Raw genomic sequence first — 137,342 nt, 5'->3', positions numbered from 1 at the left:
TTTTTTTTTCCTAGGAGGCATTTATAGGACCCTTACACCAATAAACATAATCATTACATCTTTTTGGGAGGAGCCCATGAAAATGACAGATAAATAGAACTTTTTCTAGTGGAGATTCTAGTTCAAAAAAAATTAGAATCATTTTTAAAGTAAAAGATACGACTGCAATTATTAAAAAATCTAAAAGATCATGTTAGTTTTTTAGAGGTAAAGATTTTATCCCCCAGTAAATTATACATGCCTCGAAAAATTATATATACATAAAAATCTTGAGTTTGGGATTTGGAAGTAATTTGAAAATTGGACAGATTGAAATGCTTCTAGTGGTTACGAAGCAAATACCACTAGATGATGATGAATGTTTCAAACAATTAAGTGGAAATAAATATATTTTGAGTGTTCAAAACACTTAATGCATCTTGTTTGATTTGTAAACAGCAAATCTTTGTATGAAAATAATATATGTTTATAGTCATTTTGCTCAAAACATTCAGTTTAACAAATTATCTCTTTTTTTTCTACCTACATATCACTCAGACATGTAATAAAATGGTAGCTATTGGACAAGCCACTGTGCTAGGCATTGAGGTAAAAAAAAAAAAAAAAGCTTTTGCCTATTTGGAGTTTACAATCTAGTAAGAAATTTGAGACAAACACAAATAAATACATAGGGTACAAAATAAAATCTAGGTGCATCAAAAAGACAAAGGTCTTGAACATTGTGGTTGGAAAATTCTGCCTCTACTACTTCTTTATGGCTTTGACAAATCACCTTGTCTCTTGGGAGTTTCCATTCCCAGTTTTATTGCCTTACCATCTATCTAATAAAAGTGCTAGGGGAAATTTCAAGGCTTAAGAGAGCACTTTTTTTTTTTTTTTTTTTTTTTTTTAAAGATATGTATAGAGGGAATGGAGATGGTGATTGTGATTCTTTAGTCCTTTGTGATTCAATGCAAGGGGTTTGTCTATGAAGTCAACAGTCTGCTGAATGCTGCTGCTTTGACAGCATCCGTTTATTAAATTGTTAGCATTTTGAGGTAAACACAAGCAATAAAGGGTTTTTGAAATATTTTACTATATGTATGTATATGCCTATTCACATATATGTATTATATAACATATGCTTATGGGTAATATTTTTCATAAAATTACAGAATCTGATTTGAAGGGGAGCAAAAAGACCATCTCATCAAGCCAATACCTGAAGAAGATTTATGTATCATTATCAAATAGTCATCCAATCTTTTCTTAAAGGCTTCCATTAGAAGTGTGAGGTAAAGATCATGGTGCTCCCTTAGGCATTCCATTCCACTTTTGGCTAGCTTTTATTGTTAAGAAGGGTTTTTTCTTACATTCACAAATTTGCTTCTTTGTAGTGCACATATTGCTCCTAGTTTTGCCTTTGGAAGCCATTTAGAACAAGTATAAATTTCACATGAGAGTTGTTCAAGACCTTGAAGATAGATATGTATTTTTTCTTTTCTTTTTTTTTTTTTTTTTGGTCAAACTTTTTTTTTTCTTTTTGTCAAGTTGAACATCTCCAATTTCTTCATTCCTTTTAAACCCTGAGTCAATAGCCCTTCACCCTTCTGGTTGTTATTCTGTGAATGTTCTCCAATTTATTAGTATTCTTCCTAAAATTGTCCCCAGAAGTAAATACAGCACTCTTAGATGTAGTCTCATTAGGGTAGGCTACAGTGGGGACTGTTATTCACTTAAGTCATGTCCAACTCGTTGTCACCCTATTTGGGGATTTCTTGGTCAAGATATTGAAGTGTGTCTGGCCATTTCCTTCTCCAGTTCATTTTCCATATGAGGAAATTGAAGTAAACAGGATTAAATTACATTTCCGAGATCCCACAGCTCGTAAATTTCTTTTTCTTTTTTTTTTTTTTAAATAGGTAAGCACTATTTTTTTTCTTTTTTTTTATTATATATATATATTTTTTTTATAATATTATCCCTTGTATTCATTTTTCCAAATTACCCCCCCTCCCTCTATTCCCTCCCCCCGACGACAGGCAATACCATACATTTTACATGTGTTACAATATAGTCTAGGTACAATACATGTGTGCGAATATCATTTTCTTGTTGCACAATAAACATTAGAATCCGAAGGTACATGCAACCTGGGCAGACAGATATTAGTGCTAACAATTTTCATTCCCCTCCCAGTGTTTCTTCTCTGGGTGTAGCTACCTCTGTCCATCATTGATCAACTGGAAGTGAGTTGGATCTTCTTTATGTTGAAGATTTCCACTTCCATCAGAATACATCCTCATACAGTATTGTTGTTGAAGTGTACAGTGATCTTCTGGTTCTGCTCATTTCACTCAGCATCAGTTGATTTAAGTCTCTCCAGGCCTCTCTATATTCCTCCTGCTGGTCATTTCTTACCGAGCAATAATATTCCATAACCTTCATATACCACAATTTACCCAACCATTCTCCAACTGATGGACATCCATTCATCTTCCAGCTCGTAAATTTCTGAGGCCACATTTGAATTTGGGAAGATGAGTCTTCCTAATTCCAAGAGCATGCTCTATCCAGAACTGCTCCACCTAGCTGTCACATTGGGACCATTAATCCCTTATTCTTAGAAGTCATGTCTCAATATAGCCCCAAACTGCAATAGATTGTGTGGCTACTATATCACACTGTACCTCATTTTGATCTTGAAGGTTAATCAAGTTGTCAAGATCTATTAAACATTTGCTATGCTAGTCACTGTCCTGGGCATAAAGTATGCAAAAAAAAAAAAAAAAAAAAAAAAGCAATCCTTAATCAAAAGGAACTTTCTGGTGAAGGAAACAACTAAAACTACACTTATCAGATCACTAATCTCCATTGCTTGTTTCTTCACCAGGTTCAGGCTAACTCACTAACAACTAAGTACTGGATTGTCTCCTCATCTCCCTCTCCATTACTTCACTTGTACGGTGAAGTACTGCTTCTATAGATTTATTTATCACTTCTGTGCTGGTGATTTCAAATTTACTAATCTAGTCCTTACTTCTTTGCATACCTTCTTTGCTTAAAACTGTTGTTAAAGCTTTAGTTTTATTTTGTTTTAGAATTAACTATGGCTTTGAAAAATTGTGTGAGCTCTTTGGGATTTTGTTTTGTTTTGTTTTGTTTGAGTTAATAGCAGTTTCACACTGCTGTAGCTCTTTGGTCTTTTGGCCTGGGGACTTTCTTCTTATGCATAATTCTAATTTGTTTTCTAAAATCGTTGTACCAATTCACAGCTCAACCAATAACATATATTAGTGTTCCTATCATCCCATAACCTTTCAACATTGACTATTGCCATTTTTTTTATCTTTGCCAATTTGAAGGATGTGAAATCTGTTTTTTTCCTTCAATTATCAGCCTTTCCCTATCTTATATATGGATTGACAAATTCAATTTCAAAATTGTAAGACATTTTCTACATTAAAGATCATTTTATTAGATTCACTCCAAAGTGTCGACCTGTCAAAATCATTTTAGCTCTGGAGCCTGTCATTCATTGGATTAGCTTATTATTTCCATCTTTGTGTGAAAGAAAGCTAACCAGGCCGAAGGAAAGGAGACAATAAAGGCTTTGGACTTTAATCCCTAGCTGCACTGGTGAATACTGAACTGAAAGGAAGGTTGCCCCCAGAAGCCCCCCAAGAAACCTGCTCCCAGAGAACATTATATTTTAGAGAAGAATATTACATATACAGGATACATTCAGGGTCATCTTGGAGAGAAGGCAGTAGTGGGTTTAAAAAATATATATATTTTAAAGCTTTTTATTTTCAAAACAAATGCAGATAGTTTTAAACATTCACCCTTGCAAAACCTTGTGTTCCAAATGTTTTCTCCCTCCCTTTCTGTCCACTCCCTCCTTAGACAATAAGTAATCCAATTTTTGCCAAACGTGCAAATTTTCTATGCATATCTCCACATTATCAAGTTGCACAAGAAAAATCAGATAAAAAAGTTAAAAAAAAAGTGAGAAAGAAAACAAAAAGCAAGCAAAAAACAACCAAAAAAACAATGAAAATGCTATGTTGTAGTCTACACTCAGTCCCCATAGTCCTCTCTTTGAGTGTAACTGGCTCTCTCTCCATCACAAGACCAGGTGAAACTACCCTGAATCACTTTGTTGTTGAAAAAAGTCAAGTCCACCACAGTTGATCATCACATAATTTTGTTGTATTGTTTCTGCTCACTTCACTCAGCAAGAAGGTATTTAAGTCTTCCCAGGTCTCACTGGAATCATCCTGCTGATTGTTTCTTATAGAACAATAATATTTCATAACATTCATAATCTATAATTTATTCAGCCATTTCCCATCTGATGGGAATCCACTGTTTCCAGTTCCTTGTCATTACAAAAAGGGATGCTACAAATGTTTCTGCACATGTGGGTCCTTTTCCCTTTTTTATGACCTGGACAGCAGTGATGTTAAGAAGGGACCAGAAAAGCTTGTAATAGATGAAATTGTAAAAGGGATTTGAAGGTGAGGTGCAGAGAAAACTGGAAAGGTATTAGGGGTGTATGGGGAAGCTGGCTATGATAGGCTTCAAATGACAAAAGGGCCAAGTACAAATCCCCAGGGTAGTTCTACTGGAGAACTCCTTTCCAGGTAACCTCAGAGCATTGATAACCCTGAGTGTACTACTTAATCTAACCATACTACTATCTTTCCCTCTTCTTGATCTTTTCCATAATAATAGCATGGATGACTGACTCTTTCAAACTCTGCTAAAATTAACTTGCCAGCATTCCCTGATCTACCTGGTTCTTTCTTTTCCAGATGTTCACCAGCCATCTCTTCCACTAATCAAAAAGCATTATTCAGCACTAGCTTTCATCAGAGGCTTACATTCTACCAGGGAATGCATTATTTCTTTAATAATTGCAGGATATACAAAACAAAGTGATGGGGGCAGAATATTAAGAAAGGGGAGCCAGGAAGGGGGAATTGAATGAGATGGCATTTGAGAGGAGGCTGGAAAGGAGGAAGAGAATTCTAAGTATGGGAGACTTTATGTGCAAAGGAACAGAGGTATAAGTGGAAACAGCAAAAAAGGCAGTTTGGCTGGAACATTAAGTACGTGACAAGCAATGTGTATCTTCTGCAGAGATAGGCTGTAGCCAGATTGTGAAGGACTTTAGATGCCAACTTGAAGAGTTTGTATTTTATCCTGGAAGAAATAGAGACATTGAAGTTTTTTGATTAAGGGAGTTTTGATAGGTCTGTGCTTTAGGAATATCAGTTTGGTGGCTGTGTGGAAGATTGTGTGTGTGTGTGTGTGTGTGTGTGTGTGTGTGTGTGTTATAAAAAGTGGGGTGGAGGATAAGGTACCCAGGATGGAGGCATGTGAAAGTCCTGTAGCCAGGTGCTGCCTCGAGCTCCTCTTTAAATGGAGGACCTGGGAGGGCCGATTTCCACTTTTCTCTTTCTACACTTAGGAGCAAAAGGCTTCAGGTGCAGGGAGTACTGAGAGGATGTTTCAGAGTTGATTCCATCTTTCACAAAGATGAGTTTCTGGAGATGATGAAGTCGAGGAGTGCTGTCAGGAAGTGAATAGGAATGCATTGAGTATACTTTTTAAGTAAATTTCTTTTGGCATTTCATTTATATCCACTTATGAATCAGTGGAAGTGGGTTGTGATTACCTGCTCTGAGAAATATGTCTTGGATTTGTGTCCCTGGATAGCAACAGACCACTAAGGTAGTCGATAAAAATCCAGCACCCTTTACCTGAGTTACTAGCCACTCATTCTTTTTCCTTTGACGTTTCTTGGATGATGTTTGCTGATACTCCTGGGTATCTTTATTATTCCTTACATGATAAATAGCTTCATCCTCTTCATAATATCTGGCTTTCCTTCCCCCCCAACACTTAAATTTGCTTTTTCAAAACTCCAAGTGAGCAGTAATTTTTCCCCTTCCCCTTCAATGCTACATTCTTCCACAGGTCATGTCTGTCACCTTTTTACCTCTTTACATTGTCTCTACTCTTTTACTCCCAACTTTTACCCCTTCCCTTCCATCAACTTAAACCTATTTTCCTTATTTTTGTCTTTTAGGAAAATTTCATTGTTTTTGATAACCAGAAATGTGGAGAGATATTTTTTGAGGACGTTTACCTTTTCTTCTAGTATATACTACCTTGAATTAGACGACAAATCATTTAGCAATGATAAATACACAAAATTTAGTCATTATTTGTCCTGCCCTCCATTCTTAATGCTTGTCCATATTTATATCTCACTTCTTTAGCACCTTAACACTTTATATCCTAAACAGCCCTAATATCCACACTCTAATTAGTGCCTCTTCCTTCTTTGATCTTTTCCATACATAAACCTTGCCTTCAGCTACCTTCTTCAATTCTTCTTCTAAATTGTTCCCTATCAGATTGTTATCATTCAACTTTTTCTCAAGTTTTCCCAAATGTCTTCTCTTCAAATTCAATGCCTGCCTTTCTTCACAAGTCCAAAGTTCTCCAAATCACTTTTAGTTTTCTTCTTATTTAACTCAAGTCCTTCTCTTCACCCTTCACATTCTTTCCATTTAGAAGCCAGGAGTAGAATTCAATAGAACACAGAACAGAGATGAAGAGACCTATGACTCCAAAAACCCCATTTAACTGGAAAGTTCAAAAGAACTTTTGGTAATTTAACATAGCCACCTATTTAACATTTTTTTTTTTTTCAGTAGGCAGATGACAACATAAATATCCTAGATTAAAAGATGCTCATAAGGTGATTCTTGCTGGTCAGTGTAAGGGAGTTATCTCCTTTTCTCCTAAGTCTTCATAAGAATATATTTGAAGAAAATATAAAATTCTTCTTGGGAGTTAATCTTCAAATGAAGGCTTATTATGGATAAGAAGTCTATATTATATAATTATATGGTGCTTGAGGTATCAATGACTAATAAATACTTCAAAAGAGATTTGCTGTAATATGAGGCTACTTGAGGAAAGTTTCCCTCAAATGGGAGAGAATATGTAGATAAACTGAAGATACATGAGACTACTCTCATGGGCAAAAATGTGTGCCAAAACACTGGCGAAAAGCCATGGCTCATGATGTCTTGTGAAAAATGCTAAACAAACGTCCAAATTCAGTGGAAAGTGTTCTTATTTGGGAAATAAGCTGGGGGAGGGGGGCGGGGAGAGAGGAATCCAGCTAAGTGACCACCAATCACTAATTTGATAGTATCTCCCACTTACCTATTCTCCTCTCAACAAATAGGTAAAGAATGATTATGATGATTAAATCAAAGTCTTTTACCTAGTTTTGTTTTCTACTTTTTTGTATACAGGTGCTTTTAAAAAATGAAGTTAGATATGTTTATATACAAATATGTATGTATTAATATGTACACATGATGATATAATATGTAACATACACATTGCATTCCTCTATCACAATGCTATAGGTTGGGACCCCAACCCCCACCCATAAACATAAAAATACAATAAACCCCCAATGTGTACATATACATTTTTGTTTTCATCCTGTAGTAGAGAAGAATATTGGATTTAGATTCAAGAGGACCTGGGCTGAAACTCCAGCGTTGTTACTTGCTATCTCTGTGATCATGGGCAAATCACTTTACCTTCTCTTGCTCTCAGTTTACCCATTTGTAAAACAAAAAAATTTGAACTATTTAACTTCTAATAACCTAAAACCACTAAAGTAGTGGGGATGGAGAAAGTATAAAGCACTATGTGCTAAGTAAGTATTGTTTTTTTAATTGTTTCATTTGATCTTTACAATTATCTTTTGAAATGGGGACTATCATCCCACATTACAGATGAGGAAACGGAGATTCAGTGAATTGTTCAGGGTCATATTGCTAGAATCTAAATTTGAATTTGAACTCAGATCTTTCTGACTACAGATCCAGTACTTAATCCATTTTGCCACAAGCTGCCTATAGCTATGATCCTGATTGCAATGGTGTTGGTAACTTCCAGTCTTGACATTCCTTCTCCCTTGTCCAAGGTCTCATAATCAAGAATGCCTGAGGGAAGGATTTGAACTTGGGGTTACTACTTCAAGAATGATGCTTCTCAATCTATTTGGACTTAAATATGGTTCAGGTAATCTCTGATATCTTTGCTGTCTTTATGGGAATTAGTACATGGGCGATTTTATTTTTTACTCTTACAGGGTAAATTAACACTTTGTATTTTTGTTTGAATTGTTCCAAAGAGAAACAATAAATTGTATTAATTTCCCTGGGCCTGTTTCAGCATCTGTAAAATTAGTCCCATTAGATGATTTCTAAGGGATTTATCTTTTTTAAATCTTATGATCCTGCTACTTCCTGTTAAATAAATCTCCTTTAAAAAAACCCAAACCCAAGCAATTTGATATTGCTTCACCCTTCAAGCAAAACAAACTTGGGTTTTGTGCCAAAAGTAGCCATGACAAGGAGAAAAGCCGACAATTTCTATAATTTGTTTTTTTTGAGGAGCTAAGAAAGGGGGTAAAGACATAAGAAAATCCAGGTTCCCCCTACTACTTAAATGAGCTAATCAATTGACTGGGGTATGTTTGCTTGAAATGAATTTGAGTAATTGGGGTGCTTTAATAATATATTCAAGATGATATTTTTTTCCTTCTCATGAGTCTTTTATGTCAACAAACATTTAAAGAAAATGTTTACTACGTGTCGGGCACTATCAGATTTGTAACCCACAAATTGTCTTTTACTCTGTAAAGAACAGAGTCTCTTTTCCTAGCACTTAGCACACAATATTTAACATGCTTATATATAGACCCTTCTGATTCAGATCAGTGTTTTTTTTCTCCCTCCTGATTCTGAATGCTCTGAAATCTTAAATCCATAGATAATTTACTTTAGATGCATTAGTGTATTTTTGATGTTGCCATTTAGGATTCTTACAACGTGCTAAGTCACTGGAATGGATATAATTATCTAATGGATTAGTATGATTGATCTGATCCTACAAGGAGATGTTGTGGGCCAGAACTTGAAACAAGGTACTTATGTAATTAGTACATGCTTTTAAAGGAGTTCAGTTTACTCATTGGTTCACACATTAGACTTCACATCTTTAGAGAGCATATAAAAGGACAAGCCCACTAGGAGGAGATTCAGAACTTCAGAGAACTTCAGGAAAAGACTTTTGGGAGATTCACAAGGCAGAGACCTACAGTCCCACACTCTTGGAGATTCAGGGTCAAGATCCATTCTAACTTCCACCGTTGTGCTGGCTAGAGACACTGGGAGGACAAGAGGCTGAAGCTGGCTGTAGAGATTTGGAAAGAGCTCTCGGGGAACCAAGGAGAGAGATAGGGTTCTAAGAAAGCTAATCAGGCCCAGGAACAGATTCAGGATTTTGAAGGACACAATAAAGGATCTGGACTTTAACTTCTGGCTGCATTTTGGGATTATTGAGATAAACTGAAACTAAGGCTGCCTCCAGAAGCTCCCCAAGAAATCTGCTCCAAGAGAATGATTACATTTCAGAGAAACAGAACATTACATGCCATTCTCTAAAACCTGCTTCTCAATGTAACACATACTTTGTATATTAAGTTAGCACTTCAAAATTTTTCTTAAAATACACACATATATTTCTTGACTCCATAAGTTAACTAAAGGGATTTTATTGGGGGGAATCATGCAGTGGAAACACATATTTGAAGTTCTTCTGAATGCTTCAAAATTTCTCATCTTCACATTCTTGAAATTATTTGTATTGCCATGTCTTCTTTCTCATTTATTGTCTTGTATCTATAACTTTCAGATACTAACAATCAATCTTTATTCAACCTCTCAACATATTTAACATTGAGTTATGCTCATGAAAAGTGACTAATAGGTATCCCACTTTAAGAAGGAAATAAAAACATCACACCTTTTTCTGTTAAAACACACATTATGGGAAATAAAAAAATTATTTTTCATTTGAAATACAATTTTGGGATTCTCCTTCAGACATATGCTTTATAATACATAATCAAAGTAAATTTGAACGACCACTTTCCCATTTGAGATGACTAATCTAATGACTTTAAAATATCTCGAGTTTTATGTTTATTTAAAAAAAGATTAGAACACTAAGGATACCTATTTTGTTGTAAAGAATTTCACTACACAACATATTAACTAATATGCTTCATCAGTAAAATCTGATAAGCTATTTTGCACAGCAAAAAATTGAAAATTAATTTAAAAAATAATGGTGGTCTTAGTCACTTTGATTTTATATGGTCCTACCACACCCACCTCAGAGGACTTCAATTTAATAGAGCAAAGCCATTGTGAAATATGCCTTTGATCTTGCTTTAGAAGCAGCTATAATTATAAATTATCCCTATTTTTTTCACCAAGGTGGTTATTTCAGGTAACAAAATTGTAGACTAGCCTCCTCTTTGATAGTAGTAACTCAAAGTTTGTTAAAGATTAAGAAATTTTAGTGAGACTGAAAACTTAATTATCACAGGATCATTAGCAATTGGACTTGAGATGAACATAAACTTCATGATAAAATAAAATCATTATTTAATAACATTAATAATAAATTTTTCTGGTTGACAGTTATCAAATATTTGTACACAGTTTGAACTTTTATCTTGGAGGCTTTCCATTGATTTAAAAATCCAAGATGTTTTAAGTGAACCATTCCTAAATAGCATGACATAAAATCTACCCAACAAAATTAAAAATGTCTCATTGAATGATTATCTTATAAGATTTAGTCAGTAAGATTCGGCATTTTCTTGGCAGGTTATATAATCAAAATCTGGAAATCCAATTCCACAGATAGGAGTTAATGAGACAGAACCTTGATTTGAGATGACATGCTGTTATCCAATTGGCATACAGTAATTAAAAGTATGTGGAAAAAGATGGCATATATATATGTGTGTGTGTACATATCTATTTGAAAGTTTATTCATTGTATAAATTTTCATTTCTTTTAAAGATTACAAAACCTGACGACTTGTGCCAGGAATACAAGCAATATCTTTCCAGGATTGTTCATGTATACAATTGAAATACTTAGATTACACATTAACAATATGATTGGAAAATTTCCTAGATCAAACTTGGGAATAATTTATTCTTTTAAATTGTTCAGTAATATTTGATCTTTTATGAGTATTTCATAATCACGGCAGTAGTGCCAAGCATCTGATGCTACTTTAATTGCCTAATAAAAGGTAAAATACACTATTAACTTATGATATAGTACCCTGGGCTTCCTGGCATGCCATACTAGAGAAACTAATATAAAGTACAATCATATAATAGTAGAAAAATATTTATCTTATTTTTCTCTTTTTTAAAAACCATTTAAGTATTTATCTACCCAAACTTCTCCTTTTCCAGCAAACTGCAAAATAATTACATCCCTCATGTATACACCTACCTTTTTGATTAGGATAAAAGCTAAAACTAATAAATTTACATCACTTTTGAGTTAAAAAAAACTCATCATCCAATAATTTTTAAACTTACCAAGGAATGGCATATCATGAAGCTTATTTTTTTTTTCTTCCAAATAAAGAAGCAAAGCTTTAGAGGTACTGTAAACTACATTTACTAAGATAAAACAAAACAAGCTATATTCTTATGTCCTTGTTTTGTATTTAAAATTTTGTTTTAAATACATCAATTGGAAATGTTCAATATGTGTTTTGTTCAATACTATAATGATTATAATAGAAGTAGAAATCTTCAACCCACTAGATTACAGAATTAAATCTACATAGTATTATAGCCAGCCTCTGTATTTTCTCTCATACACTTACATAAATAACTGGCAACTTAGCTTGGAAGTTTTGTTTCAGATTCCTCTGTGAATGATACCAATTTTTTTCCTTGTCCAATTACATCTACTTGCACTGTGCTAGGACACCTGGTAGTGATCACCAGGACAAAAATCTAAACTGCTGATCACAAACTTCAAGGTTATGTAGCAGTCATGAAAAAAGAGCCTTAAGAGGTAGGAGGTAGGCACTCATCCAAATCCTTAGTATTCTTTTTAAACAAACAAACAAAAAAAGACTAGTCAAGACAAAGTAAAGCACATGAGATTGAGATCCCAGGTTTAAGAAAACAAAGTTACTCAGTTCTTTGAGATGCACTGTGTCACATAGGAACCAAATTTAAAAACTACTTTTTCAAAGCACACTACACAAAATTCCACAGATATAGAAATAACACTAAGTTGTTTCTGAGTGCTTTGTTTGTTTAGTATGGCTATGCAGGTCCATCAACTGGAAAAAAGAGTGGTTTATATGTTTATCCACAGAGTACCACAGGTATTAATTACCTCATTTTATTCCTTCATTAAAAAATCTCCACAAATTCTCACTTAAGTTTAGCAAAATATAAGCACCCTGGAGATAAAGACGGTTATTCTTATTAACTGCAGTCACAATACTGATTTAAGTCATCTGTTAATATATCTAACCTTGCCTGATTTTAAAATTACAAGGATCAAAGCCTGTTTGTTAGTCCAAAGAAACTCCATCTAGCACAGTAATAAACCTGGTAGGACTGAGACTTTCTGGGACAAGCACAAAATCAATCCTGGAAATAGTCACAATACAATTATATATAAAGAGAAAATATCTGGATGTGATGCCTAATGTTTCTAATAAACCAGAAAAAGTAAAAGTGATTTGTAAAAAAACAAAAACAAAAATACTTAATTTTAATACAATTGCTTAAAAAAGAAAACAAAATGAATGGTGTATGTGCTCCAAGTACTCTTTAGAATGCAGGGGACATTGTTAAATTAGCAGCATTTTGATTAACCAATGCTTTCTAATAACTAATACTTGCTTCCCATTCATTACTGGCAATGCAAGAAGACAAAAGAGGAAGCTTTTTGAAAATAGAATATTATCTTGTAGATTCTAAAAGATAGCTTAATGGTGAGGAAGAGAAGATTAAATGTCCATGTTAATACAGTGACTAGAGAAATGTGAAGAACTGAATTCAAAGCAATTAATAAAAAAAGTAAAGTCAGATGAAAAAAGGGGCCCTGAATTATTTTCATAACCTTCTTTCTAACCAACTGTGCTAGCTCTGTGATTATGTGAATTGCTATTTAAGAGTAAGACAATTTACCTAAATCTAGCAGGTAAGATCACACTTTTTTGATAATACTAAAATCAGAGTATCCAATAACATAGAGTGTATAATTTTTATTATAGTTATTTGTATCCATAGTCTTCCTTACCAGCTATAGCTCCCTGAGGGCAGGCACTTTTATTAATTTGTGCCTCAGAAGATAATATAAGTTTTCAATAAATACCTGGTGAATGGATGCTAATTCTAAAAAATGTAACTCAATTTATTTATCGAGTATCAATATACAGGGAAGATAGCATGATATGGTAGAATATTTAATATAATTTGAAGTCCTACGATTCTAGGATTTGGAATGAACTCCTAGGAGATCATCTAATTCATCTCTCATTTTACACATAAGGTATACAAGGCCCAGAAGTGATAAAAGGCAGAGCCTTCTGACTTCAAATTCAGGGTTCTTTTCATTATACCACAGTTTCCCTGGATTTGAATTTTTGTTCAGCTACCAAAGAGTTCTGTGAACTTGACACATCATTTCAAATCATAGAATTTTAGAGCTTAGAGGACCTAATCCTCTTTTTACTGTGAGGGAAACTGAAGTTTTAACTTTTCTGGACCTGTTTTCTCTTCTGTAAAATGAAATGGTTGGAATGGAGAATTTCTAATGCGCTTTTTTCCTGCTTTAAATGGACAATTTTATGGTTGACAACTGCTTTTTCAATTTTCCTCAGCTTAAAGTAACTTTAATTAAAATATAATCTGCCTGAATTATATCTTGTCCTGCCCCAAATCATGATCATAATTTAAAAGAAACAATGTTACAGGATGCCAATGTGAATGAAGTTTAGTTCAATTAAGACCAAAGAAAACTAATTCTTTCCAGATAATGGAGAGAACATGAACACTTTTCTAGATAACAACATTACCTATGTTAAATACTTCGGAAACTTCCAAAATTTCTTTCTGGTGCCCCATCTATGCAATATTATTAGGTCTTATTTCATTTGATTTCTGATAATCATTCGTTTTAATGGGGTGCAGATATTTAATTTAGCAACCATCTTTCTTAATTAGTTTTAATCCTTCTTATCATTTAACTGATTTCTAATCTATGAGTTGTAACAGAAATGATTATTTGTTATTCATTCAAAATCATCAAGAATTATAAAATTTAAACAGAACCTAGTCTTGTTTCTGTTCTCGATATTCCTAACCACAAAACTATAGGACATCAATTAATAGGCTAGCTCACCAATTTAAGGCATGATAACCAATTGCCATAAATTGTTAAGATAAACCAAACCAAAGCCGCCTTGTTTTATATGCTTATATAGAAATAATTAAAGCTTTTGGACAGAAAAAAGTTTCTGATTTTATATGGCTTAGTGTATGAGATTTAACTAAGCACATTCAGAATGAGGTAAACTAGCTTATTTTTTCCTTGCACAAATATATTTTAAGATGATTGATTAGCTAACAGCAGAAAAGGAACTGAGTTAATTACGCATTCTCATAGTTTGTAAAAGTGACATTTGCAAAACAAGCAAATAAGACACCTAGTATTCTGGCAAAAATCTGCTTCAGACACCTCATTTGGGCAATCATGTTTGCATACATTTCAATGATGAAACAAAATAGTGATACCCACCAAATTTATATCTCTTTGATGAATGCTGAAACTCTAGGTTAAATATGAAGACCAACTAGTCAGAAGTATCCTGACTCCAGGTATTCAGAAGTACACAAAATCATTCATAAAGGTGAACTAATTACTATTTTATCTTTCCAATTCAACACTAGATAGTCAAGAATACTTTCTGCTATAGGACAAGATTTAAGTTCAATTTCAAATGAAGAGCAGTGATTTGTGAATTAATTTCAAACAAGCACCCAATACCATAGCTATAATGGACACTTGAATTTTTGACAATCTTTTCTTATCTAATTGTCTCACTAAATAACTCCCAAATAAAATTTAAAACAAAAAGTAAAGCATAAACAACTAATATTAAGCCAAAACCACTCAAAATTTAAAAGTGCAAGGGAAAGATTCCTTACTTAAGAAAAACCAGATCAAAGCAATAAGTTTACAAAGTGGATAGGCTTGCTTTTTGGCATATTCTTGATACCATGCCATACACGTATAATAATGCACTATTTCACTTGCCCTAGCACAATAGCTCCCTATATTTGCATGACAGTGCACCTCACTTTAAGAACAAAATCAGTGACATAGACATGAGGAAGGGTTTGTAAAAGAGCATAGTATTACATTCAATGGCTGTTGAGCAATCAGGCAATTTCCGAGCTGTCCAACAATACTGATTAATTCAGGTGAACTGCTTAACCAGATTTAATAGTCAAATTGATTCATAATAAGGTCCAAGTTAAACAAGGCATGTATACATTAAAGAAAGCAGTACAGAAATGTACTGTGTATGAATTGTTTACAAAAACATACAAAATGTTGGATGGCACAAAGGATACAGTGCTAATATAAACGGATTGTTTAAGTTAAGTGCTTAACAGAAATTGTCCATCCTTATAAGTAACAAAGAATATTTTTGGGGACAAGAAATATTCCCTATAAAAATAATGCTATATGGTAGAGTACTTTATTATTCAGTGTATGTATATATATATATATATGTATATATATATGTATATATATATGTGTGTGTGTGGAGGTATGTGTGTGTGTGTGTATACACATACACACACACACATACCTCCACACACATATGAACATATGTGTGTATACATTTGTTTAATGACAGAGGTGGTGTTCATGATTCTTCTGGTTGATTCAGTGAACATATCTTCATTATTTTATTTTTTAATCCATCTGAAGCTCCAGGAAAGTCTAACTTGCCAACAATCATTTAAAGCGAGAACAGATGAAAGCAGGAGCAGCAGGAGCAGCAGCATTATGGGTACCAGCTGGGACAGTGTGTGCTTGCAGGTATCTCTCAGGTATGTGCTACCTGTTGCCATGATTTGTGCTATCATCTTCTACCATGATACCAAATAAATGGTTGAGGTCACTTCAGAGGGCTGTTGAGGTAATTTTTTTAATACCTCTCCGCTGAGCAAGTGTAGAACGGCCTACTGGTTCCAAAACTGGTGACTGGTTGCGATTTAAAGCAGAGTATGTAGCTGCCATGGCACCCTAAAGATGTTAAAAAAATCAATATATGAATTGCAGAACAATCAGTTGTAAACCAAATGTGATATAATCAAATCTTTTCACATGTTACATTTAGTTGAATTACATTAGGTGTATGACTAAAATAAACCACAAGGCTAAAATCTTTTGACTAAAACAAATACAATGAAGGATAAAGTTTAGAGTGGGAAATGGAGCACAGATTTTGCCTGATATTAGGAGTTATCTTGTTGCAGTCATATTGAACAATCCTGATTCCTGTTAAAAATTAATTAAGGTGGGGCGGCTAGGTGGAGCAGTGGATAGAGCATCAGCCTTGATGTCGGGAGGACCTGAGTTCAAATCTGGTCTCAGACACTTAACACTTCCTAGCTGTGTGACTCTGGGCAAGTCACTTACCCCCAACTGCCTCAGCAAAAAAATTAATTAAGGGCATGCCTTTTTGTTGTGGCAAGGAACAGGAAATTAAGTGGATGCCCATTAGCTGGAGAATGGCTGAAGAAATTATGGTATGTGAATGTTAAGGAATATTATTATTATGTAAGAAATGAGAAGGCAGCTGATTTCAGAGCGGCCTGGAGAGACTTACATGAACTGATGTTAAGTGAAGTAAGTAAAACCAAGAGAAGATTGTATGCAATAACAAAAATATGTGATGATCAACTGTGATGGACTTGGTTCTTTTTAACAGTGAAGTGATTCAAGGTATTCCAATAGACTTGTGAGGGAAAGAGTTATCTGCATCCAGAGAGAGAACTATGGAAACTGAATATGGAGTGAAGCATACAGTATTTTCATTTTATTGTTATTTGTTTGCTTTTTTTTCCCCTTGTAGTTCTTTCCCTTTGATCTGATTTTTCTTGTGTAGCATGATGAATATGAAAATATGTTTAGAAGAAATGCACAAGTTTAATTTACATTGGATTGCTTGCTGTTTTGGGGATGGGGGGAGTGGAAAGGGAGAGAGGGAGAAAAATTTGGAACACAAGGTTTTGCAAAGATAAATGTTGAAAACTCTTTGTGTATATTTGGAAAAGTAAAATACTATTAAATTTTTTTTCTAAATTAAGAGCATGCTCTACAATGACATAATTTGAGAAGCAGCAGTACTTTGTGGCTTTTTTTTTTTTTTAGGGGAGAACCTATATCACACTACTGTTATGTGAAGAAAATTAAGGTTTCTTCAGAGAGCCTTGCACTGAATAGTGCACTTTAGATATCTGAATAGGTAGATGGAGGAACTAGGTAGGATCCTAGTAGTTGCCAAGAGTAAAGTTAATGATTTTGCTCCGAAAGAGCAAGCTTACCAAATTAAGCAATCTTGCGTTCTTTCATTTACTATAACTAGTAAATCAACCATAAACTGCTTTTTTAAAAAAGTAACTATCCACTGAGAAAAGCTTAAATATGACATATTAAATTCAAATTTAATTAATTTATAAAACTAGAGCTAGGACTATTTCATTTCACAAGACTTAGATTTAAGTACAAGAAGCATTAGGAATTTCAAAAATATCCATGACTTATGTTAAAATTAAAATATAGCTACACAGGATTTATAACGGTTCAGAAGTAAGTTTCCCTTTTTGGGGTTTTTGTGAATTTTTAAAAATTCTGAGCTTAAAAAACATCTACATATAAAAGATAGTTCCAAATTCATAGAAAGAGGCTTGTACAAGAAACAATCTATTATATTCAGCTTACTTTTCTTTTACAATAAATAATAAATGTGACTTCAAAATTGTTCTGCTTGCCTTTGATTCTTTATGACCTGCTTCTGAATTAAATTTTTTAAGTTAAATGCTTCTACTGATTTCTCTTTATCCTTATCCATTCATTATAATTTATCAAGACAGCTCCCACCAGAATTCTTCAACAGAGGGCAGATACTATAGAAGAGTGGAAAGAGAATAGCAAGAATCTCTAGAAATCTTTATTTTGTCACCAGTGTCTCCTGGACCAAGTCTAAATAATAGTTAATTATAATAGCAAATTTACCTTTACTAGATGTGGAGCATCTTGTCTGTTTAGCTGGTATTGGGGCAACTGGTCCCAGTGAACTATCCAAGGATGTCTAAGTACAAGGGCAGCAGTTAATCTTTGATGTGGATCTACATGAAGCATCTTTGAAACAAGATCCTGTAATCATAATAAGGGAAAATTTAAATGTCTTTTAAGAATTTAAAAAAGAAGGGTCCAGGACAGAACCTTGGGGAACACATATATGGTTAGGGGATGTAACAGAGATGATTACCTGAAGGAGATTGACAAGAAACAGTCAGATAAAAGAAAAACAGAGTAATAAGTCCTCCATAAATCCAGAGAGGAGAAAGTATCAAAGGAGTAAGGTGGTCAGTACTATCTCATTTAAAATAAAGGTTAAAAAAAAAAAAAAAGATTGGGATTAAAAAAACTCATTATTTGTATTCGTTGAAAGATCATCAGTAACTGGGAAGAGCAGTTTCAGTTGAATGGTGAGATCAGAAAAGTTAGGTTAAAGATGATACATGAGAAGAAAGGAAGAGAAGACAATCTTTGTAGTCAACTTTTCTAGAAGTTTAAGAAAAGAAGGAGAAAGGAGCAGGTTAGTTTGCCAAGCACTTCAGAAGGATAAGGAGATTTAAACCACAAGAATAAAAAAGAATCAGGAGACAGGAAAAGATTGTTGAATATATTTGGGTGATAGAGGGAATTACTTTCATGAATGAGTCAGATTTGACTTCTATGGAAGTACCTTGTACTCTCAAATTCTATAATACTTTTGATTGAAAAGTAGCAAGACAGAAAGGGGATGATTGTATTAGTAATCTTTTGAGTGATAGGACCAAAGGAAAATGTGTAAATGCTGGCCTTGTTTGTCAGAGATTAGAGCAAAGGAACAAATACTAAATATCAAGGGGTTCAACACATAGAGAAGAGAAGATAGAATTCATGATGAATGACTTCTATTTTGTTGGTTAAGTATGAGGACAGTCCTCTATAGATAACTGGGGACAGAGATAAGATAGGAGGGATGAAGAGAAAAGACAAAGAGTAGAATAGTCACTTTGGGGAGTGGGATAGAGTATCAATTAGAGAGAAATAAAAGAAACAGTGATTCCTAGTTAATATTAGGTAAGATGAAATTTTCTAAAGAAATGTGCACCATTATGTAATTAGCTTCATTTGCCAACATTAACAACAGCAAAGTAGGCAAAGGATGGCAATAATATAAGGATAACAACAGAGTTGCAAACAGGAAATGTTTGTGAAATCGGGCAAAGATCTGGATATATTTTATAGCTGTCATTCTTTAGTGTACACTTATAATTTCTAAACAAGATTCAATCAACAAGTACTAATTAAGAACCTACTCTATGCCAGAATCTGAAACTACCGTACAAAGAGTGCAATAATCCATATGTGTAAGGAGGAAAAAAATCAAGGACTTATATACAATGTAGCAGATATAGAATTAATTAAAGTGCTTTCCAGGTGTGGAAATGGCTAATCTAAAGGCACATAAATGGGAGACTGAGTGTCAGAGAGAGAGAGAGATTGAGAGAAGATGCCATGGTAGAATGGTTCAGAAAGTGAAGGGGTAGAAATGACTAATGAAGCTGGAATGAGAGGTCCAGGGCCTTCAGGGCTTTGTAAGGAGGAGTTTATATTTTATTCTAGAGGAGGTCACTAGAATTGAGATGGGGAGTCAAATGGCTGTGTCTATGTTAAAATTATTTTGGCAGCAGTGTGTAGGACTGGGTGGTAAGATTCTTAAGGATGGAATAAAATTAGGATAATGTTATAACAATGCCAAGTGAGAAATGAGAAGCCCTGAATTAGGGGGATCACTGTGTGAAAAGAGAGAAAACATTGAAAGTCTGAGGGGAAGGGTTGTTTTGATGACTATTCAGGTGTGGTATGCTTGGAGTAAACCTAAGAAGCCAGTAGAACTTAAGCCTTAGTTTTGGTTGCTTGGAAAACATCAACATAAAATTATGACAGTTTAGTAGTAATACAGTATCTTCATACACCTTCTTTGTTAAATTGGTTGTAATGGCAATGCCCTTTCATAAGTGGTGATGTTGGGTATTTAGGAGATTTAATGATTAATTTGAAGACAAATTATCCATGCTATAGACTCTAATGGAACAATGGAACTTAATACTACAAAGATTATGGACCAAAAAGCCAAATATCAAAAAGATGAATTCCTCAAAAAGGAGAATTCTAAATTGGGTATTGCTGGTAAAATAGTGACTGTTTTCAATAATACTTAACTCAGGGAATTATCAGGGATCTTACTGTTTTTAGGAAGAAAAATCAAGAAATCAGGTTGATATATGAAACAGGATCAAATTATGTGAATAGGATAGAAGATCAAATAGGTTGGTATAAATCCTAAGTCTGGCATCTTTTAAAGCCCTCCATGAGATAAAGATGGATTTCAGAATAGAGATGATGGGACAAAAGGCTTTTTAGTCACTTGTGTAGAGGAGATAGCTACAGGAATTTAAAACTGAAATGGAGGAGTAGCAATGATAGAAGTGAGTCAAGGACAAAACTTCGAATGATCTTCTCAATGGACATGGAAACATTAAAAGAGAAGAACCAGGAATGTATAGTTCCTCCAGAAATCAAGTAAAGAAAGAAAATTCAGAAATAGGTTATCAACAGCATTAAACACTTTAGTAAGATTAAGATAAAAAAATTCCATTGCATGTGAAGGCCACTAGCAACCTTTGATAGAGAAAGTTGAATAGAGTTCTATGATGGGGGAGGAGTGGTGGTAGAAGTTGGACTTCAAGAATCTAACTACATTCTTGACGTTCTTTTCATATGTTTATATAAACATATAACATGTAAAATTATATAAATATAAAATTACCTTTGCTGTGTCTGAAACGGAATTCCAGTAACCACCACTGAGTGAGAACTTTCCACTGCCTATTCGTGCCAGTATCTCTTCTGGTGTATCATCAGGACCATTTGCAAATGGAGTGTAGCTAATTTACAATAAAATTGAAATGCGACAACATTTTTAAAATGTGGTTTGCTTGTAAATGTAATTTTTTTTTTGTACTGCACCAATATAATCAACGTTGGAAATTACTCAAATGAGAATTACGGGCAGCACCTTTGTCTTTCTAACTAAAATACTTCTCTCCTCTCAAATGTATACATGGATCTGTGTGTCTGTTGGTAGCTAGATGGAGTAATAAGAGGATCATGCCAGAACTCAGAAGACTCATCTCCCTGAATTTAAATCTGACCTTAAATACTTAACTAGCTGTCACTGTGGGCAAGTCATTTAACTCTCTCTCAGTTTTCTTATTTGTAAAACAAATTGGAGAAGGAAATGGCAAACTACTTTAGCATCTTTGCCAAGAAAACCTTAAGTGGCGTGATGAAAAGAGTTGGATGTGACTGAAAAATCATTGAACAACTATATATACTTCTACATGTGTGACTTGGGAAAAAATTACCTAATCTCTCTGTGACTCAATTTTCTCACTTGAAAAATGAGAGATTTAGACTTGTGTTCTCTGAGGTTCCTGCAATTCTAATCACTGACCTAAAACTTAAGCTTCATAAGTAAGAAGTAAAGATTAAGTTGAAAAGAAAGTTAATTATCTTTCAATAAAAATAAACTTTTATTTTTTTTTTACATTAATAAAAAACTTATAAAGGTACTTCGATTAAGTTTACCATTCTTGAATTTTCAAAGATATCTTCATTGCTAACTGCTCAATAAACAAAAAAATGCTTTAAAAACTGTACCCAATTGGCTAGATGGTAGTGTTGATGGGATATGAAGCTTGTTACCATTAATTAGTATATAAAAGTGAAGCTAGGTGGCTGTCTTCACAATGTAAAACCAGTTTACAGTGTAACTAGCATCTGGGACATTTAGCAGAATATCCTTGGTAATAAGAGAATCACAGCATTAGATCTTAGATGATTTTATCTAACTTTTCATTTAACAGGTAAGACTCCAAGGTATAGAGAAGCAAAGTGATTTGCCCCAAAGACTTATATAATCAATAACTAATAAAGCCTTGACTCCATGTCATCTGGCTCCAAATTCAATATTATTTGTATTATACAACATTACCTGACAAAATTGGGAATAGAAATTAACATTAAAAAAAAAATCTATTCCAAATTTTCTCAGTCTTGTCATAAATAAATGATGTGACATGATCAATTCAAGGACTTTTAGACATTTGCAAAAAAAAAAAAAAAAAAAAAAAAGCCTACTTTTTGGATATGAAAAACATTGTAGATTAAAATACTGAAATAGTATATTTTTAAAATACCAAACTCAAAAAGTTTATTTAAGGAAGATCCAACATGCAGTATATTTTTATAATTAACATAAGGGAAATTAGCATAAGACAATAAGTCATTCCATAGAAAAATGATCAATGATAACTTGATAACAGATGTGGTACCAAAAAAGCTTTAGATCTGATAGATTTCATTACATAATTAATTCTTCCAGAGGAAGAAAAAATCCAAGGTCAAAATAAAAAGGCTTATATCAAACTTACAATGCATAGAAAGCACAAAAGGCAAAGAAACATTTATGACAGACACAGGAACTCACCCAGTAAGCATTGTATAAAGCAGAACACCAAGGCTCCATATATCACAAGCAGCATCATATCCCTGTCTTTTTAAAACCTGTAAAAACAAAGATAATATCAATAAACTGGAAAACTCTATTAGATTTAGATAATATATTTTTGTTAAAATTAGATTTGCATGCTGAAAGAAAGCTACACAGAAAAAACACCTGATATGACTAATCAAGCTATTTGTCATGGATTAGTGTGGTCTTTCACTAGTATTAGAAGGTTTGATTTAAAGTAATTTTGATTGTAATATTCAACACTAAGTTTCACTGTATACAGTAGAGATCAAAATAGCAAGTGCTATGGAAACTGAGGAGTGAATATATGTATACAGATACATATATATGAATGACAATCTTCTTTCTCCCAGAGGCTTTCTTCTTTCTTGGAGATATAGATAATTAAAATTTAGCTAATGTTTGTAAATGGAAGATATTCTAGAAGGTGTGAATTTAGGGTTGGGTTTTGAAGAAAGGGAGAGTGATATAGAAAGTCAGAAAAGTATTACTAAAAAGAAATACAAAACTCAAGGCTAGAGATGTGATACAATTGGAAGGGAGACCATGATTCACTATATTTCTAAAAACAAAAGAGAAAGGGATGTCATTCTAATTAAATTATTCATTAAAATATTCTAGTTATATTACTAAAAAAAAAAAAAAAAAGAGGACTCTTGTTAGGTTTACAAGGTGAGAACTCAGGTTGTCTGGACAAAACAAAGGAGAAAATCTAAGAAACATCTGACACTGAAAGAGCATGGTTAATAAGAAGACTGTTAAAGAACTCTTTAAAACCAGCAGGAATCATTGGATTTCCTAACACAAGATGAAACTAATGGACAATGGACTTATGGACATTTATAAATTCTCAATTTATGATTATTTGATCATGTTATTTGTTACATACTTCTAGCATGTATTATGTTATTATGTTACTATGTGTTTACGTAATCTATGTAATTATGTGTAATGCCTCCCATATTGATGGATTTATCTTTCAAGGTCATGACCATCCTATGTTCTAAATCAAAAGAAAGGGGGAGATGTTAGGTTTACAAGGTGAGAACTCAGGTTGACTTGACAGTTCTCTGGCTCAGATCTTTGGTTCTGGCCTTTAAAAAGAGTTTACACCTTAGGAATTCTAAGAGGAGCAAGTTCATTGGTGGAAGTATTTCCCCATGCCCCATTGAGTTCTTACACGCCCATTCTCTGGAAGGATAAAAGAAGGGCAGCATTGGGCCTGAGAAAATCGACTCTAGGAAAGAGTTGCCACGCCAGGCAGGCTGAAAGGAGACCAGTCTGATTTGGGGAAGGACAAGAGCTGGAGGAGATTCAGAGCTCCCAAGAAACCTGTGCACAGAGGAAAAGATTTTACAGATCTCCTCCCAGAGAAGGATTATAATTGAGCAGATGACCAGACCCTCACAATTCAAGAACTTTACAGACTCTTTTTGCAACAAATACTGAAAAATCTTTGTTAAATTTAAATTATATAAGGCATTAATAAATATCATAATCACCTCTGGAGCAACAAAATTTGCAGTATAACATGGAGTCATCAGAAGACCATTTTCTGCCCTTAGCTGTTTCGCAAAGCCAAAATCACAAATTCGAATAGATTCTGGGTTACCCGATTCATCTACATAAAGAATGTTGCTAGGTTTCAGGTCTCTGTGAACCACCTAATTGAAATACAAATCAAATTTAAAGTTTTCATTATTATTTTATAAATTAATTTGCAAACAAAAAGGAAATTAAAGGGAGTGATTAAAAAAAAAAGATTTGTTAATTAAATGGAGCATAGTAGTTAAGGAAGACCATAAGCCACTGAACCCTACAGCCTGGTGTCTGATAAACTCCAGGATATCTACTACTGGATTAAGAACTCTCTATTTAATAAAACTTGCAAGGAAATTTTGTCAGAAATTAGGTGTTAAACAGGAACATGAATTATATGCCATAATAAGCTTCACAATAAATATATGATCAAATAGAAAAAAGTTATATAATTTTTTTTTAAATGTAGATTTGAAGAAGGTAACTAAAGGAAGGGTAAGATTTCTTAAGTAAAGGGATTGAGAGAATATTTTAAAAGATTAAATGGACAATTATGATTACCAAAAAATTGGAACACTTTTAAATAAACAAAATAATTGCACCTAAAGTTAAAAGAGAAACAGGACCCCTGTTCTATTCCAAGTCTTTTTTGTGTTTCACCAGTTTATATATGCCCTGTGGCACAAATGTGTTCTGTTTGTGGAAGAAATCTGGAAAACTAGAAATTTACTGATCTACTCTTGCCATCTTCCAAGAATCCTGCCTGTATATATCTTTTTGTACTTATTTTTGTAATGTCTTCTTCATCAGACCAAACTCCTTGAGAACAGGGATTGTATTTTATTACCAATTTCTTTGTACCCATAATACTTAGCACAGTGTCTGACAAATAACAAAAAACACTTAATAAAATGTTTATCAACTGATTTCAGAACTCTATTCAGCGCTTAATGTTTTCTGTTCTTTTGCATAGATTGGTAAAGAACAGGTTTGGAGTAAGGCACACATTTTCAGAAAAAGTTAAAAGTGAAATGAGTTTTGGTTGGTGGTACTTATTTTTGCATATTAAAGAGATACCTATTTAATCACCAGGGCTAAACAAATGATATTACTGATCTTGCACTGGTCATATATTCAACATTCATTAATTAAGAGCCTATTATATTATGCCTCTAGGTAGTCTCACACTTTTAACTGAATTATTATTATTATAAGTCTAAGGACAAACATTCAAACCCTTTCCTATTTGCTTTTCCTACTTTTAAAAAATTATTATAGCTTTTTATATACAAAACAAATGCATGGGTAATTTGGCTGTACTTTATTTTCAAAGGAAGGTTTTATTGGGACGTGATGTTAAAAAAAAAAAGCCAAACAAAATAAAATCAAAACCCAACCCCCCCCAAGACCCCTAATCAAAACAACGAAAAAAACCAAGCCACCCTAAACACTAAGTAAAAGATGTTTTGGACTTTTATTTCTCTAATATTGATAAAATATTTTTTCCTTATAGATGAAAGATTTTTTTTCTCTTAGCATAAAATGATCTAGAAAAACTAAAAATTTAAAAAGGCCAGCACTTCCCTTTTAATTTTGTTAAAAAAAAATACACAATTCTTTAAGGATTATATTAAATGTTTTCCATATTCTCAATCTAATTCAAAAGAAAAAAAATCCACTCCATCCTTAGTATATTTTTAAAAAAATAGCAAAAATAGCTACTATTTTACTTTGTAGCGTGTTCAACTCTTAAAATTTAGTGTGAAATTCCTTTGCTTGTTTAAAAGAAAAGGAATACACTGTATTGTAGTCTTGGGTTTCAAAACCGAAATGATGATTCAATATTAGTTTGTTTATTGCTTTCAGATTAATGACATATACAAGAAAAAGAGTAGGACAATCAGGTGAGTAGCAGAGTTTATATAGTCTCTTTACAATCACAGAATAGTTTTATCTTCTTAATTCTAAACTTAAATAGTAAAACAAAGTCAATAAAGAATGCAGATATTAGAAACACACATACAATGCTTAAAATACTTACCCCTTGTGCATGAAGATATTCTACAGTTTTGGTTATTGTAAATAGGACAGCACTGGCTTCTCGTTCAGAGAAAAATTTCTGTCTAAGAATTTTATCCAGCAGTTCACCTCCTTTCATAAGTTCTGTTACTACATAGACATATTTTCCATCATCATAGACCTACAAAACACAAGTATTACAATTAATTTTCACAATGTTACTTGAGACTCCTCCTGTCTGAGAAAAATAAAAGCAGGTCCATTCTAGATCAGCTCTGATCTACCAGACTCCTCCTATGTTGGGCTCTTCTCTTTGGTGCTCTTTTTCATCTACTGTTGATGGCAGGGTTTTACTCGACTTTCTCAAAACTCCTGTAATTGCAGATATGGAGCTATATTATAGAATACAAAATTCCTGGTTCCTACCCGAGTTATTTCAATCTGCATGGTGGAGTCAGGGGGAAAAGTGGCAATAATAAACTTCTGCCACAAATAAAGTGAGTAAAAACATGATCTTAAGTCTTGAATTACAATCTGTTCTGTGGACAAGTAAGTATTCTTTGACTAAAATTACTTTAAACTGTTAGAAAATAAGAATTGGAAGGGGCCTTCAGCAGCCCCTGTATGTATGAGTAGTACAACTCATACATGAAAAACAATCCTCTGTACAACAACATCGACAAATGGCCATTTGGCTTTTGATTTGAGACTTCTCACAGATTCTATATTCTGGCCATACTACCCTATCAGTAACATTCTGCCTCCTGCTTCTAGATTTGAACATAAGAATCCCAGGTGTTCAAGGCTCTCTTGTATCACTTCTGCTTTGTAGAACCCCTAGATTTCCTCAAAGCACTACTCAGACACCACTTTCCACAGGATAACTTTCCTAGGCTCACTAAGTGTTGCTGTTTTCCTCTCTCTTCGATAAACTAGTTTGAATACATTTATCTGTGTATATGTTGTTTTCCTCCAAAAGAAGAGAGCTTAATTCCATTTTCTATTTGTATTACTAATTTCTGGCAAATAAATAAGGACCAGTATAAGTTTGCTAAACTGAATCTTGAGCCTTTAACAAATGTGGCTGCCTTCCTCTGGACTCTGTCCAGCTTGTCAATGTCCTTCCTAAAATGTGGCATCCACAACTGAAAATGTGTTTTTCAATTGTCTGACCAGAGCAGAGGATAGCAGGATAATTGCCTTCTTCATTTTGCACATGAGTCACTAATACTGAATTTATGAAAAACAAACAAACAAAAAAATCCCACCTCCACAACAAACCCAAATCTCTCTAAGTCATTATGATACAGCTATTTCCTCTCAATCTTGAATTTGTAAAGATGATTTTTAATCCAAGTATAAGCCTTTATATTTAACCTTATTAAATTTCAGCTTATTAGAACAAATTATCTTGAACAGTTATTTTCTTAGTCTTCCAAAGCATTAACGATACTGCCAAACTTGCTGTCATGTGAAAATTTGATAAACATGTTATTTATGACTAATTCATTGATAAAAAATGCTAAACAGGGACATTCACAGATCTCAAAGGCATGGCATTACAGACATTTGTTGATGTTGAAATCAAATCATGGACTACTCTTAGTTTGACTATTCAATTTAGTCCCTAAATCCACTTAAAAATAGTGTCATCAAGCCTGTAATACATATTTTGGTCCAGATTCATGGTTTCATTGCTGTGGGGAGTTCAAAATGTGGAAACTCCTTTCATTAATCCAGATTAGCAATTGATTTATTGCTAGTTTTAGTTGCCAAATGACTTGAGAAGTTAATTACTCACGATCTCATAGCTAACTAGCATGTTCCCAGAAGTAGGACCTGAACTCAGATCATCTTCCTGACTCTAAGGCTTTTATTAATTTAATTTTATTTTATTTATGTATTAATTTTATTAATAAAATTCTAGCATTTTGTCAAGAATTTAAGTGAAGCTCACTGGCTTATATCATAGTTTGCAGATATTCTACTCTCGTTTTTAAAACTTGAGATGTATTTCACAGTCTTGTGAGAACCAGGCGTTCTCTGGTTTTTCTTGTTCTTTTAGTATACTGGACCTTGTGACTGAACTCATCAAGATTTCTTGGTGATAAGACATTTGTTTTATTAATTTATGATAATTTTTCATTCCCAATTAGCTAAATAATACCAAATTGTTTTTTGTTTTTTTTCAGCTAAAAAAGCCTAATTCTTGGCAGAGAAAACAGAAGAGTTGAATAGATCTGCTTTTTTACACCTTTATTTAGTATGATCCCATCTATCCCATGAAACTCTCCCCTTCTTTGACTTATCTTTTAAAAATATGATATAACTAAAATATTCCTTTGGTTTTCTTAAGTGAACTTAATTCAACAACCATTTATTCAGCACCTACTATGCATCAAACAAGATAGTTGGGATACTAAAAAAGTGTTCCTGCCCTCAAAGAGTTTATGTCCTATTATAATAAAACATTTATACAGGTACAGAAATCTATATCTATCCATCTGCATACACTAAATAAATGGAAAGTAATTTCAAGGGTTAGAAGCAAAGGCTTTCGAGAAGCAGGGATGAACATTCTAGTCTCAAAAATAGCTCATGTAAAGGTATGGAGACAGGAGACACAGGGTCATACAGGGAGAACGGAAAGTAGGCAGTTTGAAAGGAAGTAAATTAAAGCTGCTGCTATATTTCTATACTTACATAATCTGGGGAAAACTGTAAATGTTATTAAGGTAAATCAAGCAATTTATCTTACAAGAATCAACTTACATCTTTTAGAGTAATAATATTTGGATGCTGTCCATAACGAAGGAGGATTTCAATTTCTTCTGTTGGGTCTCTTTTACTTTTATCAATAATCTAGAAAGAAAGCATTATATGTAAGAGTAACCAAAGACTTCAAAATAATTATATTTCAGGATTATTCTTATGAATACTATAAACATGAGTTTTTGACAATATATTTTACTAGGGCAAGAGTACAATTAGTAGAGATTTTTCTATAACCAATTTTTTAACACTTGACACTGTAACCATATTGACTAGAATGTTTTGCTTTTTCTGTGTGTGTTTGCTATGTCAAAGATTTTTTAAGTCTCCAAATAGAGAAAAAAAATGTAAGAAGTACAATTCTAGACTAATTTTATTATTACTAGGTTCAGAATGGAACATGCAATAATTTTAGATATACAGAAATAAGAGTTTCATAGCCTAAAGAAAAACTGTACAAAACAGATGAAATATCATTTCACTCCTTCTTCTGATTTTCTTAAAATTTGCATTTGATTTCCTTCACCAGTTAATTGTATGCTATTTCAAAGTCTGATTCTTTTATACAGTAAAATAACTGTATGGACATGTATACATATATTGTATTTAATTTATACTTTAACATACTTAACATGCATTGGTCAACCTGCCATCTGGGGGAGGAGGTGGGAGGGAAGGAGGGGAAAAATTGGAACAAAAGGTATTTCAATTGTCAATGCTAAAAAATTACCCATGCATATATTTTGTAAATAAAAAAACTATTAAAAAAGGTGTTCGTGAAAAGAAAAAGAAAAAGTTAAAAAAATAAATTTGTCAGTTTTTCTATTTATCATTAGTTCTTTTAAGAGATTGGGCCAGGTTATGATGGAACTTTTAGGTGATCTATGAAAGTCACTTACACATGCTATTCCCATCCTTTATTAATAATTAATTTGTAGTTGGCTGTATTGAGCCAGCTCCACATAAGCACTGACAACTATGTTCACTGAATTTGTTATTATCTTAAAGTCATGATTAGTTTTATCCAGGTAAAACTAAAGTTAACCAAAGCTATCCTATTAAAATCCTAATGGGACTGTTCAAATCAAATCTGTGTTTCAGATTCTTCACCATTTTCCTTAATGTTTTAACTATGTTTCAGAAATATATTTAAAGATATTTGAGAAAATAGAATTCTCTGATAATTTTCATATTATTTAGAAATTAAAATTTTTTATCTGTTTTGTTCAAATGCTTTATTTTTTTCCCTTTTGTGGTTCTTATGTCTTAATAGTAAAATAGTTCACCAATTAAGAACTCAAAATAAAGGCAAAACACATATAAACTCTAATCGCATAAAACAAACAAAACTACCACGTAATTTCCCACATAAACACATTACTACTTGATATATATTTAGTAGCAGTGGAATTCTGTATTTAAAAACTAAGGAAGGTAAATATATATTAGAGGTGTCTTTATTGTTATTTAAATGTTTATACAAGCACTATGGCAATTTTAAAATAGATCCTTACACTGATCAGACAAATGGTCTAGGGCTCTGTGAAAACTAGAAATTATCTAAGGTGTATCCTTCTGTCAGTATTCCTATTGATATGAGTACAGCTGGAGCCTAACTGAGCTGGGATTACTATTTTCTACAACTTGTTATCTATTTAAAGTCGCATGCTACCTTCAGACAGTCTCAAGAAAAATTAAAACTTTACAATTTAATAAAAAAATTAAAAATAAAAACATTTTTGATGTCTATAATTCCTGAAAAGGTTTTGATCATTTTAGTCATTTCTGATTCAGCCATACTGGTTGGGTATATCCTAGCTCCTCCAACTTGAGACCTATTCCTCTTATTTTCACAACACACAAAATTTAGAGTCATAGGGTAGATGGGAAATTAAAATCCATTATTACGAAGGCTTACCAACTCAGCATAAATATGTTATAAACAAAGTACATAATTATAAAAATGTAGAAGAGTATTACACTATCCCCTCTGGAAATAAATAATTGGATCATAAGTATAGAGCTATAAGAGACCTTGGAGACCATCTAGTTTATAGCTCTCCTGCCAAGGCAGGTTAGATTGTACTTTTAACCTTAAAAGTCTTAAGGCAGACACTAAGAAGTTAAGCAACTTACTGGAATTACAGAACTGTGTGTGTCAGAGGCACATATATCTATGTCTTCCTGGACTTAAGGTCAGCTTCCTCATATTATGCCATTTGCCTCTATATAACACCTTTTAAAAACAAATGCAGTGAAAATGAAGATCATTTCTAGTCATGTAAGAATTAGGTTTTGGTCACCAAAATCTCTGAAATACAAGTGGAATTAAAGGCTTTAAATTTTTAATAACTATTTCCACTTAAAATGTTCCAGATGGAGAGTAAAAGCGTACTAATCTAAAGTGGGAAAAGGGAATAAGCTTGACTCTAGCTTCTTATCTGCTGATTTCAAGCTAAAGGTTCAAACTTCAGAGCTCTATGAAACTTCCTTTAATGTATTAGAAATACTAAACTATTAGTAGTGATGGGGTTAAAATTCTCAGTGATAATATGTTGTTTGTTGATACAGATTTATAATTGTCACTGGATATTCAATTTGACCTTACCCTGCTACAACAAATGTTTAAGATAGCCTTTTCCAAAGAGGATTACAATTTTTAATTACTACTGATGATGGATGAACTGTAAAGATGAAATTAATTATTATTAATAAATAAACTAAATACATACCTTAACTGCATATTCCATATTTGTGACTTTATTTATACATCTTTTGCAAATAGAGTAAGAGCCAACTCCAATATCTTCTTTTACTTCATATCCATCAGTAAACTGAATACTGTTCCTGTGCAACTGCTACCAAAATAATATTATCAACTGATGAATGCTTCAACAAATATTATAATGAATTTTACAAGTAGGAAATTTATTTTTAAAAAACCTAATTACAGTTACTCAAAAACTTCAAAAGGCTTCATCTTCTGTTGGGATATTGACGTTAGGAACTATATTATGCAGGAGTAAAGTAGTTCAATAGCTAGTGTTCATATAGCATTTAAGATTCCAAAGTACTTTACAGATATTTCATTTTGTCTTCACAACCATCCTGGGAGGTAGGTGTTTTTTACCCTAGGATATTTTAATTTCCAGTGCTTAAGGATATAAGTCAGTTTGTTTGTAGTACAGCTTTACATTGAAGGCTCAAAGCCGCCAGTAAATATTATACAAAAGGTGCAATTTTCAAACTTGTTTTTTAAGCACCTGCTACATGACATGCAGTATTCTAGGCTCTGGTGATACAAAAAAAGAGAGAAAGAGAAAGTCTCATATTCTATAAACACATGCATACATAAAAACTCACACACTCACATAGTTTATATATAGATATTTAAAATAAATAAAAATTTGATGCAAGTAGTAAGGGAAAGGGGAGAAAAAGAATACCATAAGTTGGGGCAAGTCAAAAAAAGGCTTCATGTATATGATGTTATTTGAGATAGGTCTTAAAGGAAGTGAGAAACTCTCAGGCAGAAGGCTAGAGAAGTCTATCCATAGTCTAATCTCTGAGAATAAGGATTTACTTATACATCAAAAACATATAAAAAACAAACACCCCCCCCAAATCAAGGTATGCTAGCTGAGATGGCTTATGGATCTAACAGTTTTTGAAAACTATTCACAAACCTTAATTATAATTCCAAAGATCAACTAAAGAAGCTGTAAAAAAGTAAATAATATATATGGTTCTTTAAGTAAGAACTCAGTTGGATTTTAAATTGTAAAATTAATTGTAAAAGCAAGTATCAATTTAAACAAAGCTCATTTATACTTCAAAAAATTTTAATAAGTTCAATTAACATGACAACCTAGGTGAATTATTGAAATTCTCACTTTTAAAAGTCTATCAGTTCAATTTATGGCTTTTGGTTTTAAACAACTGATAAATACTAACTTCTTTAGAATTTCAACTTTCATAATGAAATTTACCAAAATACTTGAGAATGTCAATGGAAAAGTAACAATTCTAGTTATGTGCCCAATTAAGGACATTTCAATTTAAAACTGAATAAATCTATTTGTATAAGTAAATAAAAAAGTAGAAACCATAAAGCATTAGGAAAAGGATTTTTATACAAATTCTTCTGTTCTTGTTTACTCATCTATGTAATATGTAAGTACTATTAAGTTTTACTAATACCAAAGGCTAAGGATACAATAAAACAATGAACTCTTAGAACCTAGACTTAGAGGGGGCTTTATTGATATTCTAGCCTGACCCTATTATTCTACATATGAGAAAATCAGGGTCAGAGAGGTTAAGTAACATGTCTTAGATTACAGGGCAATATGTGATAGAGTTAAAATTTGAAACCATACTAAAACCATACTAAACAATCACTGAAAATAAACCAAAATTATAACTACATAATATTTTAAGAAAATCTTAACATACTTTATACTAAGTAATCAACAGTAAACAACTTTTAAATAAGATTGATTATAAAGATAAATTAAGTGTTTACTACTATAAAATCTAAAAAAGTAATATAGGTGAGTTTTCTTGACTGAGTTTGAGGAACATGTAATAGCTTGTGTCTACAGAGACTTATATAACTACCATCAGGACAACTCAAAAAAAAAAAAAAAAAAAAAAAAGTCAATGTTTTGGGATGGAAAATGCCATCCACATTTTGAGAACTATGGAAGCTGAATGAAGATTTAAGAATACCATGTTCACTTTGTTTGCTTGCTTTTTCTTTCTTGTGTTTTTTTTTCCTTTTTGGTCATATCTTTCTTTCACAACATGACAAATATGGAAACAGGTTTAAAATTATTTTATATGTATAACATATTAAATGGTGTGCTGTTTTGGTGAGGGGGAAAATTTTTGAAACTTAAAATCTTGTAAAAATGAATGTCAAAAACTATCTTCACATGTAATTAGAAAAAATAAAATACTATTGGGAAAAAGTAGAACCAGAATTTGAAGTCCCCTAAAAGGTCAGTGTTTCATGAAAAATTACAAGTTCATGCTGAACTGAGTATGCCAATCCAATTCCTAGATGCTTTGCCTTCTTGTACATAAATGTAAGTTTTAAAATTTTCTTTTATGCACAAATCACATGTTGACTGATAAGAACCTTTCTTGATAAGAATCTTTTGTCTTAAAAAACTTGCCTAGAAAGAAGCACTCTAGAATGAGATTAAAAATAAAATACAGGGCAGAGCTATGGGGTCTAAAAGTTAGTGGATGAATTTAAGGTAAAACTAGCAAAAATAGCATTAATTCTATGAGAATTTACAGAATAAACAGAAAGGCACAGCCAAAATTCAATAATAACTCTGTGGTATAAATACAGTTTTTATTATGAAATATTTAAATTAATTACTAAATAGCATATTCCCAGGCTTTAGAACCTTCAGACTAAACAAAATTATATGTCCAATATATTCTTATTCATTATCAAATGGAAAGAGTTATTTCAAACCCCTTAGGGAAATAGAATAAAGTACTTATACACAATCTCTTGCTTTGTATGGATGGAGTAGCTGAGTTAAGTAGGATTAAGGAAAAGTGACTGGTACTAAAATGATAAAAGATGAACCTCTTTAGGTCAGAAGGTATTCAATGTGGTACTAAAGAAGGGTGGAAGAAAACTACTTGTAGTTCCAATAGTCATTAGAACAAATCCAAAAGGAAGCTCACCTGAGTATGGATCTGATATCAAAAGGAAAGTCTGCTGCTTTATAAAAATCAATACTGCACTGGAATCTGGAATGTAATCTATGAACTAAGAAATGAAAAGATTAAATATTGACATCTTGGGTTTCAGTGAACTTAAATGGATGAGAATGGCTGAATCAACAACATATATAACTAAATGGAGTAGCCCCTCACTGTCAATAAAAGATGAAAAAAGGAGTACTGGGATATACTTTCAAAAATGAGGATGCTGTTCAAATCCAAGGCAAACTGTTCAACATCACAGACATATAAGTGTATGGTCTAACCACGGATACCAAAAAGGCCAAAGCTAATCAATTCTATGAAGAACTTCAATATCTTCTGAAAATAACATCCCCAAAAGATATCATGCTCATCACAAGGAAGTGGAATGCTAATATAGGAAATCAAAAGATAACTAGAATAACAAGAAGTTTGACCTTGGACTATAAAATGAAGCTGGGCAGAGGCTAGTAAGAGTTTTACCAAGACAACTTACTAGTCACAGGAAGCACTCTTTTTCAACAGCCTAAAAGGTAACTCCTAATATGGGCATCACCAGATGGTCAATATGGAAAGGACTAATATACTTTGCAGCCAAAGGTGGAAAGGCTCTATATAATCAGTTAAAACAAGACTTGGAACTGACTGTGACTCAGATCATGAACTTCTTACTGCAAAATTCAGGCTTCAACGGAACAAAGTAGGGAAAACCATCAGACCATATAGGTATGACTTAAAAATAACATTTCTTAAAAATATGAAGTGCAAGTGACAAATAGATTATGTCTTGTAGATAGAGAGCCTGAAGAACTATAGACAGATTTGCAACATTTGTACAGAAGGCAGCAACAAAAAATGACCCAAAGAAAAAAAGAAGAGTAAGGAAGCCAAATGGCTGTCTGATGAGGCATTACAAGTAGCTGAAGAAAAAAGGAAAATGAAAAAAGGAGAAAAGGAAAGGCATATTCAAATAAATGCAGAATTCCAGAGAATATCAAGAAGAGTCAATGAGTTTTCTTAAATGAACAATGCAAAGAAATAGAAGAAAATAACTGATAGATTTCTTCCAGAAAATTAGAGATGTTTCATGTAAAAAGGGGTACAAATAATAGGATTCTTAACAGTAACAAGAGAGATTAAGAGTTAACAAGAATAAACAAAATAAGATCTTAACATCATCAATATGGTATGATTACTAATCTAGAGCTAGACATCCTGAAAAATGAAGCCAAGTGCTTGGGCCTCAGAAAACATAGCCAAGTATAAGGCTAATAATGAAGGTAATGGAATTCACAGCTGAGTTATTTAAAATTCTAAAATTATGCTGTTAAATGCTATATACTCAATATGCCAACAAACTCAACAGTAGCCAGTGGATTGGAAAAGATCAATTTATAGTCCGATCCTAAAGAAAGAAAACACCAAAGTTGCAATCAACTTTGCAACATACCAGCAAAATTATGCTTAAGATCCTACAAATTAGACTTCAGCAATATGTGAACTGAGAATTACCAGAAGAACAAGATAGTTTTTGAAGAGGCAGAGGAACTAGAGACTAAGTTGCAAACAGTCATTAGATTATGGAGAAAGCAAGGGAGTTCCAAAAAACAAAACAAAACAAAACATCTACTTCTGTTTCATTGACTTTACATTGACTGCGTGACTCAAGCCCTTAAAGAGGGCTTGTCTGTGCACCGTGAATCTGTATGTGGGCTAAGAAACAATAGTTAGAATCAAACTGGAACAACTGATTGGTTTAAGATTGGAAAAGAAGTATGACAAGGCTGTATATTGTTATTTTAGTTAAGTTATATGCAGAATACATCATACAAAATTGCAAGGCTGGATGAATCAAAAGCTGGAATTAAGGTTACCAGGAAAAATACCAACAATTTTCAGTTACACAAGATACCACTATGATGGCAAAAAATAAAGAGGAAATAAGAAGCTTCTTGGTGAAGGTGAAGGAGAATATTAAAGCTAGCTAGAAATCCTGCCATCAAAAAACTAAGATCTTGGCAAATGATCCCATCACTTCCTGGCAAAGAAAGGGAGAAAAAAATGGAAGTAGTGTCAAATTTTATATTCTTAGGCTCAAAGATCACTGAAGGTGATGACTGTAGCCATGAAATTAAAGATGTTTGCTCTTTGAAAGGAAAGCTATAGCAAATCTGGATAGCATACTAAAAAAGCAGAGATAACACCTTGCCAACAAAAGTCCACATGGTAAAGGACAAGACTAACATTTTAGGATAGGGATGTTGTAGATAATTTTTATTTATATAGTGGTGAAAATGACAACAATACTGGCTAAATTTTATATAGTGATTTGAGTGACTTTACAAGTCTTTTCTCATTTGACTCTCTTGATGAGCTTGTGTTTTTTATTCTTAATTGATTCAGTCATGTTTGACTCTTTGTGAACCCATCTGAAGTTTGCTTGGCAAAGATACTGTGGTCATTTCTTTCTTTAGTTTACTTTGGAGATGAGGAGTTGAAGTAAACAGGGTTAACTATTTTCCCAGAGTCATATGCTAGGAAGTTTTTGAAGCTGTATTGAACTCATGGAAATAAATCTTCTTGATTTCAAGGCCTAGTACTCTACCTATTGTACTACCTAGCAGCCTGTGATATAAATCCATTTTATAGAAAGTAGGACGAAGAGAAGTCTACTCTCATATGGCTAGAAATGTTTAAGACAGGATTTTGAGTCTTCCTCATTTTAAGTTCAGGATTAGTACCAAATATGCCAAGCCATCTCTAGTTATACTTTTAAGACTACTAAAGTGATGATTTAAATCCATGTAATAAATTGGATTTTAACAACAACAACAAAAGATATAATAAAATTCATTTCACTGAGCATTATTTATCCTATGAGGACAAATTTTTAATTTATTGAACAGTTTTCTATTTTTTAAAAAACAAAACAACCACTTGTTGTTTTTTTTTAATATGATTTCTACTTTTCCAATATATAAGTGGATAGAAAAATAATAATTATAGATATTGCCCTTAAGTATATGGCACTGGGGGTAGGAGTCTTCACAGTTCAAGCTAACTTATTCCTTTTAAGGGAATGGGTTCTAGTGAACTTGGTGGCAATGTAATATACCGAATATTACTTACTTTTGGTTTCTGTATCATTTATAAAGAACAAAGGGATCAGGAGATTTTAATTCACCAGACCTTTTTTGGTATGTCAGTGGTAAAATAAGTAGAAGTCAATCTAGTCCTGAAAAAAAAAACCCTTCAGGATAGTGGTAGTAATGCTTGCTGCAATTTTCAAGAAATTCTACTCTACAATCAAATATGTTTCACATTTTAGTTAGTGTAGGTCCCTGCAGGTCTCTCCTATATTAAATGAAGTACTTCCTGGATGAAGTCAAATTTTTGCACTATTGAATAAATCTAATTTTAAGCAGCTAATCTTTATCATAAAAGACAAAAATCTAATTTATTATTATTATTTGCATAATAAATTTCATTTTATTCAAGATTGAATTTGTTATTTAAAAATGCATTTACCTGGACAATTGAATGTACCCCCACGGTTTGCATTGCTTGGCTTTCATCATCTGATGTGATAGCAACAAAACTGAAACCTCGAAAAAGCTGATGTGCATTAGCACTAGGTGGAATACCAGGTGAATCTGAAAAGAATGAGAAAATGGTTATGAGGAGCAGCCTTTAAAAAATTTAAAATTAAGAAAGAATCATCCTAGATTTTAATATTCTATGACTAGGACAGGCTTATTTAAAATGTCACATAAGAACCAAAAAAATCTCAATTGTTGGTTTGGATCAAATTGTTACATACACATATCCCAAACCCTCTCCTCTTCTGTACCAACTTACATTCACAAATATATAACTCACATGTCCTACCAAGCTGAGAACGATCAGCACTATAGCTAAATTTGGAAATTACTAAAGTTGGGTAGCAGAATGATGAATGTTTTGGCCATCATCAATATCAAGAAAATAGGCAGAGATGGACAGGATCTGCACTAGCACAAGGATTGCATCAACAACTCATGAAAGAATATTCACCAAATATTTAAATAAATCAATTAACATTTATTAAATACCTATATGCCAGTTACTGTGCTAAATGTTAGATGCAAAAAAAAGTCTTTGACCTCATTTTAAAATTTCTAACACTTGTTTTTAAAATTTTTTGAGTTTCAAATTCTCAAATGTAAGAAATAATTTCTACATATAATTGGGGGAAAATAAAATAGCAAAATAAATAAAATACATAATTGTTTTATGTGTAATTGAAGAAAATAAAAATTGTGAGTTCCAAATTCTCTCCCTTTTCCCCCTCATTGAGAAAATAAGCAATTTTATATAGTTTATACATGTGCAGTCATATGAGACATATTTCCATGTTAGTCATATTGTGAAACTATACAAAAATAAAAATAAAGAAGAAAAATATGCTTCAATTTGCATTCAGATTTCATCAGCTTTTTCTCTGAGATGGACATTTTTCATTATAAGTTATCTGGGATCATTGTATTGCTAAGAATAGCCAAGTCATTCACAGCTGATCATATATAATATTGCTGTTACTATATACAATGTTCTCCTGGTTCAGCTCATTTCACTTTTCAATTTATATAACTTTTTCCAGGTTTTCCTTAAGAGTATCCTGCTTATCATTTCTTATAGCAATTATTATGTTATTTAATCACAATCATATACAACCACTTGTTCATCCATTTCCCAAATGATGGACAATTCTAATTCTTTGCTACCACTAAATGGCTGAAAATATTTTGTACCTATAGGTTCTTTTCCTTTTCTTTTTTTTTTATCTCTTTGTGATACAGACCTATTAGCGGTATTACTTGGTTCAAAGGCTATACACAATTTTAAAGCCCTCTCTGGACATGGTTCCAGATTGCTCTACAGAATGGTTGGACTCCACCAACAATACATTAACGTCTCAAGTTTCCCATATGCCCTCCAGTATTTGTCATTTTCTTTTCCTGTCATACTAGCCAATTTGATAGGTAAGTGGTGGTAGTGTGGACATTTTTCTAAATAGTAATGATTTCAGATAATTTTTTCATTATGACTATAGATAGCTTTGATTATTTCAGCTGAAAACTGCCTGTTTATATCTTTTGACTATAAATTGAGGAATGGCTTATTTCTATAAATTTACTCAGTTCTTTATATATTTGAGAAATGATGTGTTTATCAGAGAATCTTTCTGTAAATTATTTTTTTCAGTTATAATTACTATATATTTTTCTCCATCCTATTTTCCTTGTTTATCCTACTCTCTTTCACTTGTCCACTCTAAAAAGGAATTAAAAAAAAAAAGTTAAAAATTGCATTTATATTTAATAAGGGGAAAATATTTAAAAATTAGTTTGTTTACATTCTTCTAGGATAGGGATAGTTTAGACAAGGTAAAGCACATGAAGAAAGGTAAAGAAAATTCTGGACCTAGGTAATGAAAGGTTTCAAATTGTTAAAGAGTAAAACATATATTTTATGCTGTAAGAGAGAGCCACTGAAACCTTCTGAATAGGGCAAAGAAAATTTTGGACCTAGACAATGAAGGGCTTCAATTGATAGAGATTAAAACATGTATTTTATGCTGTAAGAAGGGAGAGCCACTGAAATCTTCTGAATAGGATAGCAACAATAAAACTTGGATTTAAGAATTATGACTTTGGCAGCTATTGGAAGGAGAGCCTGCAGGGGGAGAGACTATATAGAGAGAAATCAATTAGAAATTAATGCAATAGTCCACATGAGAAATAAAAGGCTTGAATTAAGACAACAGCCTATGAGCTGAGAGGAAAGGAACAGATACAAAAAGTGTAAGAGGTAAAATGTGAAAAATTTAGCAGTTGATTAGACATTAGGGATGAGGTGGATTGAAAAGTCAAGGATGATTCCTAGGTTTTGAACCTTGAAAGGATGATGGTACCCCTGAAAGAAATAGTGAAGCTAGAAAGAGAAATGGGTTTAGGGAGAATGATAATACCTTCTGTTTTAGATGTACTGAATCTAAGATACTCATGGGACACAAAGAAATATGAAGAAGGCAGTAATAAACTTATGAGAGAAAGTACTGGTAGATAAATAGAACTTGGAATCATTTATACAAATTATAATTGAACCCATAGGAATTGATAAGAGGCTTCAGGACAGACCTTTGTTGGAGGGAGGGACAATTAGAAAATAGGTCATGGATGATGATCCAACAGAGAAAACTGGAGGAAAAGTGCCTATTATGTACTATTGTGTTATAAATTAGTGAACACACAGAGCTACTACTCTTTTCTTTAATTTCCACTTATTTTCACTCTCTCCTTGACAAAAACTATGGGTCAGTTTAATGCTTTTTGATTGTTGTTCAAAATATTCTAGAGGATCTTGTAGTTTAAAACCAATTGGTGAAGCAGTATAGCACAGTAGATAAAGCACCAGCAAGAGCTATGAAGCTATGGGTTCAAATCCTACATTTGGCACACACTGACTCTTTTTAAACTTCTCAATGCTCTGGGTAATTTCCTAAGATTAAGTAGAAGAGAGGTTGATGACCTACCTTCATAGAGAGTTTTCCACCCTCAGAGTTTCCATTGCCAATAAAATTCAAGTTTGGTCCCTATTACCTAAAATTATATTACTGGAACAAATTCTGAAATAATCTCTTTCTAAGAAGTTTGTACATACTAGGGACAATATCAGGTAGGTTTTACTATGCAAACCCAAAACAATTATGAAATGCAGTTCATCTTTTAATTTTTTACTTCTCAAGAAATAAATGAAGCATTTGTACAAGCATTTGAGAAAATACTGAGAAGTGTATTATGTGATTCATCTTGAAATTATTTCTTCTTATATAAAATTCAAGTGGTGTTTGAATCTTGAACTCAACAACTGCTTCTAATTTTTTTTTTTTTTTAATTTGACCCATGCTTTTATTAGTAAAAGGAATTCCTGAAGAAACCATTATTGTCCTTTGGTACTTGTTCAGTAATTTAGAGGCTTGGGGGGGATTGAGAGGGTCACAGAGTCAGTGTGTCAGAGATGAGACCTGAACCCTGTATCATTCACAGACCTGAATCTGTATCACTGGATTACAGAGTTTGCAGAATTTACTAGGGCAAAGTTGTTTTCCAGAATGGTTGGGCCAGTTAACAACTCCACTTATAGTATCACCTGTAATTATAAAGGACACTGCTACATGCTGCAAATTCTTTTGTTAGTGGCTAGAGGTAATTAAAAGCTTTGTATCAAACAGAAAACTTGGCCTTTATTTATGACCAAGCTTTCTATTTAATAGTGCAAAAGTTTTGGTAATTGGAGTACTATAGATAATAACACAAAGCCTATGCTCCAATGAGATATTTATATATAATCAGATAAATAAGGACTAAAGTAAGTCTTCAATCAAGCACAGTACATCTGGATAAAAGATTTTAAAAATTTGAAACTTCAATACTCATCAAATTTATACATTTGCCTGGGAGACTATTTAATTGCAAATTAATTTTCAAAAAAAGGATAAAATAAAAAAGAGGGGTAGGTTTATAATTTATACTCTGTCTGCTCTTTCCCTTCCCACCTTTTACCTTTTGGAGTTTTTGCAGTAAATTCAGGATCAAAATAAAATGTGTCTTCAGGTCTACCAGTTGCAGGCTTAAAGGGTGGAAGAATTTCTCTTCTATATAATTTCTAGAGTAGAAGAAATAAGAATTATACTCATATATGTAGTTAACTACAAAAATTATTTAGAATCATAGGGTATTAAGAGATAGAAAGTATAGTGTTCTATTTTAATTATGTAAAAGGTAAGGCAAAAGAAGCCCAGGTGAAGTAAACAAAACAAAAACATTAAAGAGTCAATTAGCCTAGTAACAACAAATGACAAAGAAGATTTCATGGTATTAAAAAAAAAAAAAAAAAAAGACAAAACCCCACTGGATTTGGAGTCAGGACAGCTGGATTTCAATCTTAATTCTAGTACTTATTAACCTTGTGACTTTCAGTCACTTGTATTTATCAGGGCTGCTTCTATAAAATGAGGAGGCTGAACAAGATGATTTATAAAATCTCTTTTTAGGTTTAAATGTTATGAAAAATTATTTTGTGAGGACAGTGAATCAGGGAAGTCAAAGTTAAAACAGGAAGGATAGTCTGAACCAAGGATAGAGAATAGATGAACAGGCATGGAATACAGAGCTAGGAAGCTAAAATACTCCAAAAATCAAGTGATTCAACCAGTATTTTGCAAAGGTTTTTACTTTTAAGTACTGTATACTTAGTCCAACAAGCAATAATATCCCTATTACGTGTCAGATCCAAATCTCTAGGCAAGAGATACAAAGAAAAAAAATATGACAACAACAAAGATCAGATTGCATGGAAACAGAGGAGTTGCCCTGAAGAGGAAATAGGCATAGTTAGACTGGAAAAACAGTTGGATATGGCAAAGAGTTACAGGAGCCAGAGAGCCTTGTATTATATGCCAGAGGCAATAATTTATTATGGAAAATTCTTTAGAAGAATATTGACATGAGACCCACAATTTAGGAGTATGACTGTGAGAAGGATGAATAGAGAGAAAAGTGATTGCTGGATACAAGGAGACCAATTAGAAGGTTATTTAATTACTCTACACAAGAAATGAAGAGGATTCAAATTCAGGGAATTATTGGAATAATAAAAAGAGGATAGAGATAGGATAGATAAAAGAGCCTATAGTGTCAGAATAATAAGATGGCATCTGGATAGATATGCTGTACATATTATTCTTAATTTATACTAATTATTCTAGTATAATGAGTTTTTTTTGGTGCTAGCAGCATATGCTTTAATAAGTGCTTGTTGATTATGTCCAAAGGGATGAATGAGAATGAAGAGCAGATATGACCCCTGGGGTGTAAACTTGAGTGAATGGAAGCACTGAATGAATGGAAATGAGTGACACAGATATGGAAGTTAGGAGGAAGGCTGAGACTAAATGGAAAGATACTAAGTTCTGTCTTGCACATATTGGTTTTATGAGCTAATGAGGCATGTACATGGTAATGTCTAGGAGACATGTGGAGATGTGGGACTGGAGCTCAAGAAAATATGAAAAACAACTGTGATGGACTTGACTCTTCTCAACAATGAGGTGGTTCAGGGCAATTCCAAGTAATTTGTGATGGAAAGGGCCATTCGAATCCAGAGAGAATTATGGAAATTGAAAATGGATCAAAGTATAGTATTTTCACCTGTTTTTTTGTTGTTTTCTTTCTTGTATTTTTTTCCCTTTTTGATCTGATTTTTCTTGAGCAATATGATGAATATGGAAATTTGTTTAGAAGAATTGCACATGTTTAACCTATATTGGATTGCTTATTGTCTTGGGGAGGGGGAGAAAAATTTGCAACAAAGGGTTTTGCAAAAGTAAATGTTGAAAACTATCTTTGCATGTATTTGGAAAAATATAATAATATATTTTTAAAAAGAAAAAATATATACGTATACCTATATAAATTTCTATTCTTTCTCTACCTCCTTTTTTAAAGAGCACCAACCCTGGAGTCAGGAGGACCTGAGTTCAAATCTAGTCTCAGACACTTAACATCTACTACTAGCAGTATGATCTGGGCAAGTCACTTAACCCCAATTACCTCTCAAAAAAAAAAAAAAAAAAAAAGACCTAAAAGTCACCAAACTGTATGTCCTATGTATATATTCCAATAATAATAATAATGATAAAATGAAAATTAAAAAAAAAAAAAAAAAAAGAGAATGGATTTATAAAATTGGAAGTCATCTACTTAACTATCATATTTTAAAATATGAATGCTAATAAGATCATCAATAAAGAGAGCACAAGGGAAAAAAAAGTCCAAGATATACCTTTGTGGTACACAGACAAATTTGGGGAAGTACATGGATAATAGTACTGACATCATTCTAATTGATGTAGGGGAAATGTTCTGCACTGAGTCTTGTGTATGAGTTAGAAACACTGTATTTCAAATCCCTCATTTTAGAGATGCAGAAACTAAATCTTGGAAACTAAAGTCCCTTGCCCAAGATCATAGCAAGTAATAGTACACAATCAAGTCTACACCCCCTGACAATTATGTCAGCATTTTTTTTCATTTCAGAGTTACAGTATACTACACTTTCATATTAAGCAAAGTTTTATTAAATACTTACATTCCAGTCTATTGTGGAGAAAAATGAATGCCTTTTAATTTCTTCAACTCCATCTGGCCCTGCTCCTATCAAAAGTCACCAAGATTAGTTGCTTTTTCATTAAGCAAGAAAAATTATTTATTATTTACTTACTCAAATGGCTGGCTTAAAACCATAAAATAATAGTTTCAAAAAGTAAAAAAAGTTTACCTAATCTGTTTGCAGGATTTCGTTTGAAAAGCATACGTAAAAGACTTTGTGCTTCAGGGCTTAAAAACTGTGGCATTCCAAGTTTGGCTCTAAAGATTAAACAACAATATAAAATTTTAGTAAATAATCAACTATTGTATCACTCCCAGAGTTTCTTCAAAAGCTACAAATTAGGGAAATTGTTTTGAATATTTATTTGGGATTATGAAAAGTCTTTTAAGAAAATAATCGCATGAAACTTTTAATATCAACATCTAGAAAACAGATACAATTAAATACAATTCTTTCATTTATGTAAAATACTCAGTTCAAGTTACATGTTTTGAAAATGTAATTTTATAAAAACTAAGTCACACACAGATGTTTCTACTTTCAAGAAAAAAAGATAGGATGTAAGAGTTTCTGTGTGAATCATCACAGAATTTGTATTTCCTTGAGCAAATTAATATAATACTTCTGATGTTAGTGTGTTTGAATTTCAGAATAAAATGGTGAAAAGGTTTTTAGAAAATGGGACATTTGTTTTTGGATGGGACCTATGAATTCATGGATGTATGATGTATGTAAATTCAAGGATTTGGTAAGAAAATCCTATTACTACCGCAGAACAACCACTGCTCTGTATTTCATAGTTACCTGGGTTGAGTAATTTGATAAGTGTTAAGCAAAGGTGAGCCTTGAACATAGTTCTTCTTGACCCCAGGGTCAGCTCTCTATATATTACATTGCCTCTTAACAAAATAGAATAAGATAGGACTATTTTAGCTGTCATTAATAGTACTATAAAGCTATGGACATTTTTCTTTTTAAAACAACAACAAAACACACAATAAATGTAATATTTATTTTTCTGCTAATTTTATATACCAATTAGAATTTTTCACAATATTTCAAATGTTCCAGCCTGGGTCATTTATTAAAGTAAAAATACTTCCATGAAGTCTTATAAAGCAGACCGGGAGCTTACATTGAAAAGGCCCTTGGATTGACTATGTCTATTTCACGATGAATATGGTAGCTCAAATCAGAGCTTTAACTCAGCAAGTTGGTTGCAGTGTGATGTATTTTTGGGTCACAGCAAGTCCTGAAGATTAATCCACAAACTGTAGAGGAGTTTCAATTAGCATTAAAGGAAGGAACACCAATAACAATGAAATCATGGATTTTTGAAGTATAAAATAAACATTTTAAGTTTATAGTACAGTATAAATAAGAATACTTACTTGAGGATCATAGTCATAGTTTCTTTTCGGTCTTTCCCTTGAAATGGTAGAGTACCAGTAAGCATCTCAAACTGTAAAAATAAAATATTTAGCTGCATCAAGTAAATGGATGATTGCCAAACAAGGAATCTAAAAAATGCCACAATATAAAGAACCAGGAAATTAGTAATACGATTTATGTATATGTATTACTAGTAAACATTTGCCAGTTATCTTAAAGAAATGTTTAACCCACAATCTATTAGCTGAAAGTTTTCAAATTTAAAAATTTTTAAAAGTATTTTTGAAGAATTGGCAAAAAAATTCACATCAAAATTCATATATTCAATGTTTGAGGAATGGCTTGTGATTATGGCCAATGTATGACTTTGTTTTGCTTTACTATATATATTTATAACAAGGGTTTTATTTTTCCCTTTTTTCAAAAAAAAAGTTACAAAAGTATTCAGGAGAAAAAATGTAGAATAAAAAATACAAATGTATAATCACTTCTGTTGTTTAAGTAAAATGCTTTTTAAAAAGTGCTTTGTACATCACTTTTATGGAAAAGGAATAGCTTATAGTAGGAGAATTCTACTCTAAAGAAATAGAACTAAACTATTTAAAAAATGAAAAAACTTAAATAAGAAAAAAAATCTAACAAAAGGAAGCATCATGACAGGAAAATTAGGAAAATAAAAACATTATGAATGCATTGACAATATTAGGTAGTTAATGAATTAGTCATAAAACAAAGTACTTATTATGTGAGAAGGCAGAAGGCCTTTACTGAATGGGGGTGATTCAAGACAGGCTTTAGGAAGAAAGGAGCACTTGGATGAAACAAGTAAGACTGAGGACAACACTCCAGGCACAAGAAGCAATAGCAGCAGGCAAAGGGGAAAGAGGAAGAAAGAGATGGAGAGAAGAGAACAGACTGATTTGACTAGAATTTAGGGTATGGGAGGGGGAAACTATCTATAAGATATGACTGGAAAGGTAGTAACAGATTATGAAGAGTCTTACATGTCAGGCAAAGGAATATGAACTTTATTCAGAAGGAAACAGAAAATCTCCCTAGCCTTTTAAGTAGAAAAATGACATCATTTCTATACATAAGAAAGATGATTCTGGCGGCAAGAGGAATACAGGATCATAAATTTAAGAGTTGGAAGACACTTTAAAAGACACTATCTAAATCCCTCTTTTACAGATGAGCACACAGAATGGATTAAAAAAAAAGTAAATCAGCAGGAATTTTTGTCTACTGAAATGAGGGCAATGGGTAACATAGAAGAGGAAAGAATGGGGTCAATTTTGTTCAGATGTAATCAACAGGCCCTGGTAATTGATTGTAGAGATGAGGAAAAAGGCTGAAGCAAATATAACCCAAAATAAGAAACCTGGGAGTTTAGGTAAATAGTGGTAACAAAGAAATAGCAAAATTAAAGGGAAGCATGGTTTTAGGCATACTGAGCGTCAGATGCTAGATAATTAGTAGAGATGTTCTAAAGGTAGTTGGAAATTGAAATCTGTAGCTCAGAAGAGGGTTCATTAGCGAGTCATTAACTTCCATAGTAATAGTAACCCTGGAAATGGAATGAAATAAGGCAAAGAATAGAAGACGACCAAAACAGACTCTGAGGAAAATTCATGTCAAAAGGCTAAAGAGAATGAGACAAAGAAAGAGTTATAAACATAAGAAAAGAACTAGGAAAGTATAATTTTGATGGAATTCAGCAAAGGAATATCCAGTAAAGAGTAGCAGTCAATACTGTCAAAAGACACAGAGATATCAAGAAGATACATCCCTGTGGATTTTGAGGATTCATTTCTTTCTTATTATGTTTTTATAGAAACATCTGGCTATTAATTTAAAATACAAGAAAATGCTTCCTTTGCCTCTCCTCAAAAGAAACAAGTATTTTTCATCTAGGTTCTCACAATGTAAAAGCAGTGGAAAAAGCTACTGATACATTAGCCAGTTTTCATTTCCTGACAGCCTAAGTAGAAAACTTGGGATTATATACATTTCTTCCCTCCTGATAGAGAGTTCTTCTATCTGTGTAACAAATATTGCTGAAAATATTCACACTGTGTAACATAATAGACTGTTCTTACCTTAGTTATTAAAATAAGAAAGGCTTTTATGAAGGGATTGACTTGTTTCAATCTACTATAAAAGTAAACTTACTATTAAATCTACATACTGGAAATCAAAATATAAAATAAATGGCTTTTAACATAGTCTTATTCTCCTCCCTAGCAACTAATACCATGTTTGCTCTTATTTAATAAACAAAACCTTACCATCAAAACACCAAAAGACCACCAATCTGCACTCTGTGTATGACCTCGTCGATTAACTACTTCTGGAGCCATATATTCTACTGTTCCACAAAAAGAATATGCCTTCTTCTCATGATCAATAGATTCTTTACTTAGGCCAAAATCTGTTTAAAAAGATCAACTTTATTACTTTCCTGAACTTAACACTTAAAACAATCTCCAATTTATATTATTTTATTTTTAGATATATAATTATTATTTATTTCAGGAATTTTCTCTAAAAAGGAAATGCAAATTATAATAAATAGGAAATAATACTTTAATAAAATTAAGATTTATATTTACCTGTTAACTTGATGTGGCCTTCTTCATCAAGTAGTATACTGGAAGAGAACACAAAAGTCTAAAAATCTTTTATCTCATGTTTGTAGAACATTCAATATATTAAACTAACTTCACAGATGAATTTGTCACAGAGTAGCTAAAATGAAACTATCTTTACCTCCAAAAATAAATGATAATACTAGGGGAGGGAGAAAGGAAACAACATTTTAAATTGTACCTGGAAGGCAATTACAAGATTGGGGGAGCTGAATGGCATTGTGAAAAATATCAGTAGATGTCAACTTTTTTTACCCACAAGGTGATATAGCCATCATGATATTATTTTGTGAAAAGCCAAGGTGTTATACTAATACATGCTATTATTATTCTAATATGATTTTTCGATAAAATAATTCCAAATGTCAAAGATAAAGATATTATGTGAATGATCCAGAAAAACTTAAAAATAGCTACCACTAAATACAAAAGCAGCTCTGGAAATGCCATTGGCTATATATTCAACATATCATTTACAGTTAGATTCCAAAACTTTAAATCACAAAGCAAATTTCTCTAATCACGTGTTATTGCCTCATTTGTAATATATTGGTCGCCAAATTTGTATAAACAGAACTCTGCAGAAAGGGGAGAGAGAATAGGAAACTTTTATTAAAGTGAAGAAGACCTGGTACCTTCATTAGCAAGCCCAATCCATGGCAGCAGTGGGAATTTCACCTCCTGCTACCAATGAGCCACTGTGTGATAAGTAATTATTAGCTTCCAGAGGCTGACTCTACTCTTTGGAGGTGGAAGTAAGAGTAAAGGAAGTAAATGGTTTGAATGCTTTGTACTATGTCACTATTACATATAAATTTCATTTAAAAAAAGCATATTGTTCACCTGTAGTTTCAGGTTTATCAGTTTTTATTACTATATACTTTAGGGTCTTGGAGTAAAAATGTTTGAAGCTAATTCTCATGAAGATGTGTAGAACCTCTTGATTTTATATAAAAAGTTGTATATAAATGTCAGCCAATTGGCAATTAACTGTGTGGCAAGTAATAGGCCAAGCGTTAGAGATACAAAAGCAAAAAAATAATTGTTCCCCTGAAGTACTATACATTCTAATGAAGAAGAAAGGAGAAAGGTGGAGGATCTAAAGTTAAGGATTCTATCTTAGTAGAGATTTTCTAACATTTAATTAAAAATTTTATAACCCCAAATAGCTCTCAGTGCTAACAATTTATATCTTTTGAACAAAATTTATAATTATAAGTAATCTGGAAGAAGTGTTTTTGCTCTATTTAAATAACAGTTGGTTTTTTTTTTTTTTTTGTGAGAAAAAAAAAATCCATCAACTGACTGTGTGGTATTTACTGACTAGTCACAGTAGATTATCTTCTAGGTCTAAAAAAAAAAATTATAAAAATTTAGCAAAACAAACCTACAAAAATAAACAAACAAACAAAAAAAGCTCTAACCCTATGACCCCAAAATTTGGCATTCACTTTCTAGATATATAATTGCGCTATATAATGAAAGGAAAATGAAAGTTAAAAGTCAGAAAACTAGGTTTGAGTCATAGATGTACCATTTACAGCAACACTCTGATCTGAAGTATTTAATTTCTTGATCTGTTCACTTGGAGCTATAATACTTCTGCCTTAATATATTTTATTGCAGTCTTACTACAGGGTTGTTATTTTAAGTTACAACAGTGAGTAGGACTAAGTAAATAAATGCAAATTTTAGTACTAGTAAAATTCTAGCACTGTAAGCAGCAAAAAACTGATTATGATGAAGCATGTAATCTAAAACTTGTGTTAGTAATCTGCTGTTGAACTGTGCCCTAGATGGGAATGTTAACTTTGGTACTGCTTTGTAGAAGACAGTATACCTAGTTTATACTGCTTAACAATTGGCTAACAACAGAGTGGCATTTTATATGCAGTACTTTTTTGTTTTGTATAGTCCTTTTTTTGGATTTAAGTTTATGCATATCAATGGAAGTTAGAACAAAATATATCATTAAGTCATTCTGGGAAAAATAAATCTAGAATGAGAATGTGAACCATTTTCAGCAACTGGACTCAACATTGCAGAAAATGCTAACAAGGGCTAGACTGCTACTCTGAAGTACCCCTGGGAAGGATTTCAATTATATCAATGTTCAGTTCTATCTCCCTGGGAAGAAAAGCAAAACAAATTTCTGTTTGAAAAATTGTGAGGAAAAGAAAAAGAACTTGTAACAGTTCCCATAATCTGTACTGATGTGCAAAAACATGATCCCAAATGTTATCCTGGGTTTTCAGTCCATGAAGAGGTCTCTTCAGCCCACTTGCTCATCAAAGATATTTTTCAAAATAATGGATAACTTTGCACAAAACAGAAACTTTCTGGATGAGAAATAGATCTGGAGGGTGTATAAGGCCTGGAGCTTATTTACCTTTTCATTTTAATTACCTTATCCCCAAAATAAGTTGATTCCTTAAGGAAATGACATTATTGCTCTCACTTAACAAATCATAATAGTTTTTTAAAAAAGTATCAGAAAATGTTTGGATGGTATTTATGGTTTTGAAAAAGGTATAGGTCGAAGCTGATGACTAAAGGAAAAAAGCTGTCAAATGCTGAAGGAATCCTAAGGACTTGGCATTTATTCATATTATAATGAAATACATTTGGTCATTTGGGGATTCAAAAATCTACTGCCATCCTGACAGATTATATTTTATTTTAATATGTGAAGAAAAAAGTGACACATACATGAATGTACTCACAATAATTAACCAACCAATAGTATTTATTAAGGGCTTATTACTATTTGCCAGGCATTGAGGTGGGTATTAGGGATTCAAAGTAAAAGTAAAACAATTCCTGCCTTTGATAAATGCAGGATCTAGCAAAGGGAGAAAATGTAAACATACAGACATATGCAAAACATCATTGTGGGAGGAAGTATTGCCAGCTAAATAGGATGTAGGGAAAGTTCATATATAAAGTTGCAGTTAATCCAAGTCATGAAGGAAAAAAGGGATTCTGCTAACGAGATGAAGAAGGAGTGAATTCTAGACATGAAGGACAGAAAATCAGGGTAAAATTACAGACACAAGAGATGGATTGCTATGTATATGGAACAATAAATAAGGTCATTTTGTAAGACCAGAATATTTATGAAAGGAAATAATGTGGCATATGTTTGGAAAAGATAGGATAGTACAACTAGAAATGACTATATGAATCTAATGGCCTCTAAATTCTTTAAAACAATTTTAGCTGTGGTCTCCCATTGTTGGCATAAACTATGGTAGTGAATCAAATAGGGATTATTTTATTTACACTATTATTAGTATTAACTTATGATTGGCAACATTTGTTAAAAGGAAATTCTAATATAAAATCTGGACATTCTAAGCATGAAAAACATCTGAATGGCACAATGAAAATGTTCTGATTTAACAACTTATTTTGGAAAAACATTCAATTATATATATAATTTTAGTTCAGACTTCTAATTTATTTGATGAGGAAATTCACTCTACTAATGCAGTCTTAGAACTGTTTGGCTATTTAGTCTTAGAGAGTAGGAGTGCTAACAAATTAAATGATTTGCATCAGGGCAATGAAGCCAGCACGGATAAAAGGCAGAATAATAAAGCCAGTATGAGAGTCTCTTACTTACTACATCAATGAATTTTAGTTGAAAAAAAACAAAAAAAAAACCAAACAAAAAAAACCAATACATGAATATTTGCATACAAAAATACATATATCTATATCTACATATCATACATGCACAAATACAAAGCACATACACAAATTCCCTTCTCTCTTCATATAGCCAGCACTATAATTTAGATATTTATTACCCTTTTCCTGATCTATACTGCTACCTTCTAACTGTTCTTCCAAAGCCAAGTATCTTCCTACTGTATATCATCCTCCAATCAGCTACCAAGGTATTTTTCTTAAGTGTAGAACTGACCCCTAAATGGGATAATAGAGTTACAATAAGAGGATTCTTGAACTCTTATCAAATTTTCCTTTCAATTCCATGACACAAGATCTGTGTTTATATAGTTCTACAAACATAGTGGTTTACACAAATACTTCAGAGATATGAACATCACAGATATAAATATTTCTTTTATTCAATAATAGTCTTCTCTTCTTGAATGTTTTTTCCTATTGAATAAATTACTTTTCCTAGGACGTCATATGACCTTGTTTATTTTTACCAGAAACCAAATTTTGTGCCACTGCAATTAGATATTATGAAAATGATAACAAAACAAAGCAAACAAAAAAACACACCAAACCAAAAATCAACTACAAAGATGTCTTTGGAAGTAAATAGAAATAAGTGAAATTCACCTAGTAATAACACACCTAGTAAAAACACAAAAAATATATAAAACAATTAAACAGCACCTTCAGAAGATAAGCACTGAAATAGGATTCAGACATCAAACTTTTCATTTTAAAGATGAGGAATGTTAAATGGTAAATACCTTGGCCAAAGTCAAATATTTCATTAAGGACAGCAACTCAGATTTTCTACTTTCCAATTCATGATCTTTCTATTACCAAATACTGCCTTCAAGAAACTTTTGCTCTAAGTCAATACTTCTCAAAGTATGGTTCAGAGAATCTTGAGAGTCCTTGAAACCCTTTCAGAGAGTCTACAAATTCAAAATTAGTTTTTATTTCTAATAAGGTAAGTATCTATAAATACAACCCCCACATAAACAAAAACTCTTTGGACAACTTCAATGATTCTTAATTGCATAAAGATAGTGAGAACAAAAGTTTGAGAACCACTGTTCTGTTATGTCTTATCTTGCTGAAATTTTTTTAAAAATTACTTTTTGCTTTTAATTTATTTCTCAAGATAAAGTAAATAAAAAATTAAACAGGTGAATGACCTCTCTTACATTTCCAGTCACTTTATTTCTCTACTATCCTTAGACACTGACCTCTTTTCTGTTTCTCAAATAAGATATTCCATCTCCCAACTCTGTATATTTTTACTGGTTGTTTGTTCTTCATCCATGGAAATCTTTTCAGGGATGAAAGAATCTGCCTTGCCATTTCTACCTCCTGGCTCCTCCAGTTCCTTCAATCTTAGTTACAGTCCTACTTTCTACATGAAGATTTCCCTGGTCTGGACAGCTTGGTGGTGTAGTGGATAGAGCACCAGGCCCGAAGTCAGGAGGACCTGAGTTCATATGTGGTCTCAGACACTTAACACTTCCTAGCTGTATAACCCTGGGCAAGTCACTTAACCCCAATTGCCTCAGAAAAAAAAAAAAAAAAAAAAAAAAAAAAAAAAAAAGAAAAAGAAAATTTTTTTTAAAAAAGATGATGATTTCCCTGGTCTTCATCAATGCTAGTGTTTTTGGCCTGAGATTATTTCCATTTAATCCTGTACATATCATGTGTGTGCATATTTTCCTCTATATGATTATTGTTTTTGCATTTCTTTGTATCCCTTAGCACAATACTTAGCACATAAGATGCTTAATAAATGTTGACTTTCAAACAAAATACTTTATACCAAAGCAAAATGACATTGATCTGGAGTAAGAAGACTTACTTTAAAATCTGAATTCTTGTTGCTTGTGTAACTTCAGCCAAATCACTCCGAGTCATAATTTTAGATCTTTTTGTCACCATCTAGCATTTCATTTCTTTGTTCTGGTACTCTGAAATTCTTGTATCTGACTGTAATCTTTTACAACTCCATCTTTCCCTCTGCATTATGATGCCTAACTTTATCTTTTATCATCACTATGATCTCTATTATTTCCACACCTCAATTCTCTCCTAAACTATTTTGGTATATTCCCAAACTATGATACTAACAATAATCTTCCCTTCACATAGAAGGTGAGCCAGCTCTACTTGATATTATCCTCCAGCCTTCGTTCCCTTATTCTACTCTGCTCCAGGTCATGCCTAACCAAACCCCATCTCCTAGTTTACTGCCAGCATTTACTTCCTTTTCTTCTATTTATGTACTCCTGAATGAAAATGGAGAAAATCACAGAACTGCTGATTGGGCCCACTATAAATGTATACTATCAAATCTCAGCTGGGTTCTCCAAGGAACAGAGTAAAAATTCTAGTTTTTAATAGATTTTCTGCCCTATTCTCCAAAGTAGTTTATATTAGATGAGCTGCAAAATTTGCTTCCAGACAACTTTCTTTAATGCTTTTTGGGAAGGTGCTGTTTGAACAATTTCAAAGCCATTAAGCATAATGATACATTTTTCCATTTCTTCTCCTATCTATAGAATTTCTGGGTTTGTTTTACTTTTCCTTATTGACTTTTCAAAACACCTTAAAAAATTCCCTTAATATTTATTTGAAAGCTTGTATTATTTAACTCAGTAATCTTATCAGCACCAAGGAGTTCAATGATTTCCAGACCTATTGAACCAGACTCTCTCTTCTGAGCTATAGTCACAAATGTCCAATAGTAACTCAGAAATCTAGACTTGGAAGTCTTAAAAGGCATCTCAAATACAAGTATGTCCAAAAAATACTTATCATTTTTCTACTTTAAACTTTTCCCACTAAACTGGGACACTGATACATTGTTGGTGGAGTTGTGAAAGAATCCAGCCATTCTGGAGAGCAATTTGGAACTATGCCCAAAAAGTTGTCAAACTGTGCATACCCTTTGACCCAGCATTGCTGTTATTGGGATTATATCCCAAAGAAATACTAAAGAGTGGAAAGGGACCTGTATGTGCCAAAATGTTTGTGGCAGCTCTTTTTGTTGTAGCTAGAAACTGGAAGTTAAATGGATGTCTATCAATTGGAGAATGGTTGGGTAAATTGTGGTATATGAAGGTTATGGAATATTATTGCTCTGTAAGAAATTAGCAGCAGGAGGAATACAGAGAGGCTTGGAGAGACTTACATCAACTGTTGCTGAGTGAAATGAGCAGAACCAGAAGATTGCTGGACACTTCAACAACAATACTGTATGAGGATGTATTCTGATGGAAGTGGAAATCTTCAATATAAAGAAGATCCAACTCACTTCCAGTTGATCAATGATGGACAGAAATAACTACACCCAGAGAAGTAACACTGGGAAGTGAATGTAAATTGTTAGCACTACTGTCTATCTACCCAGGTTACTTATACCTTCGGAAGCTAATAATTAATGTGCAACAAGAAAATGGTATTTACACACATATATTGTATCTAGGTTATATTGTAATACATGTAAAATGTATGGGATTGCCTGCCATCGGGGGGAGGGAGTGGAGGGAGGGAGGGGATAATTGGAAAAATGAATTAAAAAAAAAATTAAAAAAAAAACTTTTCCCACTTCTAAACTTTGTATCATTATCGAAGACACGATTATCCTCCCTGGCAGCCCAAGCTTACAATCTTAATGTCATCCTCAACCAACTATTCTCATATTTCCCATATTTCCAACTGGTTGCAGAAATTGTTTTTACTTTTACAACATTTCTCTTATATTTTCTCTTCTTTCTGTTCATATAGATACCACCACATATCATCATCTTCCATGACTAATGTTGCCTTCTAACTGTTTTTCTTAAGTTAAGTGTTTTGCTACTCCAATCTATCATTTAATCAGCTTCCAAGGTGATTTTCCTATGGTGTAGATCTGGCCATGATTCCTACTCCCTCAATAAGCACTATTGGCTCCCTATTACTCACTGTCAAACTCAAAGAGAAATGGGCCACTTCATACATAATTCATATATGAAGATCTCTGTGGGTTACATATTAATATTGTTTTAATGTATTTTTAATTTATTGTATTAAATATTTCCTAAATTCAATTTGGCTGCATGTGGTCTATGGACTGCATGATCTAAAGGATTGACAGTATTCTTTTGCATTTAAAGATCTTCATAACCTAGTTACTTTTTGCTTTTTAAGTCTTATTACACTTTATGTCCTTCCTTGAACTCTGTAATAATGTGACACTCCTATTTACAGTTCATTGAACATGACACTTCTTATCCTATGTCTGGGCCTCATGTTTGGAATGCTTGCTCTCCCACTACTGTTTTCTTTAAAAGTTTTCCTACCTAGTTTCTTTTTGCTTTTCTAAATTTATGAGTTACATATATCAAAATTTTATATAAAACTAGAACTGGTCATGTCAGTTATCATCTTGCTGACAATCATGCTTTAAAATTTTAAGCTTAAAACATTGTCTATCAATTGAAATTTTTGTTCCTGTTTTAAAGATTAAGGAGAATTAATGCATTTAATAAAATCAATTCTTACTTTTCTGGTTTTAGGTCTCTATAGATTATTCCAAGACTATGTAAATGATCTAAAGCAAGTGCAAGTTCAGCCAAGTAGAATTTGACATCTTCTTCTGTGAACATCACCTAAAGAGAGAAATGAAATTCTACTTAGTGCTCATTTTTGTGCATTAAAAACAAAAAACAAGTGTTTTTCATCCTGTGGTTCTGGTACCAAAAAACAATTTGCAAATATGATTACATCTACTTTAATCAGTTATCAGAACTTTATTATTATGCACTAATTCAAACAACCAAATATTTCAGTTTCTAGGGCTATGTGAAATATACAAAAGATTATTATATTACATAAAATTTAATTCTACGATGACTTTACTGCTGTCTAGTCATTCAATACACATTGTTAAATGCCTATTATATGCACAGCACCTTTTAAAATAAGAGAATCATGTTTGGATTCCTGAAATTGTACTATCATTCAAGGATGTCTTTGCAATACATCTTTGCACCTACAACTACTTTTTTATCTGACATAACTGAAAGAAATGCCAGCAGATTGCTTTAGTCATTTACCTTTCTAGAGTTAAGATCCTTATTCTCATGACAAAAACCAAAAATTAAGAAAATAATTCTAGATCACTGATTCTTTAATGAGAATTTTGTATCAGAGATAGGTTATAGCACATTGGAGGAATAAATACAGAATTACTTACTTCTTTGGATAAGCGTGTAAACAAATCACCTCCCCTGAGAAAATCCAAAATAAGATATAGTTTCCCTTCAGTTTGAAAAGCTGAAATATTAATTTAAAGAGAAAATATTAATAAGCACCAATCAATATAGCTTATTCTTCTCTGTGTTTATTTGGGAAATTTAATCAAATTTTTTGAATTAAAAAATAAAAGGCTAATAATCTGCAGCTTTAAAAATTGGGGTCAGTCCTAGTCACTAATTTTTCTTGATATAGAAATATAAAATTCAGTATTAAATGGAAGCAATAAGAGCTTGTTAGTTTTTCTTGACTGCAGTTCATATATTAACTTTTCTAACTAGTTATGAACTATCAATTTATGAAATATTATTTTCTTCTGTTTTAGAAAAAAAATATTCTTGAAATGAAGAAAAACATCCATTTATTTAAAATGAAGCATGGCACACACCAAAAGAGCCACTATTCTTTATAATAAGAAGGCAAGACAGTCTGGAGAGCTTACTACTATCTCGACATTTATCTCTGGCATTCCTATTTTTAAGACTGTACCAAGTTACAGCTATTATTCAAACATTAATCTATATTTTAGAATATTTGCCATCAAGATCAACTTAAATTTTAATCCAAAATAAATTCAAACACTAAGGTTAGTGTAAAGCAAAACAAACAAACAAACAAAAAAACCCAGAAACAAAAACACAACAAATTTCTCTATATTAAACTATTCCTTTTATTACAAACACTACCTAGTAATTGGAGTAGGAAATAGCAAACAATATATTAAATCTAACATAATTAAATATAGAGGAGAAAGCAATAAGAGCTCAAACTCCAGGGAAAATGGTAGAAGTTGAACTATAAGAATAATTTAAAACAAGTATTTCTATAGGAAAAATGGTAGCATAAGTTTTAAAATTTAAAACATGTATGCACGCACAAGCACATATGCATACCTCTTACTGCCTACTATTTAGGTATTGTATTTTAATTTTTATCAAGTTTTCTGTACTAAACATAGATATTAGCAAATACAATTCTGCATATATTTAATTTTTGACATATTATTGGCTGCATCAAGCAATTGTACAATAATTTTCTATTTGTAACTCTAAGACAATTGTGAATTATTTAGTAAATATTTTAATTTCAGGAAGGATAAAAATGAATGACCAATCTAAGTTTAAGCAACTATAGTTGTAGGACAGGTAAATGAAACTACTTATAAATCCAGCCTATCTTTATTGATATGTAATATATATAGTAACCTCTCCCATTCTCCAGTAACTTACTTACCATAATGCAACTTAACAATAAATGGATGGTTAACTTCTACCAGAATATCACGCTCCATTTTCGTCCGAACACGATCTCGAACTGTAAGATACAGCCCATATAACTGAATCAGAATAGTTCTGAAATCTTTAAAGCCATGTTTGTGTGTATATATGTGTATGTAAATATAAATATAAAATTTCTTGCCATCTGAATTACTAGAAAGTAACAAAATACTAATAAGTTAAATATATTAAAGAAGAATTCCTTGAAGCTTCAAATATGGCTCAAAAATGTTTTTCCCCTTCTTTTTAAAAAGAAAAAAGCACATTAGAAACTGGCTTTAAAATTGGTTGATAAATTTCTGGGAGGAATTGCTAACACAGTGAATGACAGAGTTAGGAATTAAAAAGCTTTTGTATGATAGGCTGTGCTATCTAGACAAATCTATTAAGATGAAATTTAAAAGAGTTAAATGAAGGCCTTATATATTTAGGATATGAGGAATGAAAATGAACAGTCTCATTCACTGAAATATTCTTTTTCTATTTTATATAGAACAAGAGGGTTGAACTATTAAGTTTTGAGTCTTAATGACTAGAAAAAATTATGCTACTGACAGAAATTTATAAAATCTGGACAACAGGAGTACTGTTTTGTGGTGGAAAGGTGTAGAGCTGGTAGTAGTTCTGTTATTTTTCAGTTATTTTCAATCATGTTCAATTCTTCATGTCCCCATTTGAGATTTAAGAAAAGACAAGAGAGGTTTGCTATTTCCTTCTCTAGCTCATTCTGCAGATAAGGAAACTGAGGCAAATAGGGTTAGAGACTTGTCCAGTTCATCCAGCTAGGAAGTGTTTGAAGCCAGATTTGAACTCAGAAAGATGAGTTTTCTGTATCCACTGCACTACCAGACTGCTCTTTTCACATCCTCTCATTATTCCCTTTGAGTAAGGCTTCTACATAGGCTTCTACTCTAAATTACATGTTTTAGTCACTTGGTTAAAGAGGTAATTTGGAAACAAAAATACAGACAGAGATGAATTAGATTGAAGAGGTAAAAGTCTGATCTTTTTATTCTGCAATCACTGCCCTCATAGCTAGAACAATGAAATAGTGCTGGGCAAACAGGGAAAGGAAATTAATGTTTTTTTTTCTTCCTAGACAGCATTGCCATTCATGTGGAAGTCCTGCTTATATTTAAAACTCACTGCATTTAAGCCAAGATTTTTTTTATCTTTTCCATTACTGTGTAACCAATCTTTCCTATTACCACTTTTCCAATAACTTTTATTGAGGTTTTTTCTCTTTCATTTCCATCACATTGACAACAAATCTAGTTGATATAATATATATATATATTTGTTTATATAAATATATTTTATATTATTTATATTCAGCTCTACTTGTTAACCAATGTAACCTATATAAATCTACACCTAGGCCTTTATTATTTTATATTTAGCAAGTGCAACAGTTTCACAACAGTTTCAGACACAGCAGGAGTCCATTTTTACCTCTTCTGATCTAGTTATCAAAACAATAAGTTGTTTTTTCCTTAACATTTAATATCACTTCAGTTGTCAGGAGGTAAGTCTTGCTTTTACTGCTAATTAACTATAAAACTGAGAAAGTTATTTAATCTCTCTCAACCTCAATTTTTCATTTCAAAAAGATAGGGAAGGGGCTTATCTAGTATTCCTATTCTTTCAGGATAAAACTACTATCTTAAATAGTCTTATTTTCCACATTTCCTTATATGTAATACTGAGGAGACCTTGTTTAAACAGAGTTGAAAATTAGCAGAGTCTCATTCACTTAAGTCTTCATTTCTTCTGATGTAAGATTGTATAAAAATTCTTTGACCTAGTTTCTTTTGCTTATGTAAAAGTACTAGGAGCAAATATAAATCACCCTATGTTCAAGAATTTTAATTAGTATACTGGTTCAGAATAGAATGAGAGTTCTCTTTTGCTCTGGTAAACTACAAACCCTAAAATGGAATTTGTTATACTGATCTATGCTGGCAAAGTCGCTACATTCCTTTGAATAAGTTTTTCTTATGTAGTAGTGCATTACTAAATCTAAACCTTGCCTGAAACAAGAAAACAGATTTAAGGGCTTTATGATATTCTCTTAAGGTCTCTATGGTTCAAAAACAGTTCAAATAAATGATTTTTAATCTGTTTATGACTACACTTCACTGAGGAAAAAAAAATTATCAGAGATCTTTTATTTCTACCAAAAGTAATGAGAAAACTTTTTAATACAACTTTTGATAAAACTTCAAAGAGAAACGTAATTTATGACAGAAACAAAAGTAAAGAAACCACTAAATTGTAAACATTAATACAAGAGAATAGCTTATAGATCAGAAGTTTGAAAATCACTGTTTTAGTCAAAGACTATAGTTATCATAGATTGAGTATAGACTTGGGAGTTAGGAAGTATTGAAATGCTAGTTTGTAGATGTTTCTACTTCCTCTTATTAAGTTCTTTGAGTGAAGTTACTTTCTCCTTTATTATAAATGTTCAAAGACGAATGCTGTCGTTTTCTTTTTAATGTTTTACTAAAGTTTTTTTTTCAAAATACATTTAAAGATAGTTTTTCAACATTCACCCCTATACAATCCAGTGTTCAAAATTTTTCTCCCTTCTTTCTCCCCACTCCTTTCCTTAAATAGCAAGTAATCCAATATATATTAAACATGTTCAATTCTTCTAAACATATTTCCACATTTATCATGCTGCATAAGAAAAATCAGATCAAAAAGGGAAAAAAAACAGAAGCAAACAATAATAAAAAAGATGAAAATAATATTCATAGTCAGTCCCCATAATCCTCTTTCTATATGCATATGGCTTTCTCCTTCACAAGTCTAGACCAATCCTGTCTTTATTGTCAAGGTCAAAAGTCTTTAAATTTTCTCATTCTGCAAGATCTTTCTGACTTTGGATATACTTTCCTCTTGGTTATTTTCTCCTCTATTTGTTTCTGAAATGTCAGTCTCCCAACTTCTTAGCACTTCTCTATTTCTTTTACCTGAGACCTCATCTGAATTTCAGATTCATATTTCTAACTGTCTTCAAGACACTCCCACCTGGATCTCTCACTGGCAACTAAAACTCAATAAGTTCAAAAGTGAGTTTCTTATCTTTCTCTTAAAACCTTCTCTTCTTTCTGACATTCCTATTTCTGGTTCTGGTACTTCTCCTACTTACCTGTCTCCTTCCTATCTGACTCTTTCCTTTTCCCTAAGTTTTTATATCAGATCCTATAAATTCCATTTCCATAACATTTCTGTATTCTATTCTCTCTACTCCTCCATGCAATTCTCCAGTCTAAAAAGTTCCTAACCAGACCTTACAACTTAAACCAAATGCCACTTCCTTTCCTGAAGCCTTCTCTGACTCCTGACTACCTTAATCCCCAATTTAACTGATGATGACCCTTTACCATTATTTTTTTTAATTAATTATACTTTTTATTTATCAGATATATGCATGTGTAATTTTACAGCATTGACAATTGCCAAACCTTTTGTTTCAATTTTCCCTCTCCTTCCCCCTACCACCTCCCCCAGATGCCATTATTTTTGTGAAATGGATCTGAAATATGAATTCCACTTAAGATCTGTCAAAAGCTAAAAATGAAAAAAAATTAGGCACTGCTTCTCCAAATCTCTATTGCCTCTCAAGGAATATTCCTGACAATATTCTCATTAATAAAAAAGATTCTTTTAAAATAGAATTTTTCTTTCTATGGATTAAAAACTGTTTTGAGACAAGGCAAAAGTCTATGAGGTTTGAGAGATAGAAGACAAAGGTCACAGAGGAGGAATCCAAGGTCCTAACCACCCTACAAGTCTTCCTTTCACTTTACAGAAGGATACATTAAAAAGTCACTAATGCACTGTTGGTGTTATTGTGAAATTATCCAACCATTCTGGAAAGCAATTTGGAACTATGCCCAAAGAGCTATAATACTGTGCCTTCCTTTGATCCAGCAGTGTCTCTACTGGGTCTGTATCCCAAAAAGATCTTAAAGGAGAGAAAGGGACCCACATGTGCAAAAATGTTTGTGGTAGCCCTTTTTGTAGTAACAAGAAAAAGTGAATATCCACAAATTGGGGAATGGCTGAATATGTTATTATATATGAATGTAATGGAATCATTATTGTTCTATAAGAAATGATCAGGAAGATGATTTTAGAAAGGCCTGGAGAGACTTACATGAACTGATGCTAAATGAAATGTATATGGCTCCAACAAGATTATGTGATGATCAACTGTGATGGAGTTGGCTTTTCTCAACAATTCTGTGATTCAAGGTAAATTCAATAGATTTCAGATGGAAAATGCCCTTCACATCCAGAGAGAGAAGTATGGATACTGAATATGGACCAAAGCAGTTTTTTCATTTTTGGTTATTTTTCTTTCTTATGGCTTAATTTTTCCCTTTTAGTCTTGTTCTTGCACAACATGACAAATATGGAAATGTGATGTTTTGTTTTTTTGTGTTTTTTTGAGTGGGGAGAGTGAGGCAATTGGGGTTAAGTAACAAGGTCATACAACTAGGTCCTCCTGACTCCAGGGCCGGTGTTCTATCCACTGCACCATCTAGCTGCTCCCTAAGAAATATATTTAAAAGAACCACACATAATTAATCTTTATCAGATTGCTTCCTGTCTCAGGGAAGAGTGAGAAAAAGAGAAATATTTGGAACATGAAAGTCTTCCAAAAATAAATGTTGGGCAGTGAGATGGTACAGTGGACAGAGTACCAGCTTTGGAGTCAAGAGATCAGACCTGAGTTCAAATCTGATCATCAGACACTTAACATTAATTAGTTACTTAACACTAACAAGTCACTTAATCCCAATTGTCTCCCAAAAAAACCCAAACAAACAAAACCAAAGGAATGTTGAAAACTATCTTTATGTATATGTGGAAAATAAAATTTTGTAATTTTTAAAAAAAGTTAAACTTTTTTTTTTTGCCTCTCTCCCCTGTAGTTGATAAATTACTATTATCTGTTTTAAGAGAAATGTCTATAAACTTATCGTCTACATTTTGAGAAGTGAGGGGGTCAAACTTATTTTAAAATTAGCTCAATTTTTAGCTAAGATGACACAAATCTATCATGTTACTCTTTTGAAATCAACTATCACACATTAATTGTTCCTTTCTCCCTATGTTCATTTATCTGACAAATTTTATTTTCCTTCCCTATGATACTGTTCAGTTCTGCTTTCTGGTACACCCATAACTATAACCTCACCTTGAATTTACATAATAGCTGGACTATTTCAACTTGTCCCAACTTTCCGCCTCCAAAAATCAAGTTTAAGAATAATAGTAATCACAGAATTCTATTTTTAGAGCTAAAATATAGTTCAGATACAGGAAATTGAAGGTAAAAGATGAAGAGAACTAATCAAGGTTCTAGTTAATTTGTGATAGAAATCAGGTTTCTTGAGTTTCACTGTAAGTCTTTTTCCATTATATGGCACTATTTTCCAATTTTCCAATTTCCATTATCATTATAGCATCTAGCCAGAACCTTTAGATATGAGACCAAAATCCCTCAAAATGAAATCTTTAGATTTCATACTATATTTACTTGGATTATAAAAACTATACCTTACCAAAAGTCCCTGGGTGCACAAAGAAATCTAAACAATTTAAAACAAAGCAGAAAATCAAACCCATAGGTGTAGTCCTGTAGGCTGCCAGGTCTACATCTGGGAGTAAGGATACAACTTATGAGTAAGCTAGAACTTCTAAAGCCAGCCATCTGCATTCTTACTTTTCATATGCTTCCAGATCATTTTGATAAAGATTTACCAAAAAAATCTTATACTTAAGAAGGAAAATAAAAACAGATTATGAAAAGTTGGTATAACTTTTTTTAAAGTTATTAAGTAGGAATCCATGCTAAATAAAATTCAGAACTTCAAAAAGCACTTACCTTTCAGTGTGGCCTTTTTCAATACTTTCATTGCATAAAGTTGTCTAGCATCAGATCCTGAGATTTTTTTTACTAGAAATACCTAGTTGATATTAAAAAAAAATCCACAAAATTTTAAAAATATAAGCGTTATAAAACTGTTCTTTTATATAGTAAGTCAAAATATAATATAACCTAAATACATTATACTGTAGTATATTATTAGATGGATGCACATAAATTATGGATAGAATTGTATCTTTTCAAATTTAACAATTACACACAGTAAACCTTATAGTTTTAGTCTACAAGGCAATTTGATAAAAGTTATAATTATGAGGTTTCCACTTGTTAAAGATAACCTGTACAATTGTATGATGTACAGTTTTCATTTATAATTTCTTACGGCAAAAATCATTTTGTATATAAATAATTTTCAAATATTTAATTAGGATTAAACCATCTTATTGTTTTAACAAAATAAACAATCTGCTCTGGCTTAACATAAACTAACTATTCTACAGACTTTTCCCTCTGTGCCACCCTTTACCCCTATCCCACCTGGGGTTTGAGGTCTTGTAGTCAGAGGTCCTGCCTAGGAGTCAAATGTGTATAAAATGATAAATGTCCATTTAATTCATGAAAGAAATAGAAAGCTTTAGATATGGTGAATATATTTATTAATAGTTTGGTTGTTTTCAAAATACTGTGTGGTATTAAGTCAACCAATTTATATGTGGATAAAGCCTACTCTGCATGATTCATGGTAATAAGATAGCCCAGATAACTGAAATCCTTGGTGAGGATTTGAGGGATAACCTTCCTAATAGTAGTAGAAAAGTTATTGTATGGAATTAAGTTTTATAGGAACAATGTTACAAATAAGCAAATGGTAGATTTTAGCAAATTTAAAAAATAAGATATTGATATTATCATGAAATAACAATGCTCAAGGCAGTACTCTGTGAGACATTTCTGTCTGATGTTTCTTTATTCTTTCTTTTTTTTTTTTTTTTTAATAAACTGTATCCAGAACTGAAAACTTAATTTTTAACTTTTCTTCTTATTAGGCAACCAGAAAGGTAGAAAAGGAGAAGCAAAAGGCCAATATTTCATTAGTCCTTGAAAAACAGGAATGAATTTTATTACTTCTCAAAGGTCTACCAAAAGGTCAACACAAAGAATACAAATAAGCTATTTAGGAATAAGGCTTTAAAATGGAGGGTACAGCCCTGAACAGGTAGAATGGCATAACCTTAGAAACACTCCTCAGCTTCCCCAGTTTCTTTTAGTCAATTTGCAGGAATCATATAACTAAGAAACAGGTTTTTTATCTCTAGATTTATAGAGACAGGCAAATCATCTAGTGAGACTAATCAAGAACAGATAATATTTACAAATCCAAAGAAACAAATCTATGTAAATTAAATAAGCCAAAGAGAAAATTAGGATATTTATCTGATAGCTCTCTTAAGTCTTCTATGTAGTTCTGCTCTGGTCTATAAATAAGAAATCCATCTTCCCCATTTTAAACCAAATTTCTCCGCATCTTTTAGTAGTATTATATCTAGACTTACTGGGGCTATTGCCATAGTCCTAAGTGCCTGACAAACAAAAGCTTGGCTTAATTTTTGAGGGGAGTGAGAAGAGGTGGCAATGAGGATTAAATGACTCGCCCAAGGTCACAAAACTAAAATATGTCTGAGTCCTGGATTTGAACTCAGTCCTTTTGACCCCAAGGGCTGGTGCTCTATCTGCTTCACCACCTAGCTGCTCTGGCTTAACTCTTCAACAGTACAAAGTCTCTCCTTGCCAGGCTGCTAGGTGATACAGTAGACAGATCACTGAACCTCAGTTTCCCTATTTGTAAAGTTATTCATAATATTTATCTTCCAAGGTTATTGTCAAGATGAAATGATTAAAACTCTATTTGCAAATTTTAAAGTATTAGGTAAAAGCTACCTATTATTTGACTTGTTTAAGCCCTTTCATGGTTGTTTTCAATATAAAATATTTGACCTAGATTGGTTAATGGAATGTATTTGTAATAGAATATTCAAATTTTAATCTAGGGAGAAAAAAATCTGGCAACTCCTAGGGTCTTGGATGTTATTTCCTGAAATATATATTAAACTCATTTTATAGTTTAAAATACTAAAGTGACAAAACAAACAGACACAACTCAAGGAGATTTGTCAACCAGTGTCTTTAGACTTTTATTCAGGGGAGATAGTTCTGCACTGTGCAAGCTGATATGCTCCCTCAGAGTTATGGCCCGAAGAAATTAATTATTACATTATAATTATTACAGATGTAACATACATCTACAATTCTGCGTGAAAGAAGTTGGACTAGAAGAAATGGGAAATTCCCTCTAGTTCTAAAATGCAGTAATCTGTACATCACTTTAAAGAAATAAAGATTACAAAAATATCAATGCCTATCATTCAAGATGGTGTCTTTGTCATTTATTTTCTTTTTAAAATTTTTTTTAGAGAAGTTCTCTAGAGATCATGCTTTCTGAAGGTAAAATGTAAGGCTTGGACTTATGCTATTGTGAGGTCCTCAAAAAAGTTCCAATGTATTTGTGGATGACAGTCGCTTTCTCTCATTTGATAACTACTTAATATTATCAGATAAGTAATTGATAAATATATACATTGCTTTTCTTTTAAATAAATTGTTTCTTAAATCCCATTGTATGTGTTACTAATTTTCATTAATATAATGTACCTTTCCAAATGATCCTTGCCCTAGTACTTTTAGAAGTTCAAACTGGGAGGGATCTGCTTTTTCATGTCCTTCCTTTACATGATGTGTGATTGCAATTTCTTTGATACTGCCTTCTTCCTGTTGAAATAAATAAAAGATCTATATTAAAGCCACCAGAAAATAACACTTCAAAGTAAAATTTCATTAGGTAAGTAGACTTTTTAAGAAATAAACTCTCAAACAAAATCACCTCTTATATAAGAAAACTTGGTTATAAGTGACAAGTCAACTGACTGGCAAGAAAATATGTAATGATATCAATACTGGAATTTCATATGCAAAAGATAGTGGAAAAATGAGTAATGCTTACACTAGGTAGGGTCATGAATAGAGCACTGAGTTTGAAGTCAAAAAGAATTGAGTTTAAATTCAGCCTCTGACACTTATATTTATAAAGGGATTAGCAAAGTACTTGACATATAGTAGGTATTATGTAAATATTATATTATTATTATTAAGTTTAAATTTTTTTTGACAAATGGAATAAGTGACAATTTAGAAAAACTACAAGAAAATGTATATATACTGCTCCATAATAGATATATTAAACTAAAATAATCTTTTGATTCATGCAGATATTTAAAATATTTCTGTAAAGTAGAAATGCTACTATAGAGAACTATTTCTATAATGAAGCTAAAAAATATTTATGTACAACTTTTACCTGAGGTTCTAATCCTATACAGTCTTACATCTGGTAGAAGTTCAATAAATAACACTTTGATTAAAGATACTTCTATTCTTACTCCAATCATAAGCAGAATATTAAAAAAAATAACAAATTAAATTAAATTTTAAAAGCAATTTAAGATAAAAGCTAAACCTATTTAAAAAATAATTTTGGGGGCAGCTAGGTGGCACAGTGGATAGAACACCAGCCCTTAAGTCAGGAGGACCTGAGTTCAAATTTGACCTCACACTTCATACTTCCTAGTTGTGTGACCCTGGGCAAATCATTTAACACCAATTGCCTCAGGGGAAAAAGAGAGAGAGAGACAGAGAGAGAGAGAGAGCGGGCTTTATCTAAGAAAGTGTCTATACCATTCCCCATCCTTTTCTGCATTCCTTTCAATCTTGGCTACAATGATTTTATTTGTACAAAAATTTTAAAAATTAATGTAATAAAAATTATACATACATATCATAATATAATCTCTTGTTGATCTATAAATTATACTTCTACCCATGAGTTTGACAGGAAATATGTTCAATGTTCTAATTTACTTTATGAAAGATATTATATAGTTTGACAAGAAACTGGTCACTAATGTAGAAATAATTTCAGAATCAGTACTCTATAGAATATTACATCCAGTCACAATTAGCTAGAGGGATAAAAATCAACATCAAATTAGTGGAAATGATAAAGATGAAACAATAGTGCATGTAATTACAACTGCTTCAATCTCATCTATTTGAAAAAAGAAAGGAAAAAGAAAAAAAAGCAAAAATATTGACCTTCATTATCATCACTTCCTGCAAGAGTTTAAGCATGCAAAGCAGTTCCCACAGTGAAACTAAGGGTACTCAAAAACCTTTTAAACTGCAACAAGATATCTTGACCAAGCAGAGAGACTTAGTAGACAAAAGCAATATCATTTTAGAAGACACAAATTTGTAAAACACTCCGGAGGAAGACAGTGTAAAATTAAGAAAAGTATCACTCTATTAAACAGTGAAAAGAAGTAGAGATTAGATTAAGAAAGCTTTAGAACCAAATAAGCCATATCATCTCAAAAGCATTCCTACATGACACTGACAGGAAAACAAGAAATAGGTAGAAAAATGGAACCAATCTATAATGATTTATTTTTAAGATCAATGACAATAGAACTATCTTGGATTCTTAGTAGCTGAGTTTCCAACATCTTTAAATTAGAAAGTTGAAAGAGCAGTCAAGAAAAAGTTGGGGAAGATAAGATGAACCAAATAAATCACAAAATGAGAAAATCTATGCTAAAAGTAAGCCAGTGTTTATATATAAACTATTTGAAGACCAATTTATAATTTGTTGAAGAAACTGAAGATACCAAAACAGTGGAAAAATTACAAATGGCATTAGTAATGTCCTCTCCCCAGGCAAATGGGAGGTCATTAATACCAAATTATATGGTGACTTTTTCATCTTTAAAATTTTTCTTTATGAAAATCATATGTGGAGGGGAAGATTATGGAAAGATGGCAGAGTAGGTTGGTAAATTTCAGACTTTGGATTCCTCTTACAAATTTGTGCCTCAGGGAGAACATAGACATGGGGAAAAATCAAGAAGGTTTAGAGATTTGGGGCAGAACAGAGGTCCCTGGTACAACCCAACAAGATCTGAAGACCCCAGCCTAGGATTACACATGAAGTGCAAATACCTCTAGGCTAGTTCCACAGGAATACCAAGAAGGCATCCCTTGGGCTAGCTGGGTGTGGCTGGAGTCTCAGCAGGAACTGAAGAGACTTTCATCTTCTAGACTGTTTTGTGGAATTGGGGTTCTAGTCTGGGAAGACTAAGGGAACTGTGGCTAGAACACTGGACCCAGGTGGGCTGCAGCTCTTGGTTTGGGGGTTCCTAGTCAGAAGGGAGGGCTGAAATGAATCTCAGAAACCATCCCCCCACTCCACAATTGGAGGTACTTACTATAAAACCTCTTATTTAAAAAAAAAAAAAATGGAACTAGCAAAGAAAGAACCACACCATAGAAACTTACTATGGAATAGGGAAGTTGGGGTTCATCTTTAGAGGACAAAATTGAAGGAAAAAAAAAAACCTTTTACACCAAAGAGTAACATAAAATCTCTCTCAGCCCAGAATTTATAGAATTCTTTTAAAAAGCATTTAAAAATCAAATAAATGAGAGACATTGAGGAAAAACAAAAAATAAATAAATACCAACCAAGAAAAACAAGATTATGGACCAAGTAATAACAAAACAGAGAATAAAGAATGAGAAAATAGAACAGAATGTGAAACATCTTTATAAGGAAAACGACAGACCTGGAAAACAAATCAAGAAGAGAAATTACAAAAATAATTGGATTGCCTGAAAGTTATGACCAAAAGGAGAACTTTGAAACAATAATATAGGAAATAATCCAAGAAAATTGTCCTGGAGTGATAGAATATGAGAGGAAAATTGAAATAGAAAAAAATCCACTGATCACCACCTCAATGAAATCCTTTGTGGAAAACACACAGGAATATTGTTGCCAAATTTCAAAAACCCCAGATCAAGGAGAATTATATTTACTGACAATCAAAGAATTAGGCCTGCAGCCAAAAATATATTCAGCAAAATTATAATACTGAATTTGAAAAATTGGATATTCAATGAACTTGCAGATTTTCAAGCCTTTCTATTAACCAAACTTGATCTTAACAGAAAATTTAACATATAAAAGCCAATATCAAAGATCAATTTCAAGGAATTCAACATGGACAAACTGTTTAAGCATGGACCAATTTTTTTTTTTTAAACATGGGAAATATATATGTTCAAAATTCTCATCAACAACAGGGTAAAGCTCAAAAGAAAGATTGGCAGGGTTAAGGTAAAAACTAGTCATGTTATACAATCATTTTCTAACCTTTATTTTTAAAGGGGGAGAGTGGGAGATCCAAGGGCGAGCCCCAAGAATTTGGACCTTCCAAAATTTATAAGGAAATAAGAAATAAGGAGCAGCCAGGTGGTGCAGTGGATAGAGTACTAGCTCAGGAGGACCTGAGTTCAAACCTGATCTCAGACACTTAATACTTCCTAGCTATGTGACCCTGAGCAAGTCACTTAACTCCAATTGCCTCAGCCAAAGTAATAATAATAATAAAGGGAAATAAGAAATAAGAGATGAGGAATGGGTGGATGGGAAAGCAAAGGGTGAGGGAAGAAAAGGGAGGGGCTCTTACGTGGGGGGAGGTTAAGTAATAGCAAGACAAATTAAAGAGCAGAATCATAAGAGAGTTAGCAGGGATAGGAACAATATGTGTGTATATGTGGGGAGTGTATAAGGGTGTGTGTGTGTATATAAATATAACTTTTCTTAACTATAGCTTTTTTGGGGTAGTGGGAGGGAAGAAAGAGGGAAAAAGAATAAAGTAAATAAGGTGTATAGCAGAGAACAAAAGATCAATTTATAAGAAAGTGAAGTAAAATAGGCATCTATGAATATAATTTCTTCTATTAATATACATACTTTCTTGATTTGGTAATTTGCTGTTATATATTTTGAATCCTCCCTGATGCTCTTCTGGATACATGGCAATGTTCTTTTTTGTTTTGCTTTATTTTGTTTTGTATTCCTTCTCTGTTTTTCTTTTCTTTTTTTTTTTCCTTATTCTGTTTTTTTTCAAATAAATTATTTTGAAAAAGAAAAAGTATCAAAGATATCACTGATGAAAATATGAGAAGAGAACAGGCAGGCTCTAATAAACATTTTTTAATCACAGATATATCTTCAGAGTCAGAAAATTAACTAAAAGGAACTGAGAATTTTAGATCCTTATGCACAGAGTTAAAGCAAAAAACTAAAGCCCAACTTTAACTTAATAGAGCATCAACCTAAAGCATTATCTTCCAACAAATTTTTCATGTTAACAGAATATAAAATTTCTTGACAGTGGAATGTATTGCTAGATAAATGCTCAGTGACTTCCTGAATATTAACATCAAATGAGCCACCTTGCTTCCTCCCTCCCCACAAAGAGAATATGCATATTTGCTAACCTTATCAATTATAGTCTCACAGGGTATATCCTCCATAAGGCCCCAAACCAACAAGAGCACATATGTAATAATGCATGGATTGTAATCTTAAACCTCTCTCAAGACAATAAAAAATACTGTTAGTTTCAAACAACTTTAAAGTAACATGAAATTATGTTCTACTTTTATATTATTTCATTATCTTTTATTGCCACATGAACACAAAAATCATTGATTTATTCATTTACTAAATAAGCTTACAATATGCAAAACTCTTTGCCTGGTACCAAAAAAATATTAAAAAGCAAGATGGGAGGAACAGTTTGGTATAGTGGAAAACACACTGGATTTTTAAGAATATCTGCATCAGTTATTTTGGGCTTTTCCAAATCTAGAGCATACATCATTCAAGAGTAAAATCAGAAACTCTAGAGGATATGTTTTAAGGTTATTCCCACCATTTTACTGATAAATGGCTTAAGTCTACCTTGTTAAATATTTTACTTAAAACAACAACTGCAACAAACCACCTAGATTAGAACCTCAACTTTGTCACTTAAATAACTGTTTGACTTTGGACACGTCTACCTGTATGGGTTCAATTTCATCTGTTAAAGAATAATGATCATCCTTACAAATCATGCTATATTATAAAGCATCACATCAATAAGCTTTATTAAGCAAGGATGAATGATATGGTGACTGATAAACAAAGCAAAACAAAACAAAAAACACCACATAATACAACATTCCCATTTGAGCTTTCTGAAAAATAGGGAAAAATTTTTTTTTTAAATTGAGAGTCATACCTCTCTTCTTGTCATTTTTATGTCAAAACTATTCTAAATTAACCCATCACCAAAATTTTATTAAATGCCTGCTACATTTCAGTGTGCAGAGGTTATAAAGACAAAAATCAAAACATTTCCTTCTGCTTTTAGCGAACTTTCATTCTAATGGAGTAAACAGCATACACACAAGCATAAACAACATATCAAAACTTAGTTTTTGAGAAAGAGTACAATAGAACTAGGGGGAATCATCATCCCTCACTGATTCAATTCAATTTTATTCTCATCCTCTTGCATTATGGTCAATAACACCTAGTCAAACTTCAACCTTGGATTATTCCCATTGTCTTATCTTCTTTGTTCTTACTCAAGTGCTGCCAAAGAGGACTGGAGAAAACTGTGCTGAATAGTCTAACTCTTAAATTTATGCTACATATTCACAACTGAAACCTCACTGATGAAAAGCAAGCCTTTCATGACTTTCTGAATTTCATTCACTATTCCACTCAATGCAATAGCTATTCCATATCTGTTTAAAGCCTCCTCAGGGCTCCTACAGCAGCCCTGCTCTCTCCTGCCAATTAAGGACTTTCCGATTTCATTTACATAATTGAGGACATTTCTTACCTGATCCTTTTCTGGTCCCCCACTCTTTTCACATTACTCAGATACCTCCTGTCTCTATCTCCCCTATCTTCTCATATACAGAGGTGGTGTTCTTGCCAAGAAAAACTCCTCTATATCCTTGATCTAATCCCCTGTATCTTTTCTAGAAGACTGCCTTCACTATCACCCTGGCTCCTCTTCTAATCTTAAAACCGTTACTAGATCCATCTAACCGCTACTAGTCAAACATACACTAATATTCTTTCTCTTTGTGGTTAAGATTTTTGAGAAAGCCACTTCTCAACAGGTACTTTTTAAAGATGACTAGCCAACTGAGACGTGATGTTCCTTTAAAATCTTATGATTTACTGTCACTTTTAAACTTCTCTGTTTCCTTCTCTTGCTCTTCCTCAATTCTTCCTTTTTATTGGATTCGCTAGAAACCTATTCTATCATTAAACTTTTCTATTCACTATTTTCTTGAGTTTATGGTAAGTTCTTTTCAGAAGAAACATTATCTTTCCTTATCTCTCTCTCTGTTGATTGGGTCTCAGCATACTCCTTGCTTTTCCACTGTCATTTCCAGACCCTCTTCCTCTGCTGTGATCATGTCATGATTTCTCTTACTTTTAACACTAATTTCATCCAGGTATAGCACCTAGTCTTGCTCCTGGTAGCACTCTGCTTTAGAATCATTAGCTTTTCAAAAACAACAACAACAACAACAAAACAAACAAACAAACAAAAAAAAAAAACACCTGAGTTTAGATGTCACCTCTTCACTTATTCTCTTCATTGTGGACTTGCCTACCCTAATTGACTTAATCTGCCCTCCCCATCCTCTGTCAATAAGATTTAAGTTCCTTGAGATTTGGGATCATTTTCCTTTTGTGTTTAAATCTCACTCAACATTTATCATGGTAGACATTTAATGTGCATGTATGTCACTGAGGTAGCATATTTATTAAGCATTGGACTTAAAATTATGAATCATGATGTGCTATATATAAATGCTTTAAATATCATAGTTAACTATATATTGTTCTACAGAGCACATACATATTCCTCTGAAGTGTTTTATCTCATCCTAGGCAAAACTGAAGTTGGCAAATCCTACCATATCCCTATTTTGTTTTGATGTTTCCAACTTCCCAAACCTGAGTTCTTGGGACTTGCAAAGTGCTTTTGTGACATTTTACTGAAACTTGAGTGGCAACAATGTTTCAGACCTTTCCCAAATATACAGTTCTGCCAATAATTATATGCTTGTGTGTCATTCTATTTTATAAGGTAAAATAGTCCATGATGTTGGTCTTCCTAGGGAAGTGTCCTAATTATTTAAAATGCACAATATTAGGAGATCACAAAGAGATCACTAAGAATTTTATGTACAATGATGAGGGAAAGGACTATTTGGATGTCTATGTGTCTCAAAGCAAGGATAACAAGAATAAAAGCAGTCATATACCCAGCCAAGCCACAGAAATGGTTTTGTAAACATATTTTTCCTTCTAATGAAAAATCTACAGCCATAGAAGTATAACCAAAATGTTCATTTTTCAGAATTATAAGAAAAGGAAATGTACTTTTCTGATTTTAAAAGCTATTAAAGAAGAAAAAAAACTTAAAAGTATATATTTAAAAATGAGCAGCTAAATCCTGATTATTTGAATTACATAAGACTAATTCTGGTATATGGATATTAAGGGCAACAAACTTAGCAAGGGTGATATTAACTGATTTTAAAAGAATGACTCAACATTTGGAATTGTTCACTGCCTTGTATACATAATTTCCTTTTTCTTCCTCTGCCTAGAGTCAGGAAATGTTCTAGATGCATTCTATAACCTGCTTTATATTTCTTTAAACAGCATCATTAAAGTTCCAAGCAAAACATTACCAATGTAATATAAAACATTCTAAGCAAAAAAGTATTAACTAATAAAGGGTTATAACTACATGCAAATAAAAAACTTTTTTAAAAACTCATTTTCTAGAATACAATAACATGCAAAAAATCTCCCACATAAACAGATTTCACTACAACATGCAATTTTTACTCATATTCAAACATAATGATAATACCTGTTTCTATAGACAAAATATCTAATTTCAGAATTGACCTATCTTAGGTTTATAACACTCCGGAGGGAAATTTAATATTAACTTCATAAAAACAAACAAAAAAAACCTCCCCTCTCCAAAGCACTCAAAATGATTTGGTTATAAAATATATATGAAATTTAATCTGGCTGGTTACTTACAAAATAGTGAGAAAGGAAAACAAGTTACCTTAACTAATTCTACAATGAGTTCAAACTACCTAATTTGTTTAAATTTATGCTTGGCTTTTTCCTTCAAATGGACATTTTGAAATATTGTAAACTTAATTACTGAGGTCTTGTCTAAAGATGAAAAAAAAAAAGGCTATGGAATAGTGATGATTCTACTAACTGCTATATTGTGCAAAATATTTATATCTAAAAGTTATACCTTTTAAAAAAGCACTGTTCTCTTCAAAATAACGGTTCTCTTATAAAAAATACTATCTGAAAACAGATATTGAAGAGGCTCTTGAATAAATACAATTTAATGTTAAATATCTTTAAAGCTATTTTCTACACTGCAAATTAGATGGAATTATGTTTAGAAAGTATTAAAAAATCTAGTTTGCTTTCAAATTATTATTTTTTGTAATCAATTCTAGAAAAAGTAGTGTTTGAATTTACTCATTAAGTTTAGAACTATGTTGATAGATCATTCTCTTCAAGAAAAACTTGAACTGCATTTTCATATTCTATGCTGAGAATTAATATTTGTCCATGTTTACTGTTTAATGTCAATTTTGGATAAAACAATTTAAAGGTAAATGGAACTGTATTATATGATTTATTATAGAACATTACAAATTATACAACACTGTAAATAGGTATAATAAAACATTCACATTCTGGCACTATAACTGATGTCTAAAACATATTACAAAATTACTTTCAGTAAAAGAAAAATCAGCACACTTTAAAAAACTTTACTGTTTAAGCAATATTTAAAAAAACAACACTTTTCTTATGAAAAACAATGGCTTTATGCTTTCATTATTTGGATTATGGTTAGTCCTAAGCAAAATATTTTCCTTTAAAATACCAAACTTACCCGAATAGAACGAATTCGAAAGGCCCAAAATTTAAACATGACTATGAAACCATGATGTTAAATTCTGACTGTAAGGTTCACAAGCTAAAAAGGGAAACCAAGCCCCTAGAAGTTTTCTATCCTACCAACTATTCCGGCAATTAGAAAATTTCCTGTCAGGCGGGTCTGAAAATACTTGAAAAGGACCCAACAGTTTTCCTGTGGTAAAGCAAAGGGAAACCTAAAGGCAGGGGTACATTGATAGCTGATAACTGCAGGGAACTACTGCAGGAAACCAAAACAAATTTGTTGATAGCAAAACCCTGTCACAAATATTCTTTTAGTCCATGTTCCCAGAAAAGTCAGAAAACTTTTAAAATGGCAAATTACTAATGTCAACAAATACAGTATTTTATTTAAAAATGTTCACAAATGGCAATACTTTAATAGTATTTAACACTTTTGCATAAGGCTATTAATAATGCAAATCAGCTTTATAAAATCAATTGTATTTTCTTTCTAATAATAAATTACATTTTTGAAACAATACATTCAAAACAAGCTTTTAAAACTCACAGCATGAAAAAACTAAATTGTTTCTTATTTCTGCTCCTACTTGAACAACATTTTAAAAATAGGGATATGTTAAAACTAGTTTAAGATTTTATGTTTAATGAAGAATATGGAAATATGTTTAGAAGAATTGCATATTTAATCCTATGTCAGACTGCTTGGGAAGGGGGGCAGAGGGAGAAAAATTTGAAACACAAGGTTTTATAAAGGTGAGTGTTGAAAATTATCTTTGCATATTATTTGGAAAAAATAAAATAGTATTAATTTTTAAAAAATATTTTAGTTTATTTTAGTAACAAGTCCAAAGTTAGAAAGCCTTATTTCAACTATAACTAAAGATCATAGCCAAAAAGTTATATGAATTGATATCTTAAATAAAAATGAAGCATTATTTAAATCTATAATAGTGCTCATTTACAAAGTACTTTCCTCAAAGTAATTTTTTGACATAAAATAAATAAAGAATTGCTAAGTTCATTTTATAGAAAAGGACACAATCTTGAATAGTGAAAAGTATATTTAATTTAAAATACTATGCCTCCCATAACTATTTTCTTACCTTCTTTAAGTCTCAATTTCCCCATATGTAAAATGAGTGGTTGAGTTTTAAAGTCTTTTCCAGAACTAAATTTTATGAAAATCAGTAGCTTTAGTAATGGCAACACAAATGGTTAGGTTTTGTAATCGAGAGTTGACTCATTTTATTTGACTTCAATACTAATGCTTTTCCTAGCCATTACACATATTGAATCACTGAAAGTGAGGTATTATTATTTCCATTTCACAAAGAGGAAATAGAGGCTGAAGTTGTAGTGATAGTGACAGAATGCCATAAGACTGGGACCACCCAGGTCCAAGGTCGCTAGCATTGCGTCCTGAAAGAATCCAGTGCTATATCTTCAAAGAACTAGAGGCAAAGGTTGGGGGGGGGGGGGGGGGAGTGAGTGCATAGGGTTCCTAATCCTGGGAGGTGGAGTTCAGGACAAGAACTCAAGGGATCCAGGGCAAGATCAAACAAGGCTGAACACTCCAGCCGAAAAGTACAGCTAGGGGCAAAACTCAGCTCTGCCACAACAACCCAATTCAGGAACTAAAGTTGGAGAGGTGAGTAAATCAAAGAAAATACTTACAAATGCAAAAATTATTGCAAATCTAGTTCCATAACAATCAAAAATTGAGATTCAAAAGAAAAAATGGATTTACAAAAAAAACTACATTAAATACCTAGAAGAAATGAAGGGAGATTAAAAATTAAAGTAAGAACCAAAGAACTACAATTGAATCACCAGAGACCTGGTAAACTCTACTAAAAAGCAGAGACCTTGGACTAGGCAAAAGATATATATAACCAAGAATAATTTACCCTGAAAAGCTAAGTAAAATTGATGAAAAGGGGAGAAAATGGACCCTTAATGAGATAGATGACTTCCAAGTAGGTTTTTTTTTTTTTTTTTTAACCAGATATATGCATGGGTAATTTTACAACATTGACAATTGCCAAACCTTTTGTTCTAATTTTTTTCCTCCTCCCCCCCACCCCCAGATGGCAGGTTGATCAATACATGTAAAATATGTATACATGTCCAAACAGTTGTTTTTTCCAAGTATTTTTAAAAGAAAAAATTATTTTAAACTGAAATACAAAATAAGAAAAGCAACAACAAACATTGCCACAAAACAGTTCTGATGAAAAGTCTACAGCTGAGGAGAAACTCAATACAATAAATCTATTTGAGCAAGTAAAAGGAACTATATGATAATGTAATATTTTAATGGAAGGGGTTAGTGACAAAAACAACAAAAAACACATATGCTAATGTCTTCAAAGGGTATAATGAAGGAATCAATAAAGAAAACAGATCCTGAGAGTGTACTAACTTGAGGGTTGGAAGAGGGAAAAGAGAAATGAGGCTAAAAGGAAGAGCATACTGGCATAGAAGAGATTAGAACTTATATTATTTTTTAGAAAAACTTTGAGAACATATAAACAAAAGGTGAAGGGAATGGACATCATCAGAGGGAACCATATTCTTACTTGAAATGAACAAAGATGGGTTCACACACACACACACACACACACACACACGGTTTGGTATAGAAATATATCAAACTCAAGAGGGAAATAAGTGGAGAGGAGGGGGAATTAAGAGGAAGGACAATATTAGTGACAGAATAATCCCAAACAAAACAAACTTTATGAGACTGAAGAGGGACTTGGGGACAGAAAAGAACTGACATTTAAGGAGATGCCAGAGATTTCTTAGAAATTTGGGAGTGATTGAACAAACTGTAATATGTGAATGTACCGGAATATTACAGTGTTATAATTTTAAGGAATCCTGGGTAGGAAATGATGCAGAGGGAAATGAGCAGAACCAGGAGAACAATTCTATAAGAACAATATTGTAATAAAAAAAAATTTAAGGCTTAAAAACTCTGATCAATGCAGTTACCAACTTTCTCCAGTTATAGAGTTATCAATCCATGTTCAAAGGACTCCATGATGATGCATTTTACCTATTTCTTGACAGATAATAAACATAAGGTACAGAGACATACTATTATATGAATTTATTTTGCTTGACTATGTTTATTAGTTACAAGGGTCTTTTTTTCCTTTCCTTTGTTCAGTTATTTGGATAGGAGATTAAAAAGCCAGTGGCATGAAATGGAAATTGTTTCATATATAATCCTCTTTGGAGGTTTGGTCATGTGTATTAAATACTCTTTCTTTCTACTGAGTTAAGTACTCAAGTAGAATTCTCCTTCCTTTCCTCCCCTTCAGTTTGTTGTGCTAGTTTAAAATTTAAATTTTTGTACTTTTTTTCTGAAAAGGATTTTCTTCTTCATTCTCATTATTATTTTCCCTTTTTGTCTTTTCTAAACTTTGATTGTTTGATCCACGGCCCTGCTCTAGCTAAAGGGGCCAATCAGAGGTGAAGAGACTACAGATGAGATAGATGTCAGTACCAGTAGGATTTACTCTTGCAACACAAGGAGATTTCCCAACAGTTTCCTGGGGAAGCAGAATGGAGAGTTCCAAAGAGGTTCAAAAGCAATGTAATTGGTGGGAATTGGTTTTGTGTAGCCCTGCCAAGAGTCTGGTGGGGGAGGAGACTACCTCTCCTCAGTCTTGTTTGATTCATGTTTTGTCATCATAGGTGTCCTCTAAGGGAATAATCCTGGACTCTTCAATTTCTCCTCTCCTCCCTCCCTCTGCCATATCTAATCTGCCTACTGATTTCATCACTGAAACGTCTTTCAAATTATGGCACTTTCTCTCCTGTGACACTGATGCCAGTTTAGTGCAGGCTCTCATTACTTCATTCCTGGACTAATACAAGAGCCTGCTGTTGAGTCTGCAGCCCCAAGTCTTTCCTTACACTATTACAATGTCCATTTGGACCCCAAAGTGTTTCTCCCAAAGCACAGATCTATGTCATTCCTCTACTCAGTTAATATCAATTTATCTCCTTTGACTCAATGGTATCTCTACTAGATCTTTACCCTAAAGAATCAAAGAAAGAGGAAAATGTCCCTCAGATACAAAATTATTTATAACAGCTAAAAGCAAATAATAATAAAGCCCAGGAAACTAAAGGGGTACTTTTCAATTGAGGAATGATGGAACAAAATAGTATGCAATAATAAATTATGGTGAATATAATGGAATACTGTAAGAAATGATGACAGGAATGGGCTCAGAAAAATCTGGGAAAACTTGTGTAAACTGATACTGAATGAAGTAAGCAGAATCAGAACAATTTATATAGTATCAACAACACTAACACAAGCAAGATTTTGAAAGACTTAAAAACTCTGAACAAAACAATGTATAACCATGATTTCAGAGACCTAGTGAATTATTATTCTTCCTAACAGAGGTAATAGATTCAAGGTGCTGAATGAGGCAGATTTTTGGGCATGGGAATATGTTTTGCTTGACTGTGTTACATGAGTTCTTTATTTTCCTTAAGGAGAAAAGAGGGAGAGATGAGGGAGAAGGCAGAAAATAAAAAACCAAAAACCAAAACACCCCAGTGTTTATTTACTGACCCCCACCTCCAAAATAAAGCAAACCAACCCTTCTTCGGGGTTCCTTATTTGTATTGCTAACTGAAGTAAAACTACTCAATTTTCTTTAGTGACAAAACTTGAAAAAACAAAGTCAAAAACACCAAAACTCAAGACATTAACTATTGTCAAAAATCACAGTAAAATTGTTCACAAGTATATACATGAATGTAACTATCAACACAACCTTGCTTTCTAAAATGTATCAGTTCCTGAAAGGAGGAAGGAACTGGCAGTGCTCAGTCATAACTCTACTTTCCCTCCTGATTAATTACAGAAATTGATGGGGGAAAAAAAACGCTGTTTGATGGGTAAGTATCAAAGAAAGTACCTATTTTTCATTGAAGTTTTTTATTTATATATTTTATTTATTAATTCATTTATTTATTTATACATTAAGATTATATATGTATATATATAATGTTATATAACTATAAAATATTTATATTATTAAACATAGTCAAGGATAATTTTTCAACATTAACCCTTGCAAAACCTTGTGTTCCAATTTCTCACCCCCTTCTCCCCACTTCCTCCCCTAGAGGGAGGCAATTAATCTAATATATGTTAAACATGGTAAAAATATATGTTAAATCCAATATAAGCATACATATTTATACAATTATCTTGCTGCACAAGAAAAATCAGATCAAAAAGAAAAAAAAAAGAGAAAGAAAATAAAATTCAAGCAAACCACAACAACAAAAAAAAAAATAAAAATTCTATGTTGTGATCCACACTCAGTCCCCACAGTCTCTCTCTGGGTGTAGATGGCTCTCATCATCACAAGATCAATGGAACTGGCCTGAATCATCTCATTGTTGAAAAGAGCCAAGTCCATTAGAATTGATCATTGTATAATCTTATTGTTGCCATGTACAATGATTTCCTGGTTCTGCTCATTTCACTTAGCATCAGTTCATGTAAGTCTCTTCAAGGCCTCTCTGAAATCATCCTGCTGACTGTTTCTTATAATAATATTCATAACATTCATATAAGAAGGTACTTATTTATAGGATTATTTGTTGTAAGCAATTTACTGTAATGTCTTAAAAGTACTTATAATAAAAATAACAGTAGAGACAGAAATTGCTTTATAATACATGCATGACATATCAATTGCTGAAATGCCTTATCTCTATACCAGAAAGGCCCCAAATTATATAATTTCATCAAGTAGAACACATTTCCTTATAGAAATTGTTTCCAAAAAGTGATTAGGTTCCCAAATTCTCATTCAAAAAAACTGTTCAACCCATAAATTTGCTATGAAAAGGTGAAATGTAATGCCAATAGTCAAATAAAATAGACACAGTATTGAATAAAAACCAAAAAAAAATTTAAATGCTGGTAATTCATGAGAATTAAGCAGATGTATCATTCAGTAATCAGTTTCATTTACCTTACTATGCGGAAATTTTAACACTTGACACAGAATGGCCACATCTATGTTGAATTTGCTGGTTAGTAGAGTTTAATAACTGAGGGTCAAAATAAGGCTAATGACAAGTTAATATAATGGGCCAGAATTCTAGAGAAATGTGCTTGAAACAAGGATTCTTACAACAAGGTGCTAACTCAAGTGGAATTGATAAGACAATAGTTATCTAGTTTAGCATGGTCCATTTTGGACCAGCCTCTGGTGGCTGCCTGCCTTCTGCATTTCCTCTACTGAAACCAAAACCCATTCTAGAGGGCCTCCAGAAAGCTAGCCAGGCCCCAGGTGAAAGAGACAGACTGTGAAGGAGATAATAAAGACTTTGGAATGATTTGTAATGATTATTCTGCTGAGACCGAGGCTGGGACCAAGATCTCCAGAAAGCTAAACCAGAACATTACAAGTTAGGAAATAGGCAAAAGGTAAAACAGGGTGATATTAAAGAAACAGAATAGGAATGAACTTATAAATTGAATATGACAGGTAAGAGAGGGGAAAAAAAATCAAAATACTAAAGGCAAGTTGATATTTATGTGTATTCTTTCATACTCAATTTTCTTAAAAGTAGTTACCAGCTACTACAATTTAATTTTCTTACTGTTAGCTAATTATTGATGATTTATGACCCAGATAGAAAAGTAAGAGAGAATTCCAAATAGTTTGTAGCATCTAACAAAATGAAGTACAGATGCAGCTTCTTCTCACTAGAGATTCAGAATGAAGTGAAAATAATGTACTGGAATTCCTCTCTTCAGTCTCATTCCATATATTTTTCATTTTCCTCTTATTCTCTTGATGGTACCCTGAAGTACTGATGGTATGGCAGAATGAGCCCTAAACTTTTAAGTCAAGCTTGAATACTAATTCCTATACTTATAAGCCATGTGTCTCTTTTGTCAAATCACTTAAACTCTAAGTCTTAGTTTCTTAAACTGTAAAATGGAAGTAATACATCCAGACCTACTTTACAGGGATGTTATGAAGAATATGTGAGACTATGTGAAATGACCAATAAACATTAAAACTGAATTTGATAGCTATTATAAGTTAGTTGACCTTAATGACTAGTAATCTCAGTTTCCTCTTGACACATAATTAATTCACTTAATTTCTCATTTGTTAAAAAGGGGGGGGAGGAAGCAAGAGCAGCACTTTCAATATAACATTAATTATGAATTCACAAATTCAGGCCTTTAAGAAGGAAATTAAAGCCATGTGTAGTCATCAAAGGTCACTTCCACCAAGTAATAAATGTCAACTGGGGGGATTTATCAGAGTAAGATAATGATGATGATGATGATGATGATGATACTACTAATTATGATTACTGAGTGGCCAGAATTATGTACCATGAACATCACTATTCACCATAAACTAACAACAAATGCAGACTCTTTGAAGTATCTTTTTGAATTCAAAAGACACCCTTGCTTGAATTGAAGCATTTTACCAACAAAACTTCTCAATAATTGCTTAAACATAACATCAATTCATAAAAATTTAAGAACATTTTAATTGATGTCTTCATTCCAAATATCCAGTCTCTACACTATATGAAATGAAAAGCTTTTAAAAATTAAAGATCGAGAACAAAATAAGTTAAAAATAGGAGGCAACAGGATGCAGTTCACATATCCTCATTACCCTGGCTGCTAGTGGAATTATTCTATAGGTTTTCAATGAACCTATAGAATGTGAGCCTATAAAATATGAACTTACATTTAAATATTTTTTTAATTACAAAAAAAGCAATCAAACTTATCTAGATGTACAATAGTTTGCTAAACTTTAGAGTAACAGTATAATAATGATTCGTCCCAGTTCTATTTTAATCTAAACTATAGATTGCTCATCATCAGCTATAAGATGAGATTAATGATAATTTTAATAGATGGCATTTATATAGTACCTTAGCTACATTATATTTATTTTTCACAACAGTTCTGTGAGGTAGGTACTGCAGTTACTACTATCCATACTTTATAAATAGTTAAGATTATCAATATTAGTTTGGACTTAATATCTAGTTTGTCTTCCTTCTGTGGAGAAAGTAATCAAAAGGAAAGAAAAGAGAAATGGATACAAAAATATTATCTTCTGTTACTTTCTTAAGTAGTGCAAGTTTTGCGGGGTTAGGAAGGTATTTTTTGAGGAGAAGATGTCCTATTTCCCTTCATCTTTCTAATGTAGCTACCATAAGGAAACTGAAGATTTTACTGGAAAGAGAAAGGAGAAAAAGTAAACAGAATGGTCAGAGCTAGTTGGTATTGTGGGGTAAGAAGTGGACTGGTTTTTTAAAGTGCCAAGATGAAGATATTAGATTGCATTGTGGAAATAGAATAGGAAAAAATAGGGAGATGACAAAGTGTTGCTTAGGGCTGATTCTCTTTTTCCAGGAGTCAAGCTAGTATCATAACTACTAAGACCATTATGTTGTTTTCTGCCTGATATTTTGCTAATCAAGTTTCTTTTGCAACTAGATGGTGCAGTGGGTTAAGACCTGAGTTCATATTTAGTCTTAGTCACAAGTTGTGTGACAGTCACTTAAGTCCCATTGTTTAAACTGTACACTTTTTTGGGGGAATTGATGTGTGGAGTACATGTTGGTTTATATTACCATTATCAAAGTTTTCAAATGCCTATGGCAATGAATGAATTTAAATTATTTTTGATATTTTGCTTTATGATGATCAGTTTAATTAACCAAGTATTATTCACCAGATTTATTTTATCTTGGAGAAGACTTTGTTAGGAAATGATTTACTTATACTATATTAGACATTTTTATCACTCACAACATTCTCATTTAATTTCTTTATTGTCCAAAAATGAAGAACAACTACATAAATTTCATCCTTAAACTGCAATGTAGGTTATGGATCATGATAAATAAAGTATTTGCTGCACATCAGGTTAAGAAAAATAATACCACCAACTCATTTATATAAGTCTTTATAGACTGGTCAAGTGAATAGCAAAAGTATCATTCCTATTTTGCTGCTACTGGATATGAAGTGTAAGAAGTTGGAGGTGGCATGGCTATCACACACCTAGTAAATGTCTGAGATGGGATCTGAGTCTCCATCGGAAGTATAACGTACTAAAGTACAATACTGCCTTATAAGAAATGATGCAAATCTCTACAAAACATTCACCAACTTAAATCAAAGCAGTACTCTGAAGAAAAATATCCTCCCACAAATGCAAGTTATTTGAGTAATTTTGTTCAGTCTGCTCTAAAAAGGTTAAATAAATTTAGTTGCCCTTTCCAGTCTACTTTCTAACACCAGTTAAATTAAGCCATATTTCAGATTTATAATCTGTCCGATCATGTTTAAGAATGAAAAAAAGGAAACAAAAGCTGGAATTAGGTGAATCTTTAAAAAGCTTTGAAAAGTATTCTATCTAAAAAAAAAAACAAAAAAACTTATTTGAACTGAGACATATATTATGTAAAGCTTTTTTTCTTATTTAATTTTTTTGAATAAAGAGTAAGCCATAATAAGTTCAATAAGTTCGACAATTTGGACAAATTAGAAGTCTTAATCAAAGACAAGCATATTTTTTGAAAAGTTAGAAACACAACGTCATTGTCAATATGTCACCAAGCTGACTACTTATCTGAAGACAAAGTGAAGGTTTGGATTATCAAAAGTTTCCATTTCTGCTATACAATTCTAGAACAGTAAGTCACAGAATTGGAATTGGAAGGAACTTTAGATTCATCTATGAAGCCTTCAGGGCAGCTAGATGGCATATTAAACAGAGTGCTGGGCCTAGAGTTAAGATTCCTCTTCTTTATAGTTCAACTCTGGTGTCAGATACTTCCTAGCTGTGTGATTTAGAGCAAGCCATTTAACCCTGTTTGCCTCATCTTGTAAAATGAGCTGAAGGGAAAAAAAAAAAAGGGCAAACTATTTTAATATCTTTGCCAAGAAAACCCTAAATGGAGTCAAGAGTCAGATAGAACTAAGAACAAGAACAAAATAAAACTCACAATTTATACATGAGTCAATTGAGGAATTGAGTCCTACAGAGACAAACTAGTTAACCCAATGTCACACAGCAAGTTTACATGTGTAAACTGGACTGGAACCAAAGTCTCTTGATATTTATCCTAGAACTTTTTCCATTGAATTACAAGATGGCATAATCAACATGACAGTTTTATTAGAAACACCTGTAAACTAAATGTAACATTAAATGGCAAATGAGGGATCCTATGACAACTTGGAAAATTGCCTATAACAAATGAAAAAGACTCCATAAAATAACTACATTGAGCTGGACAGAAATAGGATCTGAATGATTAGGGTTAGAGTGGATGACCTCTAGGATTTCATCTAACTTTAAATCTATGATCTTATGACAAGCTGTTGTTATTCAGGAAAACAGGATTAAGTAACATTGCTGATCAATGTCAGAGCTGGATTTGAACTCTTTCTTGACTCAGGCATGCATTCTATATATTATGCCACCTAGCTGCCAACAAGTCAGAAAAGCAATTATTAGCTAAACCAAGAAATGTCGAATATAAAATCTAACAGTATGGTATAGAGCTAGAGAAAGCTCAGAAATTCATGTAATGATCATGATTGCAAATGAAGATTTTTTTTCTTTTTGCAAAGGCATAAAAAAAAAAAATTAAGCCTAAGAAGTGGTTACTACTGTCAATTAAAGAATACTATTTATAATACAGAAAGAGATGGTCACAAATCTTTTTTTTAGCTATATCTGGATAGTATTCATTGGTAATAAATCACTTATAAAACAATAGGCAGGTTCATTCATATTTGCTTTAAGGTAACTTTTCCCCCACCCCCCAATACAATTACAATGGCTTTAGAATATAATAAACTTTTTCCAGGCTGAGTTAATCACAAAATTTATCCTTTCTCCTATTTTGGCTACTGAATATTAATTATTTAATTAGTTCAAAAGCAGACTATATGAAACACACACACAAATATCACCAATAAATTTAATTTTCTTTTCTTTTTCTTTCTTTCTTTCTTTTTCTTTCTTTTTTTTTGCTGAGGCAATTGGGGTTAAAGTGACTTGCCCAGGGTCACACAGCTAGAAAGTGTTAAGTGTCTGACACCACATTTGAACTCAGGACCTCCTGACTTCAGAGCTGGTGCTAAATTTAATTTTCAATTAAAGTTAGTTTTTAATAATTTTTCTTTCTTCCCCACCTTTATCTCTACCTCTGAAATAAAAAGAAAAACATATCTTGTAACAAATATATATAATCAAGCAAAACAAATTCTCACATTAGCTATGACCAAAAAATATATGTCTCATTCTACAATAAGTCCATTACCTATCTGTTGGAAGGAAGAAATTACAATAGTTTAATCAACAGTTCCCTGGAATTTATTATTATTCTTTTTTGGATTTTATTTTTTATGATTTTAAGTATTAAAAACATTTTTAGGAAACATTCTTATATTCATCAAATTCCCCTTTAAATCTTTAGTTAATTTACAATTTTCTTTTCTTTTCTCTTTTACACCTTTGAACTCTTTCAAGATATCTTGGGGTTTAGTGGCTTGATTTTTTTTTTTTTTTTTAAGGACCAGGATTTAAACCAAATCCAATCTGATTCTAGTTGGCCACCAATAGGTCCTAGGCCAAGCCCCATTTGGTCATTATTGGGTCCCAAATGACTCAGATTGACTGTAAATAGCAGTCATTTCTCTTTGGCCAGGACTGATGAGAGTCTTCCCCTCCTAGATTCATTCATTTACTTATTTAGATTTTTTTTTTTTCAACTAGGTGAAAGAGGAGATTCTCAGTTTCAAATGCTACCTTGCCTCAATCACTGAATGGGTTCCCTTTTAGTCAAACAGACATGTTAAAGATCTAAACTTAAAAAGGCCAAGGACTCCTTGTATCTTGCCACTGGACCCAGATGGTCTGGAGGGAAAAGTGAGGAAGGTGACCTTCACATCCCTCTCTCACTTAAATCCAATTCACTTGCACATTATGGCATCATCTCCCTGACATGATGGTCTTCTTCCAGAAGAAAAGAATAAAGCAACAACCACCACCTACAGATTTGTTAGTTATGAATATGTGCGATTGCTTTTTTCTATTAAACTTCATATTAGACTAAGCACCCAGACATCTTTCAGAGAAAAGGCCAACAAGATTTTGACCCCTATTCTTCTAGTGTTTATGGGAAGTTGAAGATCGAAAAGGCAAATGTATCAAAGCAGGTAATTAGAATGGAAAGAGTACTACTCTGACAGAGAAACAGGTTAAAATTTGGGAGCTGTTAGCCCAGGAGGCATACTTTAATAATTTACAATTTGATTACCTATCCCAAATTATTTCCTTTACACTATCTAGTGGTCTTCATTTTACTTAACTGAAATCTGACTAATTTGGAAAAAAAAAAAAAAGTCATCATTCTACTGGGCACATTCTATAATTCTTCGTAGTATTTTAAAAAGTTTAACTATGACATAAAGAAAACTTTTCCTGCAATAACAAAAAATTTTCAGTACCACAGCCAGTGAAAGATTAAACAATCATTTTCTTCATTTTAAATAATTCTATTTTACACTCCTATGTTTAACGATATATGAATCCTTTCAGGCAATAATGATTTAGACATGAAAGGAATAGATTTAGAGCCAAAAGAGAGCTTGGAGGTCACTTAATTCAACTCTGTAATTGTATTAATGATGATTGAGGTTCAGAGACACTATGACTCATTCAAAGTCATAGATACTTCAGTTTTTTAATCTAATCCCCCTATAGCCAAACCTTGAATACATTCCACTAAAGTGCAGAAGATATACCATGGCTCAACTGTAAGAGGCTCCAAGTATTAATTTCTTTATCTACTCAAAAATAATTCTGGTACATTTGTAATGGATGCAATAAGAAAAATGTGTAAGCAGAAGCCTACCAACAAAAAGATGGGAAAAATTCATTTTTATATTAAGAACCACAGAAAATTTAGCAGCTTATTCTCTAAAAAAATTCGAGTAAAAAATCAGATCTACTTTTTTGAAGTAAAGATTCCATATTTTATATCCCTCTATCCCTCTGTCACCATCTATCATCTCTTTCTTCACTTCAGTTCCTAATGAAGAGGCATCCCTTCTTGTTCAGATCAATTCTTCAAAAGATCCTTGATTCCATTCTCTTTTCCCCCAATGGATTGATTATAAGCCTGGGCCCAGTATGGTAGTCTATTTCTTTTGATGTAGTTAAGCTTTTAAGAGAACATGTGGGTTTTCCATAATTTATTTTTCTTGTCTCCAGCTCACCTTTTTTCCCCCAGTCACACATCTCTTTGATGACATTCCTTATCATTCCTCTTGATCAAATCTTGATAAAATAATATAGATTACTCATGCTCACTAGGAACCATGATTGTAAGCTTTAGGTGACCCTCAAATTTAATTCTTTGGAGAATATAGGTTTCCATGATTACTGCCATGTAGTAATCTTAAGAACAATATTACTGTTAAAAGAAGTTATCTTTATTTCAGGGAAAATACTGGGGTCACATTAAAAGCAATGCAACATTTTTCAAAACAATTCAGCTTATTCTTCTTGGAATACTTCAACTTAATACTAGGTTTAGCTATATTTTAACTGAAATATATACAGACAATTACAATTGTCTGTAAATGAGATATATACTGGCAATGAGACATATAAGCTGTCCACCAAGCAGTTTTGGACAAGAAGTATTCTTTATTCACATAGCTTTTTCTGTATGAAGAGTTAGGCCAAACTCTTGATTGAACATAAATCTCATTTTGAAGGCTCTGCAAATATTACAATGTCATCAGTACAATGCCATCTGCAAACAGAAACATTAGCTAGTGTCATCCTTCTTTTAAAAACACCTTTTATTTTAGGATAAAGCATTGACCATTTTCCATGATAATGGCAAACACTCCCAGCAAGCCTTTGTGGGGCAGCTAGGTGGCTCAGTAGATAGGGTACTAGGCTTGGAATTAGGAAGATCTAAGTACAAACTTGGCCTTAGCACTTAATAGGTGTGTGACCCTAGACACATCACAAACTTATTTGTCTCAGTTTCCTCAGATGTAAAATGAGTTGGGTTCATGAAGAATCAGACATGACTGAAAAATGACTAAACAAGCATATATGTCCCCTTGTTTATGCCTCGATTATAATCAGGATATCAAATAAAATTCTGTTGTTATGTCTTTCAAGATAATGTCTATGATTCTGAAATATGTATAAGAGACATTCTTTACCATTCTTATAAAGAAAGCATACTAACAGCACTTTAGGTTTACAGAGCACATTACTCACAATCCCATTATAGGTTACTAATGACATTGTACAGATGGAGAAGCCAATGCACAAAGAAGTGAAATAATTTTCTGGCAGTCATCTACTTTTGTCAATCCAGAACTGGGCCTCAGGATTTTTGACCTGAGTTTTGTGTTTAGTTTATCATACCATAATAATGTTTATTCGATGAGAAAAAAAATTTACCAGTATATCAGACATTTATTTATTTTTTTACAAATCTATGATCAGTTTGAACTTTTTAAACACTGAATTTTAAGTCAGTAATGAATAACATGAAACAAATAATTTAATTTTTATATCAAAATCAGCTAGATAATTTCACAAAACATTTTTTAAAAACTTATGAGACATGGATTTTTAAAAAGAAACTCCAAACCTGGAGACAAAAGCTTCTGTTTTAAACTCAAGTTTCTATTCTGCAGCTAATGAGCGGTAAACTCATACCTGTACAGGGCGGAAAAATGTTTGAACAATATCATCTCCTCCTCCTCCTCTTCCTTCTCCTCCTACCACTACCACCACCACCACTACCACCATTATATAATATATCACCAATATTACTTGTAATTTTGAATCCTGGAATTTCCTTCTTTCAAATTAAAACTAACTAAAGCTAGTGATGATTTATTAATTACCTATGCTAAATTTTAATAAGGTGAGTTTTACTTACAGTCTGTGGATTAATTTCCTCTTCTCCCATAGGCTCATCCATAATTTGCTGCCCATTCTGTGAAAAGGGGACCAAATATAATGTTACTAAAACAGTTCTCAATTCAGTTAAAATATATGTGGGAATATATGGTAAGTTTTTTTTTTCTCCCCAAAAGTTTACAGCTTAAATGACAAAAAACTATATTATGTGGTGGTTCCAGTGAATTCATTGGCTATGTTACACAAATTTGTTTTGAAATTATTGTTGGGAATTCGAAATGCATTTTCCTACAGAAGCATTATTATAAATGACGGCAATTAGCCAAATATCGAGCATTTATCAAATACCAACTATGCTAAATGATTGGGATTCAAAGACAAAAATAAAAGTTTCTACTTTTAAAGAGCTTACAATCTATCAAGAGGAAACAATATGTATATAAAAGCACATATAACTTTATAAAACAAAATAAATATATGTTAATGAGATTAGGACACCAATAACTGGAGAGAAGTGGAAATCAATTAAAACTTCTTGTAGAAGAAGGTGGCTCCTGTTTGAGGCTTGAAAGAAACAAAGGTTTCTAAGGGACAGAACTGACAAGGATACTTTTAAGGAATGAGGAATAGCCAATGAAAAGACTCTAATGAGGGAAAGTACAATGTCTGAAAAAAACATATAAGATTCTTTGCAAGTCATAAAGTACTATATAAATGCTATTATCATGTGTGAGAAAGAGCAAAAATGGACAGTCTGACTAGACTTTTGAATACATGATAAGGAATAATATAAAACAAGTCTAGAAAGATAGGTTGGAATTAGGTTGTGAAGGATTTAAATGACAAGTTGTATTGATATGCAAGGAGCAATATGGTAAAGGCATGTACTTTGGAAAAATCAATTTGGTAGATGGGTAGAATACAGATTGAAGAAGAAAAAGGCTTGAGAGAGGGAAATCAATTAAAAGGCTATTACAATAGTCCAGGAGAGATGTGATTAATCTTTACTAAGGTGGGTGGTATCTCTGAATAGAGAGAGGGGACAAATGTGGCAGATATTACAAAAGCAGAATCAGTAAGATTTGGTGACTGATGGATATATGGGATTAGGGAGGGTGTAATGTCAGAGATAACTTGAGACTGAAAACCTAGATGACTAAAAGAATGATAGCACCTTTTTAATAGATATCAAGAAGCTCAAAAGTAAGGGTAGATTGAAAGGACTAGGGAATGGGGAGTGGAGATGAGTTCTCTTTTGGATATATTGAGTGAGATATCTAAGGGACATTCAATTTGAGATGTCCAATAGGCAATAGGTGATGTGAGGATGGAGCTGAGAAGAAAAAATGAGATCTGGGAATCAAGTGCCTAGAGATGTTAATTAAAACCATAATAGCTGATGAGGTCACCAAGCAGATTTGAGAACTCAACACTTTAACTGAATGATATTTCAGCAATTAACCAATTATAAAAATTTTCCTATGGGAAAATGCACTTGAACTGGAATTTTCAAGAATAAAAACAATTTAATTAAACAAGCAATAATTAAGTACCTACTATGTTTAAGATACACTAGGCAATTGGGGAATACAAAACCAAAATGAAATAGCTCAGTCCATATGAAGCTTTCACTGGGAAAGGGGAAGAAAGGAATAATAAAATAAATAGATTTAAATAGAGAAAGGAAAAAGCAATAGCATCTTGAGATGGGGGGACAAAATCAGGCAAAGGATGATATGTCTGACTAATACTGAATGTTGAACAAAGTCAACAACTTAGGGGTACAGGTGTATTTTTATTATTTGCTGCTGATTAAAGGTAAGAGTTTCAGAAGAAAAAGAGATATAGGAAATACACAGTTAATTAAAAGGATATCTGAAAAGTGAAGTTTAATTTATGGGTTATAATATGAAATACAGGAATGGTAAAAATTTGGTCAAGGATGGAATAAACGAAATAAGATTTATAAAAAAATGCATTTGTCTAGAGACACGCAAACCTGATCAATAGTCTTTTAAATAAAAACGAAGAAGAGAAAAAAACTTTCCACACATATCAGTCAAGTAATATTCATTAAGAACCTACAATATGCCAGGCAATATGGTATGAGCACATTCAAAAGAGAAACATCTTTTAAGCCATCAATCACAAAGAATGGTAAATATAACATAGGAAAAATAGCTAAGTGAACAAATATTTATTAAGTGCTTAAGAGCTAGGGATACAAAGAAAGGCAAAAAAAAAAAAAAAAAAAAAAAAAAAAAGTTGATTTCTGCTCTAAAGAGAGCTAGCTCCCAGTCTAATAAAGTAAACAAACTAGATGGAGCTAGGTGATACAGTGGATAGAATGCTGGATCTAAAGTGAGATTCCTGAATTAAAATTCTGCTTCAAACATTAATCTGTCTCCTTAGTTTCCTAACCTCATGATAATAACAGCACCTGCCACTAATGTTGTTGTGAAGCTAAAATGAGATTATTTGTAAAGAGCTTTGTAAACATTAAAGCACTAGCAATTAATATTAGTACAAATAAGATACATTCAGAATACATTAAGAGATAATCTCAGGTGCAGACACTAGCATTAAGGAAGTCTGGAAAAGGGTTCCTGAAGAAGATAGGATTTTTAATTGAGACTTGAATGAATTGAGGGAATAATACTGAATGCTGAACAATTTAAGGGCACAAGGCATGCTAGGAAATGGAGATGAGGAAGAAATTCACAGGCATAAGAAACAACTAGTGAAAATGTGGATTCAGGAGATGGGAATGACATAAAAAGTGAGGGGGAGCAAAGTCAGTGAAATCTCAATTTGAGATTTGCACTGGTAGATGTAAGTTTCCTCAACTAACCTGGGAGCCTTCTAAACTAACGAAAACCACACTAACAAAACAAAGCAAAAACTACTGAGATCTAGGCAGGAGGAGAAAATGATGAGTTTTAGGGGGGAAAAAGATAAGCTGAAAGGAGGTAACAAAGAACAGTGATGTGAAAGAAACAACTCAGGTATCTGCTGGAACATTCCATTAAAAGCAAAGCAGCTGATAAATTCTTGACTTCTCTTAATGATGAAAATGTACTTCTTCCAACAGCAGAGGAAATGATGGAGTGGAACCTTTAGATAAGATTCTGATTAATTAAAAAGAACAGTCTGATAAAGAAAATTTTTTACAAAACCCCGGAAGGAAGTGACCATAAATCTCACAGAACATATTCTGACTCTATCTACCTGCCTCCAAGAGTCTTTAAAGAACCTATGGATATGATTGCTGAACAATTACTGTCAGAAATCTTTGAAGAAACATGGATAAAAGGAGAAATGCTGCTCATCTGAAGATACACAAAACCATATGTAACACTTGTCTAAAAAACAGAGGAAGAGGGTAGGACATTTTAATTACAGGTCAGTAAAATTGACTTTGCTTTTTGGCATATGTTTAGAGCATATTTAAAGGGATGGTTTGAAAATACTTCGAAAGGTCAGTAGTATTCATTTAGAGCTGGAACAGACCATATAGGGAGTTGAATGAGATGGCTTCTACAATGCCTTCCAGCTTAATTTTTTTTTTTAATTTTAATTTTTTGTGAGGCAATTGGGACTAAGTGACTTGATCAAAGCCACACAGACAGTAAAATCAATTTGATTTGAACTCAGGTCCTCCTGACTTGAGGGCTGATGCACTCTCCACTCAGCTATCTAAGCTATGCTCCTCTCCCCTCTTCCACCCCCCTCCAGCTTTAAATGTACACGTTCCATAGGACTCTATAAAACTCACAATGTATTTGTAAACAAGGTGGAGGGATGAGAGCTACTTAATACATAGGAATCTAAGAATGGTAATTAATGAAGCACAATATCTGAGTTAGGAATCTCAGCAGCCATATGGTTCAACATATTAACATACCCAACAAGTAGCCTTTTGGCATCCATCTAAAGACCTCCAAGGCTGAGAAATTCACCACCTCTAAACACAATTCATTCCACTTTTGGATAGCTTTGGATAAACTTCCTGACAGCAAGCTTAAATTTGCTTCTTTGCAGCTTTTCTTTATGGCTCCTTGTTTAGCCTTCTGGGCTAAACAACAGGGCTAATCCTTCCTTAAAATTAAAGACCTTCAAATACTTACTAACAAGTAACATCTTTGCTTCTCCACACTTCTCCAATTCCTTCAACCTATACTGTATGTCATGGATTCAAATGTTCAGCCAATTCCCAATTGATGTGTACTCTCTTAGTTCTATTTAATGTATGTTAAAATTAGGATATGATAGTAATTTTCTGAGAATAATTCCAAAATATTTTTTAAATGACTATAACAATTCACAGCTCTCCATGAACAATTTATTATTATTATTGATGTACCTGTTTTTCCAATGCTTATTTTCTTCCCTCCCCCAACTTTGCCAATCCAATAGAAACAAAATACAACCTCAGTTGCTTTATTTCCCTACTTATTAGTGATTTGGAGCATTTCCCCCTTATAATTATAGACAGATTGGATTTCTTCTGAAAACTGCCTATTCATATTCTTTAATCAATTATTATTTAGAATGGTATGACTTATTCTTGATTGTCCATGGCATTTCTTTATAATCACTACTTTCTTTTTGAGATGTTCGCCAATCATCTTTTTAAAGATTTGTTCTAAAAATTTTTCAGGAATGGAAATCACACTCAATGGCTTATAGTTTACAGATTTGTTCATCTTCCCTCTTTTTTTTTTTTTAAGTGGGGTATTTGCCCTTTTCCAATCTTGCGTTACCAACCTCATTTTCCATGATCTTTAAATATTACTGTAGCTCAGAAATCATATCCACTAATTTCTTCAGCACCTAAGAATGTAGTTTATTCAGGTGACCTGAATTCATGAAGGGCAGCTAATTTCCTTATTTATCTTGGGTATCAATTTCATGTTACTCATTTTTGTTCTGTCATTTCCAGTGCAAAGGTCATTCTAAACAGAGAAAACAAGCAAAACAAGCACTGGACATTTCTGACTTCTCTATTGTCAGTTACCATTATCCCATCCAGACCAAGCAAGGGTTGGAATCCCCTTTTTTCTTCTGCCATGACTAACTCTTTTCTTTCCCCCTATTTGTTGTTGTTAGGTTTCTGTAAGAAACCTTAGTTCATTCTGAACTTCGGTATTCCTCATACTATTTTTATTGCTAGTTACTTGACCTTGCTTCCATCTTTTATATATTTCTTCTTAAAAATCTAAATAAACTGGTGAATTGGCTATTTATCCATATAGATCTTGAGATAAATCTTATTCTTTTCTTCTCATAGAAATAGTTTTCCTTTGCCTTGAGAATTTTATTTTTTTCAGCATCAGAAGACAACCAGAAAGGCAGAAAGTGGCCATGTTATAAGGATTTTCCAGAGGGCTATTGCTATAGTCCAGGCATGACATGATGAAATTATACACTGCATAGTGGTAGTGTCAGAGGAGAGAAAGGGAATATATGTGGGAGATATTACAAAGATCAAATTGATAGATAGAACTTGACAAGAGAGAGGTTGGGGAGAGGAAAGAATAAGGAACATATAACACCTAATCTTTAAGCCTAGATGACTGGAAAAAGTGGTATCTTGGACAAACAAGGTAGGTTTTTTTTGGGGGGGGGAGGGAAGAGGTGGAAGAAATCAAGTTCAGTTTTGAACATATAGAGTTAAGATATTTACAAGACACTTAGTTTGAGATGTCCAACAGTCAATGGGATGTGCAAGACTAGAGTTAGGGGAAAAGGTTAGAAACTGGACAAATAATCTGGATGTTATCTATATGGAGATGATAACTGAATTCATGGAAGGCTGTTGAGATCACCAAATGAAACAGCATATTGAAAGAAAAGAATGCGGGACAAAGCCTTAAAGAATATTTAGTTTATGGGGGTAACCTACAAGAAGATCCAGAAAGGGTGGCTGAGGAAAGAGCAGTCAGACAGGTAAGAGAACCAGGAAAAAGTAATGTCACAAAAACCTAGAGAATAAAATATCAAGAAGGAGATGGTGATCGACAATGTCACGACTTCAGAGAGGTCAAAAAGGATAAAGATTAATGCCATTAGCAATTAAGAGACCACTGGTAACTTTGGAAAGAACAATTCAGAGAGAACAATGTGAATGGAAGGCTGAAATCTAGATTGTGGAGTTAGAGTGAGAAGAAAGAAGTGGAGGCACTGATGATAGGGTTTTTTGGGGGGCTTTTGGTGTTGTTGTTTTTTTTTTTTTTGAATTTATGAGGAATGAAATGAGGAAAAGATGTAAAATAACAGTTTGTATGAGGATTTTTGGAGAATGAGGGGGAGACAAATATTTTTATATATGGCACGGAAGCAGTCAGTAGAAAAAGAGTGGGAATGAGAGGAGCAACCTGCCAGAAAAGGCAGGATTAAATGGAATTTCTTGGGGATGCAGAAAGATTTGCTACAGCAAGAATTACCCCTTCTTGTGACATAGAGGTAAAAGAGATACTGAATGATACAAGATGAAAAGGGAAGAAGAGGGAGTTCTTGATGAATGGACTTAAATTTTTCAGTGAAATATGAGTTAAGGTCTCAAATAAGAGAGAGGGAAGAAGAGCTATCAGAGAATTTAGGAATGATAGGTTTCAAAAGGTACTGTGCTAAGTAGGAAAGTGAGTTAATTAGGGAGGTATGAAAGGATTGCCATGCTGCATTGAGGACTCAGCCAATCATATAACAAATCTGTAGTGGATTTAGTCAACATAGGCTCATGATTTTTTTCTTCCTTGAGTGGAGAAGTGCTTTATACATTAGCACTTGAGTAGGAGTGAAGGCAGCAGACACATTGGGGGCAAGGGATTTGAGATAAGAGATGAGTATAATTGAAATGGTTCACCAAAAGGTCAGAAGGGGGAATGGAGGAGAGTGTGTAGCCTGTCTAGGAGAAATGGCCTGGAAAAGAATTGAGGATTAGATATGGTCTGGCATAAAGATGAAATGACAAAAGATTATGACAATAAAAGGAATTCCTGAGATAACAAAATTAATTAAAAATTATTGGAGAGGTGTGAATTATATGCATTGAATTTCAGACAAGTAGAGAGGTTGTCTATTAATCACAATTTCAATTTTACACTGATTTTACAAAATTATCTGTTATAAAAATCAAATATATAAACAGACTATCCTAAACATATTTTCTATAGAAAATGAAAACCTTACATTTATAATCTGTTGTGTAGTCGAAGGCAAATCTCTTCAATTATCCAGAGCTTAGCTTTATCATATGTAAAATAAAGTGACTAATCTACATTAGGGGTTTCCATCTGGAGGACACCAAACTTGTCAAAGGTATATAAGTAATATTTAGGTTTTTTTCCCTAATAAAAATATTCCAAAAATAGTAGTGCTTCTGAAAACATCTTTAGAGAGAATAATGAAGGAAAAAGATTGAAAAAGGAAAATTAATCCATTGATTTGAAAAATTTGAGATAGGTGAATGAATAACTCATGACGAAAATAAAATAAATTAGGTTCGAAAAATAAATCAATGACAATAATCAATGAAAGATGCACCATTAATCTCCACAAAAACCAGAAACTCAAAACTAATTTTCAATCAACTAAGTTGCAAAATTTTTGATATACTGCTGAAGAAGCATTTACTATTTTCATTTACAGACTTTAATCCTTTTTTAAAATCACAATTCATTTCTATGAACCAGAATCCTCAATCCCATTCTCAATCAAATCCAAAGCAAGAAACTGAATTTGATATATGGGTTATCTCTTTCAAAAACTTGAGGACAGAGACAGAGAAACTGAGCCAGTGATTTCATTAAAGTTCTAAATTAGGAATTTCCTCTACCAATTAAGTTGCACCTGGCCTAGGGTCATAAGAGAGGTTAAAGGATATGCCCAGAGTCATAATACTAATACGTCTCCAAAGTAAGATTTAAACTTTATTTTCCTGGCTTCAAGGTCATTTCTCTATACTTTATACCATACTCTTCAAAACTGCAACTCAGAAGTAGTTGACAAAAAAACAGAAACAAAGACCTCACTAATTAGAATACTCTGATAAACATTAAACAATTTATTACAAAGAAATTTTGTATCTAATAAAAATTCTTTGTGAAAAATCAATTTTTTACATTATATGTAAATATGCATGGTAAACTCAAGAATTAATTTCCTTTCATACTAAGCAAAGGGTAAAGCAAAGAGATATGGAGCCCAAAAAATTGTTGGAGAGAGTGTGAGGTCCTTCAGATCTTTCTGTTTGCAAATGACATTGTGTTGATTGCATTAAGCCCCAGGTCATCACAGGGCCTCCTTCAGAAAGTCAAAATAATTCAAAACTGGCAAGATCAACAACCCAAACAAACAAAAAAACTAAAGAGATGAAAATTGCTTACAAGTACACTTGGAAGATCAGTTCTTTGAGTTAGCATATCAAAACACACATCTTAGGCAAACACTGCCAAAGGTCAGTAAATTTGACCCAGAAATTAATAGGATGAGATTGGATTACCTTTAGGAAATTTAGTTCTAATAAACCCAAATTTATCTCAATTGCAAATATTTTTCATGCTTTAAACATATTCTCCATATGATTCATCTTAGAATACTACAACCTCCAAAAATCATTACCTTCCAAAATCCACTATTTTTCCTAAACTTTACTGTTTCTGTTTAGGGGACCACCTTCTTTCAAATTACTTAGATTTACAATCTAGAAATTATCTTCAATTTTTTTTCTCTCCTTCAGTACTCATCCAATCAGTTGCCAAAAATTGTTAAATTTCTCTTCCAGGTTCTGTTCTTAAAGTCTAGATTTCAAAACTATGCTTATGCAGCTGTCTTATCCAGAAACTTCCCTGGGCTATTGGCATCTATTTTTCTTGGAACATCCAACAAACGTGGGGTCTTTCTTTAAGACCTGCTCCATTCTCTCACAAGTGAATTCCTACCAGGGTACTTCATTTTGTGCAATGGTCCAGGTAAACCTTTATTCCCTTCCTGGAACTACTGCAAACTTTTAGATATCAAATCCCAGCCCTTCACCCTTTTAGTTCCCCCTTTTGTGGACTGACTTCCCCAATTAGAACATAAGTTTCCTGGGGGAAAGAACAATCTTTCTTTTTGTTTGTATTTTTGTTCACAGAACTTAGTGTAGTAATTTTAAGCACTTAATACTTTTTTTCCCCTTCCCCCTCTACCTCCATAATATATTTCACATTTATCTTCTCTGTACTCACAAAACCATTACTCTAGTTCAGACCCTCATCTCCTCTTCTGGATTACAGTAACAGTCACCTCTAACTGGTCTCACCAGTGCACCCTCAGCTGAGAAATTGATATTCTTAAAGCATATTTGAACATAAACTTTCTTGCTTAAAAACAAAACAAAACAAAAAAACCCTCCAGTAGGTCCTTTTTATCTCTAGGATAAAAATATAAACTCTTTTGTTATATGGTTTAAGCCTACTTTTCCAGGTTAAATTCAGGTGCTACTTCTCCCAGTAGGTATATAATGATCCTCAAGTACCTAAGACCAAAAAGCTATTTTGAATATTTTTATATTTCATTTTCTGAGTTTACACTGTTTCACAAAATAGGGCAAATTTAGTTCATTTTTTGCCTTTGAATAACCAGTGCCTCGTGCTAAATAAATAGGTGATGTTTGTTTGCTTGTTTGAGGCAAAGAATATATCACTGAAGAGGTATATAGTGGTTGCAAAGAGGTTGCAACATATTTCCAAATGATGATTTAAACGAAAGAAGTGGACTTAACGGATATTAGGGAGGAAATGCATCTATCAAGAAAAAACAGGGCAGTCATGTATTGAAAATGAAACATAACAAATGAATAGTCTGGATACCATTCTGGAACTTATGGAATATAAAGGCTTAGAAGAAGGGTTTCAGGACACTGGAGAAATCTCCTGTCATATTTACCTTTGGAAGAATATGATTATTCTTAAATCCTCAAAGAGATGTTCATTTTATATAATAATTCAATGAATTTGTCACCTCTAATCATTATAAACCATTTTGGAAGTAATTTTTTCCAGTATGTACTAAATAATCTTATTTTCTATTTATTAATGCTAAATAGTACTTTCTTTACTTCCCATGTTTGACTTGTGAAAGTTTTAACAATAAACATACTTTGTCTCCAGCACAAATACCACTGGGTGTCTCAGGTAGGAATTAATATATGCTGGGCTGAATAATAAAACCTTTCTCTTGGTTTAAAAAAACCACTGCATTTTGTTATTGTATCTTCACTATATAAAGTGTGTGTGTGTGTGTGTGTGTGTGTGTGTGTGTGTGTGTGTGTGTGTGTGTGTGTGTGTGTGTGTGTGTGTGTGTGTGTGTGTGTGTAATAGGTTGCTAACATTTGGTCCTTTATTTTCCAAAATGAATGTACAGAGTATATGGAGGAGAAAAGTATTACAACTGAATGAAAATCCTTGTACCCATGAGTCCAACTCTGCATCAGAATAAATATACCTGAAAATCACTGGATGTCCAGATGAAAACCATAATGAAAAACCTAATGATAAATCAAGCACTAAACACTGGCTTTATCATAAAGAAAGCCATCACACTGTAATAATAAGAGCTAATATTTATATGGTGGTTTATGGTTACAAATTTTTGAGTTAGGTAAAATGGTTTATTATACATATTTTTTTAAAGGAAAAAACTCAAACTTAAAGAGCTCAAGTGGCAAGGATGGGAGGTTTTTTCTAAAGGTTTATCACTCTCTCTCCTATATATCATGCTCTAATCTAAATAGTGAGTGGCTGACCTAGTTTTTAACTTCTGAGAATTTATGAGATTAAATATTTAAAGCCCAACCTCTAATATTAAAAACTTGTGGAAGAATTTCAAGAAAAAATTATTTTTAAAGCAATACGGAATGATCCTATGTGCCTACTTTTAGAAAACATGACAATAACTAAATTAAACCAAGTGTTTAACTTTTCAATAGATTTTTCGCATAAATCCTTCAGGAAAAGTCAAGATTTCTGAAAAATTCCAAATCTCTATCAAGAGTTTACTAGAAATAAGATAAAATTAGCATTTAACACATATTTGAAAATTTTAAATGAAGCTTTTATGACTGAAATCATCATATCTAGATCACACAGGGATTGAGTTTGTTAATGTTAGTTTACATACACCTAAAAACAAAGTTCTATATAATTTTTTTTTCAAAAACTGACATTGCAGCTAAGCAGATTGCCTGTCCTTGAACAATTTAATGACACACAATTCTGTAAAAACCAGGCAAATAGTAAAAGGTCTTCTTGAAAATATATTTTTTGTATGGGATTGCCTGTCATCAAGGGGAGGGAGTAGAGGGAGGGAGGGGATAATTTGGAAAAAATGAATACAAGAGATAATCTTATAAAAAAATTACTAATGCATATATACTGTGAAAAATTATAAATAAAAATTTTAAAAAATAAAATAAATTTTTCATAATACTTGTTAAGAGATAAGGATATCAGATTTAAAATGGCTTAAGTGATCATGTATTTTTAAAACACTGCCAAAATTACTCATACTTTATAAATTCTATTTAAGATTAATACTGTAGCCAATCCTTAAGACCTCTCTTTTCTAGGTGAAAGTGTGATTCAAGTCATAAAATGTGCTCAAAGTCAGTATTATTAAAACAAGACTTGTTTTTGAGCAAACAAGTGTGCAATGAATATTTTATAGCAATGGAAATAACTGGGGGGGAAACCAGACACGGAAATTATGCTAGTATCTATTCCCTTCCCCCCTTCACAAACCGAAGAATACAAATGTCCCATTCGGGATTAAATTCAACTACGGTTGGTCACCCTGACGTAACCTGTAACCCAACACGTCCCTCTTACTGCGGAGATCGGCATTGACCAAAACTGCTGCTACACCAAGCACATCACTTACACATCCCCCCGCATTTCAGTCATGCTTTCTAGAAATGGGGTCAGTCAGTAACTACTACACATGCACAATCCCATAATCTCCCAAAGTCAGCAGCACGTATAAAAGACCAGAGAAGCAGCAGCAGCAAAGAGCGGATGAGCAGTGACGCCTCGCTATCCGGAACTAGGAACCCGCTCACTCATAAGTGATAATATAATGGCTCAGAACTCTCCTCGTTCCCACTATTCTAGCTACTGCAGAGCTGATCCCGGGACAGCGACAGCAAACGGGCGAGAAACGTAAGTAGTAGGCTGCAGACAAGGACACGGACCAAAAAGTGCATGCACAGGAAAACTGAATGACGGTCACTTGATCCCATGGTGGGAAAGCAGAATTTACTTCATCGCAGATGCAGTTTCTATACAAATATCATTCATATCTCCACCACTACCCAGCACTTTCCACCCGAAAGCGACAGGAAACTGGTTAAACTCAAAAGGGCCAGGGAACTCCAGGTCAAAGATCTGAGAAACTGATGCAAGGAGTGGGGGCGGGGTAGCCCAAAAAGAATACAAGAGCCCTTAAGAGTCAACTTTCTCCTTTGCAGCACAAGTCACCAATGCGGCAAGAGGCGAAAATCTTCTCAGCAGCTTTCTCCGGCACCTGGCCAGAGGAAACCCTGCGGGGCACAAAGCCGAGGGGCAATCGGAACAAAAGCCTTTCCCCTGCAAATAGCCCTCTTTTCTACGCTGCCACCAGTCCCCTACCCGCAACTACTCCCCACCAAAAAACCCAACTCCGGCAAAAAGCTCAGACGTCCCGGGGAATCCAGTGCACCCAGCCAGGGTCAAACTTCCCAACTCCAGGTCGGAGCTCCGCTCACCCACTCTTCCCCATTCTTAAGACTAGATGAATTTAAATGCACCCCTACTCCGGTACCTTTAAACCATCGGATGGAAAGAAACATCCCCCCAAAATTCCAATCCTGCATAGCTACCTCAAACAAAAATAACTATCCCATCCTGAAATGAGGTGAGGAGGCGGGAGGGGGGGGAGAGGAGAAATTAACACACACACACTCACACGTACAATACACATACACACCCACAAAACAAGTAACCCAACCCGGAATCTCGGACGGGAGAGGAAGGAAGAGCGACTTTGCGGACACTCGGGGGAGGGAGCTAAGGGAAAGGAGCCGGAGGCGCCGGCAAGAGGAGAGGGAAAAGGGAAGGGGCTGGAAGCGGAGGGGCTTCCCCGCCCCCCGCCCGGGGGCAGCCCCCTACTCACTTCAGCGCTGTCGCTCGCGTTCTCCACAGCCATCTTCTGCCACGGGTCCGCCAGCTGCGCCAGCGGCATCTTCCCCCCGGACCCGCAGCCGCCGGCACCTTCTCCTCCTCCTCCTCTCCCGCCTCCTCCTTCTCGGGGAATCCTGCTCCGGCGCCTGAGCCCCACAGCCCCGGCGCGCGGCGGCCGCGGGACCCCAGGGGGGAGGCACGGGGGCCGACACCCCCTCCAAACGCCGCACTCTCCCGGCAAGGCGCCCGCACAGGCGGGCGGCGAGACAGTGGCCGCAGCCGCTGTCTGTGCGGATCGCTCCTTCTTCTTTTCCTCCTCCTCCTTCTAACGCTACCGCCGCCGACTATGCTGCTGCTGCTCCTCCTTCTCCTCCTCCTCCACCTCCTTCTCCTCCTCCTCCCGGCCCCGATCCCTTTCCCTGCGCCGCCGCCGCCGCCGCCGCCGCCACCGCCGCCGCCGCCGCCGCCGCCACTCGCTCCCCCACTTCCGCTCACAACATGGCGCCTAAACGATACCTGTCCCTCAGAGCGAGGCTCGGGCCGCCGTGCGCAGCCCCCTGAAAAGGCGGGGCCTTGGAGGCCACGCCCTCTGGTTCCGCCTCTTTGCCCCTTTCCCTCCCCCTCCCCCCCGTCTTCCTCCTTCCCCTTCTCTTCTTGGCCTCTCCCAACCCTAGGGCGGGGTGAGACTAAGGGAAACCAAGTGGGTGTTGCGCGAGTGGGATGGATAGGAAAAGGAGGAAGGGGCAAATGCTTCTAAACCGGAAGGTGTGGGAGACCGGGAAACCCTCTTACTGTAAGAGCAGGGTGTAGCGTACGGGAGAATGACATTATCCCGGAGGTTTTGGTCGCCCCTCTAAGGCGGGAGGAAATCCCGGGGCAGTTTGTCACTTTTGTCCGTCTGCCTCCTCCGGGACCGCGTCTCGCAGAAGAGGCGCTGTACAGGCTGACCAACCCTGTGCAAGTGACCTTGACCCCACAGCATAAGAAAAACCTCTGGCTACGTTTTTCATGATAAAACAAACTATTACTGTGTGTGGTGTACACAGCACGGAAGAATAATCAGAGCATCCCATTCTCCGTACAGTTCCAAATGCCGAGCATCTGCCCCATCCCCTGGTTTCTAGAGAGGCCTCCGAGAAGGATGTTTTGGGGGTCTCTTGAGGTCCTAGCTTTTTCAGGTTTTTCTTAAAAGAATTTACTCTTCCCAAAGCGAAATTTCCGAAATTCGAAATTTAGACAGCCAGCCTGAACCCTTCTGGTCCACAAGGACTCAGGTTTGAGCCCCCGTCTCTCATAACCCCCACAGCATCCTCCCCAACCCGACATTCCTCCGATTTTTTGCAGCCCAAGGCTTACTACTTTGGTCGGCGTTACAGAAGAGGGTGATATTCTTCCACGAAGGCGGAAAGCACGAGATGAATTGATCCTGCCACCCTCCAAAGAAGTCGGCATAGGGAGTTATTAAAAATATCTTGTAGGCAGAAAGAATGGGGCTCCTATCATTCCGCTGATTTAAAATAAAAGATGAGATTAGAAAGTAGGTCTGGTTGGGGGCGGAGTAAATGGGAGTGAGTGATACTGGAGAGGACAGAGAGGGTCTGACTCCCCCTTCTGCCATAAAGAGGAAGGACCACATTGTAACTAATCGAATACTACTAGAAATGTTCTCTCAAAAGCATTCAAAATAATAATAAAAAAATCTGAAATGCCAGGGTTGGAAGAAGTCCTATCACATATAAATGAATCACGTGTAATTACCTAGTTCAGTTCAGGGTATAGAAACTTTCAAATTTTTCCCACAGATGTGTATAAAGGTAACACTACCTATACAATGAAAGGCAACGGAAGTTACAAACTATCCTTTAAGGAGGAAAAAATGTTTGAAAGAACAAGCCACAGTTGCAGTCTATCCATTTATTTCTCTGGTGCCATTGTTTTCAATAAAATCACCTCAGTTCCTTCCCAAGCAAAACTCCCTTTTTCCCCACCCACGCACTATGCCAGAAGCCATTTCATATATTAGGTTAGTCCTTTGTCGGCTTGGGGGGTAGGGGGATGTTCCCTTTCACTTAACACAAAAGAATCAATCTGCTTTTTGGCTTCGAATACCAGACAAGCTAAAACTTTCTTTCTAAAGCAGGTAAGAGTTTAATTAGAGTTTGCTAACAGGTGTCGAGCATTACTAAGATGGTTTCAGAATAAACGAAGAGAAGCACCATTTTCAGCGTTCCTAGGAAAACTGGCTCCTAACTGGTTAGTCTCGAGGATATAAAGCAAACCAGTACTCGAGGTACTTCATGAACTACGGATTTTCTTTTTCTTCCTTCATCCTTAATCGGTATTAGATGTTTATTATCTTCTTTCCATTCTCTCCACCACCCTCCCCCAACTTCATCAGTCCTCAGCTCACGCTATAATTATGTGGTCACAACTGCAAGATCGAGATAAGCAAGCCCTTTGGCCACCAGCCTGTAGCTGACCCGACTACAAAGCAACCACTCAACTTTTGGAAGCTTTAAAAGTTTTTTATTTGCTCTTTCCTTGACAACACTGCAAAATTGACTAGAGGCAGATAGTGGCCTATACCTGTATCTTACCTTAATATCTAAAAGATATAATTAGTACAAGTAGTTTTGTGTATATTAGTACCACCGTCCTCCCTTGTCTTTTTCCTTTTCCATCCATACTGATCTGGATAGTTGGGGCAGAGTAAAGATGAATGTTAAATAGAAGTGCTGGACTGGAGTTAGAAAGACCAAGGTCAAAGACTTTCTCAGATACTTATTAACTGGATAAATGATGCTGAACAAATCACTTAGCTTTTTGGTGGTCTCAGTTTCCTTCTCTGCAAAATGAAGGGGAGGACTGGACTCTGCCCTCTAAGGTCCCCTCTGACCCCATGATCTCTGAATTTCATATGCTTAGTACATCTTTATTTATTCTAAACAAGATCCTTTCCACAGATCAACCAGTTCTTCTTGTATCCACCAAATAAATAAATAAAGGGAAGTGTGGGACAGAAAAATATTGGATATAATATCTAATATAGAAGGCAGCATATTATAGTGGGTAGAAATCCCACCTTAGGCAAAGTGAAGAAGATTTGGGTTTAAGTATCACTTCTGACACATACTGGCTGGGTTATTCTCTGCAGCTCATTTATTCTCTCAGTGATCCTCTAAGATTTCTGTAAGACTATAAATTGCAGAGCAGTTGTTCTTCTCTATTAGTAGGGAGGGATTCCTCACTGGAAACTCCCCCTTACATCTATCAAATCACAGGTGTGATTCTCTCCCATCTCCCTCAATCTGTTCATGTATTGTATCTTTGGGTAAATTATTCCACTTTTCTAGTTGTTTCCTCAAGTGTAAAAAAAAAAAAAAAGCTATTGGACTAGACAATCTCTAAGTCTACACTGAATTCTATGTTTTTATAATGCTATGATTACAGTGGCTTATAGAATAAATGAAAGAAAGCAATTTGAATTTATTTGTTATAGTAAATCATCCTTGTGTGATAATTAAGTCATGCAGAAGGTTGAGGACAAACAGATTGAGATGACATGTTATTATTTTGCATTTAAGCATGAAGTTTTTTGTGTGTTTCCTCCAAACATATTGTAAAACATTACTATTCTACATAACAAATGAAAACACAGTAAGCATGCTATCTTATGCTTCATGACAACTGGCAAATTAATAGCAAACCTGTGAGTAATGTTCCAGTGCACTATCCTTAGTTGACTAAAATAGTACTACATGGCTAATAAAACTGATGAATATATAATATCATGGACATTAGCTTCTTAAAGTTTACCTTAAAAAAAAACAACAAATACAATTTCAAGCTTTTATTTATTTTGAAATGAAAAATGCTAGAATTTTTTGACAGAAAAGTATTTGATAAACTTGTATGAGATCAATGGATGAGTCATTTCTTGTACCTAGCATTAAATATTAAATAAGTTGCTAATAATAGCTTGCTACCTGTACACTCAATAAATATTTGTTAGTCTGATTTACTTGATATTAAAAAAAAACCAAGAAGGCTATATTAGAGGATAAAGTCATCTCTAAGGTCTGATCCTACCTTCAATAACTTACATTTCTTATTGACAGGTGTAAAATATTTTATTCATTTGAATTTTAGCACAGATTATGATCAAATGAGATAACATGTAAAGTGCTTTACACAATTTAAAACACTAAATGTTAACTCTTATAGCAGTACCTTCTTTAGTTGGGTAAATTTAAGCAAAAAAAAAATGTAAGGATTGAGAAAAATTTCTTTGGAGGGTCATCAAAAAGAGCTGTTATTTTAAATGACAGCTGACAATTTTGCTCTAAGCAGGGTTAACTTATACTGATTGGTAGAAAATGGTTCTGAATGTAGTGTTGGCAAAGAAAAATTGGCAAGGAATACACTCCAAGCTTCTACTTCTTTCATTGAATAAAACACACTCTATCCTTCTGCGGTTTAATGATCTTACATTCCACCAATATTCTGGTCCTTTTTTAAAAAGTTCTTTTCAAAGTGAAAATAAGAACTGAATCAATTGCTTCACCTCCCCCCACCTTAATATTGCCCCCATTAGTTGCCTTCCCTCAATTTCTCCCACCTACTCATGCATAATATTGGAAAGTTATTGCTTGAAATTGCAGCTTAGAATAACTGCAAACATCACTAGAAATTATGGAATAGGTTTCCAAGAAATCATTCCCAATGCATGACAGCACAACCAGACTTAACCTCCCTCACCCCCACTAGTTTCCTGCTATAATTATAACCTTTGTACATAGTTTAAATGTGCATTTATTTAACATTGTTCAAAAGTAGAATTACGTCAGTCTGGACAAGTTCAAGATGACTAACTATGGCTCATAGCTCAATCTCTACTTCATATAAATCCAAATTCACAGCTGTACAATGTACAGATTTGTCACAATTTAGAAAGTTAAGAAATAATCATCTCATCTCTCACAAGTTTTCTGTTTCTTTATATAATTTGAAACATCTTTTATTCTTCACAAAAGAAAACTGTAATCACTACTACTAACTGTTCCTCTGAAAAAGGGGGAAAAGATTTAATAGTATCAGATTTTGAGCTAGAAGAGACATTAATGGTTAACAAATTCAGTCACTCATTTCACAGATGAAGAAACTGAGGCAGCCAGAGATTAAGTGACTTGTTCAGGGTTGAATGAAAGAATTCAAATTCAATCAACCCAGATTTCAGGTCCAACACACTTAGTTACTATATTAGAGACAGGTAAGTGGTGTAGTGGGTAGAGCACTGAATCTGGAGTCAGGAAGATATGGCTTTAAATCCAGCTAATTGTGATAAACTGTGTAATCTTGGTCAACTCACTTAACTCCTATATGCCTTGGTTTCCTCATTTGTTGAAGACAATAATACTTACCTCTCAGGTTTGTTGTAAGGATGAAATGAGATAATATTGTAAAACATTTTCCTAACCTTACAATCTTAAATAAAGATTAGCCATTACCATCATTATTATATCATCCTGCTTGAAATTTTGTCCTTAATTTGTAAGTACATACTAGCTTAAAATGCATGGAAACATAATCTTATCAGAAATTTAATTTTTCCTTTGAACCTCTTCAATATTACTTAAGAAAGAAAATGGTAAAGTATACATTTGGACTATTCTTTGAAAGTTTTAAAATGTTTCTTATTTAAATGAATAAAGTTCATAAGTATTATCTTTGCATCTGCATTTTTAGATGGTTTATTAAAAAATCCATACTTTTTCAGAAATAAAGAAAATGATTATTTTTTAAGTTCTTTCGAATTCTAAAAGTCTATGATTCTATGTGTTGGAACCTGGAAGAATGTAAATAACATGTATTTTTAAAAAAAACTAAATGTAATGGCAAATTTAAGAAGTTCTATTTACATTTGGAATATTTCCTTTTGCTTTCTTCAGAAATTTAAAAATTCTACGTTTAAAATGGAATTCAAGTACTTATTCACTACAACGTATTATTTTTTCATTAAATATAGTTTCCCTTTCTTAAGGCATAGTACTATGGTAAAAAATCAAAAAGAAAACATGCCATAGGTGATGTACATTGTCCTTTTTTTTTCATTCATTTATCTAATAAATGTGCACTAATTAAAAGTATAAGTGAGCTTCTTGGGTGGGCATACATCCAAATGTTTTTTAAAATTGATATTTGGTGTCTTGTTATTAAAGTATAATTTTAAAAATAAGTTTATCTAAGTTTTGGCTTCTTTAGTTTGATGAATAAAACTGTCCTTTATTTTTGAGTACTTAATAAATGTATGCCTAGAATAAAATTTCCTTGGATTACACACCCTAATGAAATGTCTGGTTTTACCTATGAGTGCTTACTATAAGCCATGTATCTGTGTCTAATACTAAATAATTTTGTGAGTGATGCCTGAAGATGATTTCACCTGATAGACTACAAAAGCTCAAATTAAAATAGCATGCCATATGACCTACTATTCTGTTTTTATTGCAACATCTGTTGAAATGTAAATGATTATGGACTATGACCAAAATTTTGTTTACATAGCCATCCAAATAAGCTCACCTAAGTATAATTCAAAGTAAGCAACTTTACCTGAGACTGACTTGCTTAGGAAGAAGAGAAAGGATAGGAAATTTGAAAAATAAAATATTTTCTTCTTGAGATTGCTTTCTAAAAAGTTCTAAGAGATATTATTTTATTTCAGAGTGACATGGTAGAAAAGAATTATGGGACTTTAAGATTTGACAAGGAATGGTGAAATCATTTTGGAAGTTTTAATAATCCAATATTTTTCCTCTAGCATTCATTTTAGTAGAGTAGAAAGTTCTCACTAAATGTTCTTGTTAGTAAATGTTAATTCATGTGAGGGAAATAATACATAGGAAAAATATTTCCCATTTCAAATTGAAATTAAACACAGCTGTAATAACATTAAGCGAGTAGACAATACAATGTGTTCCTTGTGTGGGTAATTCATCTGATCAACAATTCATTTCTCCACCTATCAATTTAACTCTGCTTGTAAAACTCTCTGTCTCTGTCTCTCTGTCTCTCTCTCTGTTTCTCTCTCTTCTCTCTCTTTCTTCTCTCTGTCTCTCTTTCTCTCTCTCTCTCTCTCTCTCTCTCTCTCTCTCTCTCTCTCTCTCTCTCTCTGTCTCTCTCTCTCTCTCTCTCTCTCTCTCTCTCTCTCTCTCTCTCTCTCTCTCTCTGTCTTTCTGTATGTTTCTTTGTCTCTGTCTCTCTCTGTGTGTCTCTCTGTCTCTCTCTCTGTCTCTCTCTCTTTCTCTTTTTCATTCCACAAACGACTTTGGTGGTGGGACAAAAGGCCCCATGAGCCACCCTTTCTCTTGCTACTTTAAGAGAAAAAAACAAAACCAAACAAACCACTTACAGAAATTGTACCTAGGAAATCTTTTTTAATGTTTGTTTTTGTGGGTTTTTTAATGTTGATTAGAATTTGCAGTGGGAAAATATGATTTTAAAAATCCAAATGTGTTTTCCCTCCCTTTTGCTTTTAAAATCATCCTGCAACCATATCTCAATGAAAGGCCCTTGAGAACCACCATAAGATCACATTATGTTCTACTGCATGGCTGCAGACTGAATCCCAAACCTCAATTGTCTCCATAAAAATATGAGCCTTCTGTCCTAAGGAAGACAGCAAAAAAGTGTGTATATGGAGCAATATAAAACCATCATCACTAGGAGGAACAAATTGCAATAGTATCATAATGGTAAATGTAGCATTTTTAAAAAAATATCAATCACATTTTTAAAAAAACATCTCATTTCCAAGTGATTTTTAAAAAATCATATAAAGTGGTATTTTGTTAAAATGTTGGGAGATTTCTTACTTGCAATTATTCTTTTTCTTATAAAATCTAAAGCAAATAATTGTATTTGCAGCTAATTGTAAATGTAGCCATCTCCATACACTTTTAAATTGAAGGATGAAGGATTAATTTTGCAGGACCCAAGATAAAGAAGCCCTTAGAGAATTCTGAGAAACATACTTCATAAAATATATTGAAATTAGAAGCAGGAAATGTCATGAACCAGTTGTAACAAGTAAAAGAAGTTTGTGTTTATAATTTATTTATGTCATCCTTGTAGTCAAGTAGAGGTAAGTATTTCATTTCTCTCTCCCCTCTCTTGTGATCTCATCTGTATGGGGAACTCCTTCTGAGTAAAATTCTTCTTAGAAAGTTTCCTGGGGCATTGAGGAGTTAAGTGACTTCTCAGGGTCATCCAACCAGTGTCTTCACATGCTGGGCAGATGAGAGCAATTTGTTCCAGTAGCCACAAAGGCAGCTAAAGCAGCACAGAGCTAAGAACTTGTTCAGGCATTGAAAATGCCAAGGTCATCCACTGCATCATCTTCCATTACCACTCATTCTGACTTTTGTTTTGCCACTGGACTTTTAGTCTGGTAGACAGGTTGAGACTGATGAATTTGTACAACTCTGCTTCATTTAAATCCAATTCATAAGCAAGTCAAGACATCACCCTGTGCTTTCATTAGATTTCCTTAAAAAAACAGATGAACAACAACTAGTGTGGGTCAGAGACAGGATTTGAACCTCTCTTTCTGATTCTTAGCTAGTTCTCTAATTACCATGCTGTTTCTCAGTTAATCTCTGAAATGATGAAAGAATTTTAAAAAATTATTTCTTAAATAAAAATGTCTTTTAAGATTATCAGAAAAAAAATTCTCAGTGAAAAGTTTGTTCTTACTCAATTGTGTCATACCCTTCATGACCCCATTTATTTTCACCCCCCCTCCAAGATACTGGAATGTTTGCCATTTCCTTTTCTAGCTCATTTTATAGATGGAGAAGTTGAGGCAAACAGAATTAAGTGATTTGCTCAGGATCAAACAAGATGAGTCTTTTTGTCGCTCTAACTACTGTGCCACCAGTGAGGCAAAGGTTTCAATGACAAGTGTTATTCAGATATTATTGAAAACTTTATTTAGCCAATAGATGTCTAATTTCACAGATATTCACTATTATAGATCATCATCCATCTCTTTTCATCCTCAGCTTTTTTTGTGTGTATATGTGATTTCTCATAATTATCCAGGCAGGATGTACCCATTGTCCTCTATTTAAAAAAATATCATGAGAGCAAAACTCAATTATTTATCTGTTGTTATCTCACAAATTTCCTATATAACTAGCCCAAGTCTTTTTTTTTTTTGATCATGCATTTCCTTGACACTATCTTTGAGAAAATATCACTTAGCAACATATGAAACAAAATGACTAATTTAGTTAAAAAAAAAACACCAAAATTTTTTTTTAAATCCCCTTCTCTATATCTGTCTTCTTGCAAAATCTATAAGGACTAAAACAAAAAGTATTTTGTTTTTCAATGATTGATAACCTATCTGAGTAGGTCAACTTGTTATTTACAATTATAATAATGGTCTATATCTCTGTAAGTGCTTCATAGTCTCCAAAGCAATATCCTCATAACAACTTGATAGGTTACCCAAATATGATTAGTTCTATTTTACAATAAGTAAACATAGGCCCCAGGAATTTCAACAACTTGTCCTAGACTACAAAACTAGTAATGGCAGAGTTAGAATTCAAACTTAACAATGTCTCCTAACTCAAAATCTAGTGCTCTCCCTATTATACTCATGTCAAAATATAGGGGTAGCTCATATCAAGGAATTTTGATGGAATTTTAAAAGCATAGCTTATGAAATCAGTTTTGTAAGAATTACAATAGACAAATGAGAAATAAGTAATAATATTCATCTTTTCATATAGTATCCTCTTAGAATATGATGAAGAATCATTTCATTTATTGTACTTACAACCTAGTACTTGTTACAAAGTGAATGATTGAGAAATCAATCGATAAACATTTAAGTAGCTACTATTTGCTAAACACTAAGGATACCAAAAAAAAAAAAAAAAAAAAAAAAAAGCAAAAAATAATCCTTGCCTTAAAGGACCTCACAATTTAATGGGGAAGATAATAGGAAAAGAAGCAACAGCTAGATACAGGACATATCAGAAGAAAATGTGAACTGATCCAACCATTTTGAAGAGAAACTTGGAATTAGCCCAGAGAGATTTTAAACTACCCTTTGGTTCAATAATATCACTACTTGGTCTGTTTCCCTTTCTTTTTTAAATTTTATAATTATAACTTTTTTTGACACACATATGCGTGTAATTTTTTTTTTCAACATTATCCCTTGCACTCACTTCTGTTCCGATTTTTCCTTTCCTTCCCTCCACCCCTTCCCCTAGATGGCAGGCAGTCTTATACATGTTAAATATGTTATAGTATATCCTAGATACAATATATGTGTGCAGAACTGAATTTCTTGTTGCACAAGAAGAATTGGATTCAGAAGGTAAAAATAACCTGGGAAGGAAAAAAATGCAAACAGTATACACTTATTTCCCAATGTTCCTTCTCTGGGTGTAGATGATTCTGTACATCATTGATCAATTGGAACTGAATTAGATCTTTCTCTTTGTTGAAGATATTCATTTCATCAGAATACATCCTCATAAAGTATTGTTGAAGTGTATAATGATCTCCTGTTTCTGCTCATTTCACTCAGCATCAGTTCATGTAAGTCTCTCCAAGCCTCTCTGTATTCATCGTGCTGGTCATTTCTTACAGAACAATAATATTCCATAATACTCATATATCACAATTTATTCAGTCATTCTCCAATTAATGGGTATCCATTCACGTTTCAGTTTCTAGTCACTACAAAAAGGGCTGCCACAAACATTTTGGCACAGACAGGTCCTTTTCCCTTCTTTAACATTTCTTTGGGATATAAGCTACTTGGTCTATTTCCAAAGATGAATCAAGAAAAAGAAAAAGAACTTAGATTCACACCAGTTCCAATGGTCTTGTGATGAAGAAACTCATTTGCACCCAGAGAGATGACAGTAGGAACTGAATGTGGACCACAACATAGTATTTTCATTCTTTTTTGTTGTTGTTTGCTTGCATTTTGTTTTCTTTCTCATTTTTTTCCTTTTTGATCTGATTTTTCTTGTGTAGCATGATATTTGTGGAAATATGTATAGAGGTATTGCACATTTTAACATATATTAGACCACTTGCCAATGGGGGGAGGGATGGGAGGAAAAGAGGGAAAAAATCAGAACACAGGATTTTGTAGGAGTGAATGTCAAAAATAATTCATGTATATATTTTGAAAATAAAAAAAACCCCTTTAATTAAAAGAAGTAAAAGAACCTATATGTTCTAAAATGTTTATAGCACCTCTCTTTGTGATGACAAAGAATTAGAAATTGCAGGAATGCCTATCAATTAGGGAATGGCTGAAAAAGTTATAATATATGATTGTGATGGAATACCATTGTAGTATAAGAAATGATGAGCTCAGTGGTTTTAGAAAAACATGGAAAGATTTGCATGATTAATGAAGAGCAGAACCAAGAGAACATTATATACAATAACAATATTTTTTAAGAATGACTTTAAATGAATAAATTATTTTATTTACTATGAGTACACAAATTAATTAAAAAAGGACATTTGAACAAAGATGTTATCTGCATCCAAAGAAAGAACTGATAAATAGAAGTATATATAGAATAATTTTATATGTACATATACCTTTTTGTGTGTAATGGTAGCATATCTAACACAGGGTGGGGGAAGAGAAGGAAAAAAAAAGTAATTTATATAATGATTTTATTGTATATTTGGGAGGAATAAGAAATTATACAAAATAGATTTTCAATTTTATGTGCAATCATCTTTTTATTGTACTTATATTATGGAAATGCTTGTTTTATTCTATAGATTTAAAAAATTAAGTATGGGAGATAATAAATATTTATTGATTGATTTCATTTCATTTATGTACTACCATTTGTGATAGCCATTTCTTAATCTATAGTCATTGATCTTTGTTTCCAGATCTTTGTTATTAGAAAAGGGGCTGTTACAAATGTTCTTGTGTATATGAGAACTTTATTTTTGTCATTGCCCTTCTTGGGATATATGCCTTACAGTAGAACTTCTGGGTCAAAAATTTGGCATTTTAGTCACTTTATTTTTCCCCCTTTTTTTTCCCTCAATACTATTTTATTTTTCCAAATACACATATAGTTTTCAACATTCACTACTGTAAGGCTTTTATAAATTTTCTCCCTCTATCCCTTATTGCCCTTCTTCCCAAGACAGCAAGCTATCTGATATAGATTAAATATGTACAATCTATTTAAATATATTTCCATATTTGTCATATTTTACAAGAAAAAAAATGGACCAAAAGGGAGAAAACTAGAAGAAAGAAAAAAATGAACAAAAAGTGAAAATATTATGCTTTGATCCATATTCAGTTTCCATAGTTCCCTCTCTGGATGTAGATGACATTTTTCATCCCCTGTCTATTGGAATTGCCTTGAATCACAACATTGTTGAGAAGGTCCAGGTTCATCACTGTTGATCATCACATAATCTTATTACTGTGTTCTTCTGGTTCTGCTCATTTCACTCAGCATCAGGTCATAATAAGTCATTCCAGGCTTTTTTGGAATCACCTTGCTCATTATTTCTTATATTCTTATAGAATATTCAATTACCTTTATAAAACATAACCTATTCATTCATTCTCCAACTGATGGGTATCCAGTGAATTTCCAGTTCCTTGCCACTATAAAAAGAACTACTACAAATTTTTTGCATATGTGGGTCTTTTTCCCTCTTTTATGATCTCTTTGGGATACGGACCTAGTAGTGACACTCCTGAATTAAAGAATATGCTCAGTTTTATAGCCCTTTGGACATAGCTCCAAATTGCTCTCCAGAATGGTTGGATCATTTCACAGCTCCACCAAGAATACATTAGTATCCTAATTTTCCCACATCCCCTTCCAACATTTATCATTATCTTTTCATGTCATCCTGTCATCCTGTCACTTCTGAGAGATGTGAAATGAAAACTCAGTTGTCTTAATTTGAATTTTTCTAAAATTTAATTAATCTAAAATTAAAATTCACATAAAATTCTTTAGCATCATTATGCTTTAGAATATTTTTTTCATGTGAATTTTAATCACTTTCTTAGCACAAATACAAAATACTTTCCAAAAGAGTTGAACTAATTCACAACTCCATATTGATTATTCTCTCTTTTGTCATCTTTTGTAATTTTTTTAAATTATGTGAAACTTCAGAGTTGTTTTAATTTTTATTCCAAGAAATCATTAGTGATTTTGAATAATCTTTCGTGTGGTTAATAGTTTGCAGTTCTTTTGAGAGCTGTTTATTCAACTCCTTTGACTTCTTAGCCTTTGGATCCTGACCTTTGTTCATATATTTATACAAGTCCTCTATCTTGGACATCATATTTGATATCAAGATTTTCCTCCAATTGATCACTTCCCTTCTTATTATAGTTGCATTCATTTTGTTAGTGCAGGAGCTTTTCAATTTAATGTGATTGAAATTGTCTATTTTATTTTTTAGTTATCCTTTGTTCATCTTTTGTTTGGAAAAATTTTTATCTCAGTCACTGATGTGGAAGATATATGATCTGTTGTAGCGAGCTGTCGTCTCTAGAAGCTGCCGGATCGCTCTCTGGGAAGAGATCTGCTGTGTCTACTCATATCTCTCAGACAGATTCTTCTTCCTGTAACGAACCGTTGTCTCCAGGCAGTTGCTGTTAACTCTTGTCCTTAGAAGTGACTTCCCTTCCTGCAGAGAGCCCCGTCAAGCCTGATGCAATGCAGAGTCTTTCTCTTGAATCCTGGCTCTGAATCTCCTCCAGCTCTTATCCTTCTCCAGGCCGATCTCCTCTCTGCGCCCAGTGCTGTCTCTTTTTATCCTCCCAGAGAATGGGCGTGGGATAATGCAAGGGCTTCTGGGAAGAACCACCCCAGCCAATGAGCTTGCCCCCTCTATCAAGTCAACCTGAGTTCTCACCTTGTAATTGTCCAGAAAACCTGAATTCTCACCTTGTCACCATCCAGACAACCTGAGTTCTCACTTAGTAATCCTAACATCTCCCCCTCTCTTTTGATTTAGAACATAGGACAGTCATGACCTTGAAACATAAATCCATCAATATGGAAGTATTACAGATAATTACATAAATGACCTTGAAACATAAATCCATCAATATGGGAAGTATTACAGATAATTACATAAATTACATAAGCATATAGTAACATAGTAACATAACGCATGCTAGAAGTATATAACATAATCAAATAATCATAAATTGAAAATTTATAAATGTCCATAAGTCCATTGTCCATTATTCTCATCTTGTGTGAGGAAGTCCAATGATTCCTGCTGGTTTTTAAAGTTCTTTAACAGTCTTCTTATTATCCATGCTCTTTCAGTGTCAGATGTTTCTTAGATCTTCTCCTTTATTTTGAGGTCTTTCTCTTTTTCTGTCTCTCTCTGATGGACAAGGCGAATATGACTCGTTGGCACCCATCTGATTCCTTCTCCTGCTGAAGAAATACAAGCAAACCCTCTCCCCCAGGCAGTTAACCTATCTAATTACATTCTATTTACCACTTTCTAAATGTCTTCTCATCATCTGGCAATTACATTGGAATTGTTTGCACTGGATACAGCCCTGTTGGTTTAAAAGGCCTGTATTCTCCCCAAGTGTAATCCATTTTTGCAATCTGATTGCCTTTTGGCTGACTTATCAGATAATCCTTTTCTGCCATGTGATTGCATTTCTGCTGGTTGATCAAATCAGAGTCCTGGCCTTCTAAAGGTTCTTTGGATGTAACATCAGTTGCCATCATGCCCCAAGTCTTTTTTGCCTGGGACCCTGGACCTGGGCCCCTCATCCTATTTCCCTGAATTAGTTTACACTCTGATGCCCAATGGAATCCTCTGTTGCATTTTGGACATGGGGTTTTAGGTCTTCTCTCACCCTGTCTTTTCACTGTATCTCCAAATCTACACTGAGCTCTTAGATGCCCAATTTTTCCACATTGAAAACATCGCCGAGTTTCTCTAGAAGGCCTTTGCCAGGAGGGACCCTGTCTTTCCACATTCATCATTGTCCGGGTGTAAAAAGCATTTGTTCCCACTGTAGCACAGCGTCTTATGATCTCCTCTAAAGGAGCATCTTTGTCTAATCCCCATATAATTCTTTTGCAAATCTCATTGGCATTTTCCTTAGCCAGATGTCTGGTCATTATTTCTGTAGCTGAATTTTCTCCAATAGTTCTTTTAACAGCAGTTTGCAAACGTCCCACAAAATCTGCAAAAGGTTCATTGGGACGTTGCTGTATTTTAGTGAAAGCCTCTCCACGATCTTTCTGTCCAGGAAGGACACCCCAAGCTTTTATTGCAGCCTTAGCAATTTGTTCATATATTGTCATGGTATAATCAGTCTGTTCTGAATTCTCTCCATACCGACCTTCACCAGCCAAGTGCTCAAAAGTGAATTGTGTGTTAACTCCTATTTCCAAATTGCATCTGACTTGAATTTTACATAATTCATGAAATTCCGAAAGCCATAATAAATTTTCTCCAGGTTCCAGGCATATCCTTGCTATGGATTTCCAATCATTCGGGGTTAGGACTTCATAAGACAAACCATCTAGTAACATTTTGACATAAGCTGATGTAGCCCCATAAAGGGTACAACCTTTTTTCAAATCCTTAATTTTATTCAAATCTAAAGGTGCATATCTTCTCCTTTTTTTTTTACCTACAGAGTCAGTATTTTCAATCACAGGATATGCATGTATAAAATCACTTATATCCTGTCCTTCTCTCTTAGCTTTAACCAATGCTTTTTCTAATCTTGTCATAGGCTTAGGCTTCTTCACAGGCAATTCTGTTTGTGTTTCTGCCTCTTCCCCTCTTTCTTCCTCCATCTCTGAAGGTGGGGTTGATGTGGGCCTGTCAATAATCTGTTCTCTAGGCAGGGTTGAAGCTTCTTCAAGAGAATCATACCATAATTCCTCATTTAAATCCTCTTGCTCTAGGGAAAGATCTTGATCTTTCCTTTTTTCCTCACACTTCCTCCTCTGTTCATTTTTAGAACTTTTCCTTCTCCTACAACTTGCTTGATAGTTTAAGGCTAATTGAACTATGTTGTAGATATAAAATACTTCTGCAGAAATTGAACGAGGCCCATTTTTTGCTTGAAATTCTTTCATTTCATATCCCACTAGCTTCCATTTATCTACATCTATCTTTTCTTCCTCTAAGAACCAAGGGGATGTGCGTCTTAATGCAGCCAAGAGTTTAGCAATCTGTACCCAGGTTACAAGTAAACTCTGCTCCTCAATTATCTTGATTATACTCTCTATAGTACCACTCCTGAATGGGGGTGGAGCTGAGGTTGCTTCTGGGGCTGGGGTTGAGTCGGCTGAGGTCCAGGGATTGAATATAGCTAACATCTGCCCCATTTCAGCTATAAGAGATTCCTGGTTTAGCCCTTAACAAGTTAAGTTCCTTATTTATCTATTAGCACGCTCACTTAATCTTTAACAAAGTTTCCTTGTTACTCACGGTTCTGGGTCAGAGAGACTGAGATCTGGATGGGAGGCTTTTCCACTGGAATCAGGACCGTGTCTGTCCCTGTTCGGGCGCCAAATTGCAAAGGTCTGGTCTAGCTCCTCTTGTCAGGATAAGCAAAAGTCCTTGCCCCACGTGTGGACGCCAAGTGTAGCGAGCTGTCGTCTCTAGAAGCTGCCGGATCGCTCTCTGGGAAGAGATCTGCTGTGTCTACTCATATCTCTCAGACAGATTCTTCTTCCTGTAACGAACCGTTGTCTCCAGGCAGTTGCTGTTAACTCTTGTCCTTAGAAGTGACTTCCCTTCCTGCAGAGAGCCCCGTCAAGCCTGATGCAATGCAGAGTCTTTCTCTTGAATCCTGGCTCTGAATCTCCTCCAGCTCTTATCCTTCTCCAGGCCGATCTCCTCTCTGCGCCCAGTGCTGTCTCTTTTTATCCTCCCAGAGAATGGGCGTGGGATAATGCAAGGGCTTCTGGGAAGAACCACCCCAGCCAATGAGCTTGCCCCCTCTATCAAGTCAACCTGAGTTCTCACCTTGTAATTGTCCAGAAAACCTGAATTCTCACCTTGTCACCATCCAGACAACCTGAGTTCTCACTTAGTAATCCTAACATCTCCCCCTTTCTTTTGATTTAGAACATGAAGATATGCACCTTTAGATTTGAATAAAATTAAGGATTGTTATCTTTTATTTTTTCAACTTTAATATTCATGTTATGTTTTATTTATTTTTGATCTTATAAAGTTTGTTTAAAGAGTTTACCTAAACTAGGACTTCTTAAACTTTTTCCACTTGTGACCTCTTTTTGCTTGAGAAATTTTTACATTACCCTTGGCTTATAGTTATATTATAAAATAGGCATATAGTTATGAGACTACATATGGGTTCATGAACCACAGTTTAAGAAGCTGAAGTCTATGGATGCCTATCAGTTGGAGAATGGCTGAAAATATTATGGTATATTAATGTAATGGAATATTACTGTTCTGTAAGACATGATGAGCAGGCTGATTTCAGAAAATCCTAGAAAGACTTACATGAACTGATGTTAAATGAAGTGAGTAGAACCAAGAGAATATTGTACATGGCAACAACAGGAGCATTGTTGTAATGCATTGTAATGAGACTTAGCTCTTTTCAACAATGAGATGCTTCAAAGCAATTGCAATATGCTTGTGATAGAAAGAGCCTTCTGAATCCAGAGAGAGAACTATGGAGATTGAATATGGATCAAAGTATATTTTCACCTTTTTGTTATTTGTTTGTTTTTCTTTTTCATGTTTTTTTTTTTCCCTTTCACCTTTTGATCTGATTTTTCTTGTGCAGCATAACGAATATGGAAATCTGTTTAGAAGAATTGCAGTTGTTTAACCTTGCTGTCTATGGGAGGGGATGGAGATAGAGAGGGAAAAAAATATGAACACAAGGTTTTTTGCAAAAGGTGAATGTTGCATATGTTTGGAAAAATAACTAGCTATTAAAATAAAATAAAAGCTGGGATCTAAACCTAACTTCTTTTTTTTTTTTTCTCTTGCTGAGGCAATTGGGGTTAAGTGAGTTGCCCAGGGTCACACCACTAGGACTTGTTAAGTGTCTGGAAACCAGATTTGAACTCAGGTCCTCCTGACTTTAAGGCTGGTGCTCTATCCACTGCACCACCTAGCTGCTCCATCTAAACCTAATTTCAATCAAACCATTTTCCAATTTTCCAAACAATTCTTGTATAATAGGAAGTCATTCTTTTAGTAATTTGTATTTTGAGGTTTATTTTATACTGAGTTGCTGAATTCAATTTATTTTTTCCTGATTCTTCTTTATTTATTCTATGCCACAGATCTACTTTTCAGCTTTTAGATTACTACTGATGAATACTGTTCAATTGAATACTGTTTTATAGTGTGTCTTGAGGTCTGGATTAAGTAAACATTTATAAAATCAAATTAAAATTAATTTATTAAAATATTAAATATTATTATGTGTACAATGCTGTGTTAGGTTTTGGGAGAGATACAAAGTTTTGATAAAACATAGGCCTTTTGCTTATAGTCTCTCAATTTATAGTGTAGTTATCTGCAGATAACTATAATATGTAGTATTTTATGTTAAAGTGCAAATGAGAGGAGCAGAACAAAGTATATGGATGAAAGTTGTGACTCATGAAGTAGCCCTATGAAATATTGTAGAGGGGGTGGTATTTCAATTCAATGCCTATAAAAGATAAATAAGAATTTGAATTTGATTCTGTAAATGTTAGTTCTTAAGGCTTTGTATGCATTCATAATTTATACTGTAGGCAACTAGGTGACATAATGGGTAGAGTGCCAGGCCTGAACTCAAGAAAACCTGAATTCAAATTTGGTCTCAGATACTTATTGACTGTGTGATCCTGGGCAAGTCATTTTAACACTGTTCACCTCAATTTCCTCATCTATAAAATGAGGATAATAATAATAATAATAATAATAATAATAATAATAATAATATCTACGTCCCAGGATTGTTATCAAAATCAAATGACATAATGATTATAATTAATTTAATCTAGTGGCTGGCATAGTGCTATATAAACATTAGCTATTATTATTATTAAAGTGTGATAATCAATAATCCATTTTGTTAAGTCCTTCCATCTGTACAAAAGATTGGTAGTTGACTCTCTCCTAAGCAGTTTTCCATTCAGATATTATGTATCAACTCAAGATTACTGCTGTCTCTGAAAATGATGTCTATACACTCTATTCCTAGTGCTATTGACCCTAATCCTTCTATTAGCTTCACTAGATTTATTCCACATTAAAGTCTAAAAAAAGTTGGTTTTCACAGCATCTCTCAATTTGTCAGAATTCTGGGTAGATTAGCAGAGGAAGAGACTTAAAATGGGGAGATTAGGAGGCCGCTGGACTAATTTAGGCTTGAGGTGACATACAAGGGTAGTGAGAGAGGGAATGGAAAGAAAGGAACAGTTAAGAGAGACATTTGGAAAGGAGAAATGATCGAATTTGATGACTAACAATGTAGTTGGTGAAGGATAATGTTAAATTGAAAATGATCTCAATGGTTCTAAATTGAAAGACTACAGCTATCAATGGAGATATAATATTAAAAAAATAAGTTTGTTTGGTGTGAAGATGATGAAGTTAGGAAATATTTAGAAGTGACATTGGAAAGATTGACTATATAGTTGGAAGACAGGACTGAAATTAGGCAAGAGGATAAGATTGGAGATTAGATGTTGCTATCATCATCATTTGAATAATAATCAGGGTGGGACATGTGAATTTTTTCCCCAGGTACCCATGAATTTGGAGGGGGATGAATCAGTGCTGCTGAATTTAAAATATACTAAGATTAGAGGTTCAGAGCAGTTCTTAACTAATAAGAGAAATGGGGGAAGGAATAATGGTTCCATGTGGAGGAAAGTAACAGTGCAAAAGGTAGGAACATCAGGAAATTTAGCTTCTTCTGGGAAGGAGGTTTGGAATGGTTTCTTACCTTTCTAGCAGAAAGAAGAGAAGTTAGAGATAGAGATCTCTTATTCCCTTGGGGTGCTATGGCTCCAACACCTTGAGGAATTGTCTTCTAAACTGAGAGTAGAACCAGCCTGAGTCTTTTGTCTTAGTGGAAGAGTGATGAGACTGAAGACCCATGAGGTTGGTCATAGATGGAGACCATTTATTTCAAGTCCTCTCAGCCCTTAAATACCTTAGTAACATTATATCATCATAGTATACCAAGCAATGCTAACTATACGCATCCTGCTATTATTATGTAAATGCCTCTTTAGTATAAGTATACCTTGCTTAAAGTACAACACCAGTGGTCACGTCTCCCTGACTTCTCAGGAAAGCCAAGATGGGGAACCGAACCAGACATTGTTAGCATGTTCCCTCTGGGTTGAAGTATAAAACCTCACCTAGAGTTCCCCCACTGTCTGTGACCATCTACACATATATATCTAGGATATGGGGCATAAGAAGCATTCTTGAAAGCAAATCTCAGCTGTTAATCATATCTTGCTCATCTAATCCTTGCCTCTCTAACTCATAAAGAAGGAATATTAGTGCTTAATCTTCAACCACTGTAGGATAGGTGGGATATTCATCTAATTGGTATGAGATAGGGTGCCACTACCACATTTTCCCATTGCTGTCTTCTTAGCAATTAGCCTGGTCTTTTTGCCAATGGCTGGTCTACCCAAAGAAGTGGAAGAAGAAACACTTCAGGTAAACAAGTAACAGTTCATTTTTTCCAGCTCTCTCTACCAGAGGTGACCCAGAAACAAGGAACTCCTCCATCTATTTCTTACTCACACAATGGGGAGTGAATCATATAGATATTGTTTTCCTTTATCAGGATCAAATTCTCTTATGACTTTCAGGTCTTTTGCAACTTTTGGCTTGGTTTGGAACTCATTCACCATCGATGTAAAAAGAAAGAGATATTACTCTGATTTGCACATATGTATGAACAGTTATATTGGCAGTGAAATGAAAGGTTGGTGAATGGGGAGGGATACCTGACTGTCTCTGTCTTTTACCATGGCTGTTATTCTGAGAATCTTAACTAGTCAAACATAACTAACATCTATTTAGTAAGAATACTTAGTGAAAATGGGGAACTAACTGATTCTCTGTTACTTGTTCAGATACCCCAAGGTCTCTCTTTTTACCCTCTCCCTAGCTAAGCGTATCTTTCTTCCCCTGTTGCCCCATGTGGAAAGTTTCCTACCTATGGCTCTGATCAGCATAAAGCCATGGAATTTTGATAAAGTTTGAATTCTTGTTTGGAGACTAGAGAGCCTCAAGGAACAAAATTAGTTGAGGACAAAAAAAGGAAAAGTAGAGCAGGGTAAGTACAATATGTTCGAGATAACAGATTCAGTGAATAGGAAAGAGAATTAGAGAAAAAGTAAAGGAATAAAAGGAAGTCAGAATAATAGAGATTATAAAAAAGATATCTCTATCCATTGCCAACATTTATCACTGAATATATTCTTTCTTATCTCATACCACTCACCAAACACTTTGATTTATCAAACACTGAGTTGCTATGCTCCTTTGCTTCCTTATTTTATGAATTTAATCTGTTCCATTAATTGACCACTCATATCTTTTCCATTGCCAAATTGTTTTGATAATTACAGCTTTGTCATATTGTTTGACATTTGGTACTGACAGGCCTGCTTCCTTCACATTTTTTTCACTGATTCCCTTTGTATTCTTGACTTTCTATTCCTCCAGATAAATTTTGTTATTATTATTATTGTATTATATTTTAGTTCTCTAAAGTAAGTTTTTGTTAGTTTGATGAGAGTAGCACTGAATAAGTAAATTAATTTAGGCAGTATTGTTTTTATTAGATTGGCTTCACTTATCAATGAACAATTAGCATTTCTCCAATTATTTATGTCTGTCTTTATCTGTGTGAAATTATGTTCCTGAACAGATCTTGGCAGTAGACTCCTAATATTTTATATTGTCTGTAGTTATTTTAAATGGAATTTTTCTTTCTATATCTTGCTTCTGGACTTAGTTGGTAATATGTAAAAATGATGATGATTTATATATTTATATTTCATATAATTTATGATTATATGATAGTTTTGTTTCCTCATTCATCTATTATAATTCCTTCAATTTCTTTTTCTTGTCTTATAGCTGTAGCTAATATTTCTACTACTTTTTTCTGCATTTATTTGTAAGGTTTTTATGCCTTAATATATCATCAATTTTTGTGAAGGTGCCATATACAGTTGAGAAATAGGTGTATTCCTTTCTATTCGATCTCATTCAATATTCTCAAGAGATTTATAATATTTGACTTTTCTAATATTCTATTTCCTTTCTTGTTTATTTAAATTTATTTAGGTCTGAAAAGAGTAAACTGAGATTGCTTATTAGTACAGTTTTACTTATTATTTCTTCCTGTAACTTTGAATTTTGGCTGTAAAATTCCTAGGAGTTTTTATTTTGAGATTTCTACTTTATCTTCTGGCTTTAAGACATTGGGGCAATTTTCCTGTATAACTTCTTGAAATTAAATGTCTAGGCTCTCTCTCTTTAAAATCACAGCTTTCTGGCGGTCTAATAATTCTACTTGTCAACTTTATCTTCGTATTTTAAAAGAGACTGATAGATATATAAAATATAGAATTCTTGTCTTTAATTGATTTTCTAATTTTATTTTATTTTTAAAATATGACTTGGGAGAACAAAATCAGGGCAGCTAGGTGAAGCAGTAGATAGAGCAGCCAGGCCTGGAGTGAGGAAGACTTAAATTCAAATTCAACTTCAAATACCTATTAACTTTGTGACCGGAGGCAAGTCACTTGACCCTGCCTCAGTTTCCTCATATGTCAAATGAAACGTAAAAGAAATTGGTAAATGGCACCAATATCTTTGCTAAGAAAACCTAAATGGAGTCATGATGAGTAGATATGACTGAAGTGACTCAAGAATAAGAATAAAATAAAGCAACTATTTTTAAACAAAATATCTCCCCAACATGTTGTCAACTCTATGACCAAAGGTAGTGACAAAACTGTTAGCTACATAGGTCAACACTTCTGTACCAAGTCACCTGCAACTAAGTTGTATTGTCCTGCTGAGTGGATTTATAGGAGTATTATGTAATGGCAGAGGTTTAAGAAGGGGAAAAGCACCTGCAGAAAGTAATAAAAAGACAGGGCAAATTCAGTTGCTTCCAGGGAGTAAGTTAGATCTAGATAAGCCCCTTGGGTTTAGGAAGGGTGTGGAGTATATCTGGGAGGCTTCATTGATTTGGGCATTTTTGCCACAAATTTTTCTCAGCCTATCAGCCCTTGGACAACTGGTTTGGGGACGTCTGTGAGATGTTTGTATTTCTTCTCCCCATCCCCTGGCCAAGAGCAGGGGGTTGGGAGGCGACAGTTTGCTGCTATAGGTAAGAATGTGTGTATAAGGCCTTCCTAAGGTAACTGAGGTTACCCCTTCAGTATGGTTATTGTCTGAGCCTCTGTCTAAATTTTTCACACCTGCATACCTGTCAGGCATACCAGATACTCAGATATATGTTCAAGAAATAAAAACATTATTGGGATCATAGATCCTGATCACCTTTTTCCTATCTCACAGGAGAGCCTAATCCAGATTGTTCAGTCTCAAGAATAACTGCATGAACTGCAGTAGGTATCTGTGAGAATAATATATAGCAATTTGTGTCACCACGACCACTTCTTCAATATTTCAAATAGTTTTAGGCCTCTTCTCACTCCCCTTTTCCCACCTCCTGCTAACCCTAGTCCATTACCATCCTGGCTTCAGTTTCAAGGGTCAGTGGGAGCAAATATTGACTTTTATTGACCATGCGAACAAGCTTTTAACAGATTTATACTATTATTATGACTCAGGTACAGATAGCCTTTAATAGGATAATATATTAAGAGTTGTAAGGAATTTTAGAGGTCTACTAATCCAACACCTTCGTTATACAGATAAAGAGACTTAGGCCAGAGAGGTTAATGGACTTTTACTAAGGTCCACAGTAGCAATGAAAAGATCAAGGATTTGAATTTATGACCTAAATTTTGGGTATCATGCTACTGCTACTTGATGATACAAAAATCAGGAATAACTGCTCTCAATTGGGTAGTTCCTCTGATGAAATGGGGGAAGACTCTCTAGTGGGACTTAGGGATACATTTTTATTGATGCTTATATATTTCTTTGGGAAATATTACACAATGATCACAATAGGAGGAACACAAATTTTTATGGGAGCTGATTGCTTCTTGTCTATATCTATGGATTTTAATAGTATGTGCAATTCTTGAAAGATCTTACCACTCACTCCAAATAGAATCTTATATATATATATATATATTTTTTTTTTTTCCCCCTTGAGGCTGGGGTTAAGTGACTTGCCCAGGGTCACACAGCTAGGAAGTGTTAAGTGTTTGATATCAGATTTGAACGCGGGTCCTTCTGAATTCAGGGCTGGTGCTCTATCCACTGCGCCACCTAGCTGCCCTGAATCTTATCTTTTAACAAAGAAAAATAATTGAGCAAAACCATTCAATATAGAAACCTTTTCTCCAGTAAATACAACTATTTGTCCCAGTAATAGGCTACCTCCCTTTCATGAGACAGTAGGTATATTTTAGTATATCTTCCTTAGGACCATCAGTGGTCATTCCATTATATTATTAAGAATTTTAGTGACCCTTTTAGTTCTCTGTTCATTTACATTGTTGCAGTCATTTTGTATAGTGTTTTTTATTTCTACCTATTCCACTCTGTGTTGGTTCATACAAATTTCACATTACTTTGAAATCCTTATATTCATCATTTGGTACTATACAGTAAAATTCCATTACAATCACACTACTATAATTTTTTATTTTTTTATTTTTTTTTATTTAGAATTTTTTTCCCCACAGTATATATGCATGAGTAATTTTTAATAATATTATTCCTTGTATTCATTTTTCCAAATTATCCCCTCCCTCCCTCCACTCCCTCCCCCCGATGGCAGGTAATCCCATACATTTTACATGTGTTACAATATAACCTAGATACAATATATGTGTGTAAATACCATTTTCTTGTTGCACATTAATTATTAGCTTCCGAAGGTATAAGTAACCTGGGTAGATAGACAGTAGTGCTAACAATTTACATTCACTTCCCAGTGTTCCTTCTCTGGGTATAGGTATTTCTGTCCATCATTGATCAACTGGAAGTGAGTTGGATTTTCTTTATGTTGAAGATATCCACTTCCATCAGAATACATCTTCATATAACATTGAAGTGTACAGTGATCTTCTGGTTCTGCTCATTTCACTCAGCATCAGTTGATGTAAGTCTCTCCAAGCCTCTCTGTATTCCTCCTGCTGGTCATTTCTTACAGAACAATAATATTCCATAACCTTCATATACCACAATTTACCCAACCATTCTCCAACTGATGGACATCCATTCATCTTCCAGTTTCTAGCTATAACAAAAAGAGCTGCCACAAACATTTTGGCACATACAGGTCCCTTTCCACTCTTTAGTATTTCTTTGGGATATAATCCCAATAGCAGCACTGCTGGATCAAAGGGTATGCACAGTTTGATAACTTGTTGGGCGTAGTTCCAAATTGCTCTCCAGAATGGTTGGATTCTTTCACAACTCCACCAACAATGTATTAGTGCCCCAGTTTTCCCACATCCCCTCCAACATTCATCATTATTTGTTCCTGTCATCTTAGCCAATCTGACAGGTGTGTAGTGGTATCTCAGAGTTGTCTCAATTTGCATTTCTCTGATCACACTACTATAATTTTTAAAACTATTCACCAATTTACAAGGACTTACTACTTTGCTTCTAGTTTTTTTTTTTTTTTTTTTTTTGGTAGTCCCAAAGAGTACTCTTAGAAATATTTTGAACCTTTGTTTAACTTTCTTATTTTCATAGAATATAAACTCAGTTGTGTAAGGGTATGATTTAATTACTCTTCTTGCATAATTTCAAATTGAAACTTATAATAAACAGGTCAATGCTCCTGCAGTTGGTAAGATCTGAGTTCAGATCCTGTCTCATAGGCAGGTCCATAGGCAAGTCACTTAATCTCTCCATGACTCAATTTCCTCATTTATAAGGGTCCTATCTTCCCACAATGTTTCAAACGTTGGATGTTTTCATCTTTTATCCATTTGTATAGCGTGAGGTAAAACTCATTGCCTTTTTAATTTTCATTCCTCTTACTCAGTGATTCAGATCATGTTTTCATGTGGTCACCCATAGCTTGTAAATCTTCTTTTGAAAACTTTATATCCTTTGACCACTTAATCTATTCAGAACAGTAGATCATTTTTCAAGCAATTGTCACTTGATCCCACATTCAAAGCTATGATCTGCCTTACAGACAATGTGTTTTCTTTTTTGTTTTTGTTTTTGTTTTTTAAAGGAGGTCATTTTCTTGTATAGATTTCCTGTATCAATTCCTTTGAATAGGTGCCCATGCTTTAATTTCAAGTTCTAAAAAAGCTTTCAAAAGAGTTAGGGATTAGTCTCTACCATCTATAAATTGATTGATGGAAGAGTGTGCAAAATTACCTTAAATAGTAGCTACATTATTGCACTAGGCAGAGCAGGATTTGGTGCAATTAGCGGTCTTGATTATGGGAAATATTGTTAAGAATAATATTAAGACTAACAATACATTCTGCTTTGGGAAATTCACCTTTTTAGAGAGCCAATGAATTTTTCTCACCTGCATACTTGTCAGGTATACCAGATTCTCAGACAAATGTCAGACTTGGTGAGCCATAAGCAACAGCTACAGAGAAGAAATTTGGACCACTTAGCAAACATACAAAGAAGCAGAGAAGGCAGTAGGGAGAATATGTAAAAGAAAGGTGTAAGAATATAGGTAGCATGATGTAGGAATCTGAAAACCAATTCTTAGTAGACCACATGCACCTTCTGGTTCACAAGTCCTCTTGGGTTTCAGATAACATATTATAATCCCTTTGTGATTAAACATGATGACTTATGTCCTAGAACTACCCCAGAACAGAAAAACTCAGTTGGGTTTTTAGGTTTTGCATCTTGAACCAATATATACCTTTAAATTTCCATGAGAATAATAGGAATGACTTACCTTGAAATGTTAGTATGGGGAGTCAAGAGATAAAGATGACCCATGGGAGATTTTTAGATTGCCACCAGAAGTAGATATGAATAGGTTTTTAGCACATTGCTGTTCAAGAATTGTACACCAGAAGCTGTGTAAGAAAAAAAATCATTATATGAAAAATGCTAGCTACCTTCAAAGAACTGAAGAACTCTGAATGCAGATTAAAGCATATTTTTTCACTTTATTTTAGTTTCTTTTTTGTTTGTTTGTTTGTTTGTTTTTGAAAGGCAATTGAGGTTAAATGGCACTCAAAGTCACATAGCTAGGAAGTATTAAGTGTCTAAGGTTGGATTTGAACTCGGGTCCTTCTGATTTCATGGCTGATGCTCTATTCATGGCACCATCTAGCACCTCCTTTTCATTTCATTTCATTTTATTTCATTTTATTTTTGCTTTACTTTAATAATAATTTTCTTTTTAATTAATTAATTAATTTTTACAAACATTTTATGCATAGGTAATTTTCCAGCATCGACAATTGCAAAACCTTTTGTTTCAACTTTTCCCCTCTTTCTCCTCACCCCTTCCCCCAGATGGCAGGTTGAACAATACATGTGAAATATGTTAAAGTACAAGTTAAATTCAATTTAATTTAATTTTTTATATTTTTCTACACAATATGGCTAATGTGGAAATATGTTTTGTATGACCATGTATAAAATGCACATAGTATTTCTTACCTTTTCAATAGGTGAAGGAGGAAGAGAATTTGTAACTGAAAATAAAAATTAACATATAGAAGCAAAATAATCATCAAAGGGTATAGAGTTGGGACTAGTTAAGTTGACTTTCAAATTCCTAATGCATACAGTAGGAAACAGAGATTTTAAAATGCAGCAACAAAGAGAGATAACAAACGGATAGCCCTTAATATTCCATTATTATCAATTATTTTCAAAAGTTCTACAAGAAGGTTACTGGAAAGGTGAGTGGATATCCTTTTGGAGGATGGATAGAATATGTAGGAGGGACGTTTAAGGAAGATGAAAAGTGGATTCTACTTTTGGCAGCAATTGACTGTTTGCTATAGTGGGAGTCATGGAAGATTGAATTACTTGGAGAGAATAATTCAGACCCAGATAAACCTCTGGGATTCAGGAAGGGCATAATGACATTGTAAAAAAGACAGATTTCTCTGATTTAGGATTTCTTTCTTTGTCTCTCCCAATATGTTGACTCTTGGAAAAGTGGCCAGTGGATGGGTTGTGTGTGTGTGTGTGTGTGTGTTTGTGTGTCGTATATATAAGGGACATTAGTGTTTCTAGTCCTCCAGGCATCTTCTTAGTTGGAGTTAGTCTGTTGACATAGGTGAGTTGGTTGCATACAACCAAATTTTTTTTTTTTAATACTGGACACATATAAATAAATACACATCTTTAGGTCAATTGTATGATGATATTGGCAGAATCTACTGTGGAATATAACTTTCAAGAACTTGCTTATTACTTACTAATTTGCTCATCAATTTGTTATAAAATATGCATAGGTTTTTCTAATTAAAATTTCATATAGATGAGAAAATAGGCATATGGGTCAAGAATTATTGATGATCTGGCTGCTTTTTTTGATAACACTAAAAGTAAAAGTGTTTTTTATTTTTTACAATGATTTATTAATTTTTCCTTCTTCAAATACCTTGAGAATCAGTTCCTGTTTCTTCAGAATTGTGCCTGTCACTTCTTTTAATACTTGGTTTAATACAACTTTCCCCCCATCTTTGTTTTCTTAAATGCCAATTTCATTTCCTTAAGAATCATAAGACTGTGATGTTAGATTCTCCATGTAGGGGTTCTGCTGTACTTGACGATGAAAAACATTTGTTATAGTTTGAGGATCTTTTTCATCTTTCATTTGTTATTTTCTTTCTAGTTTGATGCTTAATGCCCTTGAATGTTTAGTTTGATCTCTTGACAAGTTTCCTTTAAACTTATCTTCCTCTTTCCTTCTTACTCTAACTTGATATGATTCTGCTCATAATCTTCCATTATTCTTGTCTGTAAGATTGTACAAATGAGTTTATATTCTAAAGTAGTGTTGCCTCTAGCTGGCATATCACCACTAATCAACAAGTAAAGCATGTATTTACTGAAATATGTGTTTTAAAGTTATCTTGTTTTCATTATTATGAAAATTAATTTATATTGAATTAATTTCTGCATGAAATTATTATGATTAGTTATAATCTCTTTTCTTTCATCCATTTCCAATTTCCAGCATCAGTAACTTGTTAGGCCAGGTTGAAGTTGTTTTAATTTAAACCTTATTCTTCTCATTATTTTTCTATTAATTTATATTTTTAACAACTCAGTGTTCTGATTGCATACAAGCAACTGATTCAGGAATAGCTCCAACATCAGGAATGACTCATTTCCTATATGACAAAATTAAATCAAATTAATTTTGTGATGTTTTGTTGCTCATCATATTTAACATCACATAATTCTTCTTCTGAAGAAGGTATTCAAGATATATAGGAAAAATATTTCTCTGTAGTCTATGTTTTTGGCTTTTTCTCATTCCTTACTACTGAATCATATTTTTCAACATATTTTTAGCATCCTCAATTATGCTTATCTTTGCACTGAAATTACTGAATATATGTTGATTTGTTTAACCTGTATTGGATTGCTTGCTTATGGGGGGGAGGGAGAAAAATTTGGAATGTGAGGTTTTGCAAGGATGTATATTAAAAACTATCTTTACATGTATTTTGAAAAATAAAAAGTTATTATTATTATAAAAAATTTTAAGGATATGTTTATTTAATTTAAAAGCTCTTAGTGAGTTCTTTGTAAAATTTTTATGTCTCTTCATTTTCTACAACAGATGTTGGCATATAACTTGCAATTATTTTCACAGAGATATGTTTTGTTTAATGATTCACTGAATATTGACACCAAGTGAGGCATAAAACAAGATGACATGTTTATTTCAGGTATTAGTTTTATCTTAGAGAATATTATGGGGGCAGCTAGGTGGTGGAGTGGATAGAGCACCAGCCCTGAATTCAGGAGGACCTGAGTTCAAATCTAGTCTCAGATACTTAACACGTCCTAGCTGTGTGACCCTGGGCAAGTCACTTAACCCCAGCCCCAGAAAAGAAAAAAAAAAGAGAGAATATTATGTGAACAATCAAAATAGAATAAAGATTTCTTATTAATGATGAAATTCTACAAATGTTCCTAATCATAGGTTTGATTATATTAATTGCTTGAATTGAGACTTGGAAAATTATAAAACTTCTTCCATGAAATTTATAGTAATTTATACTAGATTGGTTCTTTTATCCTTGATTGGGGGAAATATGAATGAAAGGAGATATTGTCCAGACTGTGGCATCTACATCCACATATACACATTATCTATCTATGTCTCCTACTAGCTATCTATCTGAGAAAAGAGTTGCACATGGACAATGATTTGGTCCTAGAATAGAGTTATAGGAGGAAACTGAAGTGAATTATAATTAATGCATGTAATGAAAATATTAATATTTAAAACTATTGGGGGATATTACAACAAAATAGTGTTGTAAATTGTGAGAAGTTATGGTTTTAGAATTAGAATTGTAAATGATGCAAAGGGTAGCAAATAAACAAATGGTAAGCATAAGTAGGATGCAGCATTTTGTCACTGATGACTTTTCATGAGAATTGGCATAAAAGTCACAAAAGGATATGGACCAAAAGTATGTTGTGAATGACAGACAATAAATGGAAAGATCAGTTGCTGCCATGGAGATATTAAACAAGAAGAAGCCTTCTTGAATAAGGGATAGATTCTTTTTTTCCCAAATTGTTTAATTAATGTTTCAAATAGTTGTATTAGTTGATGTTTTTAATTAAAGCTTTTTATTTTCAAAACATATGCATAGATATTTTTTCAATATTGATTTTAAAAAACTTTGTAAGTCAGATGAAAATCTTGGGTTCTAAATTTTCCCCTTTTTCTCCCCACTCCCTCCCCTAAATGACAAGTAATCTAATATATGTTAAATTCAATATACGTATACATATTTATATAATGATCTTGCTGCACAAGAAAAATCGAATAAAAAAGGAACAAAATGAGAAAGAAAACAAAATGCAAGTGAACAATAACAAAAAGAGTGAGAATGCTATGTTGTGATCCATAGTCAATTCCCACAGTTCTCTCTCTGGGTGTAGATGGCTCTCCTCATTACAAGATCATTGGAACTGGCCTAAATCATCTTGTTGCTGGAAAGAGTCATGTTAATTAAAGTTGATCATTGTTTAGACTTCTTGTTGCTGTATACAATGATCTCCTGGTTCTGCTCATTTCACTCAGCATCAGTTCATGTAAGTCTCTCCAAACCTCTCTGTATTCATCCCACTGGTTATTTCTTATAGAACACTAATATTCCATAACATTCATATACCATAACTTATTCAGCCATTTTCCAGCTAATGGACATCTACTCGGTTTCCATTTTCTGACTACTACAAAGAGGGCTGCCACAAACATTTTTGCACATGTGGGTTCCTTTCCCTCCTTTAAGATCTTTTTGGGATATAAGCCCAGTAGTAACACTACTGGATCAAAGGATATGCACAATT

At 33.4% G+C, this 137,342-nt stretch overlaps 1 protein-coding gene across 6 annotated transcripts; it reads right to left on the bottom strand.

The window, feature by feature from the left end:
• Positions 1 to 15,909: 15,909 nt before the first annotated feature.
• Positions 15,910 to 107,073, bottom strand: RPS6KA3 (ribosomal protein S6 kinase A3). 6 transcript variants are annotated; one of them, XM_074300937.1, is made up of 22 exons: positions 106,923 to 107,073; positions 92,387 to 92,443; positions 68,068 to 68,184; positions 65,356 to 65,437; positions 59,407 to 59,487; positions 58,115 to 58,194; positions 57,421 to 57,527; positions 49,159 to 49,196; positions 48,835 to 48,977; positions 46,546 to 46,616; positions 45,323 to 45,411; positions 45,134 to 45,198; positions 42,547 to 42,649; positions 38,471 to 38,595; positions 31,945 to 32,070; positions 29,213 to 29,302; positions 26,463 to 26,621; positions 24,385 to 24,546; positions 22,838 to 22,914; positions 21,116 to 21,233; positions 18,247 to 18,387; positions 15,910 to 16,251 (listed from the first exon to the last, which is right to left on the bottom strand). In XM_074300937.1, exons 1-22 carry the CDS (start codon positions 107,016 to 107,018, stop codon positions 16,129 to 16,131), a joined length of 2,250 nt encoding a protein of 749 aa, XP_074157038.1. In that variant the 5' UTR covers positions 107,019 to 107,073; the 3' UTR covers positions 15,910 to 16,128. The 6 variants fall into 6 exon arrangements, with proteins under 6 accessions (XP_074157038.1, XP_074157039.1, XP_074157040.1 ...); XM_074300938.1 differs by having other exon boundaries at positions 31,945 to 32,067; XM_074300939.1 differs by lacking the exon at positions 106,923 to 107,073 and adding an exon at positions 105,559 to 105,862.
• Positions 107,074 to 137,342: the final 30,269 nt, after the last annotated feature.

The sequence above is a fragment of the Sminthopsis crassicaudata genome, chromosome 3 (genome assembly GCF_048593235.1).
Source record: "Sminthopsis crassicaudata isolate SCR6 chromosome 3, ASM4859323v1, whole genome shotgun sequence".
Lineage (NCBI taxonomy): Eukaryota > Metazoa > Chordata > Mammalia > Dasyuromorphia > Dasyuridae > Sminthopsis > Sminthopsis crassicaudata.
The sequence above is the reverse complement of the archived record's forward strand: the minus strand, read 5'-3'. Positions and strand labels throughout refer to the sequence as shown.

Excerpts from the sequence above, each read along its gene's own strand:
- RPS6KA3 (XM_074300937.1), bottom strand. The coding sequence starts at position 107,018 with ATGCCGACTTCTTTGGAGGGTGGCAGGATCAATTCATCTCGTGCTTTC. Across the intron at positions 68,185-92,386 it reads AGGAAATTAATCCACAGACT|GAAGAAGGCAGTATCAAAGA; the intron begins GTAAGTAAAACT and ends TTATTTCAACAG. Across the intron at positions 45,199-45,322 it reads AAATCCTGCAAACAGATTAG|GAGCAGGGCCAGATGGAGTT; the intron begins GTAAACTTTTTT and ends GACTTTTGATAG.